This window comes from Martes martes (genome assembly GCF_963455335.1).
Source record: "Martes martes genome assembly, chromosome: 6".
NCBI classification, from domain to species: domain Eukaryota; kingdom Metazoa; phylum Chordata; class Mammalia; order Carnivora; family Mustelidae; genus Martes; species Martes martes.
Window position 1 is genome coordinate 22,046,606 of NC_137893.1, and position 117,099 is coordinate 22,163,704.

General features: G+C 39.0%; 2 protein-coding genes and 2 pseudogenes across 5 annotated transcripts; 3 read left to right on the top strand and 1 right to left on the bottom strand.

Annotated features, from left to right (window-relative positions):
- Positions 1 to 24,932: 24,932 nt before the first annotated feature.
- Positions 24,933 to 30,926, top strand: METTL24 (methyltransferase like 24; the record flags this gene model as incomplete). Its single annotated transcript, XM_080805880.1, has 2 exons — positions 24,933 to 25,088; positions 30,612 to 30,926. The coding sequence occupies 2 exons, from the start codon at positions 24,933 to 24,935 to the stop codon at positions 30,924 to 30,926; spliced, it is 471 nt and encodes a 156-aa protein (XP_080662006.1).
- Positions 30,927 to 37,561: 6,635 nt separating this feature from the next.
- Positions 37,562 to 94,605, bottom strand: CDC40 (cell division cycle 40). Of its 2 annotated transcripts, XM_080805179.1 has the most exons (16): positions 94,131 to 94,605; positions 81,237 to 81,323; positions 72,914 to 73,043; positions 63,932 to 64,015; positions 61,921 to 62,060; positions 59,557 to 59,653; positions 58,088 to 58,227; positions 57,413 to 57,487; positions 55,050 to 55,095; positions 52,814 to 52,915; positions 51,722 to 51,837; positions 51,362 to 51,495; positions 45,112 to 45,188; positions 43,478 to 43,622; positions 42,164 to 42,254; positions 37,562 to 37,773 (listed from the first exon to the last, which is right to left on the bottom strand). In XM_080805179.1, the coding sequence occupies exons 1-16, from the start codon at positions 94,317 to 94,319 to the stop codon at positions 37,705 to 37,707; spliced, it is 1,722 nt and encodes a 573-aa protein (XP_080661305.1). In that variant the 5' UTR covers positions 94,320 to 94,605; the 3' UTR covers positions 37,562 to 37,704. The 2 variants fall into 2 exon arrangements, with proteins under 2 accessions (XP_080661305.1, XP_080661304.1); XM_080805178.1 differs by lacking the exon at positions 37,562 to 37,773 and having other exon boundaries at positions 40,223 to 42,254.
- LOC308345097 (large ribosomal subunit protein eL20-like) lies at positions 64,500 to 65,809 on the top strand (annotated as a pseudogene). The gene is made up of 2 exons: positions 64,500 to 64,514; positions 65,291 to 65,809. The product of its transcript is annotated as a large ribosomal subunit protein eL20-like (transcript).
- On the top strand, positions 67,107 to 69,866 carry LOC308345098 (AP-2 complex subunit beta-like; annotated as a pseudogene). The gene has a single exon. The product of its transcript is annotated as an AP-2 complex subunit beta-like (transcript).
- Positions 94,606 to 117,099: the final 22,494 nt, after the last annotated feature.

Consider the following 117,099-nt stretch of genomic DNA (forward strand, 5'->3'; position numbering starts at 1 on the left):
ATATAAATTTCACTTTAAGCACTACCTTTACTGCATTTCACAACTCTTTTCTTTTTTCTTCTTTTTCTGCATTCCACAGATTTTGATAAGTTGTTTTCATTTTCATTTAGTTCAAAATATTAAAAAATTTCTCTTGAGATTTCTTTTTTGATCCTGTATTATTGGAAGTTTGCTTATTAATTTCCAAGCATCTGGGGATTTTCCAACTATCATTCTGTTATTGATTTCTAGTTTAATTCCACTGTGATCTGAGAGCAGGCATTGTGTGATTTCTAGTCTTTTAAATTTGTTAAGGTGTGTTTTTTGGTCTAGAATATAGTCTCTCTTGGTAAATGTTCAATGTGAGCTTGAGAAGAATGCATAATCTATTGTTGGATGAAGTAATCTTAGATATCAATCATATACAGCTGGTTGATGGTGTTGTTGAATTCAACTATGCCCTTACTGATTTTCTGCCTGCTGGATCTGCCATTTCTGATAGAGAGGTATTAAAATCTCCAACCATGATAGTGGATTCACCTATTTCTCTTTGTAAGTCTATTAATTTTTGGGCCACATAGTTTGACACTCTATTGTTAGGCACATGCATGTTAAGATTGTTATGTCTTCTGGGAGAATAGACCCCTTTTTCATTACATAATGCCCTTCCTTATCCCCGATATCTTCCTTGCTTTGAAGTCTGCTCTGTCTGAAATTAATATAGCTATTCTCACTTTCTTTTGATTAGTATTAACATAGTAAATTTTTCTCTATCCATTTACTTTTAATCTATATGTGTCTTTGTATTTAAAGTAGGTTTCTTGTAGATAGTATGTAGCTTGGGTTGTATTTTGATCCATGCTGACAGTCTCTGTCTTCTAGTTGATACATTTAGAGCATTGACATTCAGTGTGATTATGATATAGTTGGATTAATATATACCATATTCATTACTGTTTTCTATTTCTTGTCTTTGTTGTTTCTGGTTTTGTCTTCCACTTTTTCCTGATTCTGTGGTTTTAATTGAACATTTTATATGATTCCACTTTTTTATTTTTTAATGTGTCATTTTATACTTCTTTTTAAGCCTTTTTTTGTGTGTGTATGTGAGTGGTTGCCCTAGACTTTGCATTACACATTTATAGCTAATCCAAGTTGACTTTCCAGTAATAGTATCACTTCCTGGGTAGTCTTATAATAACAAATAATCTTAATTTCTCCCTCTAGTCCTTTATATCATTGCTGTCATTCATTCTACTTACATATAAACATACGGTATATACATATGCACACACAATAAAATACCTTGTTGGTATTGCTATTTTGAACAAACTGTGATCTGTTAGGTCAATTAAGAATAAGAAAAATATGGCTTTATTTTACCTTCCCTTATTTCTTCTTCAAAGCTCTTTCTTATTTTATGTAGATCCCAGTTTCTGACCTATATAATTTTTCTTCTCTCTGAAGAATTTCTTTTAACATTTCTTGCAAGGCAGATCTACTGGCAACAAAATCCTTCAATTTTTGTTGGTCCAAGAAGTTTTATTTCTTCTTCATTACTGAAGGATAATTTTGCAGAGTACAGAATTCAGGTCAGTGGCTCTCTCAGTGCTTTAAATATTTTACTCCACTGTCTTTTTTTTTTTTTAATTTTTTTTTAAATATTTTATTTATTTGACAGAGAGAAATCACAACTAGGCAGAGAGGCAGGCAGAGAGAGAGGAGGAAGCAGGCTCCCTGCTGAGCAGAGAGCCTGATGCGGGGCTCGATCCCAGGACCCTGAGATCATGACCTGAGCTGAAGGCAGAGGCTTTAACCCACTGAGCCACCCAGGCGCCCCTTTTTTTTTTAATTAAAAAATTTTTTTGAGTATAGTTGGTATACAAGTGACATTAGTTTCAGATGTACAATATAGTGACTCAGTATCTCTACTTGTTATGCTATGCTCACCACAAGTGTAGCTGCCATCTGTCACCATACAACACTATTGCAATATCATTGACTATATTCCCTGTGCTGTACCTTCCATCCCTGTGAGTTATTCATTCCATAACTGGAAGTCTGTGTCTCTCATCCTCCTTCACTCATTTTGCCCAGTTTTTCTACCCCCTGCCCCTATGGCAACCGTCAATTTATTTTCTATATTTTTGGGTCTGTTTTTGTTTTTTGATTGTTTATTTATTTGGGGTTTTTTTAGATTTAGATTTTTTATGTTAGATTTTTTAAACTTAGACTTTGTTTTATTGATCATATGGCATTAATCTTTCTTGGTCTGACTTATTTCACTTAGCAAAATACCTTCTAGGTCCATCCAGGTTGTTGCAAATGGCAAGATCTCATCCTCTTTAATGACTGAGTAATATTCCTCTCTGTGTTTGTCTGTGTAAGTGTGTGTGTCTCACTTTTTTTTTTTTTATCCATCCATCTACGGATGGACACTTAGTTTGCTTCCATAATTTGGCTATTGTAAATAATGCTGCAGTTAATGTAGAGGTGCATGTATCTTTTCAAATGAATATTTTTGTTTTCTTTGGATAAACACTCAGTATCCGCCACTCTGTTCTTGCTCGCATAATTTCTGATGAGAACTAGGATGTAATTCTGATCTTTCTTCCTCTATAGGTAAGGTGGTTTTTTTTCCTTTGACTTTGCTCAGGATTTTTTCTGTATCTTTAATTCTCTGTAGTTTGAAAATGATATGTCTAGGTGTAGGTTTTTGGTATTTATTTTGCTTGGTATTCTCTGAGCTTCCTGGATCTGTGGTTTGATGTCTCACTTTAATTTGGGGAAATTCTCAGTCATTATTACTTCAAATATTTCTTCTGTTCCTTCCTCTCTTTCTTCTTCTGTGTATGTTATACTTTATGTGGTTGTCCCACAGTTCTTGGATGTTCTGTTCTGTTGAATTTTTTTTTTCAGTCTTTGTTCGCTTCGCTTTTCAGTTTTGGAAGTTTCTATTGATAGATTTTTTTTTTAAAGATTTTATTTATTTATTTGACAGGGAGAGAACACAAGCAAGAGGAGTGGCAGGCAGAGGGAGAGGGAGAAGTAGGCTTCCTGCTGAGCCCAACTTGGGGCTCGATCGCAGGACCCTGGGACCATGACCTGAGCTAAAGGCAAATGCTTAACCGACTGAGCCACCCAACTGCCCCAATTGACACATCCTTAAGCTTAGAGATTCTTTTCTAGGTTGAGTCCAGTCTACTTGTAAGGCCATCAAGGGTTAGGGCTAGAGTTTCAGTGTTTTAGATCACAAGCATTTCTTTTGGATTCTTCCTTAGGATTTCCATCCCTGCTTACATCACCCATCTGTTCTTGCATGCTATTTTATTCATGAAAGCCCTTAGCATATTAATCATAGTTGTTTTAAATTCACAGTCTGATAATTCCAACATCCTTGCCATGTCTGTTTCTGGTCTTTCTCTTCAGATTGTGTCTTTTGCCTCTTACAATACCTTGCAATTTTTCTTGATAGCCAGACCTAATGTATTGCGTAAAAGGAACTGCTATAAATAGGCCTTTAGGAATGTGATGGTAAGGTGTGGGGAGAGGGGAGGCGTCCTACAGCCCTATGATTAGGTCTCAGTCTTTAAGTGAGTATCTGCCTCTGAACTGTGGACTTCTCAAGATTTTCTCAGTCTTTTTCTCTTACATTAGGTGGGACAGGATGGCTCGAGTGGGCTGGAGTTGGGTATTTCCCTTCCTCTGGCTAGTTAGCCTCTAAGAATGCCCCAGCATGTGACTCTCAGGTTAGCCAGTGTCCCCTGAAGGCAGCCTTGTTAGGAAAAACAGAATGGCTGCGGCATATTTAAAAATGATCCCCCCTCTCATGCCCTCCCAGAAACCTGAGGGGATTTTTCTCTGATGTTTCCTGTGGGAATACGCTCAACTCCTGAGAGTAAATCTCACAGTACTGGGGGGACCCTCCATGACTGGGTCTCCTTGGGCTTGTCCACACTGAGCCTCCAGCAATTTGTCAATTACAGTTTGGGTTTTCCAGCCTTGGCTCTGTCTCCTGAGACTGTGCTCAGGGAAGCCAAGCCTCCCGGTGCTCTCTCTATACTTCTTGTTCTCTAATCTCTGGGGCTGTGGTTCGCCCTGTGTCCTACTCTCTCACAGATCCAAGAGGTGTTGATTTTTCAGTCTGTTCAGCTTTTTACTTGTTGCTAGAATGGGGTAGCAATTTCCAACTTCCTACGTGAGGAATTGGAAACCAGACGTTCATCTGCTTTTGTTTTTTACTTAACAGAATATCTTGAACATTTTCACATATTGTTAGACACCTCATCTAGATATATTGCAGCAGTTTTTGTAATAGCAAAATTCTGGAAACAGTGTAGTTGTCTTTTAATCGGGGACCAAATAAGTGAAATCTATTTAAAACCCATACAGTTGCACTCTGTGACTGATAAAGAACATGCTATAGATCTGTATTTTATTGATAGGGAAAGATCTCCAAGATAAATCGGAGATTCTGGGGTGGGAGGAAGACATTTCACTGCCTGTCCTTTTGAAGAATTGGAACATTTTTTTTTATCATGTGTATTTTATACTTTTCCCATAACACTTTATGAAATGCCTACCTGCAGTGTAATTTTTAATAGTTGTGTATATTCTAGTGAATGGATGTATCAGAGTTTATTTTAACCACTCAAATATTTTAGACATGTACATGGATTATTTTCTGTTTTTAATTACCATAAACTGTGTAGTCATTAGGCTGTTCGTATACATGGCTAAATGATCCTTGAGAGAGTTTGTATCATTTCATTTTACTGGGATTCTTCCAGTCAATGTGATTGCTTGCTTTTTTGAATTTCCATAAAGTTTTGTTTGCATGCCTTTTATGCAGTGTAGCTGGTTTTTTTGTATCATAATTATCTGGGTACTTAGTGTATCTTTGTGATACACTTTGTGTCTCTCTACAGTGCGCTGTGGGATTCCCGAGATGGGGAGCTGTCTTGCTCGTCTTTTCTCCACTGCAGCACAGAGCATAGTGCCTGGCCCATGCACAGTGTGTAGTAAGTAAATACAGGTGCAGGGAATTGAGTTAGTTTCATACTGTTAATGAGCAGCTTTCTAAAATGGTGGTGGTGAAATTGTTGGGCTGGCTGAGTGTCCTGAGATCATAGCCTTCTTTATAGACCATTGTCCTCTTTGAGAAACATCACCAAATGCCAATACCTCTCATGGAACCATCTGACCAAGTGATCATTTTACCAGGAGAAACCACGACTATATATTGCATACTATAAAGTCCCAACAAGGACCACAAGTCACCAAGCTGTAGGATTAGACGGGATCGACTACTTCAGGTTTCCCCATTAATAACTGGTTGCCACCTTCCATTTCTTTCTCTTCTCTTGGCCCTTGGTGGCAGACAATTAGCAGACCATATGAAGGCTTAAGAAACACTGATGAGTTTTGTCCTGTGGGCAATTACCTGGATGCAGTGTAGTCCCCAAATACACTACCAGGTAAGCTGTTCCACACGTTACAGGTCACAAATTAGGATGCTTGAATCACATGGTTTATTGAATCCATTAAATACGCACAGTGAGAAATAAGGGGAAGAAATGGAGTAGGTCCGTGATTTGGAGTTGGGAGCAAGTGAGATAGAAAGACCGCACTGCATGAGTCCTAGTCTGCTGGTCGGTCACAGACCCGCTCTCCTTCCTCATCTCCCCCACCTCCTCCCATCATCTTCCTCCCTCTCTCCCTTCCCTTCTTCTTCTCTCATCAGCCTTCCCTGCCAATGGGGTCATAACGAGGAATGGAGTTGGGGTTTAGAGCAGGGAGGCTCAACTGGAGAGACACAGGGACAAGTCTGTCTGGTTACAACTACAGACTCACTAATTGGTCTATGAGCAGCTTTGAGTTTTATTTGGCAGAATACCTGTGGGGCCAGAATGAGTATAATCCATGGGTGGCCAATTTGAGACCTCATAAATATTGGGTGACTCATATGCCTCATGTATATTTAAGGTTTAGTGACAATTTTAATGTTTACTCAGCATTTCTATCTCTGTATATGTTCAGCTCATGTCTCTACTTATTTTACTTATGCTTAACGTTTCCTGGCTTACTACCCTATACCTGACACATCTTGTAAGTTTCACCTCTCCCATTTGATCTCTCGTTTTCTACAGCAGAATTGACTATTCTCAAATACAGCAACAAATGAATGTTACTTGTTTGAAACTTAAAATTGATAAGAGTGTGTTGATTAACTTTGTTTTCATCATTAATCTACTTCAGACCTTGAATGCTCAACCACCCCTCTCCAATGTTCCACAGGAGCCTAAATTAATAGAGCCTTGTTCATAAAACAGCAAGCAAAGTGAGGTATTTGACAATACTGTAAAGTCATTCTGAACTTCACTCTTATGGTACAGTAATTGGTTGTAGAAGATAGAGCTGGGTGTGCACTTATCTTAGGACCTTCTGTGGAAATTGTTTTCATTCTTTATTTTTACTTTTTTACAGTTTTAGTTATTTACGAGACGCCTGGGTGGCTCAGTTGGTTGAGTGTCCAACTCTTGGTTTTGGCTCAGGTCATGATCTCAGGGTCATGGGATCGAGCCCCACAATGGGCTCCATGCTCAGTTGGGAGTCTGCTTAAGATTTGCTCTCTTCCTCTCCCTCTGCCCTTCCCTCCCTCTCCAAAATAAATATATAAATCTTTTAAAAAATTAAAGTTTTATTTATTTAAGTAACTTCTACACCCCACATGGGGCTCAAACTCATGACCCTAAGATCTAGAAGCTCATGCTTTACCAGCTGAGCCAGCCAGATGCCCCTTGTTTTCGCTTTTTAAAGGGAAGATTTCTTGGGGGCCGCCTGGGTGGCTCATTTGGCTAAGCATCTGACTCTTGGTTTCAGCTTAGGTCATGATCTCAGGGTTATGAGATCAAGCCCCAAGTCTGGCTTTGTGCTCGTGGGAAGTCTGCTTGGGATTTTCTTTCTCTCTCTCTCTCTCTGCCCCCCTCCACCTCTCTCCCCCCACTCTCTGTCTAAAATAGGTAAATCTTAAAAAAAAAAAAAAAAAGCCCACAATATTTCTTATATGAATCTGTCCTCTTAGCATTCAAGTACCTTAAACTGGATCTGCAGAAAGTTATTTTGGCAAGTTTATAAGCCCCGTAGTGCCCAAGACAATGCTTTATGACAAGTAGGAATTTTTCTCCTGTGGTTAAATTCTGGTTCCTTGAGATCTTACTGATCAGCTAATGCTTATCATTGCAGAACTGGTTCTGCCTCAGGATATCAGTCTAAAGGACACAGTCTCTGGTCTCTGGCACAGGACAGCCAGAATCTTAAAATGTCATAAAATATTGAACTCGCCAAATCACCTATTACTGTTTCCTTAGCTATTGGTCTCAGTTTCTTCCCCTGATCTAGATTTTAATCCAGGTGGGTTCAGAGAGGAAAGTAAAGAGTTACAGTTAAGCCTTGTCCAGCTGGTTTCCTTGTAAAAAGTGGTACCATGCAGAGAAGCCAAAAGCATTAGCAAAGAAACATAAACAAAAGGAATATTCTCTCCACCGTAAAGTCAGCTCTCAAAATGCCTTTCCTTCATTCAACGACAGCAGGGGAGGGAGGAAGAAATGCAGAAATGAAAAAGTCAGCACCTTCAGTGAAGTAACTGCTGTGGCCTGATAGGGTTACTGGAAGCAAGAAGGATAGGGATGGGTGATCCTGGGGGCGGGTACTAAGGAGGACATGTACTGCACAGAGCACTGGGTGTGGTGCATAACAGAGAATCTTGGAACACTGAAAAAATGAAACAAAATTTTAAAAAATAATAATATGAAAAAAAGAAGGAAAGGGACTCAGCCGACGGTATTTTTATATAAACAAACTTGTGCTAACACTGATGGCACTTTCAATAAGCCTCCCATGACAGTTACCCAAACTCTTCTCCCTCATGGCGGGGCTATAATAAGCAATAGCTGAAGAAAATTGATCGTGTACAGAAAACTCAGTATCATTCTTTATGCTTCTTATATCCATTCTGTTACCAAGGATATTCTTTCATTAATGCTTCAGGGGAAGTCAGAATAATTTTGCATGGGTTAGTTCAGACTGGAATATTCCCACTTATGTTTTTTAGAAATGCTAAGAAAAGTGTGTTTCATCAAGACAGAGTCACTTACTTATGAGAAGATTCCACATCAAATGCAATAAAAATGAAGACTAGGTTATTATGGATGAGAAAATCTCCCATCCAAGTAGAAGAATGCTCATGGATGGTGACAGCAAGAGATATTCAAGGAGCTTTTGCTTTCTGTAACAGTTTCCTGACAAAGATTCCTATACTATACCTTCAGCTGTACTTTTGAGAGGCTTTTCCATTTAGAGTGAATTTAACAGCCAGAGATATAATATAGGGTAGCAATTTCCAAGACATTATTGGATAGCAAAGCTTAAGTGAATCCTGTTCCCTAGACAACCGCATGGAGGGGTACAACATCCCCAGGCTCCTAAAATGAAGTTTAAAGTTGCTACTATTTTCGGTCCTGGCTTCTTCTGGAAGTGGTTTTTATCCCTTGAAATGACTTTTTTACGTAATGAAGTTTGAGCCCTTTCCAACTCTTCTCTCTAACATTCTTTGCGTCAGGACTCTCCACCCTTTGATCTCAGCACGCACGGCTATAAAAGGAATGGCCGTGCGGAAAATAAGATCAAATTTGGGATAGAAACTGATACCCTGAAAAGTGAGGGTAGAGCAGAGATGTTTCTAGCCACTCCAGGCTTTCATAATTTCAGGAAGAAAAGTTCTCTGGAGCTTTCTGACCCACTCAGTCTTTTTTTTGGGGGGGGGGGGGTGGCTAATATGTCATAGGACACTCAGATTCTTTAGGGGCAAAATGTTTTAAATAGAAAAAGGTGATGGGATGGAAACATTTCTGACTTTTTCAGTAAGCTCCTTGTGTGAGTGCCCAGTGCCATCTGTTTGGGCATTTTATCTTCCGGGTGCTTCCCTAGATACCGAAGTGCTTTCTCACCTGTCACCCTCTTCTCAACTCTTCCCCTCCTGATTCCCCTCGCCTTACTTCCGTATGTGTCTGCACTAGGCCAAAAGTGTATACACTGAGCAGTTGTGATTTTTGGAGCCCCGGCCATCAAAGCGAGGTGCCCTGGGAAATCCCTGCAGACGTGCCCGGTGTGGGCAACCTTTCAGAGATGGGGAGAGGGTCCAGTTGCTGACACGATCTCCTCCATCTGGGAGCTGGCCGTATCTAGGGGCCCAGAGCCGTAAGGAACTTCTGGAAGGCCTTCTAATAAAAATACCTCTTTAGTGTATTTTGCTGGTTAGATTCAAGTGAATTAGCCACTCTTTTAAAAAGATATGTCGCCCTGGAAGATTGAGCCTATTCTTGGCCAAACATCAGTGATGTATGTTGTATAATCTTGCTTGTTTCTCAAATAGGAGACTCATGCTGTTTGGCCAAGAGAGTGGAATTTGGCTGAGATGGAAGAGGGGGCAGTATTTGTGTATGGCTTGGCGTACATTCTCTAAGAAGCTTTGCCCCACCAGTGGGCACACAAGAGCGAAGGCAGTGGGTGTGAAGTCACAGGAGTGAAGGAGGAAGGCAGGAAGAAGAAACACTTGGGTATACTTTGCTTTCTTTGCCATTCGGGCTGAGGCTGTGGAGGTGCCCATCTGCAGAGTTTTCGGGCTTGCTTTGCTTACGAAGGTCAGCCAGGGGTCGTTAGTGCTTGTTATGGACTAATACTCGCAACTATTTCCTGTTCCATGCTAGAGAGGAAGAGAGAGTGTTACTGTTTACTTTTTTTTTTTTTTTAAGATTTTATTTATTTATTTGACAGACAGAGATCACAAGTAGGCAGAGAGGCAGGCAGAGAGAGAGGAGGAAGCAGGCTCCCTGCCGAGCAGAGAGCCCGATGCGGGGCTTGATCCCAGGACCCTGGGATCATGACCCGAGCTGAAGGCAGAGGCTTTAACCCACCGAGCCACCCAGGTGCCCCTACTTTTTTTTTTTTTTTTTAAGAATTTATTTATTTGACAGAGAGAGATCACAAGTAGGCAAAGAGGCAGGCAGAGAGAGAGAGAAGGAAGCAGGCTCCCTGCCGAGCAGAGAACCCAATGCGGGGCTCGATCCCAGGACCCTGAGATCATGACCTGAGCCGAAGGCAGAGGCTTAACCCACTGAGCCACCCAGGCGCCCCGTTACTGTTTACTTTTGCCGGATGCTAGTACACACTCTTTAGGTACTCAGCGAACCCTTTTTCAGGAACTCAGCCAGTGACGGGGAGCCATGATGGTGTCCTTGCCCTCAAAGACATCACCTTCTACAGGGAGAACCGCGGGCAGTACCGAAATGGTATAGTAAAACGCTGAGTACCACTGCAAGAGAAGCAGAAGACAGGAGCTCGCTCTTCTTGGGGTGGGGAGTGATCAGGGAGGTGGCTCAGCAGAGGTGTTACTGCAGCTGGCTTTTTTCAAGCTGAAATGGAGTTTGTCAAAAATTGAAGGCGGGGGGGGCGCCTGGGTGGCTCAGTCGGTTGAGCCTCTGCCTTCCGCTGGGGTCATGATCCCAGGGTCCTGGGATCAAGCCCCGTGTGAGGCTCCCTGCTCAGTGGAGAGCCTGCTTCTCTTCCTTTTGTTGCTCCCCCTGCTTGTGTGCTCTCTCTCTCTCTGTCAAATAAATAAATAAAATCTTTTTAAAAATTTGAAGGTGGGAGGGAATAGTCAGTGCAAAGACATAGATGTGATAAAGAGCACGGTAAATTCCAGAAAAGCAAAGAATGCAGCGTGGTTGGCACAAAAGGTGATTTGTGAAGAGAACAAGGACGTGAGGCAAAGAAAGGGGAGGCTGGGTCCAGGCCGTGAGGGACCTGGTGAGCCCGGCACAGGAGTTTGGATTTCATTGTGAAGCTGTAGGAAGCCTGCAGAAAGCCCTGAAACAAGGGACTTAAATAATTAGCTTTGAAATTAGGTAGATAATTCTGGAAACATTGTGAAGAGTGGACAGTTCAAGGCTGAGCTCTCTTGAGAGTAGAATTCATTGGAAATATCGGGTGAGCAAGCATTAAGGGATTGATAAGAGCCAGTGCGGGGAAAGCGACATTAGTCAGCCTTGGCATTTTAGGAATAGCAATCACGTCTGTCAATCCCAGGCAAAATTTAAAGTGTGGGCGGGAATAAGAGACTTCTACTTTGCAATTTATGTCTTTCTTTCCCAGTTGCATTTTTACAACCAACTTTTTAATAAAACAAATTTGTTTTGGGGGGAAAAAAAGTCAAATCCCAGTGCAATAAAATTAGAGCTACGGAACAAAACATTTTAAGACTATTTAATAATTCATTTCACAAAGAAATATTCATTTCTCAGACATTAAAAAATTCCTCTAGGGCTTGCTATAAACAAATTTGAACTGGGTTTTTGCCCATGAAGAAAACAGAACTATGTCACATTCCCCGCAAACAATGAAAGTGGTTTTTTGCTCTGTCAGCGATTTACGATTTCCCTCCAGGGATCTAGTTAATCCAAACTGTTTATATCTCAGAATAAATATTTGATATGTAGCCGCGAACCGTGTCCTTACAACTGCTTTTGAACGTGGGTATGGAAATTACCCCCTAGATAACTGAGAAGTGACTTTTAAAAAGATAACTTCCTCTTAAACCGTTTTTTAAAGTTCCGTTGTGGGTCTGGTTGACAATTTCCAGTACATCGATCAAGAAACTCACAGCTGAAAGTCTAGCTTACCACACTTATTTTTTGGGAAACTGCAAATTGAAAATGTGTGCTCTTAACTAAACATATTAGGAAGCTATTTTCAGTATGAATTCATTAGTTAGACATCCAGTTACCAAGGAACTCACCCAAATTTGGCAACTCACTTCAGAACCAAGATGGTGCTGCTTTTGCTTCTTTCACAAGAAACAAGATAATTAGAACACATCGGTCTCCGTATTTAGGCATTTATGGAAAACCTTGGTATGAGGGTCATTAGTAACTGAAAGATCTTCAACTTGCTAGTATAATGTCTTATAAGAGATTTCCTTTCCAGGAAGTTCAAGTGTTATTACGTTATTCAGGGAAGAATAACATAATAACTATTTTGACATTCTTCAAAGCTATCCTTGGTGCCTGAATGATGTCTACCTGAAGCCACCCATTCCCGGAAATATGGAGCATCTGTTTCAGGGGAGGTCTTCATGGTGACAGGTTAACAACGGACTGTTTGTCAAGTTCCATGAGCAGTGGGTGCGTGTGCAGAAAACCGCATCCTACCCTAGGTTTCTACTGAAAAAATGCCATCTGGAAAATTCTTCCAGCTCCAGGAAAATGCACTGCCTCATGGCTGAAGTTCCCATGCATCATTGATTCTTTTAAAGAAGGAAGATGAATCAGAGGCTCGAAAATCCTGGGAGCCTCACTTTTAAGATGATCAAAAGAGCCACCATTGAAATCAAGCAAGAGGATGAATTTCCTGGTTGACAAACTGTAAAGCTTTCCTGATTACCTTCATTCTCTTTCTTCTGGGCCAACACACAGACTTAAAGTCCATTTTATGTATCGATCTCTTTGATTCAGTTAGAAGTGTATAGATTTAGATGATTTTCAAAGACAAGCAGCTGCCAAATCTCCCACATGTCAATTAGTAGCTAACAAAGCATCAAATGTATCTTTTCACTTTAACTGCTGGGTGGCCCTTCTACTGTTCTTGCTGTGGAGCTGATGCATACGAAAGATTTCAGGGCAGTGGGAGAGGAGAAATCTCAACGAGAAGTCCTCGGCAAGCCTTGTCCTCCCCTCTTTCACATCCCCTTCTTTGACCTCTTCCTTATCAAACAAACGAGGCTCAGACATACTTTGATCTTGTGTCTCCTGACTCCTCCACTCTCCTATATCTGCTGTATCCCGTCCTTTCTTTTGAATAGGCAATCTTTCCCGCTTGTGCAATTCAGAGGTTGCCAGGTGTAAATCATAGATGTCATGAAATGTGAAAAAAAAGACAGACTTCTCACTAAATTCATATTAGCGTGAAAATACAGTGACAGTTCATATTTTCCAGGAAGATCAGCTCTCATTTTGTCATGTAGTTCTACAGAGGGTAAGTTGAGTGGGCACACCTCCACTACTTTGGGATCAAAAAAATCCCAGGATCGGGACGCCTGGGTGGCTCAGTTGGTTAAGCAGCTGCCTTCGGCTCAGGTCATGATCCCAGCGTCCTGGGATCGAGTCCCACATCAGGCTCCTTGCTCCGCGGGGAGCCTGCTTCTCCCTCTGCCTCTGCCTACCACTCTGTCTGCCTGTGCTCGCTCGCTCTCTCTCTAACAAATAAAAAAAAAAAAAAAAAAAAAAATCCCAGGATAACAGAAGCTTGGGCTGTTTGCAGACATCTCTAGAATACTCAAGATGTTGACTTCATCTTTGCCTGAAAAATAAGGGAGCTGTACATGAGCATTAAGAGTAGGTGGCCTTTGGAGCACCTGGGTGGCTCAGTTGGTTAATGGCTGAACTTTTTATCTCAGCTCAGGTCTTGATCTCAGGGTTGTGGTTTCGAGTCCCACACTGGGTTCTGCGCTGGGTGTGGAGCCTACTTAAAAAAAAAAAAAAAAGGATAAGTGACCTTTTAAAGTAAACAAACAAACAAACAAAAAACAACAAAAAACCCACTAGCGACAGATTTCAGAATTATATATACTCTTCTATCTCAATTATCTGCTCTGATAGATATAGATAATATAATACAAGAACTATAACCAGAATGTTAATGGTCGTTTCCTCTTGGGACAGGGATTTTGGTAATGTTTTTTCTTCTCCGTATCTTTCTGCACTTGGTCAATTTTTAACAACTCTGTGTCTTATTTTTATAAATAGAAAGAAACAAACAATAGCATCCCAAATTGTTATTTTCTACTAAGGAAGAGAGAAGCCTAGGGTGGGGGGGGGGTTGTTGTATGTTTGTTGCTGGGTAGGTTGGGTCTCAAACAATGTTTTCATTTTGACAATTTAACTTGTTTGGTGTTGGCTGTTGGCCTGGCCTCTTCCAATGGGACATGAACCTGAAATTAGGAATTGAAGGGGATACGTAGTCCATTTTGAGTGCAGAGGGGATGAATCTGTGGGAGGAAACCCATCTTTAGCAGGAGCGGGGGGCTCGTGGGAGTTACTCCAGCCTCCACAGATGCAAATGGTGGTTTTCTTCTAATTGTGTATGCATATTAATTTGCATGGAACTTTACAAAACATGAGGTGGCAGAAAAAAAAATTGTCCCAGCCCCAAATTATGCCTTTTGGTCATACAGAAGCTATGAAATGAATATAAATGACAACGTTATTATTCTAGAAAAAGAAGTACATGGAACAAAGGGGAGAGGGCACTAGTTCCTGCATGAAAAGTGTGTGCCTTGTCTGAAGGCAGGCCTGACTGCCGTCTTTCTTCCTCAAGGATGGCAGCCTGTGGGCCACGCACAAGTTAGGAACTCAAGAAAGACTTCGCAAACATTTGCTTTTCTCCTGTCATTTTTGCAAAAGGAGCCATAAATCCAGAAACCATTGACAATGTCATATTTTGTGTCTGGATCCCTTAATACTTGGGAGGGTATAAGAACATGGTATTAAGAGGAGCCTGTTTTGGAGTCAGACCCAATTAGAATCCTGATGCTACTACTGCTGTATGACCTGGGCTGGTTAGTTAACTTTTCTGAATCTCAGGCTTCTATGGAAACTGCTTGGATTTGGTTTTGGCTTCACATCTTATGAGCTGTGTGACCCACTAAGCCTCAGTTTCCCTGTGTGTACTGTGAGGATAATAAAACACTTCATTTGTTGGTTGGGGGATTAAATGGGGTTGTTGCATGGAAAGTGCTTAGTGTGCTGCTTGGCTTGGCATATAGCAAGTGCTTAATTAAAGATGGCTGTATCTGTTACAGTGGATACAAGGTAAAAAGATACTGTGTTCTGAGGGGTGGCCCATCTAACACAAATGTTAGGGCTTTGTACCCAGGAGGAGCGAATCAATGGTTATTTCTATAAGTCATTGTTTTTTAACATTTCCCCTAGGATGAAGTTTTTAATTATTTCTTTATTTACTTTTATTTATCTATTTATTTATTTATTTAATTTATTTAATTATTATTTATTTTATTTATTTTATTTATTTATTTATTATCTTATTTTATTTATTTATTTATTTTACTTTATTTACTTTTATTTATTTGAGAGAAGAGAGAGAGAGAACAAGTAGGGGGGAGGGGCAGAGGGAAAGGACAAGCAGACTCTCTGCTGAGCTAGGATCCTGACATGGGACTCGATCCCAGGACCCCAAGATCATGACCTGAGCTGAAGGCAGACACTTAACCGACTGAGCTACCCAGGTGCCCCTAAGATGAGGTTTTTAGATATAATCTAAATATCTGAATATTTAGCACATTTCTTTGAGTATCTTATGGGTGATATCTGTATGTGGTAGTTGGGTACTGATTTTTTGTATATAAAGTTGTTTTCCTCCTCTCACTGTAATTGCTATATAAATTTAATAAGAGGTTCAAAACTGGTACACTTGTATTTTTTCTTGCAGGTTTTTAAAAACTCTTTTATTTTTTTCTTATTTTCTGGCTTTTAGTGATATATCTGTTTATAGTTTTCTTTCATTTAATTTTGTCTTTTCTCTTGGGTTGGGACTTGTGTATATGTCTTGATTATAAGCAGAAGTGATTTTACCTAATCCTGTATTCTGATTCTGTATTATTTCTCATAAAGAGGGCCCTTAAATTAAATAAGCTCCAAGCTCCACAAAACCTCGATCTTTTCCAGTTAGAAATTACATTTGTTTTCCAGGTGAAAGACGTGACATCTTCAGCTTAAAATCATCTAAAGTGAATGTTATTATGGGAACATTATGAGACTGAAGAGATCTGTATTTTCTTGTTTGCCTTGAGTCCTGGCTGAATTTTGCTTTCCTTCTTCAAGAAAAAGTATCTGTGCTTTCAACAAAAATATACAGACACGTAGACTTCAGTAGATGGTCGAAGTAAGAAGTCAGTGTCTGGCTTCTTAGGTATATATTACAATTTCAAACGTATAGAACAGATCAAGAAGAGAACAACACTTCAGTTACATAATGCCTCAAGCCTGGGTCTCTCAGGCGAGAGGACTGACCACGTGTGATTTCACAGCACCATTTCCTTAGCTCATTGTGAATTTGGGGGCTCGGGGAGGAAGGGAGAGTGCAGGTTGTAGTCATGAGCATTTTGGCAGGAGAACAAGAAACATGGTTCCGAAGGGAAGAGGAGGTGGCAAGAAGAGTTGCGATCCCAGAATTAGAAAGTTGCTTACCAATTCGGGGGAAACAGTGATCTTCCGCTAGGCGGGGACTGCTGCGTAGATTCACCATCACTAATGACTTCTTTACGGAAGGCTTAAGCTCTGGATAACTTCTAAAATAGACACCACTCTTTATAAGTAAGAATATGTTCAGGGCACCTGGGTGGCTCAGTGGGTTAAGGCCTCTGCCTTCGGCTCAGGTCATGATCCCAGAGTCCTGGGATGGAGCCCCGCATTGGGCTCTCTGCTCAGCGGGGAGCCTGCTTCCCCACCCCCCTCTCTCTGCCTACTTGTGATCTCTGTCTGTCAAATAAATAAATAAAATCTTTAAAAAAATAAGAATATGTTAGAATATGTTGGGTGTCTTTGAAATTACGTAGGGTTCCACATGAAGAAAAATTATAGTGGCTTGAACTTTAGAAAATGTTTCTTCCTCTCACATAAGAGTGGTCTTGGGGTAGATAGTTCAGATCTTGCAGAGAGACTCGGTAGTCATCAGAGAGCTAGGATCCATGCGGCTCCCCTCTGCTCCATCCCTAGGGTGTAATTCTCCTCAGGGCCCAGGATTGCTGCTGCAGCTTCAGCCATCACAGCCTTGCTCCCAGCAAAGGGTTGGAGGAAGCACTAAGTACTGCCCTCCTCTTCTTCTCCTCCTCCTTCTCCTCCTCCTCCTTTTAAGAAACTTTCTGGAAATCCTACATGACATTTTACTTATATCTTATTGGTCATATTTTAGTCCCATGGTCACACAGTCAAAACAGAGACTGGAAAGTGTGGGCAGCAGTGTGATCAGCTAGAAATCAGGGTGTTCATATTGAAGGAAGAAGGAAGAATGGCTACGTGGTTAAGCAATACCTCTGGCGTGCCACCTTCGCCTTTAAACTAACTGACAGTACATATGTCTATTTTTCTCTATTAAGAACCGAGCATTATATAGGATCTGAACTTGTATTAATGTGCTTAGTGGGAGCTGGTATTGATCAGAAGTAAATTTAGAAAATGCCAGATTGTGCTTTTTCTGGGCACTCCTAGTGCAAAGAGATTCTTGGCAGAGAGGGATATTAGGAGAAGGGAGGGATCACACTTCTTTCTCAGATACTGTAGCAGTCCTTGTACAGAGCTCTTCATCAACCCTTAAGTCTCAGGGAGGGTGAAACTTAGAGTTGGTCGTTGTCCCAAAGCAACGCTAGTGTGTGATGAATGCTAGTGATTGTGTGTGTGTGTGTGTGTGAAAGAGAGAGAGAGAGAGAGAGACTCAGAGCAGAGTACTGGTGTTTGAGATGTGGAATATCTGCCACTATAATTAATTTATGATCTTGGGCAGATCATTTAGCCTTTTCAGTCTTAGTTTTCCCTGTCTATAAAATGAGAAAGTTGGACCAGATGTTCCCAACCCTACTGGCTCCAGTCTGCCATAATCTGGAAACCAGGAGGTCGATCTAACCATCTTCCCATCTCCCCATCCTTCTGTCCATCTGTCCATCCATTGACCCATCTACCTACCAACTACTTTTGATAGTGCCTCGCACTGTGGCTAGAAGCTGGGGATTTAAGCAAGTAAGTTATTAGCCTTGTTGGAGCCTACAGTCCGTTCCAGGGCACAGAGATTATGATGCTTTTGCCTCTTGTGGGATGTAAATGCAGTTGAAGAAACTGTTTTCAGTTTTACCTGCCAGTGTGTTCAGTAGAGATGGCTCCTGGCTCTCACGTGTGGGATATCTCCGTATCTTGCCTGTACCGAATTTTAATTCTTCCTTTGAGTCATTTCCCAAAACATAGCAGCGGGGGCCCAGAGAAGGCCCATTTTGATATTAGCTTACACAAGATGACCTTAATTTGGCAGGTGGTTATGGACTGCCCTGAGAATTGGTAAGAATAGTAACAGCTAGCTTTGATGGAGCCCTCACTTTATTGGAAGCTGTGCATGGTGCTATATGGCATTTGTCCTTTAGCCTCAGGACGGGTAGGAGGAGCCCTGTTTTCCCGAGTCACCGAGAGCCTAAACAACCTGCCCCAGACCCACATGAGAAGCAGTTGTCCTCACAGCCGAAGTCCCAGTGACCACAGTGTTCTCAGAAGAGAGCTTATGAGCACAGACACACATTTCTGCACACAGTTCGGGGAGGACGTGCCTCACCTTGGTGATGTGTTCAGGGAACTCTGACCTAACTGTGTCCTAATAAAGAAAGCAGCTGATGTTGGAAAACCCACTCTCTACCTTCCCAGATCAGAGATTACCAGTGTGTGGACACTTCCACATCTGATCATGAGAGTGGGGTGGGGGGGAAACCAGCCTGTGTGGGGGTGAGAGTCCTGGTGAAAAAACTCATGTTGCAGGGGCGCCAGGGTGGCTCAGTCAGTTAAGCATCTGCCCTTGGCTCAGGTTATGATTCCGGTGTCCTGGGATTGAGCCCTGCATCGGGTTCTCTGCTCAGTGAGGAATCCGCTTCACCCTCTCCCTTTCCCCCTCCCCCACCTTGTGCTCTCGTTCTATCTCACATAAATAAATAAATTTTTGTTTGTTTGTTTGTTTTAATCTCACATAGTGTCATCAGCCAAGTCCGCTGGTTCTCAAAGTGTGGTCCTTGGATCAGCAGCATCACCAGAAGTTGGGCTCTTGGTAGAAATGCAAATACTCAGCTCTTATCTAAATCTACTGAATTGGGCGTGTTCACACACCCTTCTGCTGATGCTGATGCCTGTGGCACTCTGAGCAGCACTGTGCAACAAAACTTTGCTTAGTGATGCAAATGTCCTGTGCCTGCACTGTCCAGCCTAGGAGCTGTTAGCACAGGTGGTTGTGAGCATTTGAAATGTGGCAGAACTGAAATTTTAATTGTATTGAATTTTATTTAAAGTTTAAATGGCCACGTATGGTGACAGCACCACTTGGCCCCCTAGCATTCCTTCCTATGCCTTAACATCTGAACAGTTCACTGCATAAGACACAATACAACACGACAAAAATATGGAATGACGCATATAGAATTATGTATTGACAGTATCTATTTCCTTATTCCAGTCTTGTCGTTGAATTAGAAAATGTTTGGGATGGGGACCTTGCAGTTTAATGCCAGTGAAATCTTCCATAAGAGATAAACAATCTGTACATATTTCCAAGTCCTGTCAGAACTTATGGTAAGTAGTGCCTTCTTGGATAATTGCCTCTGCTTTTAGACGTTGAGGGCAAGAATTTTTGAATCTTCTCAACTCAAGCTCTGTATCAAGCAAGAACTTTTGAATATTTTCAACTCAATATTCTCAACTAGAAGCAACTCAAGTTCCCTAAAGAGAAGGAAATTCAGCTTGTACTTGAAGGACAGTCGTGATGTTCTGTATGTTGGTAAGGGGAGACAGGGTCCCCAGCAGAAATTTTTGGTGTTCTACACAAAAGGAAGTCCTCCGAATAAAGGAGCAAGGGCAGAAAATGTGACGTCATTCTGAGGACTAGAGAGACTGCCATTTGGCTAAAGTGGAAGGTTCATAGAGCGTTGGAAGTAAAGACCGTGACACCACCCGTGCAGAGTGGGACAATGGGGTCCGCAACTGCCCTCATTCCTAACTTTCACCCTTTGACACTCTCTCCTCTGTTTCAGTCCGTGGGGTCTTAGGCAGGGTGATCACAGTGCTGGAGGTGGAGGGACAGACAAGAGCGGCTAGGTGTAAGGTGTTACAAGGGCCGAGTGGACAGTACTGGTATCACCTGGGATACCCTACCTATCGCGTGTCAGGAGCTTCCTTAGAAACTTGATACCCAAGGAAGAGTTGGGTCCTGCCCTGAAGGAATGGGTGGACAGTCCAGGTAAGGAATCAGATGTGTCAACAAATGAGTGCAAGTCACGCTAGAACCTTCTCTCGGAGTCAGTGCAGGGCCCAGAGATGGAGGACATTGAGGTGACACTGACCTACAGCAGATACCCTCATCTCTCCTTTCTGCCCCTGCTGAGCCTTTTCTACCTTTCACCCCCAGTGGTGTTTTTCCTCAACGCGTAGTACAGTGTATTTTAGACAGTAAATAACCCCAAGAGTTTGCTTCCCTTTTCTCCAAGTGCTTGTGTTTTGTAGTTGGGCCATGTCTGAGGTAGCTTCCGTCACACGGCTGGCCCTACTGTGCTCTGAGATGGACTCAGTCCCACATCTAAGAGTAAAATGTCTGGCTGAGAGACATTTTATTTGGGTATTTGCTTGGTTATCGATCTTCTATACATCTGTTCATTTAGGAGTAGTTTATATTTTGAAATGTCCCATCTCTTTCTGTAAATACTTGAGAATGCCTTTGTAAATAGGATTAGGCCCAAAAAATAAATTAATGAGGTGGTATGGCTTTAAGCCACAGGGTCCTGACCTAAGGTCAGAGACAGATGCATGGTTTGTTTTCAGCTGCCTGGGGTAAGTGGGTGGAAATAAGTAATTTAAACCCTTTGCCTGTCACCGTCCTGGCCCTGCCCCTCCTGACTGCCTGGGCCAGGTGCCTTGCTGCCACCTCGGTCCTGTGAAATTTGCACTGCTTGGCTCTTTGCTGTCAAAAGTCTCCAGGGATGTAGGGAAGATGATAGGGTTCAAAGCCGACAGCCAAGAAGGAATTCTCAAGATGTCTTCGGTGCAAAGCTATTAGAGCACAGGACAGACCTGTGGGCAGAAAGAGCTACAAGGGGAGGGGGTGATGGGTGACTGAGGGGAGGATGTTAGGGATAGTGTAAGTCTCCAAGGAATTTGGAAGCAAGGTTTCTAGGACTTCTAGGGGGCTAGCTCTTACTAGGAAAAGGTCACTTATTACTATCTAATAAAACCTGAGTCAGAGACCCTTCAGTTGTATATTGATGGGTCATGTGCTTGGGGGATGATTGCCAGCATGTATCTAGGGGGTTGGGGATAGAAATAAAGGAAGTTTCCAAAGGAATTTTATATGTTAAAGAAGACTTACAGTGTCCTGGGGGTTGGGTTAAGATCACTTTTTTCCTGTAGCAAAGTATTCATATTGAGGCAGCAGAGTTCCTAGAGGAATGTCACTCTGCTAGTTTTAAGGACTTGTGGATGGGTTGTAAGTAGTAAGGCAATGTGATCATTTTTCTTATGCCTTTGTTTCCCACATCAACTTGTAGCCTGCTGACTTCTTTATTATTATTATTATTACTAACATATAGTGTATTATTTGTTTCAGGGGTACAGGTCCATGATTCATCAGTCTCACACAATTCACGGCACTCACCGTAGCACATACCCTCCCGTGTCCATCACCTCTCCACCCCATCCCTCCCACCCCCTCCACTCCAACAACCTTCAGTTTGTTTCCCGAGATTTAGAGTCTCTTATGCTTTGTCTCCCTCTCTGGTTTCATCTTGTTTCATTTTCCCCTCCCTTCCCCTATGATCTTCTGCCTTGTTTCTCAAATTCCTTATATCAGTGACATCATATGATAATTGTCTTTCTCTGATTGACTTATTTCACTTAGCATAATACCCTCTAGTTCCATCCACGTCTTTGAAAATGGCAAAATTTCATATTTTTGATGGCTGCATAGTATTCCATTGTAGATCTATACACCACTTCTTCTTTATCCATTCATCTGTCGATGGACATCTGGGCTCTTTCCATAGTTTGGCTATTGTGGACATCGCTGCTATAAACACTGGGGTGCCCGTGCCCCTTCAGATCACTCCATTTATATTATTGGGGTAAATACACAGTAGTGTCTACTGACTTACTGATTTCTGAGCAGCTCACCAGTTCCTGTCCGCAGCCTAGGTTTTTGGAACTAGGGCCAGGTTATAGTACCACATCCAGCCCAGCAAATTGTCACCCAGCTGTCTGAGATTGGATTCTTCAGAACAGGCTGGAGATCTGACAAAAGAGTCTTTGTAAATATTTCCCTTATTTCCTTGAATCTCCTTTGCAGAGTGTTGCTCCTTGCTGCGGCCATTTCTGTGATCTGATCACTACATAAAATTATTTTCTTTTTCCTTTTTTTTAAAATTATTTTCTTTTATCGTTAGTTCAGAATTGATCTTACGTTAGCTTCGAGTGACCTCTTTCTTGTGATATTCAGGGCAAGCCTTATCTCTCTTTCCCCGATGGTAGCGGAAATCTTGTAATATTACATTTCTGCCAGCCAACACTGATGATTAAGTCTGATTTAGTGTCTTTAAAGTCTAAGGATCTTAAAGAGACTTTTAATCCTCTTGTTCATTTAAGATAAATTCATTCCTTCCATTTTTCTCTCCTTTTCTACAAAACTAAGATTCTTTAATGGTGTTCAGCTTTTAATTTTGTTGGTGTGGAATATCTTGCTTTAAGTAAAGTTGATATATAAAAGCCTGGATTTACTTTGCTTTATTCATTAAGTGACAACTTTTCGTAATTAAGCTAAAAAGCAGGAAGAAGTTGTGTGGATACAATTATTTAAAAATTATGATTGAATAGTGACCCAAACTACAGTGAATATGGGGGAATGAGTGTAGCTTGATCTGTTGGGGTGGCAGGTAATGATAATTTAATTTTTTTAAATATTCACAGGTAACTAGATTAAAAATCATTTTTATAACATGAGCCCAATTACAAAACTCAATTTGCACACTTCTTTTTAGGTCTTTTTTTTTTTTTAACAAAATATGAGATGTACCTGTAAATGCCACAAAGTGTATGATTCTAGCCCCAAAACCAGACAGCTCATCCTGAGGCCAGCGGCTTGTTTGCAGGTCAATTACAGCCTGAGTAGGAAGTTCCTTGTTCTGCATTAGTCGATTGATAAGCTGGATGGTTGATACTGCAGTTTCATTGGTATTACTTAGAGTTTTGGCTCTTAGCCAGGGATTTTGCTGAATATAATGATTAATTTTAAAGCTAATTAATCATGAAGAGGGTAAGAGCCTGTTTTAAGCTTTAATATACATTTTCTGGGTATGAGAAAGAAGCTATATCCTTTGAAAGATTTAATAGAGACTAATAAATCATCTCTTATTAAGAGGTTTTAAATAAAAAGGTATATAGAAATAATTTAACATGTACTTAGTTACAGTTGGTTTGTCCTGTTTTTCCTTTCTTTAAATGGCATGCAGTTTTTTGTCTAATCTGATACTGTATATTCCAAAGCTGTGATTCCTAGAGATTCATACATATATAACCAAAAATACTCTCTTATTAAAAAAATCAATACATGGTCATTATTTAAAAATGAAAACTACAGATAAAAATGAAAACTACTAATCACTCAGACCCAGAGACACAGGTATGTTTAGGAACACTCCAGAGTGTCACATGGCTTTGGCATAAGAAAACAAGGGGTCACTGACCCAGCTGATACAGTGGGGAGGCTTTGGCAGTGTGTCTGTACAGGGCGCCCAGCCTTAGTGGCCCTTGGTTTGTCCTCGGTTTCCCAAGAGCAGGTACAGGAAGGGTCCACAGGTTAGAAAAATTACTGAAAATTGTAAGCTGTGCCTGTCGTTTACACATGCTATTCCACACCTGGGAGGGTCTTCTAAGGAAATCAGAGAACATACTTATATTTAGCTCCTGGTTCATTGATCACATCAGTGGGCCATAGCCAATTAACGATAGGAACCTCGATGTCCATCAGAAGGGGGATTGGTTAAGCAAATTAAACCAATATAAAAGTCATTACAAAACACATTATAGAGGAAGGCAAACTATTTCCCTTGGCAGGAAAGCTCTTCTTCAAGTAAAAATTTACAAGGGAGTCCAAATATATAAAAGAGAGAAAAGGGGAGTTGGTCCTCTTGGGTCGAGGAGCCAGAGCCTCCCCCACATCTCCCTCAGACCTGCATGCACTCCAGCCACCTCAGTCACGTGCTTGTGACATCCCCGGGGGACACAGAGAACACTGATGGAAATGTACTGGCCTGGAAAGATAGCCATGGTTTGTTACATTGTTACATTAAAAAGCATATTTGAAAACACAGTATGATTCTAATTTTATAAACAACAGGTGTGTTTGAATTATGCCTGATTATGCTGTGATCTGTGTGGTGTGTGTGTGTGTGTGTGTGTGTGTGTGTATATGTGTGTTTATGGCAAAGAAAAATGTTTAGCAAGAAATACACCAGGTATTCAAGAGTTAACTCTTTTAAACTCCAGATTATGGGTGTTTTAACTCCTTTTTTTTTTTCTTATCTGTAGTTTTCATTTTTAAATAATGAGCATGTATTGATTTTTTTTAAAGATTTTTATTTATTTATTTGACAGACAGAGATCACAAGTAGGCAGAGAAGCAGGCAGAGAGAGAGGAGGAAGCAGGCTCCCTCCTGAGCAGAGAGCCCGATGCGGGGCTCGATCCCAGGACCCTGGGATCATGACCTGAGCTGAAGGCAGAGGCTTTAACCCACTGAGCCACCCAGGCGCCCCATGTATTGATTTTTTAATAACAGAGTATTTTTGGTTATATATGTATGAATCTCTAGGAATCACAGCTTTGGAATATATAGTACTTGATACTGTACAAGTAACCTGTAACTTTTGCATAAATAGTACTTGGTCTCTGTTCTAGTTATCTACTGCTACATAACAGGTTATCCCCCAAACTCAAGTTCCATGATGATGACATTATTGATCACAGTTTCTGGAGTCAGTGTTTGGGAAGGGCTCTGCTGGCTAGTTTTGGCTCAGGGTCTCTCCTGGGGTTACAGTCAGACGATGGCTAGAGAAACCAGGGTTGGTCGGCATCTCTTTCTTCATATTGACCAAGAGCCTCTTCATGTGGGCTCTCTGCAAGGGCTTTCTTGGACTTTCTCACAGCACCACGGTCTCGGGACGGTCAGACACCTGGCCTGGGGGCTAAAGTTTTCGAGAGTGAGTGTACCACTGAACCAAGTAGAAGCTTTTATGGTCCAGGATTGGGTGTCATCTAGAACCACTTCTACCATACTCTTAGTCAATGGCAACAAGCCCATCAAGATTCCAGGGGAACATCACAGGACAGGAGACCTAATTTGTGGGGCTCAGTGCAAAATGAAAATTTAGGGTCCCTTGTTCAAAACTTATTAAGAATTTCAAGTCAGCAACAACAGAGCATTAAGCCAAGTATGGAGCCCTTCAACTTGGGGGATCTGGTGTGGCGGTGTAGGTTGCATCCCATGAAATCATCCCTGGGGAGGGAACATCAATTCCATCTCTTGATGAGAGGAGGGTCAAGGCCACATTGAAGAAAAGCAGGAGGTGGGAGTTAATGGGGACACATCTTTGAAAAAGAAAATCTGCCACAGTCTCGATGACTCATCTTCAATTAAGGAGGTGGCTCACATTTTTACTCCCCAGAGCTGGAGTTAGCCATTAACCACAAAGGAGGCTGTCCTGCAGTCAGCTTCCATAACAGTGACAGGGATGTATTTTAAAACTCTCTGTGGAGAAATACCGGTTGCCTCTAAATAGACTCTAACAAAAATGCCGGTTTTATACCCCCGCCCCCCCCCAACCCCACCAAATTAATGGGTTGAAGCACTTACCCTCAGTGGGACTGTATTTGGTGATAGGCTCCCTAAGGAAGTAATTAAAGTTAAATGAAGTCATGAGCGTAGGGCTCTAATCCAATAAGACTAGCGTCCCTCTAAGAAGGAGAGATACCAGGAGAGCATGAGCCCAGAGAAAAGTCTGTAAGAGGATACAGAGGATACAGTGTAGATACTGTCAGCGAGCTGAGGAGAAGCCTCAGGAGAAATCACAATTGCCCACACTTAGATTTTGGACTTCCCAGCCTCCAGACCTGGGAGAAAATATAAATGTCTGTTGTTTAAGCGCCGCCCCCCCAAGTCTGTGACATTTTGTTATAGCAACCCTGGTACACTAATATGATATCTGAGACTTACATGTATTTATTTTACTTGTCCTTTGCAGTATTGTCTTTATTAGTCATGCTTAATCCATTCTCTCTCCCAGGGTCTTTGTCAACTTCCAAGGAAAGCCAGCTCTCATAGCAAATGCCATGTTTTAATGTTCCTTCTTTAATAATATTCCGATGAATAAGGGTTTTATGATTTATTTTTCTTGGAGTGTTACTTGGGCCCAGCCAAGGTTCGCATCTCACCTAATACTGTGGCTCATTTATGGATTTGTATATAAGTTTGAATGTTGCTTTCAATCCCTGGGGTCAGTTATTTGCGAGCATGAATAGTTTGTCTCCTCCTTTCTGTGTATACCACTCTTCCCCTCAAGGGTTGGAAGTCTGTTTCCCCTCACCTTGAATCTGGGCTGGCATTGTGATTTGTATTGCCCAATAGAACACAGTGGAAGTGATACCCGTGAGCCCCAGACCCAGTCCTTTAAAGGGGCAGAGTGCCCATCCTTCCCCTTGAAAGGGAAAAGGCTTGGATGGGGAGCTGCAGGCATGAGGGTGATGAGTGCCTGAAGAGTCCCAGGAGGGAAAGGGAAGCGGCTAGGGAATTGGGGGGAGCCAGAAGACGAAGTGCACCTACTGGGCGTGCTTGTGTGGCCAGGAAGGAACCCGGGAACAAAACACAGGGCTTTGACGATGGTGGCTTTAATTGGCCTTGGAGCCCTGTTGACCTGCCCTGGATGTTGCAAAGTTGGAGCAGTCAGAGCTGGCTGCTGAGGGACTGGCAGGACACAATTGCCTCAGAGAGTCACTGGCCCTTGGGTCTCTGGTACGGGACACTTTCGCCAGGCACTGACTGGCGAATGGGCTCTAGGACACGTACCGCCTCGCCAAAGCTCTGGCAGTGAGAGTTACCTCACACACTGTTGTGGTTTGAGTTGTGTGCCCCCAGACTCACTTGTGGAAGTCCTAACCCCTAGTACCTCAGAATAGGATCTTCATTGGAAATAGGGTCACTGCCGATGTAATTAGCTTAAATGAAGTCATACAGGTGTAGGCTGGGCCCCTAACCAGGTATGAATGGTGTCCTTATAAAGAGGGGAAATTTGGATGCAGGCAATGGGTCGATGAAGGAATAACCCAATGTGAAGATGAAGAAATAGATCAGAGTAACGCAGAAGCCAAGGAATGATGGGGACTTCCAGCAAACCAGCAGGAGCTAGGAGAGGGGCCTAGCCCTCAGAGGGAACAATGCTGTCGGACACCTCGATGTCAGGCGTATAGCCTCCAGAACTGTGAGACGGTATGTTACCGTTGCTGAAGCCCCCCCAGTCTGTGGTACTTTTTTTTTTTTTTTTTTAAATGGCAGCCCTAGCAAATTAATACAAAGGCCACTGCCCCTTTGCCCACTTTTTCTCATCTCTGCAGTTCTGGGCAGATGAACCCACACGTAAGCTCGTGTCCATGATGAAGGGGGCTGCCAAATGGCCTCACACCCTAATCCAGTTAAAATTAAAATTCTCATTTCCTCAAAAAGTTCTGCGAAAGGAGATTTGTTGGGTGTTTCAGGCACAAGGGAAAGGAGGTTTTTTTTTGGTGGTAGGACCTCTTTAATGCCCCTGAAAGAGGTAGGTTGCTTGACCTACCTCTTTCTAGACCCTTCCAACCAAGAACATGTCTTTCATTATAACAGAGTTTACAGAGAGTTAACACCTCGTTGCTTTTCCTCAGGAAACCTGATTTAACCTAACTGGATTCGGATTGGTACTTGGTTGTTCCGATGTAATCATTTGCATGATTTTTAGGGCCGTGATTGTTGAGAGCTGATGTTAGAATCTGAACAGGGGTGTACCTGATGCAGAAATGTTTGGTGCCTTATACAAACAATGACATTGCATGCATTATGCAGTAATAATGGAAATTACATTTGCGGAATAGTTGTGGTGGTAGAACATTCTGAAATACAAAAAATGGAAAAAGCGCTCAGGGAAAGAAACCCATGTTTTATTCACAGCATTTGGCTTGCGCTGCTTGCAGGCTGGAAGTCAGGGAAGAAGTTGATGAGCTTCTCGGTCCTGCGCCCTCCCGGGCTGTGTGATTTAGATCAACCTGCTCAATTCTGATTGAAGGGGAAATTTCCAGTCATTGGAATCAAACAGGGTGGGCAGAGTTGTATTTGGAAATACTTTCCGCTCTTTTGATAGGATAGTATTTTGTAAGTGAAAATTGGATTTTCACACTAAGCATGTATCTGCTATGATTTATCCTTCTTTGGTTTTTTTTTTCTTTTCCTGTTGCTCATAACTTCTGATTGATAGCTTATTTTAAAAATAGGTTTGGGGGGTGCCTAGGTGGCTTATTTTAAAAATAGGTTTGGGGGAGGTGCCTAGGAGGCTCAGGTCATGATCCCAGGGTCCTGGGATCAAGCCCTGCATTGGGCTCCCTGCTCGGCCTGCTTCTCCCTCTCCCACTCCCCCTGCTTGTGTTCCCTCTCTCTCTATGTCTCTCTTTGTCAAATAAATAAACAAATCTTTAAAATAAAAATAAAAACAAAAATAAGTTTGGAAAAAATATGAAACATATATATACTCTAACTCCCCAATGTAGTTTTTAGGTCAGTTGCAGGCTGATTAGCTTTGCCCTGTCCCTTTAATAGTTTGATATATTGATCACGTTCAGCATATGTGAACTCACAGAAAACCATGGTAGAAATACATCTCTAAAGATTTTTAAAAAATTCTTAACTATGTGAATTGATGCAAAATGTTGATTTTGAGTTTTGGATATTTTCTGTACTACTTAGACAATTTTGTAAAGTTTTAATTACATACTTCTTCTGGCAGTTTAATCACCCCAATTCAAGAACATTCTGCTTAAAATTTCAGCGATTAAACAAAGTCAAGAAAGTGGCAGGGCAGCAGGGATGAAAAAAAAAGAGTGAGTTAATTCTTTTGTGTCCAATTCGCAAGAATTATCTTAGCCTCAGGCATGTTTGCATGGAATCTGCCTCTGTTCAGTTCCTCTCAGTAAAGAAAGGAGTTTTTTGTTTTTTTCATTTTACTTTTTCTCTTTGAGTTTGGATGGGTTGGTTTACAGATACCTACTCTTGGTATTCTTGGCGTGTTACCATCACTCTTTCCCTGGTGGACCGTGGGGAGCTATGGTCCAAGGCAAGATAGTGAAAGCAAGCATCTCCTTTGGGATGTCAGGACCCTGGGCAAGGACCATTTTCCTGGAGCAGTTATGTCTAAATCCTGTCCATCTTCTCCTCCACCAAGCTCTTAAAATCTCACAGGCGATGTTGGGAGCCCAGACTCATTTTTACAAAAGCATCGTCTGCATATAGGGCTGTTTCACTGAGATTATGTACGTAGAGAGTAATTCTTTAAGCTGTAAAGTGCTCTGCAGATGTAAGCTGGAAATACTGATAACAAGACTTCTACTCACGGGCCCTTACTCACTCTCTAATGGCACCTTATTTTCTAAACCAAAAGCCTTGTAGGGAATCTGAGTTGCCTCATAAACCTCTTGTGGCTTTATGGGGAGTGAGCATCGTGGAGTGGGTAAGAACAGGGGCCGTGTGGACGGACTCATTCCCATGTCCTCACAGCCTCTCCAGCTGCATGACTGGGGACGGGTTCCTCTCCGAGTCTGGTTTCCTCAACTTCAAACAGGGATAGCAACAGAGTCACACTCGCAGAATCGTTGAGAGGAGTGAATGGATATCGCAAGCGAAGCACTTTGCGTGGTGCGGGGTGCACACAGGCACTCAGTAAGGAATTAGCTTTCGTTGCTTCCTGGAGGCATTTGGGGTTCTGTTATTCTAATAGCAGAGCCAGCAAAAATGAGCTGATTCTCCTAACTTAATTAATTGCAGAATCTCTCCTAGCCTACTCTTCTCCGTATATTTCATCTTACCTGGGATGTGAACTTAGGTTCATTAAACGAACAGAGAATGGTGTTGCCTTTTTTCCTCCTTGCCTCTTAAAGATGCTGTGCTGGTGTGTACCTTTAAAAGAAATTATGGGATAATCAATTTTTTTTAGAAGTCTAATATTCAGATACGCGAGAACTCTCCCTGGCTTCCAGTCCTGAGAAGTTGGAGGGGGGGGTGGGGTTCGTGACGTGGTCCTGGCAGGCAGTGGCCGTCTGTCCATCCCTCCCTCTGGGCCACCGTGCTGTCCTGACATGGCTGGGTTCCTGAGAGCGGAGTCTAGGTTGTCGGGGAGAGTCTGCGGACATGCAGCTCTGTGAAATCTCCAGCATCTCCTTCTCAGGCATCCATTCCCATTGGGCAGAAAGTAGGGAGGGTCCATTATGATTTCTGACCGGCACTTCATTATTTGTACATTAACATTTGGTGTGGCGTGCGGTTAGAGACTCATGTCATTCGTGGCCCCGGAAAAAGGCCTCTAACTCTAAAACTTGAAACATTCTGCTCTTGTAGGAGGTCCTTAGTTATACAGCGATGCTGCTGATGTCAAGGTGGTATTTTTAACAACGTTTATTGAATCTGCTAATCTCGTTTCATCATTTTGTTACAGATTGATGTTCTCAAAGCAGATCTGGAGAGTGCAGAATGGAAAGTTTTAGAAAACCTTATTCTGGAAGATGTCCTGGAGCAAATTGGACAGCTCACCTTTGCGATTCACCTCCACTGGCCCGGGTTTGAGGTCAGTGGTGGCGACAGCAGTGTCGTGCGATTCTGGTACAGCCTCCTCAAGGAGGTAGAACTAAAGGGCTTCAGGCTTTTTCATAGTTACAAAGATTTATCTAAACCCCAGCTATTCCTGAAGAAGGACATTTTCAATGCAAGTAGCCGTTATACTCTGAGTTGGGTGAATACAAGATGGACCTAGGGTGCCAGACCTCATCAAGAGCTCTGGGACACAGCTGCAAAATGAGGCATGTCCGGCGTGCTAATGATTGGTGTCCTGTCCAGTCTCTTCCCACTAGCCTGTCAGCTGCTCTGGGTGGGGGTCGTGTGATTGCCTGTGGCAGGGACACACTCAACACCTGTGGATGGGATGGACACAGGAGTGCTACCGGGGTCCATGTCCATCGGCCCAAAGCCCAGGCCTTTCGCCCGTTGGCCTCTGGCAGAGCGGGGCTGCTTGTCCTTTTTCGTTGTAACTGGGAGGATAACCCCCCACTCATCTGTTTTCCCTAAAATTCACTCTGTATCTAAAATCCAGGAATTCACCAACACGAAAAACAAATTACGTAAAATTTCCTTTTTTCCTGGGTTGATGAGACTCTTAAGTTTGTAGCTAACTGTTTAAAATAGGGCCTTTCTCTTGACTTTCACGCCCCCTCTTTCAAGGCTGTTTTTGTTCAGCTGGTCCACGACATTCTTTAGGACCTTGTACATTTCAGCCATTTGTCCTCAGCCTTTTGCGGAGGCCATGCTGTGGCTTTAGAAGCACCCCTGATTCTGGTTTCTGGGACTCAGAGACACCAAAGTCTGTCACTGAGTTTAAAAGACTAGACTGTCAAGAACTTGAACTCAAGATTCTTTTCACACTCAGCCTTAAATCCCCTTCTGCTCCTACGAACTAAGCACAAAGCAGAATTTGGGTGTCTGTGCTATTGTCTCCACTGACTTCAAACCTGATTTCTCAAACACCGCCTTGCTTATGCTGTCAAATCTTTTTTTTTTTTTTTTAACACATTATGTCAAAGATTAAATGAGTTTTTCTCTACTGCCAGTGGGCATTTGTTAGAAGACTGCGGCCTGAGAGCCAAAGTCTGTCTCTTTCCTGGGATGCTTACATTGGCTTTCAGTAACCCCAGTCCTTTCTATATTTTTAAAAATTAAACAGGAAATGTAGGTTCTCAGTAGATCAAGTGATCTCCATCATTTTTATTTATGGGATTAGACATTGACCCCCATGAATGATTTTCAAAAAGTCTACTTCAAACAAGTCAAGTAGTTAGCATAAAAATAAACCAAATTATGACCTTATTACAAATTAAGTATATTTTCTGGCTTTTTTTTTTTTTTTAAACATCATGAGAGAGCAAGAAAACTATACACTCATTGTCCAAGAAACTTGGGGAGAGAGTAGAATGCTGGTTGCTACTAGACTTTATTCCTTCTCCCAACTTTTTACCTCCTTCTACCCCAGATGTTCCCTAGGTTGGCTTTTTGTTTCTTGCAGTGGTTTGAAAATACCATGCCCTCAAGTGAGAAACCAAAATATAGTAGAGTTAGATGATCTTACTGACTTCAGTTCAAAAGGGAACAAGACTTTCTGAATTTTTAAAAGTATAAATAAGCTTTTTATTTTAAAATGCACAGTACATTAGTAAAAGTCATTGCGACGGGAGCTTAAAATAGCAGCTAAGTTGCTCTCTATGTCCATGGGCATCTCAAAAGCACAAAGGGTCCATGAAAAACTCTGAAATGCCTGGTGTCACAGCCCCTAAAACAAAGTTACCTTTAGTCACTTCCTGCTTGGATTGTATCACAGATCCTCTCTTTTATTTTTTTAATTAAAATTTTATACAGTGAAGTCTATACAATAAACCTTTTTATACATTAAACCTTGTGAGCCTTCTTCTACACCAGAGTATGAAGTGTGCTAATCTGATGTGTCCAGTCTGATCAGATTTTAGGTACGTACACGCCCATATCAAGATTTTTAATTCAGGGGATTGAAGATTGATGGACTCACTGAAAGCCCCCTTTGTACAGGGCAAGTCCCCATTTATTGCAGACTGGTGGTACAAACATAGACTTCATCATACTATATATATACGTATGTGTGTGTGTGTGTGTGTGTGTGTGTGTGTGTATATATCTGAAGCAAGAATGGCTGTACTGTTAAGGAAAAAAAAAACCACAAACTCAAAATAAATTGCAAACACACCCACCCACACCCACCTACAAGGCAGCTTGTTCAATAGTTTTTTGTACTTATTTTGTGCTTATTTCTAAGACTGTCCTTCATTCCCTTCATGGATAGTTTGAAATTTATGATGACTATCCTGACTGTTGCTATGGTTTCCCCTACCTCTGAAATTTATTATGCTTATTGTGTAGGCTGGGGTTTCTTAACCCCAGTACAGATTGCCATTTTGGGCTGGATTATTCCTTGTTGGGGGAGAGAGGGCTGTTCTGTGCCTTGTACAATGTTTGGCAGCATCCCCGGCCCTCCCCACTAGCTGCCAGGAGCACCTCTCCCCCTCCCCTCTCAGTTGCAACAACCAGAGACGTCTGCAGACCATCCCCCCGTGGAGAACTACCGGTGTGGGCCACGAGCAAGGGTCTGGGGTACCACAGCATGGCTGTTTGGGAAGATCCCACTTGTGAAGGCAAAACAAGAGCCAGCACCACCGTAACCCCCACAAGAGCAGCACAAACAGAACCCAGAGAAGGGGCAGAGTCAAGAGCTGCTATGGAGAGCATCCTGTGTGCTCGGCACTATTCGCAGATGGTTGCCAGTTCTCCCGGCAACCCCGTACAAAAGTGTAATTTCCCCCATTACGCAGGTGAGAAAGCACTGAGAGGGTTAGTAGCTTATGCAGATGCTGCCACTAGTAGATGGTAGAGTAGGGATCACATCTCTAGCTTTCAGATCCAGAGGCTGGGTAGGTCCCCTTCCCTCCACTGTGCGGCCTCCACAGTCTCTAACAGACGTGAGGTACCACGCCCAAAGGACTTATTTTTGCTTCCTTATTAGTAGGTGGGGGAGGAGGGTAGCTACAAATACACTAACACGCTAACATCAGACCTGCCAATCTGTTAGAGTTGGGACGTTTTGGTAGCATGCAAGTTTAGTTTAAGCAATCTACTTAATTAAAACATGCTTGCCAAATGGAGACTTCCTGAAAGGATGGGGGGGGGGGCAGTGACTTCTCTGTCAATATTTCAGGTTGCCAGAAAAGCTCTTGCGAGGCCTGGAAGCAACTCTCCGCCCTGGCTCGTCCCACTATGTGGCACTTTCCTCTTGGGTTTTAGAAAGGGCCCAGTCACTTGGAAATGCACTGTTTCCTGTGTTTTCAAGCCAGTTTTTGACCTGCAGGCTCACGAGCCTCATCTTACCAGACCAATGCCCATAAGTGAATCTGAAAATGTAAACTTAATAATGTTCTTCAAATGATTGTAAAAAAACCTTATTTAGGTGAAAGACATAAAAGACCTATGTCAGATTCAGAAATCACCTTTTGGCACAAACTCTGTCACAATTCAAGATTAAATTCAAAGGAAAGGAATTTCCCTTTCGCCCTCTCTTAGAGTGATTGTATCTGATGCAGCTTAACAGGATATCATATAAATATTTGCAACTATTTGATGTGTTAAAACGAAGAAAGTCAGGGAGAAGTAAGCAAACATCTGTTAGAATTCACCCATCTATATTAGGGTAGAACAAAAGTAAATTCATGAGTTTACGGTGTTTAGTCCAAGTTAATTATTCATGTAAGCCATCTCTACCTTGGCTATACGATCTTAGATACAGTAAATACAGTACGAGATCGTTATCTCCGAAGTATTACATGTTTGGGTTTTGCAAAGCTTTGGTTAATACCAGGGAGCTCGCCTTATCATCGCATTTTGTCAGATTAAAAGTGAAGCCCTCATTAAAACATTATTATTCTTGACAACACAACAATACCTCCAGGCTCCATTAATACAATTGTTCTTTTCAGCTGGAGGTAAGTTTATGTTTGCCTTTGAAGCAATAACATAATTCTTTTTGTATTAGCCAACTGCTGCTTCTTTGTGAGTTCAGAAACACATTTAACTTTATGTAAAAATGTCTTCTTCTTATTGAAAGAGGTATTTGAACTTGGCTTACCACATGAAATCATAACCCAAAGATTCAATGTATTCTTTTTTTTTTTTAAAGATTTTATTTATCCATTTGACAGAAAGAGATCCCAAATAGGCAGAGAGGCAGGCAGAGAGAGAGGGGGGAAACAGGCTCCCCACTGAGCAGAGAGCCCAATGTGGGGCTTGATCCCAGGACCCTGAGATCATGACCTGAGCCGAAGGCAGAGGCTTAACCCACTGAGCCACCCAGGCACCCCTATCTATTGTATTCTTAAACTGCCTAAATTTAGAAGATACTGAAATCCTTTAAATAATTATGTTTCTGTCCTTAAGGAAAATAAATCAAGTGAGCTTAATGTCACATTTTAACACTGTATGGAACAATGCTAGTTTCATTAAAATTAATGCTTTGTGGGGCATCTGAGTGGCACAGTCAGTTGAGCACCCAACTCTTGGTTTCAGCTAGGGTTGTGATCTTAGGGTCATGGGATTAAACCCCATGACAGACACCCCACTCAGCATGGAGTCTGCTTGAGATCCTCTCTCCCTCTCCCTCTTCTCCACCCCACTGTGCATGTGTGTGTGTGCCCGCGCATATGCATGCTCTCTCTCTCAAATAAATAAATAATCTTTGGGGGAAAAAACAGTAACTAATGCTTCTTAAAACAAGCAACATTCCGGTGGGCACACTGATGGGGCCCAACTCTAATGGAAGAAATGAAGAAAATGTCATTCACTAGGTTCTGTTTTACTAAAGGATGAAACAGTCTCAGTAGCTGAGTGTTTCTTTTGAACTACCTCACTCGGAGAGAGCAAGCTGGAAGCCACAAAGATTATGCCACAAAGCTGACAGTTTAAAAATCCATAACTAAGTCGATTATGGGGAGGAGGCAGAACAGTAGGATGAAAGGAGAAAGATTTTGCCGCTGTCGCTGACTAGCTGTGTGGCATCGAGCAAATCACCACCTTTATTGGCCTATTTGCTTATCTGAGGTTGGAATATTTGATTTTTGAGGTTTCTTCCAGCTTGAAAATCTCATTATTCTAAGATTTTTGTGATTAGAGAAGGCTCAGACAGTGGCAGGGTAATTTCTTGATTTGTGTGCTATGAAGAGAAGCCTTGGGATAAATTTAGAAGAATCCAAATGATGTGTTTATTCAGAAGAAAAGGCCCGGATAACAGAGGAATGAATTCGTGATGATGGCTCTCCAGTCAAATGAAGTGCCCTCAGGCCAAGTACCTCTTCGGATAATATGCTTAAACTCACAGAGTTCTAAAAATCGAAGTGTTTCAGACTGCACTGGTTTATACATCTGTTTACAGAATATCCTAATGAAGTGGCACTATCTGAAGATACTAGATTAAGTGTGTATATCTACGGTGATCCTTCTGTATGTGCATGTGTGAACATGCATGTGTGTACACGACATACACATATGTACATATACATTTATATGTATGGCAGAACGCCCAAGAGGGAAAAATCTTCAGACATACAAAGCTCAGAGGGAGCCTAGACCCAGACAGGTAGAGCAGGAACCTACTCAGCAGGAGTCCTAGGGGGGATTAGTGGACCAGCGGTGCTAGAGGCCTACAGCACAGAGATAAGGCTGTGTCGGTGGAAAGGACTGGCACAGAGACACCTTTGCAGTGGGCCCTGGGAGAGCTACAGGACCTCAATGCAAGAGCCCTAAAAAAACCTACCGCCCTCATCCCCATCCCCCAACACAAGAAAGCCTATCCTTGCTGCAGCTCTGGGAGGAAGTACAAGTTTCCCATGAGAATTTGAAACCTCTGGTCTGCTTGAGGAGTTGAATTTATATTAATCTCATGGGGAGGAAAACCGTAAGCTGAGAAATGAAGATAAAAAAACTTAGGGAATGAAACATAAGGGCGTATGGCAAAAACGAATGTAAAACCACTGTGAAAGGACTCTTCAACTCAGGCTACAAAGATTTCTTCGAAAAAGAAAAAGCAAGACACGCTTAAGATGAACGCCTGATAAAAAATTACAACTGACAAGGTAGAGGCCCTCCATGAGGTAAACGCTGGGGTTTTCAGCCCAAGCATTTGATGTAACAAGTCTTAAAGTACAATATCAATTGTTTAAAATGATTAAAGGCATGAAAGACTATATAGAAACCTTAAGAAAATGATATATGAAAAACAGGTAGATATAAAAATCTATAAAACTAGACCTTCCATAAAGGGAAAGTCACTGGAATACAGTTAATGGATTAAGCAGCAGATTAGACACAGCTGAAGAGACTGCAAAGCAAACTGGAAGATAAACCTGAGGAAACTACACAAAATGAAGCAGAGAAAAATTTATATTCTTAATGTATTTTGAGTAGTCTGAACCTTTGATTCCTTTCTGAAGATAAAGCAGTTTAGTTGAATATTTGAGCCATGGGTGTAAAAAGCGGTGCTAGACCTATTTCATGTAATATGGCAGCCATTAGCCGCAGGTCGCTACTGAGCACTTAGAATGTGGCTAATGTGACTGAGGAACTGAATTTTAAATTGTTTACTTTTAATTAACTTAAATTTAGAAACATCTACCTGATTCAATTACTAGAAAGCTCTGATATATTTGCAACAACTTGGGCTTGGTACATCGACATAGTGTGAAACAGGTAAAATTATCTGATGAATATTTAGTGTCTAATTGAGACATGCTGTTATGCGTGAAATACACACCAGGTTTCAAAGACTTTAGTATGAGGAAAAGTAAAATATTTATTTAAAAAATAACTGAGGGGCACCTGGGTGGCTCAGTTGGTTAAGCTTCTGACTCTTGATTTCAGCTCAGGTCATGATCTCAGGATCTTGGTATTGAGCCCCACATTAGGCTCCATGTTCACTGGGGAGTCTGCTTGAGATTCTCTTTCCCCCTCTTCCTCTGGCCCTCCTTCCCAGCTTGCGCTCTCTAAAATAAAATAAATAAATCGATTTTTTAAAAAAGATTTTGTTTATTTCCAGAGAGAGAGAGAGGGAAAGAGGGCAAGAGTACAAACAGGGGGAGTAGCAGGCAGAGGGAGAAGCAGGGTCCCTGCTGAGCAAGGAGAAGCAGAGTCCCTGATGCAGGACTTGATCCCAGGACCCTGAGATCATGACCTGAACTGAAGGCAGATGCTTCACTGACTGAGCCACCCAGGCATCCCTAAATGATCTTTTAAAAAGATAACTGAATGTTGGGGTGCCTGGGTGGCTCAGTGGGTTAAAGCCTCTGCCTTTGGCTCAGGTCATGATCCCAGGGTCCTGGGATGGAGCCCTGCATAGGGGTCTCTGCTCCGCAGGGTGCCTGCTTCCTCCTCTCTCTCTCTCTGCCTCTCTACCTACTTGTGTTCTCTGTCAAATAAATAAAATAAAATCTTTAAAAAAAAAAAGATAACAGAATGTTGAATACCTTGGATATATTAGATGAAATGTATTATTAAAGTTAATATCCCATTTTTTTAATGTGGCCATTAGAAAGTTAAAAATTATACACATGAAAAAAAATTACACACATGGCTCACATTTTCTATTAGCATTATCCTGGAATGTGTACTTAAAAAATGTTCGAGATTTGAGTCAGTCCCTCAGATCTCAAATGCTGAAGAGTGAACAATAGGATGTGGGGGGCTCGAAAATTCCCCTAAAGGTTGTGATTGCAGTTACAGGACACTGTACAGGCAGAGGAGTTCTCTTTTTTTGTCATTAAGATAAAGCCCCTCTAAGGACTCCGGTTGCAAGCGGCAACTTTTTTCCTTTAAGTTCCAGATAAAATGACAGTGTTTAGGTTGAGAAAGCGGTTTCCACAATTATTAAAGTGATTATGAACATATAAATATATAAAATGTATATACATACATATTTTCACATGCTTATATATACATATACCTAAATGTACATGCATGCACACACGCGTGTATTTATGTCTGGCTAACAAGATTTCTCTTACAGTACCAAACAGTGCCATTTCTAAAATACTCAAGACAAACTGACTCTGCAGCACTGGTTCTCATCCTTAGCGCGCACATCAACTGGGGACCTTGCTCAAAGTGCTGAGTTTGACCCAGTGAATGAACATACGCTTTTTTTGTATATTCACATTAATATACATTCAAATATATATTAATATAAATATCTCTATATTTCCCAATGGCAGTCTTTTGTTCATTTGTTTTATTTACCCATTGATCAAAGGGAGAACATTTGAGAACATGGGTGTTCCCTGCAAATTCTTGGGCTCTCACAAATTTGGAGCCACGTGCTGTGACAGAACCTTCTTCCTACTGGATCATCTCTTCTTCATAGGTCCCCTAGCACCTGCCTTGTTTCTACTGTATTTCATCAGTTACTGTATGATCCACTTAGAGAGAATGCTGCCAATTAAACCATGACACAGCACTGATTTTAAGACACAGCCCTATTTCAGAGATGTCAGTATGTGGAAAACATCCATCTTTGATGGCGCACAGCATCGGCGTTCCCTAGGTCTCACCCTGAAACCCACATTGACTGGATGGCACTTCGCACGTGCCTTCCTCATACCTTATTTCGTGATGGCTCTTCCAACTAACTCCCTCTTCGGTATCTCAGCGAGCAACACCATCTCTAGGTGATTCTCACACAGAGGGTTCTCAGTCTGCACTGAGAGACACTGTTCTTCAAGGAAAGCGTTCTGTAATCACTGGTGGTACCGCAGTCCTTACGGCTGTCATTCAAGAGTTTAATATTTCACTGTCACTGTTTTCCTTCTGGTAATTTATAAATATGCCAATAAGGACATCAACCAGCCTCACAATGCATCAAGAATCACTCTATACTTTTTTACTTAGAGAAGTGACTGCTTGATACTGTTTCCTCTTCCTTATCTTAAAACTGTCTCCTTATAAGGACAAAATATTCCCAGCTTCTGCTCCAATATTTAAATATTTATTTGATTAACACTTTCAGTAAAGCATCACTTCTATGCTAACCTTTAGGAGGGAAATCTGGGTGTGATCAAAAGGTTGCAGTGAGGAAAAGGGGCCAGAAGGTAACCACTTAATTCCAATAACAATACAATCTTGAGAATTTTTTAAGCTGGAAAAGAACCCTACTCATTTGTATACTCTGAAATGGGTGCAGTCATAACTCAGTGCCACCACTGAGTGAACAAATACGGAATGTGTTAGGCTTAATTGTGTGTGCTGTCAGCGCGCTGCCCCATATTTCTGATATTAACTAGAATAAATCCATTAATATACCATATTCATATATCATCCCCACTTCTAAAAGCATTTCTCCCCATAAAATAAAAATGACCCATTTAAAATCTGCAGATGGTTCAAGCTGTTGTCTCAACAGTTAAGACTTAAGACTAAGAATGAAAATTTTGATAACACTTTCTAGAAAAAATGCTTTATTTAAAAATACGATTTTTTTTAAAAAGAGACAACTTTTATATACAGTTACTTAGTTTAGAAACAGTCAAAAACACAATAAAATAAACCCAGATTTAGAAATTATGATTTGTAACATATACAATACTGATGCTGAACAAGATTGCTTAAATGTAAGATTAATTCTTTCTGTCCCATCACAATTCAATCATTCACATTTGTTAAAACCAGTGGTTTGGGACTAAAGAAAAGGTCTTGTGTGAATTCCTTCCTCTTCGGGAAGGGCAGCCACTCTTGCTGGCAGATACACAAAGGCAAAGGCCGGGCAGTGTGTTCGTATTTCTTTGAGTGTCTGTGTGCCCCAAAATAACATGTCTTACCATGTTTTGTTCTTTTTCTATCTTCTTCGAAATTTATTTATATGTGGCCATGGTGCCAGGTCATCTATACCGGGCCTTTTTAAAAGTTAATTTTTTGAAAATAGAAATTGTTAAGCACAAGGAGCATGAATTGCTCTCGAGAGCCCAGGACCCAGAGCTAATGCCCTTAGGATATCAACATTCAACATGATTTTGGTTGCCAAGTCAGCACTCTGAGCAGCTATGAACCAACGTTTTTAAGCATGGTACTGAAATATTTCAAAGCACATTCAAATATTCACATATCTTACAGAGATTTGTAATAAAACAGGAGAAATGGCTTGTCAACCAAAGTGCTGTTAGCTACTCTATTCAAGAGGCTATCCTGATTTCACAATCCGAATTCTTAAACTTTTTTTTTTTTTAAACCAACTAGTTATTGCTTCTCGAACTGGGGAATGACAGCCATCTTCCTGGAGTGTCAATTTTATTCAAAGATTCGGAGAGAAGTTAAAAATTTTTCTACTCCTAAAAAGTTCTGTTGCATATATTCATAAGCAAAATCAGAATAATTTTAAAGATCAAACACACTACTTCAAAGAAATTACAAGTTGACATTTTGGACGACGCCCTCATACCCCATCTCCTATGAGGAGTATTTCAGTAGTAACATCTATGAATCGATGACCTAGGAGACCCTGATTTCTGGAAGTGTAGCCAGGTCCTTACAGATAGTAAATACAAATAAATCTCAAAGTCTTGACTTAATTCTCTTGAGTTTCACTTTCAAAAATAACATAATTCTCTGATTACATATAGTCCTGTCTATACGGACTGGGAAGTAAGCCAAGGAAAAAACTCTGGACTGTTTATTTTCCATTGTTTAATAGTTAGAGGAACACTGCAGTCAGAGAAGATTGCTGCCTTACAAGTAAACGTACGATATAGGTCATAAAAAATAGAACTCTTGAATCCAAAGATTTGAACTTGACCCACCAAAAATAATGGGAACAGTAATTGTGCGTGGTTTTACCTTCTTTCAGATTCACATTAAATTACATCGTCCCTACTCCTACTTCCCTTTTTGTTGAAGAGGTAAACATGGTGCCTTTCAGAATTATCTGTCATTAATTATATTACCTCCTTTAAAACCCCCAATTCACCAGGGATTCTTCCTCAACTCCAAAGAGATCCTTTCGGTATGTCAAGGGGGGGACGGGGGTAAACCCAAACTGCCTGCCAACAACTACTACTCACAACAATGAAAGCCAATGGTCATTTCTGTATAAATGACATCTATAAAGAACAAAATGAAGTTGCCAATGAAATTGTATGAGCCAAATTTACCAAAAAAAAATTTTTTAAACAATGGGTCAATTTCATAAGGCCATGTAAGGAAATCATAATTTGTAAATCAAGTTGTCATCCAACACATTTAATAATTAAATATAGTTAAATATGATATTGGATCAAAAATGACCCTAGATAAGGATTAATCTCATTAATCCCACAACTTAATGAGACCATCCCAACCACATGTTATGACTTTAGATGTTTCATGAGGATGCCACACTGCCCCTATACACACTTTATCATGAGCTTTAAATCGACTGTAGAGTTTTGTGGTCTTCCAGTCCCAGATGTTCAATTTTCCATTGCCATCTCCTGAAATCACATAGCTAGAATGGGAAGAGAAATAAATTCAAATTGTTAAATTCACCTTGATTAAATTGCTAAATTCACCTTAAACTGACACAATGGATAAGAAACAGGAAGTTTATCTTTTTCATGGTAATATAAGTCAGTCAGTGTGAACACACAATGCTCAGTGAGAATAACAGAGTAGAGCATAAAGCAGTCTATGATTTAAACTTCTACCCAAAACACTCTCCCCGTCGAGCTACCAATCTGTGAGTAAAAAATGGATTAACCTGGAAGGTTGAGAAACCCAGGGGGCCACAACAGAAGCAGTAACCAATCACTCTTTAGAGAGAAACAGTGCAGGGGAACCGGCCTCACACAGCGCCCGCAGACACCTGTTCTACTGTAATTGGACTCAACCACCTTCATAATTACTTTTTGGCTTCAACACTTTTGAAAATGTTTAAGACTAACTTGGAGGCAGGAGTCTACGGTACAATTCCTAGCCTAAATATACAAGGTTACAGAGACTTCTGGATTGCTTCTCCTTATATATTTTAGTTAAGAATGAGGGAATGAATGCAGAGTTTTACTCATAGAGAGACTTTCTCTGGGTTTCACAAACAGTGCAGCCTAGAAAGACTCAAGAGCTGGATTTGAGGTCTCACCACAGAAAAGCTGCAGGAAGTTTTTAATGTCAACACTGCAGTACAGAATTAATTCTGCCAGTGTCTGATCACAGCCATATAGTGATTACAGAAAAGCAGAGAGAAAATATGGCATAGACTGTAAGGACAGGAACTTATGCTGTGGTTAAAGGGCACAAGAATAAGGAAGATAAAGAGACCCACTGAAGAACTTAAAAAGCCAAATGTAGTTTTTTGGGGTTTTTTTGTTTTGTTTTTTTTTAATATTTATTTATTTGACACAGAGAGATCACAAGTAGGCAGAGAGGCAGGCAGAGAGAGAGGGGGGAAGCAGGCTCCCCGCTGAGCAGAGAGCCCGATGTGGGACTCGATCCCAGGACCCTGAGATCATAACCTGAGCCAAAGGCAGAGGCTTAACCCACTGAGCCACCCAGGTGCCCCCAAATGTAGTTTTCATAACTTGTTCTTGTCCTTCCATCAGGCGTTGTGACAATCTGCATAGTAATCATGCGATTACGTATGGGACAGTGATTTTTAAACTGTTACTATTTGTACGACATTGGTTTATGTCATCACATTTGAATACAAGAATATAAAAGAAGATTTAAACTTACCTCATGTCTGGCGAAAAGTCCACCTGACAAGCATAACCCGCTACCATATGGCCCTTAAAAATTTTTTTCTTATTCAATCTAAATCTGTTCTGTGCTCCAAAAATTAAGATTTGGTTGTCCATCGATTGGCATGCTAGCCATTTCCCTGTGAATTCAATAAATGAGACATGTTAGAGCAAGACTGAAAATTCTGAAAAGACTTTTTATTTTCAAACTGTTCAGATGTTAATATTCTTTTGTTCCCAATTGCTTTATAGTAGGAAAATGAATTTACCATACCAGCTATAAAGTGTTACAAATTTGTCGCTGACAAGAGGGATTTATATATATAAAGAAGAATGGATTTCACTCAAATAATCCCATATCATTGAGCACTCTTCATATAAAAGCCCTTTTTTTTTGAAATTCTGAGTTTAGCATTAACAAAACTAAAGAAAATTTTATGAAATGAAATTAATTTTAGGAGTAAGCACAGACAAGAGAACCACGGGGGAAAAGAGACTTAACTCTGTTAATTATGGAAAAAGGAAAGATTAATGCTAGGTGAGAAAACCTAGGATTATTAAATAAAACCAAACAAAAAAGAGGTGTCGGAACTGTTCCTGAAAGGCCAAACTGCTTTTATCTACCCAAGATTCACCAAAGTTTCTAGAGCCCAAACTGTAGTATCTTCTTGCATCCGACATACTTGCACACTTATTAACAAAGGGAATGCTCTTAACAATATTCAGTCTGAAAGGGTAAATGGCCTTGTTCGAGATGGGCACAATATTTGTAATGGGGAGTATAAAAATTACTACTTAAGGTGTAGAGAGAGACAAATGTGATGGTATACAACGTGGTGGTTATCAACATCAGACCTGGTTAGGTCGCTCCTGTCATAAAAATCATAGGGCGCTTGACAAAAATAATCACTGATCTGCCTGTGGCAGACGCCTGGATGGAAGAGCAAAGGATTTCTTGCCACCTCTTCCTTGCTCCACACTCACAGGAGCTATGGGAGTTCACAGGGGCCTTGGTGACAGTGCTGCCCAAACGTCAGACCATCTACTCCAACACCCTCATGGAGAGCGCTGAGTCTGTCAGTACACTGTCAGGATATCTGCAGTATAAGTTTCTTCGTACTTAGAAGGCGATGCATTATTGAACAGAAAACAGTAGTAGCTGGATTTATCTTTTTTGTTTTGCCTGAGAACATCTTTTATAGTAAATTGCTAAAGTATTCTTATTATGGGGAACGAAATCAAAATTGTCTATTCTCTGAAAGAAAAAGAGCTCACAATAAAATCACTAAGTGATTGAACATGATTCTGCTGGAAGGAGAATTATTAAAAAAAAACAACCAAAAAACCCTGATCCTCAGATGGAATGTTCAGTCAGTGTTAGCTGCAGTTCACTGTTTCTCCTCCTCCTTCTTCTTCTCATTATTATTATTTTCTAAAAACAAGAGAATGGGTGAGGTGACTCACAGATGAAAACCAGCGACTATTTTTAATATCGAAAAGGTTTCCTTATACAAGTATGGCCCTGTGACAGACTTCCCCTAGGAGGAAACAGCCAAAGTTCTTCTGAATACAGAAATCACACATTGTCTTAGAGGCTCATTTAAAACCACATTCTACCTACTCACTCACCATTTGGAGACAAAGTCACTGCAGGCATCGAGTGCATACTGGGTTCTGCTATATACTTGAAATCCACAGGGATGTCCCTAAAATTTAAAAAACAGCTTCTCAGAATTAAGTAATTTCTAAAAAAGTACCTTTGGAAGAGTTCTCTCTGAAACTAAAGAGATATTCTTGAGATTATATATTTAATTAACCTTTCATGAGACTTCCTGGGGGAAAGGAAAAAAATCACAAAATGGCCTCCTGTTGCTTATTACCAATCTTGTACTTCACAAGTGCCTTTCCATGATAATTATAACAGTGTTAGTGACTTCGTTTTCCAACTCTATTTGACTTAAACTTTGGCCTTTATGTTAAAAAAAAAAAAAAAGTCTGTGATTGAAGTTCTCTGACAATGAACTCATCCAAAAATGTACCATGGTAGGCAGCAGCAAGATGTCTGAGGCAAGCCTACAGGGAGGGAGGTGTTCTTAGTTTACCTGCCAGTCAGCCTCAACTTGTTAACTCTGCAAGCAGGTGAGAGGGTTAAAGAGGCTTCGGCAGTGCAAGGGGATAGTGGGCGAAGCTGTACAGGGATCTGCAGGCAGGCGGAGCCCATCTGGAAGTAATGAGCTTTCTGGATGGGTAAGGAAAATTTCCTCACCTGGGCACCTGGTACCCAGGCACCTGGGCATCTTCTATTATTCTACATGTATATGGTGCAGGAGAAAAGTGCATTAAAGAAATTCTTATGTGAGTGACACAAAGAATAAAACAAAGACAACAAAAATCCAAAACTAGTCACCTAGAGCCACGAAAAGTTCCAAATGCCTTTTTGTTTTTAATATTCTCCATGACAAAAAAAAAAAAATCTCTTTAGTAATTCCGAAGGATCTTGGTCTTGTTGCTTTTCATGAGTGACCAGAAATGTTTTTTTTTTTTTTTACAGAATAACGTGTGGAAATCTGCTGAATAACAGAATATCAAGCAGCACTATCACTTTCTAACTATGGTTCAAGTTCCAAAGCTTTGATTAGTTAGAATAACAATAATTATAATAATAATTTGCCTTTACGTAAGGATATTCTCTATCTATCTACCCATCCAGAAGAAGCAAATGATTAGAAAAAACTTCTATGAGGCTGTTGGTTAGAACAAAGTATTTTTAGGTGTAACCTGGGGAGCGGTATCATTTATCGAATTTCCAACCCTTTATTCCTCTCTAAAATACCAATGAGAAGTGACATTCAAAATAACCCACATGTACTGAAAAGAACCTCAGTCTGAAAAAAGTTCAACTGTTTTTTCCTCCTCATATAAAATTTTTAGCCAATAATAATCAATAACATAGATTAAAACAGAAGAGCATTTCTAAATTAACCAGGGTCTAGGTTCAGATCAATCAATGTTTTCCTAAAAGTAAACAAACAAAAAATATACGCAGATCCCTTATTTCAAGGACTCGATACAGTGAGGTCTAGAACAAGAAATGGGTCTGAACATTCTGTGAACATTGTTAACTGCTAGTGAAAATGTCTGCTAGGTATAGTTACATTTAATAAACACAACACTATTTTCTCATTAGAAACTAATTCAGTATAATAAGCTAGTAACTTATATCTTACATATAATCTTCAATCTGGAAATTAACTCTTTGGAAAAAACCTTAATAAAAATCTGTGAAATTTCAGGGCGCCTGGGTGGCTCAGTGGGTTAAAGCCTCTGCCTTCAGCTCAGATCATGATCTCAGGGTCCTGGGACCGAGGCAGGCATCGGGCTCTCTGCTCAGTGAGGAGCCTGCTTCCCCTTCTCTCTTTCTGTCTGCCTCTCTGCCTACTTGTGATCTCTCTGTCAAATAAATAAATAAGATCTTTAAAAAAAAAATCTATGAAACTTTAAAGATACAAGATAAACAGTAGGATCAACATCTGTCAAATTTTCTTCTAAAAATATTTTAATGTAATAAATACCTTTAGAAAGAAACATGTCTATGACATCTCATGAATCCAGCCAATTAGCATACCAGGCTGTTCAATATCTAATGATAATCTCTTATTCTCCTTTAAAATTGTCTAATAATCTTAATAATCTAGCATTGTTTATGAAAACCAAGTTTCCCTTAATCTGTCTTCTTGTATCATTGTGCGACTCTTAGCAGGCATAGGGTGTGAAAGTTTGACAAACATCATCCATCTGAGGGTCCTAGTAATAAGAATTTTCCTACTGTTGGGCTCAGTTTTCACTTTGAGGTGGTCGGGGCCTCCCTTTCTGCAAGCTGCCAGTAACACTAGTAATTGCCTTCAGGGACAGATGTATGTGGTAAAGGTCAGCCCTAGGGATCCTGACGCGATTTTGCTTCCTATTTGGCTTTGTAGCAAGACCGATGCTCCCGTTTCCTTCTGACTCACCAAACTGGATGCAAGTTATCTTCTCTCCCCACCAGACCCTTCATCATCTAACGAACCAGCCATATGATTAAGAATGCAAGACCTGCATGTTTTATGTAAGCCTCATGGTACGCACAAAGCAAAAACCTAATGATACACAAAAGAGAAACAGAAGGAAATCAAAGCATACTACTCTAGAAAAATCATCAAATCACAAAGGAAGAGAGGAAGAAAGAAAGGAACAAAGGAACTATAAACAACCAGAAAACAATGAACAAAATGGCACTAGTAAAAGTCCAGACCTCTCAATAATTACCTCAAACGTAAATGGACTAAGTTTACAAAAGACTCAAGTTAGTTGAATGGAAAAAAAAAAAGACCCAACTATATACTGTGTATAAGAGACTCACTTCAGTTTGAAGGACTGATAGTGAAAGGATGGAAAACATATCCCATGAAAATGGAAACTAAAAGCCGGGGTAGTTGCTATGCTTGTATCAAACAAAATAGACTTTAAGCCAAAAACTACAATAAGAGACAATGAAGGCCATCAATTCATTAAGAAGATATAACATACAAGCATTTATACACCCAACATCAGAGCACCTAAACACATAAAGCAAATGTTAACAGATCTGAAGGGAGAAATAGATAGCCAGCAATACAATAACAGCAGGGGACATCCATACTCCATTGTCAACAACAGACAGGGCATCCAGACAGAAAATCAATAAGGAAACATTGCACTTAAATGACACATTAAACCAGATGGTCCTAACTGATGTATACAGAACATTCCACCAAACAGAGCAGAATACACATTCTTCTCAAGTGCACATGAAATATTCTCCAGGATAGATCATATATGATGCCACAAGACAATCTTTAATATAGTTAAGACTGAAATCATATCAAGCATCTTTTCTGACCACAAAGGTATGAAACTGGAGATCAATTACAAGAAAACTGGAAAATGGACAAGTATGCGGAGATTAACAACACGATACTAAACAAAACACGGGTCAAAGATGAAAACAAAAGGGAAATCAAAACCTATCTTGACACAAATGAAAACAGAAACACAACATACCAAAACTGATGGGATGCAGCAAAAACCAGTGAGAAGTTTATACTGATAAATATCTACATTAAAGAAGAAGAATCTCAAATAAATAACTTAACTTTACACTTCAAAGAGCCAGGAAAAGAAGAACAATCTAAGACCCAAGTTAGCAGAAAGAAAAAAAATACAAATGTCAGAGAGAAAACACATGAAATAGGGACTAGAGATAATAGAAAAGATCAATGAAACTAAGAGCTGGTTTTTTGAAAAAGAAAATTAATAAACATTTAGCTAAACTAAGAAAAAAAGAGAAAAACTCAAAAACAGAAATGAAAGAGACATTATGACTGATAACAGTGAAGCACTAATGGTCACAAGAAACTACTATGAACAATTATATACCAACAAATTAGAAAACCTAGAAGAAATGAATAAATTCCTAAAAACATGCAACTTACCAAGACAGACTCATAAAGATATAGAAAATCTGAACAGACCAATGATGACTAAGGAGATTGAAACAGTAATCAAAAACAACAAAAAATGCCCAGGACCAGATGGCTTCACTGGTGAGGTACAGTAAACATTTAAAGAAGAATTAATAGTAATCCTTCTCAAACTCTTCCCCCCAAAAAAACAGAAGAGGAGGGAACACTTCCAAACTCATTTTATAAGGCCAGTATTACCCTGATACCAAAGCCAGACAAAGACACTACAAGAAAAGAAAACTATAGGCCAACATCCCTAATGAATATAGGTGCAAAAATACTCAGTACAATCTTAGGAAACTGAATTCCACAGTATGTTAGAGGAATCATATACCATGATCAAGTGGGATTTATCCCTGGGATGCAAGAATGGTTCAATACATACAAATCAATGAAATACAAGAGGGAATGATAAAAAAATCATATGATAATCTCAAAAAATTCCAAAAAATGGACAACATTCAGTATCTTTTCATGATAAAAAGTCTCAATAAACTGTGTATGGGGGGAACATAGCCATGTGTGACAAGCCCACAGCTAACATCATACTTAACTGCATGAAAAGCTGAAAGCTTTTACTCTAAGATCAGGAAGGATGTCTGCTCTAACCACTTTTAGTCAACGTAGTACTGAGTGTCCTAGCCAGAGCGATCAGGCCTGAAAAAAAGGCATCCAAATAACAAAGAAGTAAAACTGTTTCTGTTTGCGAATGACATAATATTATATATAGAAAACCCTAATGATTACACACACACACACACACACACACACAAACTGTTAGAACTAATAAATGATTCAGTGAAGTTGCAGAATACAAACTCAGTATTAAAAAATCACTTGCATTTCTAGACACTAACAATGAACTCTTGGAAAGAGAAATTAAGAAAACAATCCCATTTGTAATAGCCTCAAAAAACAAAAAAATACTTGGGAATAAATTTAACCAAGGTGAAAGATCTGTACTTTTTTTTTGCTGGACATATTTTGCTGACCAATGTTTTAATTTCGAAAGCACACGCAAGTGTTCTTAGAGCCCTGTAACTGGTGCTTCATTTAAATATTTACCAATTTCGTTTAAACCACTCCACGTTTTAAAATGGAGCTGAAATATCATCTGAAGATAGAAACATCTGAAAGTTTAAGTACAATCAAACTGTATATAAACAAAACAAGTACACGGATATATTTATGCTTCAGACTATGGTGCAAGTCATGTAAGGCGGCTCATATAAAACTTGAGGTCCGTATGGGATTCTCGGCATGTAACATCATTTCTGAAGTAAAAAAGATCTTAGTTATGAGACAGTCTCAAATCTTGGACTTTAAGGATGACATTAAAACTGTACATAGAGTACACAGCTGACTCTCCATGAGTGGGGGCAGTTTGAAGGGGTTTACTGGTGGTAAGCATGGGACAAGCTGCGGTTCAATCACATGAAACCTTCAATTACCCAAATTTCCCTGACGAGGGTTAGGGACCTGCTCAGTTCACCAGAGAGACTCAGTTTCAGAAGCAAACTCCTGGCTTCCCACTTCTTAAAGCAGAGCATCTTCCGGGGTGGGAAGTCACACTTTTAAGGCCCTGCAAGGTTGTAACCACGGCTGAGCTGTGTTTCATAACGGACTATAAAAACGAGGTGGGCGCCATCCAAACATTCCTTTGAACAAAAAGACTCTTACACATTTCTTCATAAATAAATGAAAAAACACCATCTATGATACTTAGTGAAACCAGTTTTAGTATTTCTTGACTTTAGGAAAGTTTTTCTTTCTCTCTCAAGGAAAGCAAAACTAACCAACATATTCTACAAATAAAACATTTGATTTTTACCATTATGTGTTACGAATGGCAGGACACAATGGGTGATGACCTGGGGCCATTTTCAGTAGTGAATAATCATAATGTAGACATTTAAAAACTTAAAGAGATTTTTAAGTATTCTTTCTTTTTTTGGGTTGACTCTGAGGTGAGGGTCTAATGTTTAATCCCAATGGTGAATAACAGAGTCTTTACATTTGTGGGCCCTACATCTCATCAGTCATTTTGCAAAGACAATGAAAGGCAACACGATACAAACTTTTCACCAATGCAAGAAAAATGGCTCAAAATATATAACCTTTAGATACACTGCCCAAAGACTATGAAATGTAGCATGTCTAAATTTTTATTTCCGTATTCTGGGTACTCAAATGTTTAAAACAATTTGGTTGGCAAGCCAGATATCATAGTTGTGGAAATATTCACATGGTTGCCTATTATCAGGCTTTTCTTTGGCTACAGATTCTTAAATTGTTTGATATAATTATATAAATCAGATCTTCTACTGACAAAAACTCACCATTCCCAAACTCTTAGACTCTTATCATCAGATGTGCTCACAAATCTCCTGTTCTCGTCAACAAAAACAATGGTGTTGACGGCCCCCAAATGCCGGTCATACTCCTGCACAATTTCCCCACTTCGAATGTCCCACTGTAGATCAAACAAGAGAAAAGGTCAAGGCAGAAGTGGAGCAGATGTGAAAATAAAGATCAGAACTATGGAAAATGAAGAAAAAGATCTCTAACATAATGACTGGTTTCTACTAAAAACAGACCATTAGCAGCAAGCACTAAACAAGTTAACATTCCTTATTCCATCCCCTAATACAACATAAACCATAGGAATCTTACTAAAAAACACTGTAAAAAAGACTTACCTGCACAATCTTTTTATCAGACATACCAGCTACAAAGAGATTTTGCTTATCTTCATCGGGATTAAATTTGACACAATAGGGCACTTTTCGGTTTGTAAACCTTGATATACACTGTCCTAAAACCAAAGACTCAAGTTAAAGTAGGGAAGAAAAATTTGACCACTTAAAAGACAGCCCAGGGATTAAAATCATTTGCTTAATACATTTTGGAGAAGGCAGACTGCTTGTTCCTTACTATAAATTATAATGTTCCTTTTCACAGATTCCTTATGATTAAAAATATTTTTTTCAAAAGTAAATCTGGATCATCGACTGCAGAAGAGAGAAAGTAATTACGATGTGGAGCCGGAGATGAGAACCACTTCGGGGTAAGCGTAGGGGCTCCGGCATCAGAGAGACGTTGGTTTAAATCAGTTCAGCCACTTATGAGCTGTGTGGCTCTGGAAAAGCTCCCCCTTTTAGCCTCAATTTCTTTATCTATAATAATAATAGTAATTATAGGGCTATTTTAAGAATTGGATATGATGCTGGATACAAGTGCCTAGCACAATGCCTGGTAAACAGTAAGTGTTCGATAAATATTAGCTATTATCTTTACCCTTAGAACTTGGTAAGATGAAAGATGGTTCTCTAATTATGCAAAATTATAGTAGCCGCAATGTACTAAAATGATTAACGTCTGTGAATACATTAAACCACCTGACCTGTGGGTCTGTAGACAGACTTACTTTGTAATCAACATGGGCAATTAAATTAATTCTGTTCGTCAGACATTTATTGTGCTTCTACTATGTGTAATGCAGTGTCCTTGGTGGTGGAAGGGAACAAGAAGATAATTAACTCATCTACGGAAGATTTCATCAGGATGTTCGCTTTATAAGTTGTATTTGATGGAAACAAAGGTTCAGAGTAAAAGAGCTACTTATGTAGCTGAGTTTGAACTCTACGAACATTTTATGGTATCAGCTGACAGTCGATGATACGAGAATGAGCAGCTACAGAGGCACCGTTTTGCCACCAAGACCGCTATGGTTTATACGTGCTAATTTGTAAGATAAATGCGCACTGGCATTAGTATAAGTGAGCTCTTACCTGTCTCCGTGTCCCAGAGCTTAAGGTACCTGTCGTAGGCTGCGCTGAGGAACTGCGTCCCTGCAGTATTAAAGCAGATGTCCCTAACGGCTTTGCTGTGGCCTAAGACAGGGACAACAGAAATGGAGGTGAGGGGAAGGATTTTCTCTTAAAACGGAAACACGGTGAGAGAAATAGCATTTGCAAGCCACCCTGTGAGTCAGAATCTCTGGAATCCTATCCTGATTTACTGACGCAGAAAACGGTAGGTGTGGGTTAGTGGTCTTTTATTTCTCCTTCAGAAAGCTCCCCAGGTGTTTCTGATGCCTAACATTTAGGTAAGAGCCAAGAAAAAAGATCTAACTCATTTAGAGTTTGTCAGAGAAATCTTTTAATATGCAGTATACATAATTGATGACTAAGCAGCCAAGAATTTAAGGAAATATAACAGACCAATTATTGCCAACGAAAGAGGAGGGCCTAGTGACATTTGGGAGGTTCGTTCTCCAGACTATTCACTAAGTGAAACAAAGCGACCCAATCCTAAAGTTCATGGAATCATAGCTCTTCTCCAATACCTGCGGATTTCTGTGATCAAGTTACCAAGTTTCAGAGAAGTGACTTCAGAACCTCAAGAGACTAAGCCTTTTGGGATCTAACATTAACGTCTATCTTGTTTTAAGATACCATCTTGACAATAAATTAACTTAAAGGTGCTTTGCTTGGAAACCAGTCTGCCAGACCAAGCCACTCTTTTGAAAGTTATAGGGACGAATAAAATGTGGCTAAATCAAAGCAGGTTTCTTACCACCCCTCATGACCAAGACTGACAGAATATGCGTTGCACGAATCATCAGCCACACACAGCAGCCCTGGACCACCATCACCAGTGAACTCTAATTGGGCTATGTGCAACAGTAATTAGGCATTCTTTTCTACAGCAAGAGTCCCCTCTTCCAAAACTGATAATTTCATTTTCCACTGAAAAACTATCTGCTGGTTAGATAGTTTCTCCATCTGTCCACTATGGAGACCAAGTCCATTATGCATACAAGATGGAGACCAAGTCCACTATATGTACAAGATGGAGACCAAATCCACCATATGTACAAGATGGAGACCAAGTCCACTATATGTATAAGAGGCATTTTGTTCCCATCTGCTGCTGAGAGTCTCCCTGTAGGATGCTCTGGCACCTTGGTCAGTATTCATTTGTTCAGCGAGGCCCCAAAATTCTAACAAGGCATGCAGAATGGACTCACACTTAAATCTAAAAACAGAGCCACTACAAATCACACAAAAATTCAGTAATGTACAGTTACATTTGGAAACGTAACCAGCCTTCATATGAAATCTCACAAAGATAGTAAACTATCCTCTACCCAAAAGGCTAGTTGGCCATAAAGCTGTTCTCTTTTTGGCCTTGTTTCCTCCTTCAAGGAGTTTGCTCAGTCTTATTCTTTTGTGTGCTTTAGCTGCTGATTCCTAACCTCTTTTCGAAGCTCAACACCCGGCTAACTGGACATGTGCATCTCCATACTCCAAAGGCAGTTCAGGTTTAACAAGTGACATGTCGTCATCGTCTTATGTCCCCTCTCATGGCCAATGGCACCCCCATTCAGCCAGCCAGCTGGGAGTCACCCTAGATTTCTGCTTCACTCTTATCACTCACATCCAGTGACTAAGTCCTGCTGATTTTAACTCTTGATTGTTCTTTTCCTCTCCATCAGCTGCTTTAGGCCAGGCTCTCATGGTCCCTAATCCAGGCCCATGACATAACCCTGTCATTCATCTCCCTGCCTGCAGGCCTGCCCTACCAGAACATCTTCATACTACCACTGTGATCTCTGTAAACTTCAGATCGGACTGAGTCAATTTCCTTAAAAGCAGTTTAATGGCAGGCTTTCCAAGGCCCTCTGCACAGATTCTCCACTCCTCACTGATGGCACCAAAGGTCCGTCATGCTCTGCCCCCAGTTATACTGCTGTTCCCTCTTGTCACCTCTCACCGTGTCCCCTCCCTAGCAATTTTGCATTATACCCGGCTGCCCCAAAGAGCATGCTTTCTCAGACAACTTTCGCTTCTGCTCTTCTCTCTTTTTTTGTCTATGTGTCTATGTGGGAGGACTTCCTCTTCGAGACTGAGTTTGAGTCCTTGAAGACTTCCCTTCATTAGCAGTGTAGTAACATTATGGTCAACGATGGAGTTTAAAAAGTCTTTCCAAACAGATTATGGACAGAGAGGAAAGGAGTATTACCAATAAATGTTCGCAGACAGCGTCTGTCTCCATAAACCTCCCAGAGCTGGGGAAAAAACACATAGAAATATTAAATTGAATACAAGACTTCCATAGAATGACAAGTTTCAATCAAGAGCAACAACCATTTGCCAGCTATGTGTGTGCATATCTGCGGGTACTGGGGATTTAAGCAAAGGCATCATACATCAACGAACATAATGCTTGGTGCTGTTAGTCTGTGTTGTACCATCTGGACTAAACACACACACACACACACACACACACACACTTCCCTGAGATCTGACAAAGATACAGCAAAATATCAAGAGCACTTGGGTGGAGCTGATACAAGTGATCTTCCCTTTTTTATTCTTTTCTATATTTGACATATTTTCCATGATGAAAAGTTTCTATTTATGTAATATGAGCTACTTCCAGAAGAACTAAATGTTATTAAAACTGCCATGTTTATAACATTTTGGTACCGAAGATTTTTTTTGAACTTTCTAAAGTAACAAAATATTATAGAAGCTATATGAAAATGATGATCTAAAGTATAATAGGCTAATAATTCTCATCACACCTAAAGTGAATTAGTACATACAATAGCTTCAAAACTCCCTTTATTCTTTCTTCTTTTTTTAAAGATTTTATTTATTTGTCAGGGAGAAAGAGCACAAGCAGGGGGAGTGGCAGGCAGAGGAAGAAGCAGGCTCCCCGCTGAGCAAGGAGCCCCATGCAGGACTCCATCCCAGGACCCTGTGACCATGACCTGAGCTGAAGGCAGATGCTTAACCAGCTGAGCCAACCAGGCACCCCTAAAACTACCTTTATTCTTGCGTGCCTCAAATCTAATCCTCAATAATGTTACAAGTTCTAAAAGAAACAGCACTCTGGCTACCCCGTGCCAGTAAGATAAAGTCTCAGTCCCCACAGCATAGCAGGCAAGGACCTTTAGCACCTGATCCTTCGCTGATGCCTGTCACCATTCTGTATCTCTCAGATTCGAGACTCCAGCAGCCACAAACTCATAGTGTTCAGCACACACCATGTCTATCTACTACTACTACCTACGCTCCTCACCCCCACCACTTTTTATTTAGTTACCTTTCCGCTGAAGGATGTTTCCTCTTAGAAACCAGAACTTTCCACCTGACTCTATAACCATCATTTACATTATAATGAAATGATTACCTGAGGGCAGGGACGGGCCTTGATAATTTTTCAGTCTCAGTTCCCTGCACGTAATGGATACCTAGTAAATGTTAATGCCTGTGAACAAAATTGAACACTAGGCTTTTTTAATTGGTCAGAAGACCTTCATCTCAACGAACATAGCTTGTATTAAGTCAAAGTTAAAGGAAACAAAGGGGGGCGCCTGGGTGGCTCAGTGGGTTAAAGCCTCTGTCTTCAGCTCAGGTCATGATCCCAGGGTCCTGGGATGGAGCCCAGCATCAGGCCCCCTGCTTCTCTCCTCTCTCTCTCTGCCTGCCTCTCTGCCTACCTGTGATCTCTGTCTGTCAAATAAATAAATAAAATCTTAAAAAAAAAAAAAAAAAAAGGAAAAAAGGTTTTCACTCCAAACAGTTGGCCTTTGATTTTAAGCTACTGAGTAGAGACAAATGCCTAAATGATTGCTCTCATCAAGAAAAGCTACCTTCATATATTGTTAATATCCATGAATTGTTTACAAAGAGTAAAATTTTAATGATTCAACTTTCCAAGCCTCAAGAGTATTACAGAGTTGATATTTCTTGACCATCATAACAAACGAGACACAGAAGACACACAAAAAGATAACTATTCTTTCAGATTTACGATTTTTTAAAGAGGCTTTCCCCATGTTCAAGCTGACATGCAGTGGCAAGTGAATTTTTCCCCACATACTCTACAGAAATCTAACTTAAGGTGGAGCCTCCTGAGACGAAAAAAACTGAAAGAAGAAGCTGGGAGCATTTCTGCTACTTGGTATCTACTTGCATTTATAAGAAAAAGTGTGAATTACATTATCTATTTTCTAAAATGGGATTTCTAATGCGTGTTCTCTCTAGCTCATACGGTTCTGAGGAAAAAATGAACTCAGTTACATGTCCAAAACCTTTAAAAAATGCATTACTAGTGGGTAAATACTTGTGTATCTAAAACCAAAGTGACTGATTACATTCTAATCAGTTATCTAAGCTTACAAAAGAGCCTAGCCAATTGGACCACAGAGCCATACATGTTTGGAAGGAATTCATAAATGGCTGTATTCATGGGGCCTAAGAGAAAATAATTAGGCTCTAATTGCTTATCAAACACAAATTTCTTTATAATTAGCCAAACAGACTTCACCAAAGTACTAGCTCTGCAGCATTCCTACTCTGTTACTGAAAACTCACCTTGATTTTACAGTCCATGGAACAAGACAGCAATAAATGGCCAGAGAGAGGAAATAATCTGACGGCACTGACGCCCTATAAAAAGGTATTATAGTAATCAATCAACTGAAATGAAACATAAGGAAAGGACAGTGTATTTTTAGGCAATCTAATTTACTTTTTTCTTCATTCCAAAAATCATGCCCCAGAATAAGCTTTGTTAGTATTCCAAGAACAGCCTTTTTGACACTAAACTTTTGAAGATATGTTCTTTAACCTTTAATACTGACTTTCTCACCCAAGGGAATTCTTAAGTCAATAAAGTTGCTAATGCTCTCTCTCCTCTTCCTTCTTTTACTCAGTTCCTTTGCTCTTTGCTAAAAGCTGGGAATTATCAGTTGGAATAGTGCAGATGACAAGGAATATCAACATCAGAAGTTTCAAGTATCTTGCCTCTGCATTAGTCTCAATATGATCATAGTTTATAAACCAGAAACCATCTAATCTTCTCTTAAGCACAGTAATCCCAAGAGCTAAGGCAAAATTACTGATGTTTTGGTGCTACCACCAACCCACTGTTCACTGACATTGTACCCTAGAAAAAGCAGGTTACAGCAAGAATTTCTAGGGAAAGGCTTGGGCTACCAGAACACTGAATTATGAATCATGGCCAATCCCTATGACAAACCTGCTTACCTTTGTATGTCCAGACCACACATGAATTTGCTTTTTGGGAAGGTAACACTTCTCAGGTGGCACAGTGGACCGAAGATTAACACCAACATCCTGAGGTATGTGAAGATAGGATCTACCTTGGTAGTCATACATTTCTTTAACTGAAACAAGACAAAGGAAAGCAGTGAACAAATACAAGCTACAGTCATAAAACCTGTATCCTTAAATGATAACAATTTACTCACAGGGCTATTGTTCCTTATTAAGGTTTAGGTAACAACACTCTGATGAAGTTAAGACTAAGAGTCAGCTAAAATTGAGCTGTTTGAAATCCCTGCTCTTATTTACAATTAGGGGTAGTATTTTGGAATTTCTAAATACCCAGAGAATATCAGTCCTTTAAATAAGATGTATAATTGTTTTACTTAGTTACACATTTTAATGATATTTAAAGAAGATTTCACCGCAGCATAATTATATCGAGGGAAGGAGAGAAAATGCTTGGGCCTTGTGAGTCACTGGCAAAGACCCAGAAGCAAAAGGATAGAAAAGAAGTTAAAACAAAAATATCAACTATCCTTTTTCCCTGACTTCCTCTTTTGTGCCCTTCCAGGTTCCTTTTCCATTCCCTTTTCCACTTTCAACACAAAGTTTGCAGTGAAGTCACTAGTGGGACTTAAATTGCATAGTGTGCATAAAGCATTTAGTAACCTGCCTGCCACACAGTAAGTCCTGAGTAGCTGTTGGCTGTTATTTTGACTATGGCTGCAAGCACCATAGTATTAAATTGCGTCCTTGGAGAGAAAACTGGAGTTTGAGAGACCAAATATGGCCTCATCAAACCTAAATATTTGATATTTGTGATCTAACATTAGAATAATCAATACAATGGTACTAAATTTTTCTTTACAGTTTGATAATCACTACATAATTTTCCAAATATAACTGGTTATGAATGAACCAGGAACATTCTAGAATATTTATAAATCCTTTTGGAGTACATTTCCTGAATATGCATTTTCTTCCACATATCAAAATTAGTCTGAGAATCTTAATCTCCAGTCTATTCACATGAAAAACAAAGTTTTTCTTTTAAAGTATAACTTAGTTATGAATGATGTAGATATCTGGAGAATATTAGATTTGGGTTAAAAACAAAAGGGTAAAGTGACTGAGGGAAGAGTCTGTTCTTAGGAAAGAACAGATTATGGACAATTCAGATTTCTTCTTTATCTACTATTTTTTAAAAATTCACTAGCACTTCAAAGAATCATCTGCGGCGATCATTAATCATGTTATTTTCTCTCCTTTATTAGAATATGAAGAGTCTGCTGTAATTTCTTTGAGATGCAAATAGTCAAATATAATTATTCTTAATATAGTGAAGTACAGCAGCTGATTAGTAAGGGCAGATGATACATATGAACAGAGAACAGACCGAATATATGAAAGTTTATCATGAAAATGAAGAGGCATAAAAAATATATTACCATGTAGGATTGTCTTCTCCTCCCCAGGTTTCTCGTCTTCCTGTTTGCCTTTTTTCTGCCTCTTTGCTGTAATTTCATCCAATTCTTTTTGTTCTTCCTAAGGAAATTAAGGAGTGAACTTTGAAATGGATGTTTTAGAACCCCACTGTACCCAAAGCTGCTTATAAATACTTTATAATGAGGTCCAATTTTGGGTGAAGCAATAGCTGTTATGTATGTCTCCTGGGATAATAGTCTCAACTCTTTGATTACAAATGACGTGAAACACATAATGGGTACTAGCTAATACTTTTATTTTTTTTTTTTTTTTTTTTTTTTTTAAAGATTTTATTTATTTATTTGACAGACAGATCACAAGTGGGCAGAGAGGCAGGCAGAGAGAGAAGGGAGGAAGCAGGAAGCAGGCTCCCTGCTGAGCAGAGAGCCCGATGCGGGGCTCGATCCCAGGATGCTGGGATCATGACCTGAGCCGAAGGCAGCGGCTTTAACCCACTGAGCCACCCAGGCGCCCCACTAGCTAATACTTTTAAACTCATTTTATACAAAACCCACCTTTCTGGAACACCTAGAAACAAATTTATTGTAGTATGCTAATTATATAAGCAAAAAAACAAAGTAGCTAGAAAATCTGGTATTGGAAAGGAAACTCAATTTTTGTACACTATGCTGTTCTCCAGTAAACAACTTTTACTAAGTCATAAGGATCTAAGCAATGACCACAGATTTATGACACAGCTTTTATGGGAGGAGCAGTGGAAGGAAGGTGGGATAGTAGTAAATCTTTATCTATAGTAACAAAGAAGTCAACAGATGATGTCTAATGTAAATAAAAAGTGGCATATGTATATGACTGATATACATGGATGAAAGATACAGCTAGAATATAAGCTTCACGAGGACAGGATTTTCTTGATCTTGTCTTGATCAATATCCCTAAGACCTAGGACAGTCACTGGCTCATAGAAACAGTAGGATTAGGAGATGGAGAAAGACAGGTAGAGTTCTATGGTTTTACTTTATAAAACTTCATAGCATTATTATTTTTTAAATATAGATTATTCTTTGTTAAAATTTTTTTTGAAATTTTTTCAGTGTTCCAAGATTCACTGTTTATGCACCACACCCAGTGCTCCATGCAATACATACCCTCCTTAATACCCGCCACCAGGCTCACATATTCCCCCGCGCCTTTCCTTTCCAAAACCCCCAGTTTGTTTCTCAGAGTTCACAGTGTCTCATGCTTCATCTCCCCCTCCGATTTACCCCAATTCACTTTTCCTCTCCTTCTCCTAATGTCCTCTATGTTATTCCTTATGCTCTGCAGGTAAGTGAAACCATATGATAATTGACTTATTTCACTCAGCATAATCTCCAGTCCCATCCATGTTGAGGCAAAAGTTGTGTATTCATCCTTTCTGATGGCTGCATAATATTCTATTGTGTATATGGACCACATCTTCTTTATCCATTTGTCTGTTGAAGGGCATCTTGGCTCTTTCCAGTTTGACAGTTGTGGAAATTGCTGCTATGAACACTGGGGTACAGATGGCCCTTTTTTTCACTACATCTGTATCTTTGGGGTAAAGACCCAGTACTGCAATTACAGGATCATAGGGAAGCTCTGTTTTTAATATTTTGAGGAATCTCCACACTGTTTTCCAAAGTGGCTGCACCGACTTGCATTCCCACAAACAGTGTAAGAGGGTTCCCCTTTCTCCATATCCTCTCCAACACTTGTTGTTTACAGTCTTGTTAATCTTTGCCATTCTAACTGCTGTAATGTGGTATCTCAGTGTGGTTTTGATTTGAATCTCCCTGATGGTTAATGATGATGAACATTTTTTCATGTATCTGTTAGCCACTTGTATGTCTTCTTTGGAGAAGTATCTGTTCATGTCTTCTGCCCATTTTTTGACATCAGCTTTTCTGTAATTTTAGAATTGGTGGTGGGTTTTATTTGTTTATTAAAATTTTCATATAAGTTAACAAATAAAACCCACCACCAATTCTAAAATAACAGAAAGGCTGATTCTGTGGTTACTATCGGAGTATGTGGTATCAAGAGCAGCTACCAAGGTAGCTTAATAACATTATCAATTTTTACTAAATTTAAATTATTTAAAATTGTTCAATGTTGTATTTAAATAAAAATATGGAAGAAAATAAATCAGAAAAGGATAAATTAAAAATATTCCCAAGAACAATTTAAAAAATCTGACACTATTTTCTCAGTCAACCACGGCAAAGAAATATTGATGAGTCATCATTTGGTTCTCTAAGGAAATCTCAAGTTTATTAATATAGATCTCCTTCACAGACACACAGCATCTACCTGAACTGGCAATGAAAAACATCAGAACTTACTTCTGAGGGTTTGGCTACGTCTTTTTCATCCACATATTTTGCCCATGGTCCCAAGAAACCATCAATATTAGATGCATCATTTTCTTTGAACTTTTTCCTCTTCTCTATCTTTTTCTGACCAGTTTCAAACACGGTTAAACCTACATTTAAAAAAAAAATGGGTATTTTCTAAAGAAACAGTAGCATATATATAATTTTTACTTTTTGTGGTTAAAGAAAAGTGATTGTTCAAGTGACCAAAGATTCATTAAAGAACACAAAATAAAATCTGTATGAATCTGCCAGGTATACCAACTCATGCCATACAAAGAGAAACTCAACCTTCTGGGAAGAGAAGCTTTCTACTACTGCAATGTTTCATGAGTCCTAATATACTTAAAGAAAAGACCTGGCTATATAATCCTACAAGGTACACAATCCTTTTTAATGAAGCACAGACCTATATCAATGGATTTTACCACTTTCTGAAAGGAATCCAGCAACTTAGTATCACTAAATAATGATAAAACTACTTTTTTGTTGTTGTTGTTTCAAGAGAGAGTGTATATACATGGACAGAGGGAAAGGGAGAGAGAGAATCTTTAACAGGCTCCACACCCAGCGTGCAACCCGACACAGGGCTTGATCTCATGACCCTGAGATCATGACCTGAGCTGAAATCAAGAGTGAGGTACTCAACCGACTGAACCACCCAGGTGCCCAGATAAAGCTACTTTTGAAAGCAAGAATAAATTAAAATTTATCATTTAAAAACTGAATTAGATTATAGTAAGGAATAAGTAACTTAAAAATTAACAATATATATATTAAGCAAGGTTTCACAAGAATCTGGTATTCTTCTAAGTGATCGAAATCTAAATTGGACCTCTCATATCATAAATCTTAGATTAAAAAGAAAACAGGAAAGAGGATGTTTCTGGTTGAGATTCTGATTTGATCAGTAGGAGGCGGCAAGTTGTGTGTAGTCATTAAATTGGAAAAAGAAAGGTTTATGGGAGTCATAATCACAATTTAACTGTTAACAGAAAATCTAACTACATAAAGATATGGCTTGTAGATGTCTAACTTATACAAAAAAGCTTGCCTATATTAATTCAAATGAGTTTCCTTTAGGTTGTGTGCTACAACAAAAGCTTGTCAAATTCTATTTTTACAATAATGTAGCTCATACACTGAAGGTTGCTGGATGATACAGGGTCTTCTAAGTAGAAGCATCCTCATACAAGCAGCATATTCTTTTTCTTTTTAAGATTTTATTTATTTAATATAGGCAGAGATCTCAAGTAGGCAGAGAGGCAGTCAGAGGGGAGGGGGAAAGCAGGCTCCTTGCTGAGCAGAGAGCCTGATGCAGGGCTCGATCCCAAGACCCTGAGATCATGACCTGAGCTGAAGGCAGAGGCTGAACCCACTGAGACCCCCTCAGGTGACCAGCATATTCTTTTTCTAATGAGCATATTTTATGGGTAAGATTCCAATGATGAGCTTTGTGACAAGTCAGCATTTAGAGTATGATACTTTGTCTTTTAAGTACAAAATGAATATGAGCACAAACACATATTCTAAAACATATTCGAACTCAGCCTTCAAAGCAACCCTAAGACAATCTCCATAGACAATGTATAATAAAACTTGTTCCACTCCGTAAAAATGTAGCTTGACATTTGTGCTGAGAAATAAACTGCAAACATTTGCTAGACATTAATTATAATTTATTGAATGATTTCTACATGGTTGGCACTGTGCCAAGTACTCATAACAACACAAATGATAGGTACCAACATCTTCCCTACAAGGCTGCATGCCTCATAAGTGGCAAAAACAAGCTTTAAACTATAATAGTTCTAAACTATATTGCCCTATATTACTTGTCTCAACTTAAAAATAAAATCAATCTAATAAAATACTAGTTTTTCCTACTGTTTCAGGTCAATCTGCGAGACAGTAGTTGTATGTGTGTGTATATATACATATACTTGATATGAAGTATTTCAAATAAATTTGAATGAATTACCTTGATTTTTTTCAGCTTCTTCTACTGAACCAATATATTTGGTAGACACTTGATGATTATCTAATGAAGGGTCTAATGCATAACCTGTAAGGAAAAAATTCCATATTACTGATTCTATTGTTGCCATTTAAAATTCATTTTCTTACATACAGATACACTCATCTCACATTTTTCCTTCCCAGATGCTGAAATGGTCTCTCAGCATCTCAGGGTGGACCATGAAGGACTTCAGCTAAGTAAGAAGTATCTTCGAGAATGAATCTAGCATGTTGACCTTACATTATTAACGGTCTCTCTGGCCAAGCAAACGTTAGTCAAATTTCTAAGATCTTACAAATATAGGTACATCACACATTTGGAAGTTTAGAAACCATTTCTTTTTTGTTTTTGGTACTAGATAATATAGGGCTGTAGCTTATCAAATTATATAAACTATTAAATACTTTTAAAAAGAACAGAGTAAGAAGAATTATATAAAATCTAGGTATTATTTTGAAAATGCTATTCTCTGTAAAGACATCTGTCCCTCTCAATTTTAAAATAATACATTTCTACTTCATAAATCATTATGTATGTTTCCTTGGTAAGAAAAGTAAGTAAGAATATCAACTGGCATGTGAATAACTCCTTCAAAAAGTGATGAAAGTATGTAGCTACTATCTATACAAAAGTAGTATGCAGTGGTGTCTGGGGACTTAAGGAAAGAAAATCTATATTAAATCAATTTTTCCTAAGTGGGGGTGCTATAACATGATATATGTTTGGTAAAATTACTTTTAGTAATCAGCATATTTACAAAAGAGACTCAGTCATTAATCAGTTTATGGTCTATGACTCATGTGAACGATCACAAAATATATTAAAGTACTAGCCACTTTTTTAAGGGGTACATCCTAATGGATAAAGTTGACACTTTAATTTTCCAGCTAAAGATTAAAGAGAACTTCCTTTGGGGAACAGAAAAAGACTTGTCACCGAACACACTTTCCATATAAGCTAAGGATATAGGTGTTCAACTCACCCTCATGATAGGCTAGACTAGAACCAACCACCTGGCTATGAACTCAACTGCATGTAGTTTTTTTCAGTATTAAAATACGTTCTTGGCCAGAGGAGAGAGACTGATGGGAGAAAAGCAGCTTTGGAGTAAACTCTCTGAAATCACAGGTCCAAATCCCTTGAGTCACTTTATCTTTTGTCTCTTTGAGGTACAGAGCAGTAAAGAGTTTTTTGTAAAGAGTTTTTTAAATGAGATTTCATAAGCCTCATACAAAATTTAGACCAACGTATCTGATGTTAAAAATCCCCATCTCCCTTTCTAGGGCGGCGGCGGCTGGACAGCAAGCCATGAAGGCCTAGGGCACACTGCGAGAGTAGAAGGTGGTGGGGCGCTGCCTGCCCACCCCCAAATGTGGCACTCCGCCCCTGTATCACATGCGAATCTTTGCACCTAATCACGTCGTCGCCAAGTCCCGCTTTTGGTACTTTGTGTCTCAGCTGAAAAAGATGAAGAAGTCCTCAGGGGAAATCGTCTACTGTGGACAGGTATTCGAGAAATCCCCCTTGCGAGTGAAGAACTTCGGCATCTGGCTGCGCTATGACTCGCGAAGCGGCACCCACAACATGAACCGGGAGTACTGGGACCTTACCACCACAGGCGCCGTCACCCAGTGCTACCGAGACATGGGCGCCCGACACTGTGCCCAGGCGCACTCGATCCAGATCATGAAGGTGGAGGAGACTGCCGCCAGCAAGTGCCGCCGACCAGCAGTCAAGCAGTTCCACGACTCCAAGTTCAAGTTCCCACTGCCCCTCCGGGTTCTGCGTCGCCAGCACAAGCCACGCTTCACCACGAAGAGGCCCAACACCTTCTTTTAGGTGCAAAGCCTCTGTGTCTCCAGGTCTGCCCAAATAAATAAACTTCTTGGCGGGGGGGGGGGGGGTGGGGGTGCGGCAGCGGCAATCCCCATCTCAATCATAAGACTGATCTACAATGTAATTCTATCTTGGGAGAGATTTATTTATGTCTATACAGATGACATTGTGCTATTTTTGTTTGGAGGGATGGACTGGGAGGCAGAGAGAAAAGGGAAATCCTTGGTACTTCCTGTGATACCTATAGAAGCACCAACCCCCAGCTCATCTGGCCATAGTCCTGTTTCTGAGCACAGGAATTCATGCTCTCTTCCTTCTCTACATCATCTATGGTAAAATAAATCTTTACTGCCAGTATCACCATTACTACTGCTATTGCCTCCCACCTCAAGTAGTTAAGGGGCAATAATATTTTCCCTTCACAAATGAGAGAAGTTAAATATTTAGCTATATGCCCTACTAGAAGTCAGCCAGGGACAGAAGAAGATACAATTCTAACACTACAGAATTTTAGTCCAATTCGTTTTCTAATATCCTATGTTTCAAGTAAGTGACTATGTCTGCATTTTAGTTCTGAGATAGTCTCATCTATCTTGCTAAAGTTTATTTTCCTTTTTATATTTTTAATACAGTTAATATCTACTTTCTTCCTTTGTAGTCTTATTTGAAATGGTTCTATTTCTTAAAATATTTTATTTAAATTCAATTCAATTTTATTTAAATTCAATTCAATTCAAAGTACACCAATAGAGTGTATTATTAGTTTCAGAGGTAGAATTCAGGTGATTCATCAGTTGCATCTACCACCCAGTGCTCATTACATCATGTGCCCTCCTTAATGCCCATCCCCCAGTTACCCCATCCCCCCATCCACCTCCCCATCCCAGCAACTCTCAGTTTGTTTCCTCAAATTAAGAGTCTCCAATAATACCAATTTTATTATTAGATCTGAGAAAAACAATCTGCAAAGAATGGTCACAAATACAGGGAAAAACCTTCAACCTCACTAGTGGTCCAAATGAAACAAATTAAAGAGATTAAATATTATATATTTTTGTTATCACATAAATAAAGGAAAAACAATCAACCAGATCTTGGGTAAAGAGAAAGAGGACTTGCACATGTGGTGGTGGCCATGTAAGGTGAGAGAATTCTTTTGACAAGATGTTAACAAAACCTTCAAAAACATTTATATCCAGTTAATATGCAGGAAACCGTTACACCACCACTTGGGCCATGTTTGCTGGCTGCTGCCACCATCCCAACCCTTGCCTCTGGTGCACAAGAAAGATCCAGAATCATGACTGGCTCCAAGTATTTCACAATCAATAAACATGGAGAAATCTTTGAATTGAAGGCTGAACTCAACAATGAAAAGAAAGAAAAGAGGAAGGAGGCTGTGAAGAAAGTGACTGCTACCATGGCTGTGGGGAAGGATGTCAGCTCTCTCTTTCCAGATGTAAACTGAGAATCTGGAATTAAAGAAGCCTGGGTATCTCTGCTTGATGAACTATGCCACGAGTCAGCCAGACACGGCCATCATGGCTATCAACATCTTTGTGAAGGACCGTGAAGATCCCAGTCCTCTCATTTGGGCCTTGGCCATCAGGACTGTGGGAGTGGATGCGGGTGGACAAGGTTACGGATGATCTCTGTGAAGCCCTCTGCAAATGCTTGGTGGAGGAGGAAGCTATCCCTGTGTTTGGAAAACAGCAGCACTCTGTGTGGCAAAGCTCCATGATATCAATGTCCAAATGACGGAAGATCATTTCTAGATTCTCTGTGGGATCTCAGAGCAGATTCAAACCCAACTGGCTAATGCTGTAGGAGCATGCTCTAAAATCAGCGAATCTTGCCCAAACAGCAACCTACTTGATCTGAACCCACGGAACATTAATCAGCTGCTGACAGCCCTGAATGAGTGCGCTGGATGGGGTCAGATTTTCATCTTGGACCTCCTGTCTCATTACAACCCTAAAGATGACCGTCAGGCTCAGAGCATCTGTCAGCCTGTAACTCAATGGCGGTTTCGTGCCAACTGAGCAGTGGTGCTTTCAGCAGTAAGAGTCCTAGTGAAGTTTCTAGAGTTGTTACTCAAGGACTGGGACTACTGCAATATGCTGCTGAAGGAGCTGCCCCTGCGCTTGTCACTGTGCTGTCCAGGGAGCCGGAGGTACAGTATGTTACCCTAAAGAGTATCAGTGTAATTTTCCAGAAAGGCCTCAAATCTTGAAGCAGAAAATCTAAGTCTTCTTTGTGAACTACAGTGATCCCATCTATTCTAAACTAGAGCAGTGGGACATTGTGATTCGTTTGGTGTTCCGAGACAACACTGCTCAGGTTCTGGCAGAATTAGAGGAATACACCACAGAGGCGGATGTTGGCTTTGCTCGAGAAGCTGTGCAGGCCACTGGCCAGTGAGCCATCAAAGTGAGCTATCTGCAGGGTGCTGTGTGTGCACGCTGCTCAAACTCCTCCAGACTAGAGGAAAGTATGTGATCCAAGAGGTAACTGTTGTTATCAGGGAGAGCTTTCACAAATACTGCATCAAGTATGAAAGCACCATGCCACTCGGTCTGAGAACTTAGACTCGCTGGATGGACCAGATGCTTGAGCAGCTATGATCTGGATTGGGGGAGAATATGCGGAGAGAACTGACAATGCTTCGAGTCACCGGAGAGCTTCCTGGAGGGTTTTTCTGAAGAAAGCCCAGGTGTAGCTCACTCTTCTTACTGCCATTGTGAAGCTGTTTCTCAAGAAACCATGAGAAACACAGGAGCTGCTATAGTGAGTCTTGAGTTTGGCAACACAGGATTCTGCTAATTCTGACCTTCGAGGCTGGGGCTGGATTTATTGGTGCCTTTTCTCAATAGACCCTGTCACAGCCAGAGAAGCAGTCTTGTTTGAGAAGCCACTGGTGTCCAAGGAGACAGATCTTAATAAGATCAACTCTGCTGGAGGGACTAATCTGCCACATGGGTTCTTTGGCCTCCATGTACCATAGCTGCCCAATGCTTTTGTAGAAGGGAGTCATGGAATCCACCAGAAACACTTGCCAGTACACCATGGGAGCACTGATGCAGGTGACAGCCCTGCCCCCACCACCACTGCCACCAACCTAGAACAGGCTCAGGTTAGCCACTCTCAAGGTGACCTTCTAGGAGACCTTTTAAACCTTGACCTTGGCCCCCAGTCAATGTGCTACTGGCGTCCTCCATGCAGATGGGAGCAGTGGATCTCTTGGGAGGAGGGCTAGATGGTCTGGTGGGACAATCCTTCGTCCCTTCATCAGTGCCTGCAACCTTTGCTCCTTCACTTACTCCTGCTGTGGTCAGCAGTGGTTTGAATGACCTGTCTGAAATCTCCATGGGGATAGGCATGGCACCTGGTGGATGTCTGGCTGCCTGTAGTAAAAGCTAAAGGCCTGGAGATCTCCGGAACAGTTAGTCACCGCAAATGGCACATCTATATGGAAATGAACTTCACCAACAAAGCTCTCTAGCACATGACAGACTCTGAAGTCCAGTTTAACAAGAATAACTTTGGGGTCACCCCAAGCACTCCTCTGACCATCCATGCACCACTGATGCCAAACCAGAGCATTGATGTCTCCCTGATTCTCAACACCTTGGGCCCAGCCATGAATATGGAACCTATGAATAAACTGCAGATAGCTGTGAAAAGTAATACTGATGTCTTCTCATCCCACTCAATGTACTTTCTGTAGAAGATGGCAAAATGCAGCACCAGGTCTTCCTTGCAACGTGGAAGGATATTCCCGATGAAAATGAGCTTCAGTTTCAGATTAAGAAATGTCATTTAAATGCTGACACTGTTTCCAACAAATTGCAAAACAACAGTGTTTATAACTATTGCCAAGAGAAATGTGGAAGGGCAGGACATGCTGTACCAATCCCCGAAGCTCACTAATGGCATTTGGATTTTGGCTGAGCTATGCAGACAGCCAGGAAGCCCAAATTATATGCTGTCACTGAAGTGCAGAGCTCCTGAAGTCTTTCAGTACATCTATCAGGTCTATGACAGCATTTCTGAAAAATGAACAGACTGGTCTGGTGCCCTCTGGCCCCCCTGTGATTGGTACAAACCAAGAACTCTTATCTGAAAATACCGAGAAATTGTATTACTGCATAGAATCTGAACCCCAAAACACTGAGGCCACCCACCAAGGTAGTGACTAGTCTAACCTGTGCTAACACTAAGGCACAATCTGTTGGATAGTTTTAGCTTTCATTTTTTAAGTCTTTAACTCACTAAATAGTTCAGTCTGTTTTAGCCCACCACTCCCTAAAGGGAGAGGCAAAAACCACTGGCTATTTAAAAAAAAAAAAAAAAAAGGCCCACTTTTGAAACCAGGTCTAAAGCCAACTGAGTAGTTTTTTCTTTTTTTCTTTTTTCTTTATTTGACCCACAGAGAGAGCGAGCACAAGCAGGTGGAGTAGCAGACAGGAGAGGGAGAAGCAGGCTTCCCGCTGAGCAAGGAGCCCAATGCCAGGCTCTATACCAGGACCCTGGGATCATGACCTGAGCCCAAGGCAATCCCTTAACCAATTGAGCCACCCAGGAGCCCCAAACTGAGTAGTTTTAAATGCTTATTCTTACTATAGGATAATTTAAGAAGGAAAATAGATATCAGATAAACTTAAGCCTTTTCTTTTCTGTTTTGTTTTAAAGTAGTCATAACTCTCTAAATTACTGCTTAAGTCCTTTCTAAAGTCTAAGAAAACAAGCAAAGTCTTTAAAAGTCTGTTTCATTATAGACAATAATATAACAAACTCATGATTCAATAAAGTTGATTTTTGTGTGCCACATATATACTTGATATTTACGTGTGATCCCTTATACAAGTAATGTGTACAATGCAGAATAACCATTTTTCGGACTGGAAGTGTCCAACCCTTCTAGGTGATTTCAGAGGTACACAGTCTTAGCTTTTGGCACACTGTCAATTATAACCTTGTCATGGTGAAATATGATGTAATATATGACAATCTTTACAACCAATTTCCAAGAATATATTGTGATAAATCACTAAGACTATCTGTACTAAAACTTTAAACTACTTTACAGTGAATCAGTTTACATTACTCTCTAAAAATTAGAAAAAAAGTAACTTTCCAACATAAGAATAATTATGTAAATCATGGTACAGTCACAATATAGTACTTAAAAATAGTAAACTGAGATTATATATTAACACTGGAAAATGCTTATGATAGAACACCAAATAAAAAGGTGAGATGTAAATTTTTCAGTATGTAGTATAGAGTAAGTTGCAGAGATAAAGATCACAATGCTAAGAGTAGACATTTTAGGATAGTGGGATTACAGGTAACCTTTTTCTTCTCTCTTTCCTAAAAGTTTAAAATTTGTTTATATTATTTAATGAAATAACTGTTATTAAAAAGCATCACTCAATACATATATTTCACATGACACTATTTTTTTAAACTTTTTAAATCCTATCTTATAATAATGGAGGTTAATGGCAGATAGAGCAGGAAAATTAGAAACATTAGCATAAGTAACTAATATATAAAGAAGATCACAACTACAATAGGCAAAAAGACACAGATGAGATTATAGAAAGAGAAAGGAAAGGCACCACCAAATATTAGCAAATCTGATAGCAGTGACCAGGAACTATCAACAAAGACATTATAAAGACCATCTTCTTTTAGAGGGGATTCCCAATCTTATATGCATGTTAACTTTCTTAAATTCTACCACTGATAGGATATAATTATTTTATACAATGAATCTGTAGCCATTCTATTTCCTGATGTCCTTTAGTGAACAAAAGAAAATATTTCAGAGATGGTATCTGAGAATAAATAAAGAATAAAGTCAATCAGTAAGTAACAAGATAAAAAGAATGTGCCTAAAAAACATAATCTGATGAAAAATGGGCAGAAGACATGAACAGACGTTTCTCCAAAGACGACATCCAGATGGCCAACAGACACATGGAGACATGCCGGACATCACTAATCATCAGGGAAATGCAAATCAAAACCACAATGAGTATCACGTCACACCTGTCAGAATGGCTAAAATCAAAAACACAAGAAACAACTGGGGTTGGCAAGGATGCAGAAAAAAAAGGAACCCTCATGCACCACTGGTGGGAATACAAACTGGTGCAGCCACTATGGAAAACAGTAGGGAGGTTCCTCAAAAAATTAAAAAAAGAATCACCATAGGATCCAGTAATTCTACTACTATTTACCCAAAGAATATGAAAACACTAATTCAAAAAGATATATGTAACTCTATGTTTATTGCAGCATAATTTACAATAGGCAAGTTACGGAAGCTGGCCAAGTGTCCATTGGTGGATGAATGGATAAAGAAGATATAATATATATACACTGGAATTTTACTTAGCCATAAAAGACAATGAAATCTTGCTATGTGGAGCAACGTGAATGGATCTAGGGGGTATAAAGTCAAGTGAAACAGGTCAGTCAGAGAAAGACAAATACCATATGATTTCACTCATATGCAGAATTTAAGAAATAAATGACCAAAGAAAAGAAGAGACAAAGCAAAAAACAGACTCTCAACTAGAGGAAACAAACTCATGGTTACCAGGAGGGAGGGAGGTGGGGGGATGGGAGAGATAGGTGAAGGGGATTAAGAGCACACTTATCATGATGAGCACTGAGTAATGTATAGAACTGCTGAATCACTATATTGTATACTGCAAACTAATATAATGCTGCATGTTCACTATACTGGAATTAAAAATAAAAGTAACCTCTTAATACTATCTGGTCATTTACTACTTCAACAACAATCTGCATATGATGGGCATTCAATAACAAGTGTTCATTATCAAGTACAACAGAGAATATTCTGTTTTTAAGGCCACAGAATATTTCTAGTACTCAGAAATCACAGCAAATTTAGAATGATAGCTAAAAACATGAGTTCATCTTCCCATTTGTATAAATATAGATGTGTTTAAGAAAATACACTACCTTAAAAAGGAAACTAGATTAGTAAATTTAAAAAGCAAGAAGATAAAACATATTATTCACACAAAAGTGTGTCAAACTGGAAACTGTAAATCTTAATCACCTTACCGTATGTGGCAAACGTTCTTCTTTGCTGTTCAAACATAAAATCATTGATATGAGCTGGTTCAGCATATCCAGAAAGCATATTCCTAGGGGCAGCCATTTGCTGGGTCCTAAAGGGATTTTCTGGTCCAAACTGCAATGTTGTAAGAAAAAAATAAACTTAAATTCTGATACATAAAGCTAGAATTATGGAATTATTGTACAATATATTATCAACTCTAAATCATTAGGAGCTATTGGGGGACATACTGGGTTCCTATTGGGGAACATGCTCCCCACACATGTTTAGTGCAGCTGGGCCATGACTGATTAGCACTGTTTGTTAGCCCCTAGGTCAGAAAGAGAGGAATCCAGCTCTCCTAAGTCTATGGGGGGCTATTTAAATTTAAATTAAGTGAACTAAAATATTCAGCTCCTCAGTCACACTAGCCAAACCTCAAGACTTCAAGAGTCACATGTGGTTATTGGCTAATACATTTCCACCATTGCAGGAAGTTCTGTTTCACAATGCTGCTCTTGATAATTGAAAGTAACTGTATTTTTGTCTAAATCCTGATTTGGGATTTTTTTTGGTGACTTTTTTTTTTAATTTGTAAAGATGTTTTTTGGTGACTTTTATATCAATAATGGCATCATGATGTAATTTTAAAAAAATACATGTTTCTTCTCCACTAGATTGTGAGTTCCTCAAAGGTAGAGACTTAAAATCTTCAATATTTACCATAATGCCTGGCATATAGAAAGCACTAATGAAGGAAAGATTACTCAGAACCCCACTGGGGGCAGAGAATTGGAAATAGAAAATAAAAGTAAAATGCTTGAAAAAGTCCCCAGAAAAGACATTACAAATGAAAATAAAATTTCTTTACTGAGAAAAGCCACACTAACAAGTCTTACACAAAATAGTACATTATTATCTGTTTGTTTATAATGCTTTGAGCTTCCATAATGGTTTCTAAATGTTATTTACTTTGATCTGTACAAAAATCCTGGAACGTTAGAGCGGTATTCTCCTTTTCATGTTAGAAATGAAGGAAAAAAACTAAAGATGATGTATTTTATCTGTCCTAATGTCAAGAGTTTTAGCCTTAATTGGTAGAACCAGGTTAGAACAAACCCTAGTCTAGGATTCCACTGCATTGTAACATTCCTTAAATGTCAATCATAGCAGCTTTTTAAAAAATTGGGTAAAAAAGTACCAGATTATATCAAGCACTATTAACTAAAAATATTTCTTTAATGGTAATGGAAAAATCCAACTTTGTATTTTTTTTTAAAAGATTTTATTTATTTATTTGGGGGGGGAATTGCAAAGGGAGAGTGAGAGGGAGAAGCGACTCCCAGCTGAGCAGAGAGCCTGACATGGGGCTCAATCCCAGGACCCTGAGATCGTAACCCGAGCCACAGGCAGATGCTTTACAGACTGAGCCACCCAGGTGTCCCTGTATTTTCTTTTTAAATGAAGAATAAAGTGAACTTCCCACTTTGGAAATTGTGGAATTAGACAAGGTATTTTTATTTGAGCTCTGTAGGTACATTGTCATGATGAAGTATTTCGAAGTTAGAACATCTTAAGTCACTACCATTAGAAACCACCTTTCCTATGATACATTTCTAAGAGCCATAAATATAACTTATTGATCCTCTCTTAAGCAGAATGCTGCCTTCTCTAGATATCAACATTATATTATGCACAAAAATCTGAAATTAATTGTTACACGTGCCTTATGGTTTTTCTGCTTCAGAAGAAAATAAATTACTATAATACTCTTTTATATTGACAGCTTCCACTTCTATATTTAAAATGATTCAATTTAAAAATATCCAATTTTCATTAACTTTCATTACTATTTATTCTGAATTATATATAAACTTTCATTACTATTTATCCTGAATTATAATAAAGGACAGTACTAAGACTTCACAGCACACATTAGTTCCTCCTTGCTGATGGGTGGAAATGTAGGGGAGAAAAACATGTAGACTGCTGAAAGCTGGCAGTTACGGTAACTTTGTTCACTCATGAAATTTATTACAAAAACAAGGAATATCCATAAAACTAAAGATAATAAAGTGACTTAGAAGTTTCCTAGATGCTCTACCTAATACAGTCAGCTATCATCTGCAAAGCTGCATCTGACATTTCTGGGGGAAAAAAATCTAAAATGATAAAAACCTCCATTACTCCTATTGTTACTCATATAATAAGTTAATCATTATGTTTACACTCTCCAATTTGAAAAAGGAAAATACAATTTCCATAGTCTTATGTTATTAAGATTTTACAAAAAAAGAACAATTCTTTTATGGGCCATACATATCCAACCCGCCCCATCTTTTAAAGAAAAATTCTCAGTGTGAAGGAACTTTGATTTCCATATGAATATAGACCCACCTATAGCTAAGTAGTTCTTATATGGGTGCTATTCCTAAAGCAGTCTAAAAATTAAAATGTGCTACATTTCACAGATACTTAAGCTGAGACAACAAAAAGATCTTCCAATAGGAAGATGGGTTGGGGGAGGATCTCCGTACTTTTGGCTCACCTTAACTGCCTGGTTACCAGCAGCTATTGGAACTGATCTCAGAGACATTAAATAAATGCCAAAAAGAAAGGGAGAGAATGTTACTCAGCAGAACTCAGCTCTTCTGAATTACTTACAAATTATGTGTCCCAGATGTTCCCGGTCTCTCTGAATATGCACTTTTTAAATTCTGGGTTAACCATTAAAAAACAAAAGAAAGCACAGGAGCGCCTAGCTGGCTCAGTAAATAATGCAACACTTGATCTTAGGGTTGTAAGTCTGAGCCCCATTTTGGGTGCAGGGATTACATAAAAATAAAATCTTTATAAAAAAATAAAAACAAAGCCTATAAAAAACACACAAAACTGACTTCCAGTTTTTTTTAACTTCTGGTAATTAACTAAGTTTAAAGTAAATTTGCATTCAAGGGATTTTAAAAATACATATTTAAGTTAATGAGGTATAAGACCATACTGAAGTATACTTCAGTCAATTATAATCTTAATCTCCCATATAAAATATACTATTTAAGTATTCGTAATTCACAACACGACATCTCAGGATGTTCCTGAGTATGCTTACATCTTTCACCTGAGTGAAGTAGTGATTTATTTATAAAGTAGGAGAAAAGCATTTTATTTATTTGAGAGAGAGAGAGAGAGAGAGACAGCGAGAGAGGGAACATAAGCAGGGGGAGTGGGAGAGGGAGAAGCAGGCTTCCTGTGGAGCAGGGAGCCCAATGTAGGGCTCGATCCCAGCACCCTAGGATCATGACCTGAGCCGAAGGCAGATGCTTAACTGACTTAAGCACCCAGAGAAAAGCATTTTTAAAAAAGATTTATTTACCTATTTATTTGAGAGAGAGTGAGGGCATGCGTGTGTGGGGAGAAGTGCAAAGGGAGAGAATCCCAAGCAGATGCCCCCATGGTGTGTGGAGCCCCACCCAGATCCCACAGCCCCTGAGATCACGACCCACGCTGAAATCAAGAGTCTGAGGCTCAAGCGACTGAGCCACCCAGGTGCCCCGAGGAAAGCATTTTTAATTTGTTAAGACACTGGTAGATAAATCTAAGAAACCTGTGTATTGTAAAGCAGTGGTTCTCAAGTCTTCAGAAGGTAGAATGCTTGAGGGTCAATGTCTTAGTAGTAAGACATCAGAGGAATTAAGAAAACTTACACTGGTAAAAACTGATTGTATGAAATCATAATAATAAGTTTACATATAGAACTCCCCCCCCAAGTTACTGAACTAATAGTCATATAATACTTAGATTGCTGGTAAGTTTTTCATTAATATTTACTGGAGTCATCAATGTTTTAAATACTTATAAACAAACTTTAAGGTAAGAAGAACCTTCCGAATAACTTAATTATTTTCCACAAATTTGGAAAAGATCACCACCATTCAATTTTATTGGCAGAACACCTTGATCTTTTAAGACATAAAAGCACAGTTTAAATATTATTAATATAAGAATATTTTATTAGTGTGGGTTTTATGACCTTGGGCCTCAGTTTTCTCATCTACAAAATAAAAGAACTGAACTATCTGATTTCTAAAGTTCACTCTAACATTACTATTTACAGCAGCCTTCTGGCCAGATTTTTAACAAAAACTAGGATTTTTTTTTCTTTTAATTTTGATATATTTTTTTCTATTCCTAAAAGTACTATTATTTTAAATCTGAAAATCTCCCTGAGCCTTATGGGTTTTATATGAGTCTACAAGAGCTGGCAAATACACATTTCTCTAAGTAGATCCAAAAAGGATGGAGTGAAAGAAGAAAAGCAGTGGACTAAAACAATGGCTAGTATCTCTTCAAGTTCTGTCTGTAATTTGAGAAAGCTTATCTGGAGACTCGGTTAGGAAAAGTCCTTGGTTGGGAGGGAAAAACATATTTTATAAAATGAAATGGTCAATTCAGTTAATTTACTGAACTACAAAGTCAAAGTATGTGCATAGGGGTGTGACATGTAAACCCCATAACAGTCTGCAAACTGGTCTTCCAGCCACAGAGCAATCATTAGGAGTGACATGAACTCACATTCTCAAATATGTTACTCGCTCACAGTGTAACCTGAGACTTGGTTTCCTCGAAATAAAACAGGTATTAGAGTACTTACTGCACAGGATTATTGTGAAGACTAAAAGAGATAAGGTACACAAATATATAAATTCCTCAGTATGCTACCTGGTATACAGTAATAAATGACAGTTTCATTTCATTAATTTCTGTTCCTCTTCTTTTCCATCATGCAAACCCTTATCAAATTAGTCTTCCTACAGGGGCGCCTGGGTGGCTCAGTGGGTTAAAGCCTCTGCCTTCGGCTCAGGTCATGATCCCAGGGTCCTGGGATCGAGCCCCGCATCGGGCTCTCTGCTCGGCAGGGAGCCTGCTTCCTCCCTTCTCTCTCTCTGCCCACCTCTCTGCCTACTTGTGATCTGTCTGTCAAATAAATAAAAAAAAAAAAAAAAAAAAAAAAAAGAATTGTTACAGAAGACTCTGTGGCTCAAGGTCCGGAATAAAGTGGGGCGTAGTTATATAAATTTAAAAAAAAAAAAAAAATTAGTCTTCCTACAAATTCAGCTCTGATTATGCCACTCTTTAATAAGAACTTTAAAAATCTATTTATCATCTATTTTTTTAAAAGATTTTATTTATTTATTTGACAGACAGAGATCACAAGCAGGCAGAGAGGCAGGCAGAGGGAGGGGGGAAGCAGGCTCCCTGCTGAGCAGAGAGCCCGATATGGGGCTCAATCCCAGGACCCTGAGATGATGACCTGAGCCGAAGGCAGAGGCTTAATCCACTGAGGCACCCAGGTGCCCCTATCATCTACTAAATCAAGACCAAATTGCTTACCTTGGCCCCCAGATACCTGCGCAATGCTATATGTGAGTCTTACCTCCCTGTTCTCCCTTACTGACAACGACGAAAGTATTCCTGTTCTTTGGATCTTTTATAATTGAGCTAATGCTTTTCTTTTCTGCCTGGAATCTTTCCTTATAAAAGCCTTTCTAGCATCAATGCCAATAATAGTAATATAAATAACAACAAAGGTTGCTGTTTACTAAATGCTTACTCTGTGCGGAGAGTTTCCTAACCCTATCATACATTAGTTCATGTATCCATATAACTCGGTAAAGGAGAAATTGTCTTCATTTTAACTATAAGAAAACTGAGGCAATCTAAGGTTACATCGGAGGTAATAAGCAGTGTATTTAACCCCACATCTCATGTTCTTACCCTGGACTTTATTCCTTATTTTATTTTTTAAAGATTTTATTTATTTATTTCGCAGAGATAGGCAGAGAGGCAGGCAGAGAGAGAGGGAAGCAGGCTCCCTGCTGAGCAGAGAGCCCGATGCAGGGGCGGGGGGTGGGGGGGGGATCATGACCCCAGCTGAAGGCAGAGGCTTTAACCCACTGAGCCACCCAGGTGCCCCAATATTCCTTATTTTAAATAGTTCTTCCTCTATGCAACTTTTTCTTATCTTTACAATCAGATACAATCTCTCCCTTAACTTGAATACCACTTCAGGTATATACAAAACAGTCTGGTCTCTACCTTTTTTAAAAACAACACTGAAGGTATCATCTCTGGTAAACAGCAGCTTGAGGAGAAGGACTGTATCTTTTTGCAACAATGGATTCTCAAGATATGGGAATGTGAATTTCATCAATCAAAGTAACTGCTAACACCTTTCCACACTTTGTCAAATTATACAGATCCTAGTCATAAAATTCAAAGGTAATAAGTTCATTTAGCAACCAGGAAAAATAGTAATTTTTTCTCATTTGTCCACCTCATCTCTCTTTTCTTAAACTGATGACCAGCATCAGTGTTCTAACATAAATTAACTTATATTTTGAATGTGAGGCTCCCTAACATGAGAAAAAAACCCAGAATACTAAAAGAATTGGTAATCTCACAAAGAGGATGATAGGCCTCACCAGTATCACCAAAAAAATCTTAATCTTCTAAATTTCAAAAACTCTAGTCACACAGCAATGTATTAGTTATGCAAAAGGTCTAAAAATGGAAGAGAAAGAGACTCCATATAAAATGCACTGACACAGGAATGTCACACACCACCCTACTTCCAAATTTTCTTTTTCTGCATTTAGTGGCCCTATTTTATGGAGGCACTTTTCACTTAAAAAATCACGAAGCATATATGTGATAAACCTTTCTTCACTATGCCAGCTAAAATGGTACCAAGGGATATGAAACAGTCTATAGGTTCAACAGGCTAGAAGGATTTAAGAAAAATAAAATAAGATTTAAAAAGAGAAAAGATCTCTTAAAAAGAGAAAGAGATCTCTGCTTACTGGACACCCTGGGAACTGCTGGAGCCCTGTCTAAATACTACCACTGACATCGTCGGCTGTGCTACGTATTTCAACTGCCATATTTTAAGTGACTACAGAAACTTGAGCAGGCAAATTATACAGAACAGCTTTATGACTCTGCTTTATCAAAAAAAAAAAAAAAAGGGACAAGTGACTACAAGCTAAAAAACAAAAAATTAAAAAGTACCTCTTTCTCTACCCAGTTGCAATAAAATATGGGGTCATTTTTAAAGTATTTCTTAAAGATCCTGCTACTGAAGGCCTATTTTGTTTTATAATGACCATTTTTTGGCATCTCTATTTCTCAATCAGGCATTCTTTCCTTTTTAAAAATGAAATAGCTAGAAATTTATTTTTTTACACCAAGACTTTCCTAAATGGACAATTTTCACTGTTTTTTGCCTTTCTTCCTTCCTCATCCTCTTTATGCTTCCATCACCATTTATCACCATCACCATCATCTTCACCATCACCACCATCTTCACCATCACCACCATCATCATCATCACCATCATAAGATGTCTTACCCAGAGCAGGTAAACACACTATGACAACTACCGAGCAGCGAACACGTTAGCATGGGATTTCTTCCCAGCATTTAGCACAGGAGCATTTGTAACCAGATGTTTCACAATATACTATGCACTGATGATGCTAATAATAAATTCTTTTTCCCTTACGGTTAATTTGTAATATTCCCTAAATAAAACTGAGGAAGATGTTAACTACATTCTCATCTAAGAATCAGATATTTAAAAATTTATTTTTTCAAAAGGCATTGTTCCATTCTGTCAGATGTTGTATGTTGGTAGATAAACTGCAGTGGATTTTTTTTTTTTTTAAAGATTTTATTTATTTACTTGACAGATAGAGATCACAAGTAGGCAGAGAGGAAGGCAGAGAGAGAGAGAGAGGAGGAAGCAGGCTCCCTGATGAAGCAGAGAGCCCGATGTGGGACTTGATCCCAGGACCCTGGGATCATGACCTGAGCCGAAGGCAGAGGCTTTAACCCACTGAGCCACCCAGGTGCCCCTCAATAGTGGATTTTTAAAAGTACATTTTCTTGGGGCGCCTGGATGGCTCAGTGGGTTAAGCCTCTGCCTTTGGCTCGGGTCATGATCTCAGGGTTCTTGGATCAAGCCACGCATCGGGCTCTCTGCTCAGCAGGGAGCCTACTTCCCCTTCTCTCTCTGCCTGTCTCTCTGCCTACTTGTGATCTCTCTCTGTCAAATAAATAAATAAAATCTTTAAAAAAAAAAAGTACATTTTTCTTTTCCTTTTATTTAAAAATTGAGATACAATTGGCATATAATAGGGCATATTTTTTGAAAGTTTAAATAGCATACTCTCTTGAGAAAACTCTGAAAAATTCACCAACTGTTTATCTACTATGTATAATTCAACTGCTTTAGCAAAAGGCAGAATCTTGAATAGAATGTCTTCTTACCTCAGGAGCAAACATGGTCTCATAGGTAGGATTATACTGAACTTCTTTGACAGCAGGGTCAAGGTGAACTCCAGTCTCCAAATCTTCCTAAAAGAAAACCAAATGAACATTAAAGATCTGACAAGTAATCATTTTATTCTGGAAACTATATTAAGGTCACACTAGCTATTTTAATACCAATTTTATGCTTATTGTACTAATACCATATGATTAATAATTCTAATACTCAAAGACCAATAAAAGTAATGTATGTAGGTATAAAGGTTAGAATGCATAACAACATTTTTTTCCTTCCAAAATGCTGATTTTATCCCACCTGAACAAATTAAAAATTTCTAAATAGGCTAATAAGCTACTCAAAGCTTTAAATTAAGAGAGCCGAAGTCCTCTTTTTTATGAATTCAAAAGACCTAACCTCTGGTTCCAAATTCAGGACAACTACTTCTTTATTCAGCAAACCTTATTAGACATATACCCAGATGGCACGGGTTCTGGGCTACAGAAGTGTCAGGGCCCTAATATTCTAAATCTAAATCTTACATTCTATGCCAATGTTTCAACCTTCCGAAATTCACCCCCCAGTTTAATGAACATGAAAATCTCATGTCCACTACAGAATCACTGGTGATCTCTGTTTTGTGTAACTATACCACCTGCTACAAATATAATAAATACAAAATTGGTATCTCTAGCCTGGCCCTCTGCTCTGAATTCTAAAGACTTGTGTATCTAACTTTTAGCTCGACATCTTTTTTCCCAGGATGCCTAACAGACATCTCAAATTCGATACATTTCACTTCTGTTCCCCTTTTCCCCAGTGACTTCTTCCAGCCTTACATTTGCTTAGGCAGAAACTCCCAGAGTTATCCTCACTTCCTCTATCTTTCCTGTTGCATCTCCAATCCATCAGCAAATCCTCTACCTTCTACATACATCCAAAGTTCAACCACTTCTCAAGTCCTCTTTCATGGTCATCTCACAGTCTAATTTACCATCTCACACCTGATTACCAGGCTCCCTGCTTTTACCCTTGTCTACCCACAGCCTCACTTCATGCAGGAAGCTGTGTGATTTTAAAATATTATGTTTGGGTTATGAACATTGGGGAGGATATGTGATACGGTGAGTGCTGGGAAGTGTGTAAGCCTGACGATTCACAGACCTGTACCCCTGGGGCAAATAATACATTATATGTTAATAAAAATAATAAAAAATATTATATTATGTTATTCCTGTTCTAAACCCTCGAGTAACTTCTCCTTACCAGTTGTTCTCAGAGAGTAAGTATGGTTCCCCAGGTAGTGCTATAGGGGATTTTATCTTCCTATATTGTCCTGCCTGAGTATTTACATATTAAAAACATGTTATTCATACATGTTTAATTCACATATTAAGCAGGCTATATATACCTTTCCTTTAATTAGGGCAGTCAAGTTATATTTTGAAATTTTTAAGGAAGTTAGATACCATCTCTGAATTACACTTCAGTAGAATTACAGAACTGCTGTTACAAAATGATGTTTGAATCTAACTGGTTGAGAATTAGCCTCCTCTTCTGAGATCTCAGAATGGTCGCCCCCTGTGAAACTTGCCCCCACAAACTTCCATCCTCATCTAGTCCTGTGCCAGTGCTCATCAACTCCAGCCTCACTGGCTCATTTGCTATTCCTAGAATTCACCAAAGGTCAATCCTGCCTCAGGGTCTCTGCATATACTATTTCCTTTTCCTGGAATGTTCTTTCCCTAGATAGCCACATGATTGTTTTCTCTCTTTTATCAGGTCTCTGCTCAATTTTTTAACTTTCCTCTTACCTTGCTTTATTTTTGTCCATAACATTTATCATCATCCGCCATATATTTATTGTCTACCATCCCTTACCAAAGATTGGATTTCATACGCACACATGTATCCTCGACCCCTAGAATCAACCCTACCATATCACCTTCTTTATTCTGTTGGCCGTTTGCTAATGCAACATACATCTGTCAACATAATACAAAACACAATTCAAAACAATATCGAAAAATTTTTTCAAAAGGTGAGGTATCATGAAGTTGATAGTGATGGTGGAGAAGAAGCAATGTCACTGACCAATGAAGACCTGGTAGACTCAGAACAACTAATAACCAAAGACTAGAAAGCAACAACAAAAAATAGTACTAGAGGCACACAGTGAGTGTTCCAAAATTTTACCACTTGTAAAGCAACCCTCACCCAAAACAGGCAACTTAATTTGTCTACTTCTCAAAGATAGGGTTCCTCAGGTATGACTCCCTTGGACTTCCATCCTCTCTAGATTCAGAACTGTCCATATCTTTACCCTATCTTCTCTTTCTCAGGACTTCAATCTCCTCCTCAAAGTTTTATCTGCAACCTTGATCACACTCCTGGCATCTGGATCCATATTATCTAACTGCCTATTGAACTACATGGTATGGATGTTCTACCACATCAAACACTTTGCTATGTCTCATTCCGTGACTCCACCTTTACTCGCTAACAAATAAGGCACTGAGTCTTACTGATTCTATCTCTGAAATATTTCTCCAGCAACCCTACTTCTACTGGCCTTCTCATCCTTGTCCCCACTATCCTAGTACAGACTTCATCATATTTTGTCTCATCCATTATAATACCTCCTTATCTGGTAATACACTCCCACCTTTGCCTTATTAGATAAATCACTGATTTTTAAAAATATCAAGCACTTTCACCCTAGCTGTGCTATTGGTGATATTACTGTCTTTGTTCCTTGAGCATTTCCCTTTATTATCTGATAATATGTCATCTTCTTATTTTCTCTTTTACCTTCTCTTCTCTTGGCTCAGGAAAACTGCTCTTCTAAAATCCTAAGGAATGTTTTACATAATCACTTATAGCAACTGTGATATTATATCATTTGTTGCACATGGTTTTTACTAACATTTTACATCCTCACTGCCTAGTAGAATGCAGCGTAATCAGTGCTTCAGTAAGTATTTGTTAAATTGTATTTGTTCAATAAGTATTTGTTCAATAAGTATTTGTTAAATTGAAAAAAGAAAGAGTCAAATCCATTGAGAAAGAGGACGAAGGTTGACTAAAGATCACTGAATTTGGCAATTACGTCACATGAAACCTTTGCCAGAGAGATTCTGGTAGTGGGGCAGAGTATGGAAAAGCAGTCATAAGAGACAGAACTAATAACTGAGGATTTAGAAAAACAAGACAGTAGTCATTTTTACTCTCTCAAGACATTTGGCAATAAAGAAAAGAAAAGATGGGGTGCCAGATTGAAGAATTTTTTAGGTAAAATTAAGTTTGTTTTTTCCCTCCTTAAGGAAAGACTAAGCCAAGATTTAGTCAATTATAAGCTACAGGATAAGAGAAAGTAGGGAGAAACCCAGGAAAAAAGCCAGCACAGTTGGAAGGTTATCCTTTGAGAAGAGGCGAGTCCTCTCTGAGATGAAACAGAGGACAAAGACAAGGACAGATGTTCGGAGTTGGTGGGAGATGTTAGAACTCACAACTGATGTTATTTTCCTTGTGTAGTTGGGGGCACAGGCCTCTTCATAAAGCGAGTGTGGTAACTTCAAATTCATTTATACATTTAACAAATATTGACTGGGTGCCTACTGTGTGTCAGGCATTGTTCTAGGCCCACAGAAACAGATATCACTCCCTGTCCTTGTGGAGGAGACATACAATAAACAATATACTAAGTGAATTATATAGTTTGCTAGAAGAAGGTACGCACTATGGGAAAAAGTGCTTAACGAACTTACTGTTGTCTCAACATTATCTCATATAATTCCTATAGCACTTCTATGAAATAAGCACTAGCAACATTAAGTCACTGACCCCGAGATGCTAACGGAATAAATGGGAAGGGGAAAAAATTTCAAGTAACCACAAGGAACGATGTTAAAGACACCTAATGAGCAATAAACCAAAAAATCACTGGCAGACTCTCAGTCAGGGTTCTTCACTGCAAACAGGGGAAAAACCCTTACAGACCAATTAAAGAGCACTGAATCCTTTTGAGTATCTCATCTTTTCTCTTGGAATTGCCAAGAAGGGTAGAGACTCAGTTTGGGGAAATAGGGTGAGTATACAGATGGAATCCCACTTGAAAATCAAGCATGTCACAGAACCAGTCTGCTGAGGACAAGAGTTCACCATTCCTGAACATCATTACTAAACCACTGTGGCTATCACTGGATGCTGTTGAGACTACTGGCCTAGTTGGGAAACTAGACGTTGGCCACCGCTGCCCCTCAACATATTCTCTTTTCTTGCTTCTTTGTGGGTTGGTTTTAGATTAGAATTTAGGTGCGTGCCTTTGTCTGCTCAACCTACGTTAATGTTCCGAGCCTTAGCTGAAAGGGAGCTGGGAGAACGAGAATCTGGGCTTTTCACCACTGAAGGCTGGGGGCAGCAAGGGCTGTTCCTCACATTAAGACTCTAAGGAAGGGGATTCAGATGCGAGGCCATCTAAAATATGATCTGTATACAGTTAACCCCTGAACAACACAGGTTTGAATCTGTAGGCAGATTTTTTTCAATAAATACGGTAGAGTACTATAAATGTATTTTCTTTTGTGGTTTTCTTAATAACATTTTCTTTTCTCTAGCTTCCTTAATTGTAAGAATACAGTATATAATACACATGACAAAGTATGTTTTAATTGACTATTCATGTTATCAGTGAGGCTTCTGTCACCAGTAGGCGATTAGTAGTTAAGTTTTTGAGTAGTCAAAAGTGATACTCGGATTTTCAACTGCATGGGGAGGGTGGGAGGAAGGGAGAGGGTTGCTGTCCCTAACCTCTCATTGTTCAAGGGTGAACTATTTACTACCCTAGAATGCACACTAGAATCTTCACCGATTAGAAACAGTATCTGCTGAATGCTGAGTAGAAAAATTCCAGGATCATAAAATTACAACGTCATATACAAATGGCTTCAACTGCATAAAAACTAAATTAAATGCGTTTCTCAATATTCAATTCTAGAGTAAACTGCTTAAAATAACAAGGCTTAGCTACATTCAGACATCCCCAGTGGATTTCACAGAATATGTTTGCTAGAACCACTTTAAAATGTGGTTTATCAGATCTTTCCGATTAGGAGATTTTAAATTTGAATTACTTTGAACAGAGTGCCATGAGATACCAAATTTTAAGGGCAAAGTACAATTTAAAAAGAATTACTCTTATATACACATCAGTGGCAACAAATAAAAAATATAAATAGGTCCCAGTCTCTGGTTCCTGCTAAAATTGTAGAACAAATTGAACAACCCTCCAGAAAATGAAGAGTTTTTAATTAATTATACATTTAATTAGAAAAACTTGGACAATATCACAACCTTGTTTTAATACCCAAGAGGAGTTTAATAATAATTAAGCATGCAATTGAAATTACCACAGAATTACAGAGGACTTCCATTCAGTTTTAATTATCCATAAAAACTAAAGTGCAGTGAGTGAAGGGTACCGTATGGGTCAAATAAGTTTGAAGAGGTTATCTTCTGTTGATTCAAAGTAATTTCAGAATAATGAGATAATATTTACTTTTGAGTCCTTTTCACATTTTTTACTCATGTACACGATAGATGGAAAAGCACTTTGTAAACTATAAAGCAGAAAACAAATATTAATCATTATGAGCTATTTATCAATTTATAGTTTTCCCCCCCCAGAAAGTAGAAATGAATAAACTCCTAAGATGGACATTTACATGGATGAGATAAAAGAACAGAAATTCACATAAAGATATCCTTTGGGCTTGGCCCTTAACAAATGCAGAGGAAAAAAGTGATCTAGTTGAAGTTCCTAAGTATAAGAAAGATCACCCATAAAGAAATTAGAGGCAGAATCCTCATTTTACTCAAGCTGGTTATGGGAAAGCAGGGGGGGGAATGCACTGGGGAAAAGTAACATTCATGGACTACAATAAGAGAGAGCCAGGCCTGCTTTTACTTTTTTAACTTTAAAGTCAATTAACAAGCAACTCTTACAACCCAAAAGGGTTCATTACATGATTTCCAAACTGCCGAATCTGACAGTGTTGCATTAAAATACATTTTTAACCAGAAAATAACTGTTGTCATACACTGGAGAAAACAAATATGTTTGATTGGAGTTCTAGCAGAAAAGAAGTGAGAACAGGATTAAAATAATACGAGAAGAGATAAGAACTGAGAACTTTCCAGAAACACTGAAGATCCACACTCCAAACCCATCAATTCCCAATTAAAGAAACCCCACAGATTCTGAGCAGGACAAACAAAAAGAAATCCACATCTGGGTATCCCATAATGAACGTAAAGACTGAAACCACACCACCTCCCAAGGGGGCAGAGGGTAAGGGTCTTAAAAGCAGTCTGAAGAAAAAAGAAAAATATTTTAAATATGCTGAGAGAAAAAATTGCTCGCTAGGTAAACTAAACCTGGTGAAAAGATACATCAAAAGAGAGGGTTAAATAAAAACATTTTAAGACAAACTGAGGGAGCATGTAGGTGATGGCTCAGTCAGCTGCGCTGCCAAATCTTGATTTCGGCTCAGGTCGGAATCATGGGATCCAGCCTCATGTGGGGCTCGGTGCTCAGTGGGGAGTCTGCTTGGGATTCTTTCACTCTACCCTCCGCCCACCCTGCCTCGCTCAATCACTCTCTCTCTCAAATAAATAATAAATGATAAAAAAAAAAAAAAGACGAACTAAAACTACAAGCATTTGCCACCAGTTAGCCCTCACAAGAGGACATGAAGTATGCACTGTAAGGAGAAAAAAGCAACCTCTTGTATACGAGACGCAAGAATCAGCTTGGCTTACAGTCATCTTCTGAAGTTTAAATATATGTGAAAAATACAGGACGCTAATAGCTAAAGCAGGGGTAGGGGAATGTTAATAAAACTGAAATATTCTAAGGCTTTTGCACTGTTCAGTAAGAGGCAAAGTACTGATTAATTCAGATGTTTTAATGTCTACGGGTAACCACTCAAAGAGCAGAAACTGAGGGCATAATTTACAAATCAGCACTGGAAAAGGATGGAATGATTAAAAAAAAAAAATCAATCCAAAAGCATGGATGCCTAGCATACTAACTTCCTGTGAAGTCTGTCTTCTTTCCCATTACCTGTATTTAAGACTATACTTAAAAAAATTATTGCTATGGCTGCACCTCACAAGTTCTGGTAAGTATTACTTTCCTTATTGCTCTGTTCAAAGTATTTTCCATTATCATTATTTTTTTATTTTGGCCCCTGGGTTATTGAGAAGTACAATTTCATAATTTTCAAATACAGGAATTTTATATTTAACTGGTTAGCCTAGAAGCATCGTGGTCAGAGAATGTGATAACATGATTTAAAGTTTATTGAGGCTTGGGGCACCTGGGTGGCTCAGTCAGTTAAGCTTCTGCCTTCAGCTCAGGTCGTGATCGTGGGGTCCTGGTGATCAAGCCCTGAATGGGGCTTCCCTGCTCAGCAGAGACCCTGCTTCTCCCTCTCCCTCTGCTGGTCCCCCTGCTTGTGCTTGCACTTTCTGTCAAATGAATAAATAAGATCTTTAAAAAAAAAATTATTGAGACTTATTTTATGGTTTAGAGGGGTTGGCAAACTAGTTTGTGGGCAAAATCTAGCCTACAGTCTGTTTTTGTACCAAGCTAAGTATGATGTTTATTTTAAAGGCTTGTTTAAAAAAGAAAGACAAATGGCCAGCACATCCTCAAATCTTTATTATTTGGCCTTTTAATGAAGTTCACCAGTACCTGGCCTAGTGTATGGTCAGCTTTTAAAAAATGCTTTATTAGTGCTTGAGAAAAATATTCTGCTTTGAGCGCAAGCTCTTCATTCCCTTTACATAGTTTGTTAATTTTGTTGTTCAAATTCACCATTTCATTATTGTCCTTTTTTGCTTGTTCTATCAATTATCAAAAGGTATAGTAAAATCTCTGCTGTGATGGTAGATTTGTTGGTTTTTTGTTGTAGTTCTATAAATTTTTACTTGAATATCTTCAGGTTCATTATTAGATGCGTATGAATTTAAAACTGCCATATACCTCTTTGTGAACTGAACCTGTATCATTATGAAGTCTACTTTATTGATCTTAATACAACCAATGCCACTTTTTTTTTCTTTTTTTTGCTCAGTATTTGCTAGATATATTCTTTTTCAACCTTCTTACTTTTGATCTTTCTGGAAAACTTAGCAAGCATGGCAAGAAAAAAAATGAAAGAAATAGAGTCAAAGAAAGAAAAAAATATTGTCATACTTGCAGCAGATAAAACTATGTAAGTAGCAAGATCAGTTAAATTAAATAAACAGAAAAAATAATGCTATTTATTAATATATTAGCATAAAAATAAGACACACTTAGAAATACTGGCAGCAAAACTTCAAGATATTGATGGAGAAAATTATACACTTCGGAAGAAATTAAAAATCTAAAGAAACCTAAAGAAATGAATAGATATAATATTGTCTCCGAATTGATCTGTGGTTGACTACAATCAAATGAAATCCCACCTGGATGTTAGTAAAACTCTACAAGTCAATTCTAAACTGTATATAGAATTACAGGGGACAAGAAGAGCCACAACATTCTTGACTAACAACAACAATAAGGGGTGAGGGAAAAAGTCCTACCAAAAGATCAAGCCATAGTATTAAAAATGTTCACACGATACACAAAAATTAATTCCATGTGGATTTATGACTTAAATGTAAAAAGTAAAACTTCGTGCTTTCAAAAAACGAAATGGGAGAATATTCTTATAACTTTGGGATAAGAAAAGCTCTCAAACAAGAAACAGGAACCACAATTCATAAAAGACTAATCTGCTAAGACTAGACAAGTAAACAACTGTTTATCATGACAGAGTAGAGAACAAGAGGACAAGCCACAAACTGGAAAAGATATCTGCAGCACATGTAACTGACACAGGATATTATCTAGACTATACAAAGATTTCCTATAAATCAGAAGGAAGACGACCCAAGAGTCAACTTCACAAAGAAAAAAAAAGTCCAATCACCAATAACATATATGAAAAGATGTTCAATCTCATTTGCGTTCAGGAAAATGGATTAAAAACACTGCTTAAGTTTATACTCTTGTCAAAATGCTTGCTATTTGTCATAATACAATTAGTCAAATACAGATGAACATATTTGCATGCTTCACATCTCCTCCCTTGGTCATTTCTCTATCCTCACATTTACTATGTGTAAGGTTTTGAGGTTTTATTTGTTAATTTGTTTTGCCTACAAGCATGTGTTGGTTCACAAACTAGTGATAACTGATGTCCCTGATTCTCTCATCATAGAACCTTCATCAGCCGGGGCAGGTGGGCTCTGTGCTCTGCTTCTAATGGACCTTTGGTACCTTATACAACCTCTCTTTCTGGATTATCTTACTTAAAACTTCAGGTGTTTGAATTCATTCTTTCACCAAATATATCTCCCTCAATCTTGTATACTAGGCATAGGAGACATGAAAATAGACACAACCATCTCTGGTCCCCAAGGCCTCCCAAGAGTTCAGGGTAAAGGAAGAGTTAACAAGTCACAGATATGCAGCAAGTACTACATCTGAGGTACCAAGGAGGGCTGCCTGGACAGACAGAGGAGGAAATATGTGCACTGAGATGGAAGGAGAGTAGGATTTTTTTTTTGGCGGGGGGTGGGGGAAGCAGCATGAGTAGCAAGGAAAGGGATTTCCAGTCAGAGAGACCAGTGTGGCCAAAAATCTTGAGAGGGAAAAAAAAGAAAATAGGGCTTTGGGGGTTTATTTTGTAGAGAGCTCAGTACGGGAGAATGGCAGGCCTCAGGTTACACAAGAACTTAGGAATTCGTAGTAACACAGTGTCTTTGGGCAGGGAAGTGATATAACACTGGACTTCAGAAAGATTACTTTGGATGCGCTGTGAAGGAAAGAGTGGGATATAGAATGAGGAAAGAAGAAAGGAAAAAGTAGAAAGACCAGTTAGAAGGTTATTATAAGAGTCTTGCAGAGAAATAAAAATCTGAAAGAAAATATTTGATAAATACCATTGTGTCACGATGACAGGACCCATTACCCAGAAGCAGGGGTTCAAAGAGAAAGGAAAAACAAGAATGACTCCTAGGAGAAGTAATGCAGACTTGAAGTAAGGCTGTATCAGTGAAAATGGACAGGAAAAATTAATTTGAGAGAAATTAGTGGAGCAGAAATGTTAGAACCAGCTGAACGACTAGCTCCAGGGGCTGAGGAAAAAGGAAAGGAAGACCTTTCTATTTTGGCTCGGACTAGTAAGTGGGTTGTGGGATCATTAACCAAAACGGGAAAAACAGGTGAGGCTGACCTTGAGAGGAAAAAAAAAGTCTAATTTTTCAGCACATTGGATTGGAGGTGCCTGAGAACCCTCCAGAGAGAGTTGTTTAGTAGTTCTGGAGCTAGTAAGGGGTTTAGAGTTGGAAATAGCACAGACAGTGTGTCTGACAGTGTTACACATAAGCGCTGAATGTGCTTTACAACAAATCTATCCACGAGATGGGTCCTAGTGTCATCCTCACTTTACAAAACAGAAAACCTTCAGCACAGAACACTCAGGTCACTCATCCAAGGGGCGCCTGGGTGTCTTAGTTGGTTAAGTGTCTGCCTTTTGGCTCAGGTCATGGTCTCAAGGTTCTGGAATTGAACACCACGTCGGGCTCCCTAATTAGCGGGAAGCCAGCTTCTCCCTTTCCTCCCCACCTGTGCTCTCTGTCACTCTCTCTGTCTCTCTCTCTCAAATAAATAATTAAAATCTTTAAAAAAAAAAAAAAGGTAACTCATCCAAGTTGACCATTTGGGTGAGTGCTGGAGCAGTATTTGAATCCCGGCAGTCTTGCAAGACGTCAGAGCCTGTGTGAACCACTTCGCAGTGCTCACCTGTGAGTTATCAGAAGCACAGACTGAAGTTGAAGGCATGAGAGAATATGAGGGGTGAAAGGGGGACTAAGGGCACAGTCAAAGGAAACATACAAGGGAGCACAGAAGAGCAGGGTTTCGGAAGACTGAGGGTGGCCCTACGGAAGCCATGGGAGAGAAAGTTTCAGGAAACAAGACCTATTTAATAGTGTCACTTGATACAGATATTCAAGTCAGATAGCAGAACTTGACAAGTTCTCAACATTTCTTAGGGAGAGTAAGTAGCTTCCTAAGAGGCTATGCTAAGTTGCACTTGGTTGAGAAAACGAGATGAAGTGAGAGCTCCAAAAAGCTAAGCTGTGCAAAGAATGACAACTCAGGAGGCTGCTGGAGTGGGTGAAACAAGTTTGGGGAGTTTGTTTTGTCATAAAGATAGGAGGATCCTAAGCATTCTTTCATACCATTCTATTAATAAAAAGTAAAATTCATAAAAACTTGCAGAAGACTTGCCTTGGGAACATCTTTTTTTTTTTTGGTCTGATTTTTTTTTTAATTGAAGTATAATTCGCATACAATGTTCTATTAGTTTCAGATATACAACATACTGATTTGACAATTCTATAGGAAACATCTTAAGTACAAAGTAATTTTTGCACACTGCCTCCCATCACCCTATCTTGAACTTCTGATCACCCCCATTAGGCTCTACTGGGCGTACACTACCAATTGGTCGATGCTTTCCTCTGGCTCTAGACACACCAACCTTTTCTCAGATCTTTAAACCCACTAGGCTCTTCGTCATCTCCAAGCTTGCTGTCTCCTTTGGAAACTCTTGCCTTATCTTGCACATGGCTGGTTTCTCCTCCTTCTTCAAAGCTACTCTTTCAGAAAAGACTTCCCTGACCAATCTATGGAAGTCATAATCCTATCTTCTTCCCTATCATAGAACTCTTATTTTTTCCTACATACTACTCAATTCAATCTGCAACCGCTTTATTTGCTCACGTTTTATTGGCTGCCTCTTCCACTAGCATGTATGCAAAGATGTCCGGCTTGTGGACCTCTGTGTCTTCAGCCCCTAGGATAGTTCCTGGTAAATAACATGTCTTCAATAAATATTTGTTAAATGATCCATACAACCAATGTCTCCCTCTATCACTTTCCTCAACTGGGATCAAGAACACTGTTTCTTAAACCTAAGGGCTTTTGTCACTCTTTGACATACATAATCACAAGGGTTAAACTAACATTTACTGTACTTTCGTTAGATACTAGGCTCTGTACTATAACCTACATTTGTATCCTTTCACTTCAGTTTTTTTTTAAAGATTTTATTTATTTATTGACAGAGAGAGAGAGATCACAAGTAGGCAGAGAGACAGGCAGAGAGAGAGGGGAAGCAGGCTCACTGCTGAGCAGAGAGCCCGATGTGGAACTCGATTCCAAAACCCTGAGATCATGACCTGAGCCGAAGGCAGAGGCTTAACCCACTGAGCCACCCAGGCGCCCCATTTCACTTAAGTTTTACATAACCCTCTCATATAGATATGTACTTCTAAAATTATCTCCATTGCACAGGCGATGAAACAGAGAAGGTTGTAAGTTCACAGAAGTGGTGGAGCAGGGATCAGAATCGAGTTCTGACTTCAGAAACAGAACAAAGCCGGGCCATCACTCACTTCAAGGGAGGATACATACTCTAGTTTGGGAAGTTCTGACTGAAACCTGCTCTACCCAGGCCACATCCTAATCACAATAAATCCAAATTTCACAACCCGACTCCCCTTCCCACTTGCTTGCTGGCGGGAGGCGAGAGCGGGGAGCAGTGGAGAGCTGTCCTGAACTTCCAAGTCCCGGCTTCTCCCGAGGAAGACACATGTAGGAAGAAGAGATCCGAGCGTTAGCAACTTAAGTCTCCTCACCGAGGAAGAGGTAACCCGGGAGCTAACAAGAGACTGCCGGATTTTGGAGCAGAAGCAGACAAGTCCCGCACTGCATCAGTGACCAAAGAGCTTACCTTAACTGCCACCTCCGGAGCGGAGTCCACCGCCACTGCCAGAGAGGGCTTGGTCGAAGCTGATTTCGTCAGGTGCATGAGGGAGTCGGCGGCTGGCAGGGAACACCGACCGCCCTCACTGTCCGAGTCCGATTCGGACCCTGAACCCGAACCGTAGGACGCAGCCAGAGCTGCAATCGCAGCCGACATGACGGCACCAGATCCTCTGCGGAGACCAGGCCCGGGCGGAAGGAGAGGCTTCCAGGTCCTGACAGATGACCATAACACACAGTATTTACTTCCTTGGTAAGAATTCACTTACGAAATTTTAAATTGTACACTAATTAGCACTTGAATACGTATAAGAGAACAGAGAATATGAAATCATTGATCTAGGGAAATAGAATTATAATACCCTTTAACTTTCCGGACCTTTGTGGCTAGATTAAAGACTACGAGTTCCGAAATACCTTGAGGCCGCAAAGTCCCACACTCCCGGCGTGCAGCGCGGCGGGAGGTTGGAGAGGTACAATGGGAAATGTAGTTTGGAGCGAGGGGCGGGGCGAAGTGGGCAGGCCTCTCTTTAACCCCTCCCCTGAATGGATGGTTCATTCAATTGGCTATCATCTTCCCTCACTCCCCGGCCAAGCACTGTTCTCTCCGTCCCCTTCCCCCAAATTGAGGATTGGGCAATACCAAACAGCCTCAGGAAATGGGGGGGGAAGCCGTATTCATTCCCTCTGTTGGGTGAGTGGGCGGAGGCTGAGTTTTCCACCACGGCTGCACCTGGGCACTGGGAGCTGAAGAGGAAAGCGAGAATCTTAAGTTGGAAGACCCTGAGTTGTGGAAAATAGCTCCTGTTGGGAAGGATGGGAGATTAGCTGGCGAGGATCAGCGGTCCCCCCTCCTTCAGGCGCGGATCCCGGCGCCCGGTTGTGGAGCATCGCGCGCGGGGAGGGGGCGGGCGGGGGGGGGCGGCGGCGGCGGCGGCGGCTCTCGGTGTTGTTCGCTCGCGCGTCGAGCACACGGTGGGTCCGGCGACCGGCGGGCGCCGCAGGCGGCGTTCCCAGTAGTCCGGTGTCTCGGCCGCTGCCCAGAGACGATTCCACGCCGGAGCCTGTCGCTCCTGGAGGCTCTAGGTGGAGTCCCGGGAGCTGAGGGGGACCGGCGGCCGCCACCGAAGCATGAAGACGGGGTAAGGCAAGACCCCCATGATTTCACGGTGAGCGCGAATCTCTCAGGAATTGGTATTTGGTGGGGAGAGGGTGCTGGGAGAGGAACTCTTTCTCACCGGCCAGAACGGAGAGAGGTGTGTGTGGCGCTCTTGCCCGGCAAAGGTGACGGGGATGGGCGCGCCTCCCCCGCGACGGCCCCCACCCCCATTCGCGGGTTTCCGGAGCTCCGGCCGCCCACCCGCCAGCCGGGCTGGGCTGCCGAGGGAGACGGCAGTCGGCCGGCTCGCCTGGGTCTCGGTGGCAGGGACCGCCCGAGGCTGCTCTAGGTGGGGAGACTGCAGGGCTCACCTGGGGTGCCACCGCCTGAGCGCCCCTGCCCTGGCCGGCACCCCCTTGCCTGCTCGCTCTGGGGGCGGCTGCAGCACCGGGTGGTAGAGAAGCCCCCCGCTTGCGCTACGTGCGGGAGGCTCCGTAAAGCCGGCTAGTGCGTTTGCGTGTTTGCGCCGCGCGTCTTTATATTACAGACATAAAGGTAAAGCGAGTGCGGGGATCCCTTTCTTCCCCTGAAGAGGGGGCGAGGCGGGGAGGTCGCCTCCGATGCGTGGTAATGGGGGAGTGCCTCGAGCAGAGTTAGGGAGCCGCTTACTCAGCTCCGATGTCGGCAGGACTCGCCCATTGTGCCACCCAGATAATAATTCAACTATGCAGCATCCATTGCACCTTTCCCATTTTTCTTTTCCCCTTGCTACAGCATGCCCCCTAGCTTCGGTACTCTGACGCCTTCTCTTGCATGCACTTGGGTGCTGAACTGGAATAATGATGAAAAGAAAGCACCTCTGACCTGAACATTCACAACCTGTCTTACAGCTGATTAATTAACTAATCTCTAGCTAGACTAGATACTTTAATATGACTCAGTCTAATCCTGTCCCTTTCTGTATAAGGTGCGCTTTGGATTAAAATTTTATTTTTTCTTTGGTGTTAAGATTCACGTATTAGTCTTATTTCTTGCGCGGTTAATTGGTTTATTGGTTATTCAACCCATATAATGTTCTTAAATGTAATATGTGTGATAGGTAACTTTCATCTAATTGTTGATAGTGCTATCTCGTAATTATAAATGCAGTTTGTCTTTGAACTCTCGGGCACAGTTTTTCCCATATGTTCTAAGTTTCTGTTAGCAAAGTATTTTTATTTATGGCGAATATTTGAATAAAGTATTTGATAGAAAATTTCTCAAGTTTTGAATAAAAAAAGTTTTGTATTTTGTTATTTTTCGGTAATATTTTATTGCTATTCATAGCTTTCAGTTGAATGAAAGGAAGCATTTAATATTTAAGGTGGGGTTTCAACTGCCATAATGAGCATTCGCTAATTTCTCTAAATTTTATTTTTCATTCGGTTCTTTGCAATACCATGTATTTAATTACTTGTTGTGGAATTTTTTTCTTATTTTTTTTCTAACTTCTCTCTCCAAGGATGGGCAGGCTCCAGTTTTGCACGAACTACCTGAAAGATGAAATATTTTTTTGAAAATGGAAGAAACAACTGTTGGTTACTTGATTTTTGTGTTAAAAACTGTTTACCTCTCCTTACCTAAAAATAAATGATTCACTGCCAAAAATAAGTGTTTCCTTTTTGGGTTTTTTTTTTTTTGTGAACCTCCCCTTTGGCTTTTCTCCTTTAAGCTTGTTGCCATAACCCTCTTGATAAAACAGAATTGCACATAGGCATTGCAGAGGCAGTTGTTTTAAGGTACAGTAATTGTTTTACGGCGTTTGGAAGTGGCGCACTTATAACTTGATGGTGTAGAATCAGTGCTTGGTTAGGAAATGACCTTGCAATTTACAAAATGGACACCTCTGTGCCTTGGTTTCCTTATATGTAAATGGAGACAATACCCATTTATGTCATTGAGTAGTATGCATAAATTCAATAAAGATGTTTTCATAATGCTTTTAAAATTTAGGTATTTTAACTGGTGGATGATGTAAATATTTCAGGGTAAAATACAAGATAAAAACGTCATTAGGATATCACCTGGCATGTTAGAATGGCTGATTTACATTGAATTTTGCCTTGGAGATATAGGGCTATAAATTGAAAAATGTTTCTCATCCATAAAGAGTTTTTAATAATTGCAAATTTAATAGGTATTGTAGTTAATACCTATATGTAGATATAACTATGGATATAGTTCATAGTCATGAAAAAAGTTATATGACTTGATAATAAACAAGTAGAATCTTGAATTAAGTTTGTAAAAATAAAATTTTTTTACCCAAAAACATTAAGGACTTTTTCATTGAAAAATTTGCAAATGACATGATCCAAAATACATAGTTGGGATCATTTGTAAGGTGTGGTATGGAGTTTTGTTCAGGTTTATAAATAATTCCATATTCAGATGCAGTGTATTAATGTTGTATAATACTATATTACACATTTTTTTTTCATTTTCAGAATAGTTTAAGGTATCCATTTCCAAATGTTTGGTTTTCATTATCACAGAGATAGTAATAGTAACTTTTGATCTCCTTATTGGAATATTATTAACTCAGTTAATTTTCATAGCAAAAGTCACTATTAAAATATATTATTAGAACTTCTACTAAAGCTGTATTTTTGGTTACTTTGTGGAGAAGCTTCATATAGATGATGAGTTTATTCAAACATCTTTAAAATTACTATTGTGTAGTTTCTTTTTTTGAGAATGAATTTGATTACATTTTTAATGTTTTCTCAAATGACCAACTTAAAATTCAGCTGTCATTTTCACTTGGGTAAATACAGTTAATTAAAGGTTTTCTAAGCTCCTTGAGGACAGAAACTATCCTGAATCTTATTGTCAAAAATCTAAAATGGCTAGCATAGTGTTTAGCAAATAGTAGGGCCTCATTTTTGTTGTTATGAGACAAATAGAATGAGTGAAAAATATCCATTGATTTAGTGGATTGAATAAAAATTTTAAAAACCAATTTATCAATAAATTTTAAATCATGAAATATAGCTTTATTTCAGGAGAAAAGAGAAAAATGCTTTGGAGGTTCTTTGAACTTTTTTTACCTGCTCAGTTAGAATTCCTTTACTCACACATTTTTTGGAAGAGTACTAAATATCTGTATACAATAATGTGAGGGATTGTCAACCTTTCATTCATAAAATGATTAATTTTCTCACCTCTTCTAGATCACTTTGTGAAAATATGCATTAAAGGTTTTTTGTTGTTTTTCCTAAATTAGATAAGTATAGAAATGTTTTGGTTCTTTTTTGCTTACTTCAGTTTTCTAGTGAAATACTATTAAAAAGATGTATGTTAATTATATCCTGTGTCAAATGTGCCTGAATACCAAGTTTTAAAAATAAATGACCCTGAGGTAGAGCTTTTTATGAAGTGAAGAATCTTGAATTTTTAATTTATCACATTCAGTTTATAATTTTGAGTCTTTGTGTATTGCTGTTTCCTAATTTAGCATGAGATCTTTATTTTAAAATTTGTAAAATGGTTTGGAATTGGGAACTTCCTCAAAAACAATATTCTTGGTGGTTAGATTCGCAGGCAGCCCACCAAATTTAACCCATAATGTACCTAAATTATAAGATTTATAATACTAGACAATTATATTACTAATAATTGGGATAAATACTATATTGAAAATAACTACAGTTGTGTACAACACTTTTTCTTTCAGAAAATCCATTCAGAATTTTCTTTGAAATTCTAAGAATACATTTCTATTGTGTTAGACATGACAACATTATTAGGAACTTGTTCTCTAATACCCAATGGATGTGAAGAGGAGGATCTTCCTCAGTTCAGTGAGCCTTACATTATATGGGGCAAGAGGTGAGAGAATGAGAGAAATTGGAAGGAGCTAGGGTCTTCTGTGTGATGTTTGATAAGTCATTTTACTTTTCAGGGTCTTTGGTTTTCTGGATTGTAAAATGAAAAAGTTGAAGTAGATAATCTCTGAGGTTCTTTTCGGTTACAAATAAAATTCAGAGGCATTTCAATGCTCAGTGTAACCACTTGTTTATGAGAGCTGATTTTTCCTTTCTAATATTACTGCCTCTGTACTTCCTCCTCTCAGGGAATTTCTTCTCTCTGGCTCTACCTCTGAAAAGATTATAGTCTTAATCTTTTTCTCACATGACTGTTCTTGAAGCAAGACTTTAGGGTTTTTAAAGGAGTTTTTTGTAATGTTGGTTGTTTTGTCTGCTTTTATTTTTATTCTTTTTTTTTTTTTTTAACTCCTGGTTCCACCAAGAAACAAAGATGACTTGCTTTATTCTATTCTCTTGAGTTTTTTTTACAGACAGCTGTTAAATAAAGTCAAGGTAGATTTTATTTATACTTTGGAGGAAGATCATATCCAGTGAGTCTTCAGAGAAATTTTTTTATAAGGAAAAATACTGGAACTAGGGTTTTGGAATGGGTTTATGAAGGTAAAGTGATGGAATATGGCCTGAGAATAGGGTTGTCACATACAGTATGGAATATCCTGCATTTTTATTTGTTAAATCTGACAGTCTTGCATTGGGTGCTGTGGAACTTTGGGCATGGCCGGAGGATGAGTGTGGTGGGTTTGGAGGCAGAGTGAGAAAGTGTGTTTATGGATCCATTGAGAATAGAGACAGTTTTTTTGTCTTAGTTGGTTGTTTTGTTTTGCTTTATTTTTGTGTTTCTAGAACTTGTTCTGTAAGTTAAGTAGATATTTGAGTGGATACTTAAATTACTACAGAATAGCAGGTAAGTAATTCCCTTAGGTGGAAAGATCAGGATGCTGTGAGAAAAGGGGTTATGAAACACAGCTATGTTGGTCATACACATTGGAGTATTTTGTAGATTTTCAATTAACTTCTTAATTGGAGGTTAATAATATTAAAAAAAATAGGTAACATGTTTTCCTAAGTAGATAAAAAATAACATTGCATGCTTGCTATATGTACAAGTCACTGTATAGCTACCATTGTATTTGTTATTTTATTTCATTGGTATCATAATCCCATTAGAATTTAATGGAAGAAGAGGGTTAACTGAAATAAACATGTTGTTTATTGGCTCAACAGAAGCACAGGTTGTCTGGGAACCAACTTTCTCTTTCCTTTCCTCAGTAAGTTACTGTGGAGCAACCATTTTAATAACTTGATAACAGTAATTCTGCCTGCCTGCTACCCTTTCCCTCAACTGTAATTGGTCAGTCTAGTGGTGGTTACCACTTGTCCTAGGCTAAACCAATTATTCATTCAGCACATAATTATTGAAGGCCAGCTGGGTGCTAGAAGTATACAATGGAGAACAAAATAGAGGTCTCAGTTCTCTTGGAGTTAACAATATAGTAAGAGAGACGGATACTGAACAAATACATGAGTCTGTAATTAGAAATTGTGGTGAATGCTATAAAGGAAAAGAACAGCGAACCAAACTTTCCTTGGGAGTCAGGGAGGGTGCTTTAAGAAAAAATTAGTGGATGTTAGCTATGTGAAAAAGGAAGAGAATGCAAACGATACACATTCAACAGTTTTGAAGTGGGAAAGAGCTTGTTAGAGTCCACTAAGAGCTAAGAAAAGGCCAAAGTAGATAAAACTCAACTATATAGTGAGCAAGAGGGATTGTGGAGTAATGTAATAAGGTTGTTAAAGGTAAACAGGGGTCAACCATGTAAGGCCCACATAAGTCTTATTTCAATTAGGGTTATGGATTTTATTGTAAGTGTATTGGAGAAAGCCAGAAAGGGTTTTTAATTAGGTTAACAACTGGACCAGATCCATCTTTTAAAAAGATCACTCTGGGAGATGAGTCACAGTTCTGCCCATTTCTGTAGTTTATAGGTGCAGTTCTATACACCTACACTAAGCCAGGAGGACACTCAGTGCTTTTCCTGAATTCTAAGTGCCCAGAGGGTTTTGCTCTAGTGACTGAAACTGGAAGATACAAAACCCAGAAACTGTTAGTGGTGTTGTTTCTTGTCTTGTGAACTAGATAAATGGGCATCTGGAAGAGAGACCAAGAGCAGGTATAGTCCTAGCTGTAGTCGCCTGTCCATGGTCCTGAGATTGGGTTCCAAGAGACACCCAAGTGTAGTACCTCTACTACTACTATATTTTTGTAATAAGTTGTCTTTTTTTTTTTTTTTCAATAAACTAGTTGGAATTATATTTCTGGTACTTAGCAGCCAACCAGCCAAGTCCTATCATAGATTAATTTGTATTCATAAAAATGATAAAGGTAAAATTGAACACAGATTTTAAAATCCCACTTTTTCCTACTACCCTGTGCACTTCTTAAACTAATGGTTCTAATGGAATTCTAAGGAGGTGGAGATTGGGTGTGGTTAACACCTATTAGGTGATGATGGCAGCAGTGCTTTATTTTGGGTATGTTTGACAATTATAGAGCTTTCTGCCATTCTTTCCTCTTGAGTAACTGTTACTCAGGTCTACTCTAATTAAAGTAAATGTTTCTATACTGACTAACTCATTTGAAAAGAAAAAAGAAAAGCTTGCATGTCAGGGCATAGATTAACTTATTTGATTTCTCTACCAAAAATATGAACTCTGTCATTTTTTCACATTATGCTACAAAAGTAAGTCTTTGTTTTCCACTTTTTAATAAGGCTCTATTGTCTCACATGTGTCATATTTGGGGGGGCAGTGATAAATTTTGTAACATACATGTGCTAGAAATGATGTTAGAAAATTGTGGAAAGGTTAAGGAAAAAAGGAACAGGAGAAGCATTTTGTATTTTAGTTGAGGATGAAGATTAGCACTTATTTATTCTAAAAACCAAAATAAAAGCTTTGTGTGATACATCATAATGTCCGGCTAGAAGTTTATCAATTTTGTTGATATTTAAAAAGAATCATTTGGTTTCATTTGTTTTCTCTGTTGATTTCTTGTTTTTAATTTTGTTGATTTCTTTGCTGCTTCTGCTTGCTTTTTCTGTAGTTTGTTAAGATGGAACCCAAGATTATTGATTTTAGATCTTTCTTCTTTCCTACTGTATGCATTCAGGGCTATTAATTTCCCTCTAAGCACTACTTTTGATGGATTCCACACATTTTGATAAGTGGTATTTTTCATTTTCACTTACTTCAAAATATTTTAAAGTCTCTCGAGACTTCTTTGACCCATGTGTTATTTAGAAGTGTGGTGTTTAATCTCCAAATATTTTGGGATTTTCTGGCTATCTTTCTGCTGTTGCTTTCTATTTTAATTGTTTATAGTCTGAGATCATACATTGTATGATGTCTGTTCTTCTAAATTTTGGAAGGTGTGTTTTATGGCCCAGAATGTGGTTTGGGTGAATGGTCTATATGAACTTGAGAAGAATGTGGTTTCTGCTTTTGTTGGGTGAAGTACTGTATAAATGTCAATTAGATCCAGTTGATTGATGGCGTTGTTCGGTTCAACCCTATCCTTACTAATTTTCTGCCTGTTGGATCTGTCAGTTACTTATAGAGGGGTGTTGAAGTCTCTATAATCATGAATTCATCTTTTTCTCCTTGCAGTTCTATCAGATTTTGCCTCATGTATTTTGGTTCTCTGTTGTTAGGTGTTTATACATTAAGGATTGTTATGTCCTCTGTTTCATGAATTTACCTCCTTATATTATGTAATGCCCTTCTTTATCCCTGAAAAATTCCCCTGCTCAGGAGTCTGCTTTCTCTGAAATTAATATAGCTACTCCTGCTTTCTTTTGATTAGTGTTAGCATGTCTCTATCCATTTATTTTTCATCTATCTGTATCTTTATATTTAAAGTGGTATCTTGTAGGCAACACATAGTTGGGTTTTTTCATCCACTCTGGAATTGTCTTTTAATTGGTGTATTTGAACCATTCATATTTAAAGTGGTTTTGATATAGTCAGATTAATATCAATCATTTTTGTAACTTTTCTATTCATTACAGTTGTTCTTTTTTTTTTTTTCCCTCTCTTCTTCAGCCTTCTCTGGCTTTAATTGTGCTTTTTATATGGTTCCATTTTCTCTCCTCTCTTAGAGTACCAATTATACTTCTTTTTGGAATGTTTTTAGTTACTGTCCTAGAGGTTGCCTGCTGCTTCACAGGTATTGCAGATTTCTTATAATGGAGAATTCCCAATTTCTCTTTCCCATCTGTTGTAACAGTGCTGCCATTTATTTTGCTTATCCATATGCTATAATCAACTGGAATTTTGTGACTATTATCACTTTGAACCAGCAATTATCTGTTAGATCCAGGAATAAAAAATATTTTTTTATCTGTTCTTCATTTATTCTTCTGTGTAGCTCTTTCTTTATGTAGATTAGAGTTTCTAACCTATGCCATTTTCCTTTTCTCTAGAGAACTTTTTTCTTGCAAAGCAGGTCTATTGGTGACAAATTCAGTTTTTATTTGGCTGAGAAAGTATTTCTTTTCATTTTTGAAAGATAATTTCTCAATGACAAGTTCTAGGTGGGTGGTTTTTTATTGAAATATTTCACTCCACTCTTGTTTGCATGGTTACGGATAAGAAGTCCAACATAATTCCTATCATTGTTCCTCTATAGATAAAGCGTTGTTTTTTTTTTTTTTCCTGATTTCTTTCAATGTTTTTCTCTTTAGTTTTCTGCAGTTTGAATGTTATATACTTAGGTATAGACATTTTGGTGTTTCTCTTTGCTTGATATTTTCTGAGCTTCATGGATTTATAGTTTGGCTTCTGTCATTAATTTTGGAAAATTCTTAGGCATTATTACCTCCCCAAGTGCTTCTCAGCTTTTCTTCCCCACACTAAAGAAAGGTATGTCAGTAAGGCAAAAGTGGGGAGGAAATGGGTACTTTTTGTTTCTCCAAGTTGGATAAGGCTCTGATGAAGTCTTTTCCTTTGCTAGTGTGGAGAATTCTATGGACTTGTTTCGAAATGTTATTTTTTCCCTTCCCCCAGCCAAGCAGAAGGGGATTTTTCTTTGATTTTAACTATGAGAAACTTGTGGGGCATAAAACGTTGGAAAGTGTTATCAGCCCCCTCAGACTAGACCTCCAGGAGTTTTAAAGTCTCAAACTAGTCCACAATCAGCCTCCAACAACTTGTTCAAGTTACCATTTAAATGTTCATATCAGTTCCTGACTTCTGTACCTTCTGCTTCTGTTAGCTAATCTGTATTCTCTATATCACTCTTTCTAGTTTCTTGGGTGAGTGTCCTCTGGCCTCAGTATCTCAAGGATCTAGGAAAAGTCCATTATTTTTCAGGTTGTTCAACTTTTATTTTGTTGTGAGAGAAGAGTAATGACTTCCAAGTGTTTTATGTGTCGGAGTGGAACCTGGAAGTAACCAAATATGAAAAAAAATGTGTAGTATTCCACTGTATGGATATACCAAAATTTATTTCATTTGCCCCCCCCTCCCCCCGTTAGATGCTTAGGTTGCTCCCTTTCTTTTATATGGCAAGCCATGCTCTAGTAATTCTCCTTGGATAAACTGCAATTTTGATTTTAATGGCTATTTTTCAGTTATCTATATCTCCTCCTGTAATTACCCAGAGATTAATCAGGAATTGGCATTCCTAAACCAGAAGACTGGGTTTAATTCTTAGTCCTTTCTCTTAGTCCTTTCTCTTGGATCATTTTACTTCTGATCAGTTTCCTCACTTGTAAAATGTGTATGATAACCACCACATGAAAGAGCTATTGTAAAGATTAAAAATACCTTAGAAGGTGTTTGTAAACTATAAAGCACTATGTAAAAGTTAGGTAACTTAGGTATATTGAATTGTGATATAAACTATGAGGCTCAATAATAATCAAGCACCTTGGTAATTAACTAGCTTGAGACCAGGCTGCCTAGGACAATGTTTTGAAAGAAGATATTATGATTTATTGATAATTCTGAGAAAGGAGGCACAGTTGATTTTGAGGGAGATAGCTAAGTAACAGGTACGCCTTAAAAACTTGATGAAATGATATGTTGATAGGGAATATTGTTTCACTTATGATATGCTGGCGTACATTGTTTAATACTTTGAACTTCCTTTTAAAAAAAAAGGATTTATTTATTTGGGAGAGAGGAAGAGCATGAATGGGGCAGAGAGGCAGAGGGAGAGGGAGGAGCAGACTTCGCCTTGAGCATGGGGGCTCTATGCAGAGCTCCACAAGGGACTTCACGTGGAGCTCAGTCCAGGACCCTGAGATCATGACCTGAGGCCAAGTCAGATGCTTAACTGACTGAGCTGCCTAAGTGCCCTTGAACTTTCTTAATATTTCACTGTCAGTGTTATATGCCTGCTTCTAGTAGCTTCCCCCTCTAAATTGTCACATCTGATCTACTGCATTCTAGGAAACCAAATGAAATTATACATCATAGGAGGGTCTTGTCCTCTCTCTTAATTAATATTATATTTATTGAGCAGCTGTTAGGTGCCAGATTCTGCCGAGTGCTAGGTATTCAGTGGAGAAAAAAACCAAAATCCTTGCTTAGATGGGGCTTGCATTCTAGTGAGTGAAGTAGGCAATAAACAAACCAATATGGTATGATGATAAATGGCAATAAGTGCTATGAAGTAAAATACAGCAGGGCAAAGATATAGAAAGTAATAGGAGGAGCCACTACTTTAAATAGGGTTATTAGGGAGAGAGAGGGAGCAGAGACCTGAATGAAGTAAAATGAGATGTAATAGTTTTTAAAAGAAAAGTACAAAAATTAGTGCATAGACAGGGGCTTCCTCTGCCTGGAGTCCTTAGGTGTTTACTTAAGGTATACATTTTAAGTATTTCTGCAGTTTTGATTTTGTTATATAACACGGGAACTAAAAGTATGCATCACAGCATCTAAAAATTTTTATGCTAACGTCTGGGATGAAAGGCAGGCTGAAAGATGAAGTTTAGATGACAAAATGTTGGAACTTTAGGAACTTCGAAAGGTTTAAAAGAACCATTATAATACAGTAATCTAAATTAGAGTTGCTCTAGAAAATGTAGGACATAGATTGATTCAAAATAACACTGTAACAAATGTGTGCTGTAAGCAGTGGCCTGGAGGAACAGAATGCCTTCCCATTTGGCTGTACTGCTCCTGACCTCATAGTGACATCAGTAATAACAGTAGTACCATTTTTTTGAGCCCTTATTATATGCTAGGCACAGTGCTAGGCATATGTGATAATACAGTCTGACAACCCTGTGAAAAGGTGTAGTTCTAATTTTTATGAGGTACAAACTTAGCTTTAAGTTGCAGAATCTTTAAGTAGTAGCCAAAATTTAATTGCCCATTCTCGTAATGCTTATGCCTGACTCAAACTTTCTCTAGATGTAGGGGAAAAATGGAATTATTTTGATTTACTTGTTAGGTTGTAAAACTGGAGGTATGTGTTGGAGATTGGTTCCAGAGTTTAAGCCATGCACAGCGTAAAAATAGTGTTCCAAATTAGTGTACCATCAAAGGAATTAAATGAAAACGACTATATCATATTCCTTTGATGAGCTTGCGGTTATTTTTGCCAATAATTCATACACAATCAAAGGATTAGCAAATTGATTAGTAAGGAATCTAGTACTTGGCTTTAATTTAAAGGTGATCTCATATTCTAAGTGATTTGGTGCTGTTAACCGGAAATAGAGAAGTCCAAAGAATGAGTACATTTTCTTTTTGAAGAGTCATGGAAAATGACTTTGAATTTGGATGTGTTGAATTTGGATTAATGAGACATTCTTGTGGTGTTGTCTGGTAGACTGATAGCACAGGATTAAATGTTTATAGGGATGTTGGGGTCGTTTGTATAAGTAATTTTGAGGTGATAGTTCAAGATTTGAAAACAGATGGATTTATGAAGAAGAGAGTGTAGAAGGAATGGGGTGTAACAAAACTGTTGACTCCTGACTTAGTATTTACAAGGTAAGAATTAAAAGGAGAATGAGAAGAGAAATGCTGAAGGTGTGGTCAGAAGGTATATAACATGTTACATTCTATACGCGGTTTTTTGGGACCAGGAGGTAAGGTCTTGTGGTCTGGGGCCCTTTTCCCTTGAAGAGGCGTCTGAAATGCTAGTGAGGTAGGAGGGGAAGCAAAGCCAAAAAGTTTTTGACGGTTTTGAAAATAGAGGAGAGTGAAAGGATTACAAGGACCATGTAAGGATAAAAATTTATAATGAGGAATTGAAGAGGTAGGATAGACTATTTAAATCAGAAAGGAACATTTCAGAAATGGAGGTCTTGGAGGTAGAACTGTGTAAGAATGTGTACACAGACACTTCATATAGTTTGTAGAAGGGAAGGTGCTGACTCCTCAATCCTCAGGTCTGGAAGTACTAACAGTGGAGCCCTCAGGAGAAGGGCGGTATGCTTTGGAAAGCCTTGCTCTAATCTACATGCTTCTAACACTTGATTTGGGGTCGGCAAGCAGTACATGCCATGTCATCTGAGGTGGAAATCTTGGAGGGAGGAAAGGAGTCATGGACTACTAGTGAGTGCTCAATTACAAATGCATTCTACTTTTGCTTGCAAAAGTGAATCTTTTTCATTGATAGAGGCAGCTAACCAACATTCATGTACCTTATATCTTAGTCAATCAGTGTTAATATCATAAAAATCATATTTTCATTGTCAGTCTAGTCATGGAAGTAAATGAAATAAAGCATGTCTTTACCGATTTTTCTATAAAGGACTTAGTTTCTTTCATTAGCATTAAAAAGAAAATGTAAATTTCCTTTTTGTAATATTATACTAAATACAGAAAGATGACATTAATGACCTGCCATCCGTTGAGCATGAATTTTAATATATATTCCTTGTAGTGGGGATGGATTTATGATTCTCCAACTAATTTTAAATTCATTAAATTCACTCATTTAAAGTCTTTCTGTTATGTGAGAGGTCATGTTAGGAGCAGAAACTGCTGGTTAAAACAGTATTTATTGTAATATCCTTGTGGAGTCTTTTGTAGGGTAAAATGAGATGATTGTTGTAAAAGGGCTTTTGAAACAAGTCTATATTAATATAGGATGTTACTGTTACGTTATAGGCCCACAGGACTAGGACTGTAGATAAGGCCATGATTGACGTTTTTAATGAAATATTTAGTGTAATATTTAAGTGTTTCTAATTTAATAAATGACTAGACTGAATACTAAATTATTTGTTTTGGTACTCATTAATTTAACTTTATTTTTAATTTTAAAGTAACTCCCTATCAGTTATAAATAAAACTAAAGAAAGATGGTGATGACTTACTGAAAATTAAGTCACTTACTCTATGTAATATTTTTGTTTCTATTTGAATCTGTTTTTATAGATAGCTGCGTCTGCAAATAATGGTAGCTATATCTATAGTTTATTTGGGGATGACAGTAAAGCGTACAAATTCTTCAAGTTAAATATAGATATATCTCACTTTAAGAAAATTTAATATGAACTCTCTAATGAAATGAGTGTAAATAAAAATAAGAAAATAGGTCTAAAGACCAAGTCCTGCCTGAAGTACTTAGTAAGTAATCTTAGTAAGTAAGATTTAGACGTACAGAAGAGGAGAAGGTGGTAGGAAGCAAGCCAGGAGTTGAGGTTTCCAGAAAGCCCGATTTAAAAAGCATTTTCAAGGAGTGAACACCTGTGTCAGATGTAGTTAATAGGTTGAGTGAGAAGAGGCCTGAGAATTAGAGCAGATGACTGATTGTGGTGAGTGGTTCGGTACGCTCCTGGGAATGAAAGCCTGCATGGGACAGATTTAAGTAAATTGGTGGAGAGAGTCCGAGAACTCAAGGAATATTGCCATAAAGGAGCACAGAGAAATGGGAGAGGGGTTAAAGTTGCTAGAGGGAGAAGTGGGACCAAGAGAGGTCTGTTTTTGTTTTTGATCTTTTTTACAGAACAATGAAATTATAGCATGTCTCTGTATTGATGGCAGTGATCCAATGGAGGGAAAAACAGTGATGCAGAAGAAGGAGAGGCTAATTAATCCCTACTGCTTAAATGAGATTTGGGAACTGGTCTGGAACTTTGTCACCATATGAAATGGTTTATGTGGAAAAATAATTGACTTTGACATAGGCGAATTATAAATTTCTAGTAATCCAACTCATCTTCTATTTTATAGTTGTGTGGATTATTTTTTTTTTAAAGATTTTATTTATTTGACAGACAGAAGTTGTGTGGATTATTTGAAGTGATGGGGTGGGAATTGTTAAAGTTGTACGCTTACCAGTTTTCCATGGTGATTACTGTATTTACTTTCAATTCAGTAGGACTGTTGTATGTGGACAGAGGATAGCAAAGCTCACTGATCTACCTGAGCCTGTCCGATTTTGTACTATGTTTTAATCTGTTAGTCCTTAAGATTTTTTGCTTGCATACTTCCAGAAAAAATTTTTATGAAAAACCATATCCTCTTATACATTGAAGTTGATGTCTAATATTACTATTGTAAGTTTATATCATCTATTTTTTTGTTTATAGGTAGTAGAAAATAAGCATTGTATAGCGTGATATGAGTATTGACTATATTGGAATAAATAGTTAATAAATGCTATTTGATTAAATGGATTTTTGATAGCTTTATTGAAATATAATTGACATACAATTACACAGTTGGATAAGTTTTGACTTATGGATACTTTATTGAAACCATCATAAGATAATGAATTCCCCCAGATTTCCTGTCTTCCTTTGTATTTTCTGCATCCTACCTCTCCCTACACCTTCCACCAACCCCACCAAACCCAACCCTCGCCCTTGGCAACCGCTAATCTACTTTTTGTCACTATAGGTTAGCTTGCATTTTTCTTGAACTTTATATGAATGGAATAATATAGTACATAGTCTTTTCTTTGGCTCCTTTTGCTCAACATAATGATTTTAAAATTCACCCAAGTTGTTTCATCCATAATTAGTTTTTTTTTTTTTAAGATTTTATTTATTTGACAGAGAGATCACAAGTAGGCAAAGAGGCAGGCAGAGAGAGGGGGAAGCAGGCTCCCTGCTGAGCAGAGAGCCCAATGTGGGGCTTGATCCCAGGACCCTGAGACCATGACCTGAGCTGAAGGCAGAGGCTTAATCTGAGCCACCCAGGCGCCCCCATAATTAGTTCATTTTATTACTGAATGCTATTTTATTGTATAAACACTGTTTCAGTGGATAACAGTTTGCTATTCATTCATCTGTTGATGGACATTTGGGTTGTTTTCAGGTTTTGGCTACAAATACAGCTGCTATGACCATTCATGTAAAAGTCATTATTTGGACATGAGCTTTCATTTCTCCTGAGTAAATACATAGAAGTGGAATGGCTGGGTCATATTGTAGGCATTTCTTTATCTTATAAGAAAGTCCCGAAGTGTTTTTCGAAGTGATTGTGCCATTTTATATTTATCTATTTCTTTTTTTAAATTTTAGATTTGAGAGAGAGAGAGCAAGCAAGCACAAGTCAGGGAGAAGGGCAGGGGCAGAGGCAGAGGGAGAAGCAGACCGCCTGCTGAGTGCAGAGCCCCGTGCAGGCTGATCCCAGGACCCTGAGATCATGATCTGAGCCAAAGTCAGAGGCTTAATCAGCCGAACCACCCAGGTCCCCAACTGTGCCATTTTTCTACAAGCAACTTACGAGTTCAGTTTCTCTACATCCTTACCGTTCTGCTTTTAGCCATCTTAATAGGTTTGTAGTGGTATCTCATTGTGGCTTAAATTTGCATTTCCCTAATGACTAGTGATCTTGATCCATCTTTTCATGTGTCATCTGTATGTTTTCTTTTGTAAATTATGTGTTCAAATCTTTGGTTATTTATTTATTGGGTTGTTTTCTAATTGAATTTGCAGAGTTTTTTATTCTGAATGCAGGTACTTCATCAGATCAGTGATTTGCAAATAATTTCTCTTAACCTGTGCATTGTTTTTCCATTCTCTTAACAGTATCTTTCAAAGAGCAGAAGTTCTTAATTTTGATGGATTCTAGTTTACTAGTGTTTCATTTTATAGATTGTACTTTTGGTGTTATATGTAGGAAATCTTTACCTAACCTAAGGTCACAAAGATTCTGTTTTTTTTCTAAGAAGTTTTATCATTTTATATTCTACATTTAGGTCTGCAACCCATTTGTACATGGTGTGAGGTAAAGATAAAAGTGTTTTTTGATGTGAAAAATTAATTGAGCATATATATATATATATATATATGGGGCTATTTTTATAATAAGTATGAAGTCTAGTAGTATAAATCCTTTGCTAGTATTTTCTTTTTTCAATGGGCTATGTAAGTTACTTATTTCTTCTTGAGTGAGTTTTAGTAGTTGTTTCAAGGAATTTGTTCATTTCACTGAAGATGTTGAATTTATTAGGATAGGTTGTTTATAACATTTCCTAACTATTCTTTTTTAAAATATATTTATTTAAGTAATCTCGATTTACACTCGAATGGGTGGAGCTTGAACTCATGACCCTGATGAGATAAAGAGTTGCATGTTCTTCTGACTGAGCCAGTCAGACGCCCCTCCCTAACTATTCTTTAATATCTATAGAATTTCTATAGTTATATATGATATAGTTATCACACTACTCATTCCGGATATTGGCAATTTGTATCTTTTTTTATTTCTTCCCTGATCAGTCTGGCTAATTGTCAGTTTTACTGATGTTCTCAAAGAACTAGCTTGTGGTTTCATTTTTTTTTCCCTCCATTGTTTTTCTGTTTCTGTTCCATTGATTTCTGCTCTCATCTTTGTTATTTCCTCTCTTCTGCTTATTTTGAGGTTAATATGCTCTATTTTTTCTAGTTTCTTGAGATGAATGTAGTTGAGGCCATTCATTTGAGACTTCTTTGCTAATACAGACACTTTAGTGCTAAATTCCCCCTCTGTGCACTATTTTAGCTCCTTCCTTCAAATTTTAATATGTGGTTTCCATTTTTAGTTAGTTCAAAATACCTTTTTTCATTTCATTTCTTCTTTGATTTGGGATTATGTAGAAATATGTTTTCTAGTTTCCAAATATTTTTGTATTTGATAACAGGTATCTTTCTGTTACTGATTTCTAATCAGACTGTGGTCAGAAAACACATTTTGTAGGACTTGAATCCTTAGCAATTATTCTTACATGTTTTACATTACAGAATATGGTCTCTTGGTAAATGTTACTTGTACACTTGAAGGAACATGTATCCGCTGTTTTGAAATAGGACATTCTATAAAATTCAAGTAGGTTGGGGTGCCTGGATGGTTAAGCATCTGTTTTCTACTCAGGTTCATGATCCTGGAGTCCTGGGATGGAGCCCCCCTCAGTCTCCCTTTCTTTCTGCCCCTCCCACCTGCTTGTGCTCTTTCTCTCACACGTTCTCTCTCTAAAATAAATATTATAAAAAATTCAATTAGGTCTAGTTGGTTGATGGTGTTCTTCAACCTCTATATTCTTATTTTCTGTCTACTTGTTTTATCAGTTATTGGAAGAGATGTTGAAATTTCTGACTACAGTTGTGCACTTTATTTTTCCTTAAAGTTCTATTTTTGCTGTACTTTAAGGCTATTACTAATTTTTAAAGATGTTATTTATTTGAGAGAGAGAGAGAGCAGGGGGAGGAGCAGGAGAGAGAGACAAGCAGACTCCACACCGAGTGCAGAACTGAATGTGGGGCCCGATCCATCCCAAGACCATGAGGGATGCCAAAACCAAGTTGGATGCTCAACCGACTGAGCCACCAGGTGCCTCCAAAGTTGCATAAACATTTTAGATTTGTGTGTCTTTTTGATGAATTGATTTTTATTATTACAAATGATCTTTATTTCTAGTAATATTTGACTTTTCGTCTATGTTAATATAGTTGCTCCAGCTTTTTATTCATTAGCATTAGCATGAAATGTCGTCTTCCATTCTTTTACTTTTAACCTATCTGTACCTTCATATTTAAAGCAGATTTCTTGTAGACAGTATATGGATGGGCCTTACTCTTTTTTAATCCAGTCTCACAATCTCTACCTTTTTATTGGTATGTTCAGATAATCTATGGTTAATGTGATTATTGATATAATAGAGTTTAAATCTATCATTTTATTTGTTTTCTTGCTGTCTTGACTGTTCATCAATCCTATATATCTCCTTGTTTGTCTTTTCTTAGATTGAGTAGTTTTGGGTTTGTTTTTTTTTTTTACTGCTTCCTTAATGATTCCATTTTGTCTCCTTTGTTGGCTTAATAGTTATAAACTCCTGTGGTATTTTAGTGTTTGTTTTATAGTTTATAGTATACATTTCTACCTTATTGTTTATTGTCAGGTGGAATGGTGAGTTTTTCACAAATTAATTTATCCAGTTTTCAGATTAATGTTATGTCATTTTGCGCTCATATTCCTTTAAATTTTGAAGTCATATCTACCTGATTCAAATCCTAGCCATGCTACTTACTCATTGTAGGATTACTTATACTTTCTGTGTCTTAATCCTCTCATCTATAAAGTGGAGTTAAACTCTTTCATACTCTTTTGTGAGATAGAAAGCATTTAGAGTAGTACCTGACATGCAGCACTAGATTTGGTAGCTACTTTTACTAAAAATCATGTTGATGAAACTGTCTTGGGAATTTTAGTTACCTTATTCTGCTTCTCAACCACCCTGCTTAAGATACTTGGGACTTCTTTAGATTAGTCACTGGTCTGCTCCTCTTCTCCTTTTTCCATTTTGAATCATTCCTGCCAAATTAATCTTTCTCCAGGGTAATACCAATCATATCATGTCATTTCTCTGTCCAAAATATTTCTAACTAACTACTCACTCTCTCCAAGTTTAAGGACAAACTCTTCATCCTGACAAGCAACATAACCTATTGTATCTGTACTTCAACTTTCTTTAATTACTCTTTTAATTTAACTTGATATAGTTTAGTCAAACTGCAGTTCTCTTTCTTCCTTCAGTGTGTACTGTATGGGTGATTCTTGAACAACATGGGTTTGAACTGCCTAAGTTCACTTATATATGTATTTTTTTTTACAGTATACTGTAAATATGTTTTCTCTTTCTAATGATTTTTTAATTTTTTTCTCTAGCTTACACTAAGAATACAGTATATGATACATAATAACATACAATGTATGTGTTAATCGACTATATTTTGGTAAGGCATCTGGTCAACAATAGAATATTAATGGTTAAGTTTGGGGTAGTTAAACGTTACAAATGGATTTTCGACAGTACAGGGGCTTAGCACCTCTAACCTCTGCATTTTTCAAGGGTAGTTTTCTCTGAATTTGCTGTTGTGCTTTGTATATCTGAAAAGTTTTGGGAGCAGTTATGTCTGAAAATTACCTTTTGTAAGGTTTTCCTGCGTTCATTTGTCACAGTCCTTTGCATCTTTGAAGGCTCTCATCAAATGCTATCTATTTCATGAAGCTTTTAATGGTTGTGGTCTCTCCATTCATTATGTTTTTACAATTATCCTGTGCTTTTCTTATATCACTGCCCTTACACTCCCTTGTACAGGCCCCAAATTCCTTATCTGTATTTCTGAAGTCCAAAAGACTCTGAATGCTGGGAGTATTTTTTTTTTTTTTTTTAACTTACTTGGTGGCTGTGGTGTGCAGGGTAACGCACCCTCAAAGATGTCTGCGTCCTAATCCCTGTCACAGCCTGTGACTGTGCTGCCTTACTTGACAAAAGGGACTTTGCAGAGGTGATTTAATTAAGAATCTTAGAATGGGGAGATTAGCCTGGATTATTGAGACAGGCTCAATATAATCAGGGAAAGAAAGAGGCAAGGGAGTCAGAGAAGGAGATGTGATAGCAGAAGCTGAGGTCAGTGTGATGAGATAACTGCTCTGAAGATGAAAGAAGGCCAGGAGCCAAGGAACACTGACAGCCTTTAGAGGCTAGAAGGGGCAAAGAACAGATTCTCTCATAGATTTTCTAGAAAGAACCCAGCCCTGCAGACATCTTGGCTTTAGCTCAGGGAGATGTCTGACTTCCCAAACTGTAAGATAATAAATTTGTATTGTCGAAGCCACTAAGTTTGTGGTAATTTGTTACAGCAGCAGTTAGAAACTTACAGTGATAAAACCTTACCTGAACTGATGTGAGGCTATTTGTAGTCTTCATTTATACCAATTAATATAAATGTTCATACATTTTATTATATAAACAATAAAGTTTGATCAAATGGTACTGACCTAGACCTTGCTGAGAGGTTATTTAATAGGAGTATATATATTGTATTACCTTTCTAAAATTTGAGAAATTCTAAATTCTGAAACACATTAGTCCCCAAGGGTTTCAGAAAGAGTTTGTGCATCTAGAGTCATTTACACTAAATGACATCTCTTTTTCCACTACAAGATTATAAGCTATGTGAGGGCAGAAATTGAGACTTATTGCTCATCTCTGTCTCTCAGTTTAATGATTTACAGGTAAAGTTTGAAAAAATATATTGAATTAACCGTAAGTTTCTATATACACTAAAAATGTGGGAGACCTGGGAACTGCGCAGATCATCTCAGATCCTAGTAAGGGAGATAAGACCTATGTTGGCCCATGATGAGGAACCATATGTAAGTGACATACAAATAGTAAAGGACTGAAATAATCTGTGGAAGTCCGACCAAAGAGGTGACATTTAGCCATAACAGTGACTATCATTTGTATGGCACCTACTGTACTAAGCTCTTAATGTGTATCATTATTATTATTTTAATTGAAGTAGAGTTGACACACCATGTTACATTAGTTTCAGGTGAACAACAGCAGTTCAGCAACTCTCTACGTTATGCTTACCACAAGTGTAGCTACCATCTGTTACCATCCAATGTTATTACAATATGACATACATTGTATGACATTGACTATATGCCCTAATTCTGTGATTTATTCACTTATAACTGGAAGCCTGTAAATCCCACAAAAATCTTGTAAAACAGATGCTCAGAGATGTTAAATAGCTCTCAGTCTTAAAGGTGAGTAGATTAACATTGGGTTCGTTCATTGAGGAGGGAATGGCATGAACAAAAATCTGTAAATGAATACGCACAGGATATATAGAATTAGATTCTCTTTCAGAGTGTATCTACTTAATACTGTAGTAAATCTGAACTATGGTTACTTGTTGAATAAGATGTTAACTGTTCTCTACTTCCTGGGATTTGAGATGATTTTTATTTTTATGTATGTGAATATTTCCCAAATGTCCTTCAAGAAACGTATTGATTATATAAAAAGCAGAAATAAATCTTCTTTCACAAAATTAAAAGATAGGTTTGTTGTTTCTGAATATATTTGGAACACTTTGTTTGATGCTAACTACTATTTGATAAAAAATTTTTAAATTAGTGAGCTACTTAAATTTAGTTCATTATACTGATTTACATGCCACACAGACATGTTATTCCCCTTTAAAATAACTGACCTCAGAAATTCTCTCTTTTCAACAGCCTGAAAACAACCATTATTTAAAAATCTGTTTCAACACAAGTTACTGCTTTTTTACTAGAAACAGTGTGATCCTGTCTTTGGAACTACACTATGCTGTGTTTGGGAATTACTATATAAATTTCATTTCTGTATGTTTCAACAACCTGGTATTTAACCTGGTAAATGCTCTTATAGTGAAATAGGAAAAGTGGAAAGCCTATTGTGAAGTCACAAAGTCACACTAGCAGTGATATGATTATCCCTGTGTTTCTAAGTAGCAAGATGCTTATCCTAGATACTCCAGGCACATTGGAACTAGGTTTTATTTGTCAATTAATAATTTAGGTGATGATGGGGCGCCTGGGTGGCTCAGTGGGTTAAAGCCTCTGCCTTCGGCTCAGGTCATGATCCCAGGGTCCTGGGATCGAGCCCTGCATCGGGCTCTCTACTCAGCGGGGAGCCTGCTTCCTCCTCTCTCTCTGCCTGCCTCTCTGCCTAC

Bases quoted from the DNA above. Each gene is read 5' to 3' on its own strand.
- CDC40 (XM_080805178.1), bottom strand. From the start codon at position 94,319: ATGTCGGCTGCGATTGCAGCTCTGGCTGCGTCCTACGGTTCGGGTTCA. The intron at 51,496-51,721 runs GTAAGTCTTTTT...TTTGATCTACAG, and splicing joins CTGATAAAAAGATTGTGCAG to TGGGACATTCGAAGTGGGGA. The intron at 43,623-45,111 runs GTGAGTGAGTAG...TTGAATTCACAG, and splicing joins AGTGACTTTGTCTCCAAATG to GGAAATGGCTAGCATGCCAA.